The sequence below is a fragment of the Thermobia domestica genome, chromosome 7, assembly GCF_964235325.1.
Source record: "Thermobia domestica chromosome 7, izTheDome1.hap1.1, whole genome shotgun sequence".
Classification (NCBI taxonomy): domain Eukaryota; kingdom Metazoa; phylum Arthropoda; class Insecta; order Zygentoma; family Lepismatidae; genus Thermobia; species Thermobia domestica.
The window spans coordinates 276563904-276708082 of NC_137460.1; the positions used below are offsets into that span (position 1 = coordinate 276563904).

At 35.0% G+C, this 144179-nt stretch overlaps 1 protein-coding gene across 2 annotated transcripts; it reads right to left on the reverse strand.

The window, feature by feature from the left end:
* Positions 1–17856: 17856 nt before the first annotated feature.
* On the reverse strand, positions 17857–117071 carry LOC145690946 (uncharacterized). 2 transcript variants are annotated; one of them, XM_081766406.1, is made up of 2 exons: positions 116498–117071; positions 17857–24264 (listed from the first exon to the last, which is right to left on the reverse strand). In XM_081766406.1, the coding sequence occupies exons 1-2, from the start codon at positions 116860–116862 to the stop codon at positions 23616–23618; spliced, it is 1014 nt and encodes a 337-aa protein (XP_081622532.1). In that variant the 5' UTR covers positions 116863–117071; the 3' UTR covers positions 17857–23615. The 2 variants fall into 2 exon arrangements, with proteins under 2 accessions (XP_081622532.1, XP_081622533.1); XM_081766407.1 differs by lacking the exon at positions 17857–24264 and adding an exon at positions 62773–64099.
* Positions 117072–144179: the final 27108 nt, after the last annotated feature.

Sequence of the window (144179 nt, forward strand, 5' to 3'; positions counted from 1 at the left end):
AGCAGTTGTAAGTGCGTTTAAAACATTCAATTATTATCTGTACAACAAAGAGTTCGAACTGTATACGGATTGTCGATATATAAAGTACTTGCAAACAACACCGAAATTGGCACCAAAGTTATTAAGATATAGTTTAGAGATGGCGCAATATCAATATACACCTGTTCATTGTCGGCGTGAGAAGAACCCGAGTGATGCGCTTTCTAGGAATACTGATATCCAACCAACGGCAAAGGATATAGATTTAGACGCATTACCGGTTAATACCGAAGATTTGGAAGTGAACATCACCTTTGATGATAACGTAGATGTAGCCGAACTTCAAAGAAAAGATTCTTTCTTTGGACCCTTCATGAATGCGATTGAACATCCGGAAGTAGCTGATGATAAGGCTGAGAGGCAGGCACGTTGGTATGTTGTGAAAGACGGAAACCTTTTTAGGACACAAAGGATGGCAAGTGGAAAGAAGTTTCTCTTGTGCATTCCTTTTTCGTTAAGGGAGCAAGTGTTTAAAAACTTGCACTGCTTAATTTACGGTGGAGGTCATTACTCCTACACCAAATATTACAATCGGGCACTAAAGTCAATTTATTTCCCTAACATGAAAAAGTTTTTTCAGGAGAAGGTCAGCCAATGTGTAAGCTGCCAGATCCAAAAACGTAAGACAGGTAGGACACCATTGCATCCACAGACGTACCCAAGTTATATGCCATTCGAGCATGTAACAATGGACGAGATCGGGCCATTTAAACGCTCGAAGAACCATCAAAACAAATATGTAATTGTGTTCGTGGATAGTGCTACAAGATATGTAATTGCAAAGGCAGTTCCAGCAATAACACCTGAGATCATAGCGGAAGTGATTTTCGAAGAACTAATCACTAAACACGGCATTCCCGAGGTTCTAGCGATGGATAGGTATAGCACCCACCGAAGCAAAGTGATGGAGGAAATGGCAGAACGTTTTGGAATGAAGTTAAACTTCGCCAACACTGATGCACATTATAATATAGGAACATCGGAAAGGGCCATAGGATCCATACAACAAGTGATGAAACACTACAGACCGAGAACTTACAAATTGGGATGAAATTCTACCTTGTATAGTATTCACCATGAATACTCAAGTACATGATGGAACAAAACATTCGCCGTATTATTTACTGACAGGACGTGAACCCAGAACGTTCTTGGAACAAGATGTGGACATTTCCTGTATGTGGAGAATGATGAGCGAACCAGGGCCGTCAAAGAAGCAAGGTAGGTGGCATACCAAAATTTACAAAAGCGTTTTAGGTCACAGAAGAAGCAGATTGAGAAGAAGTTTTCTCAACCCAACTTTGACATCGGTCAAAAGGTGTGGATAAGGGAGATGCCAAGAGCAGGTATTCCCGCTTGTTTTGGAAGAAGATTTAATACCAGTGGTGTTATATAGGAAAAAAATGAATAATAATTCTTATAAAGTAAAGTACGAGACGAAGAAAGGTCAAGGAAAAGTGGACACGATTGACATTGGTCGTTTAAAACCGTTTATTGAAGCAAATGATGCAGAGTTTGATAAACAAGAGGAAGATTCGGATTTAGACAGTGGTGTCTAAGAAAAAAAAAGAAACAGCGCGTGAAAATAAACCAAGAGGTTTATTGACTCAAATACCACAAAAAGTTAAAGATTGTTGTGACGAAAATAAAAATAAATTAAGTTTATAAGTTTGATTTTTTTATTAGGGGATCTGTAAGCAAAATGTGTTTGGCAGTGGACGGCGAGTTGGGCCGCCGTTTATCAACAAAAGTCCGAATCCGAAGCCAAAGGAAATATCGCTTTCCATCTGAAAAACCCTGAACTGGTAAACATGTTTTGTTTACAGAATTTAGAGTTATTAGGAAGATAGAGAATTTTTTTTAAAAATTAGAGATATTTCGTAATTTTGTTTGTATATTAAACTATCCAAGGTACGCATACAACGTAAATAAAGTAAATGAAAACATGATAAAATAAATAAATAAATAAACATAAGTATTAACTAAATAAAAAATTTAAAATTTATTAAAATAAATAAAATAAATTAATTAAGTAATTTTAAGTTTCAATTATTTACAGTCAACACCATGTTGAAGATTATAATTTTGGAATTGCTAATGATGAGCATGTGCATAGCAGAAGATGAACAGCAGCAGATTACGTTACCGGAGATTGGGTTAGCTTTAATGCAGAACGCACATGCCGTGCATGCAACAAACATGGTGTATACAACTGTAAAGTTACACTTAAATTTTCAAGAGTCTGTGCCAGTACATGATAAGTGTACTGATGCATATGATATTCTTAATGATTATGCTATGAAAGAAAAAGAATTTAGACGAAATATTGTGAATTTGTTACCATGTCATTTCGTTTATGAAAATGGCAAGACTAGCTGTAGTAATAATCATAGGAGTAAAAGGTTCATGTTTTCATGGTTATTGGGATTATCTTCTATTGGCCTATCGACACATAATCTAGAACATAATATGCAATTGTCTCATTCAATTGATAAATTAACTAAACACGAGAACTTGCTAACTAATGAAATTAAAAGTCTAAAGGCATCATTTAATAACGAAATTTCTGTAGTCCATGGAATTGTAGTTAGAGTGCAACACGTATTACAAGGATTTAAAAGTAAGATTCAAGAACTATATTCTTATTTACACCAATCGCAACGCAAAATACTTGCAAACTTGTTTGCTCATCTTGTGCAAGAAAGGGTAAATAAAATAATAAACAGTATATTAAATAATCAACTAACATATTATATATTGTCTAATGCAGATGTAAAAAGATTATTAAATCTTCATGATGTTTTGAAAAATACTATTTATAGGTCAGACATTGGGATGTTTTACCAAATGTCTAGCGTATATTTAGTAAAATATCATTATGTGAAAAATAACGTTGATTTAATATTAAAAACTCCTATCATATATGACAGTAGTATCTCAATCATGTATGATATAATATCTATGGGCTACTTAATAAATAATACCAGAATATTTTACGATTTACCGGAAGCAGTTTACTTGGTGGAAGATAAATATCATTCGTTAGATAAAAATAAATGTGAATTTAAAAGTTTCTTGTATTTTTTTGAAAGTATAACAATAGATAATAAGGCCAAATGTTTAAATAATATTGTTTTAAATAATTCTCTGGAACGATGCCAGCAAAATTCTGAGAAATTTTTGGGGAATGTAATATTCAGATATACACACGCAGGAGTTATGTACTCTTCTGTTGAAAAGGAGGCGTATATGACGAAAGTGGGTGTACATCAAGAGGTTACTTCCACAAAATTGGATCAAACTAAATCTAAATCATGTTTCATAAATTATGATAAATTTGACAATATAATAATAGGAGAACTGGTAATTCCAACTAAGCAAATAGTGCAAGTTGAGAATAAACATATTAAATTAATTGGTAACTGGACGGAGAGGCAAGTTAATTTTTCTTTACATACAGAAGAGTTGAATGGACTAACGGAAAAGTTATTGAATTTAAAAGTCGATACATCAATCCCTGAGTTGCATTTAAAAACAGATTATATTATGTACGTAGTACTTGGAATCATCATAGCGTTAATATCAACAACTTCACTGCTATTAGTATTGTATTGTAGGCTTTATAAATCTATTCGGCAGTATAAAATTCAAAATCAATAATAATAATAATAATAATAATAATAATAATAATAATAATAATCAATAAGTATTAATGAGGTAAAGCGTATGATGTAAATCCATGTTGTATGTGCCTTGGGTTGAAAAAAATGTTTTACATTTTGTGATATGAAGAAGAATACTATTTTTGAAAAAAAAAGAAATTCTATGTCGGAATGAAAACCTGAAAAGAATTACTTTATTAGTATATTAAACAATTGGTAAACATTTAGTAATACTTACCAAGAGCATGTGGTAGACACGAGTCGAGAAGCCTAGGTAATGATGTCCTAGACAAACTAGGAGTAGACTATTCATTGGTGAAAACGAATAAGATTTTGAACGAGAAAATGTTACGCGGTAATAGTACGACAAAACTCGGTATTTTGGTAAAGTAAGAAAAGCAGTTACAATAAGCATAGTAAAAGGATATCATAGATAAAAATAGATAAGAGCATGCAAATAGACAATGACTAAGCTATATAACATCCTAACATCAGTGAGATCAATAGCTCAAAGCTATGTAAAACATCGAAAATTAGAAATAAATGTCTATTAATAGAAGCTAGATAAATAGATAAATAGAGAATATTATAGATTCTAGTAACGTAAAACTAGAAAAGTAAGCTTACGATTGAAGTATATAAGTCGTAGAAAGTATGCTAAAAGTTTTCAAAAGAAATGGAATCGAGAAGAAAAAAGTAAAAATTATAGATAAAAGAATAGATAATAGATGTAAAATAGTCAAAAGAGAATACAGTCGTAGTGCATCATGTCTAAAATTTTCGTAAATGGTATGTAAACAAGTTATTTTGAGCTAAATTCATTTTCTAAATTCAAGTTCTTTAAAAAGGAAGAAATAGTGAAAGGAATTGATACGTAATATTTATATAATAATCAATTGGCATATCGATAATTATTATAATGAGTGAAGTATTCAGTTCATTAGTTATTTGAATATACATGCGTGAAGAATCTACAAGTTATGGCAATTCCGCTTCGCTGTACTAATCGCGAGGATGGATGTGTTTGGAAGGCATCTCGTGCTCTGTGGAGGAGAGGACTCCGTATCTAAGGGGCGGAGTCAGTCAGCCAACATGGCTGCTCCGTAGCACCAAGCCACGCCTACACATGAGTAGTAACTCTGTTTTACGAGAATTTTGATGCAATATGAATGGTTTCACAATAAATAAAGCTTTGTAATGTTAGAAAAAGGTGGAATAAACATTAATAAAGTTATTAGTACCTACATATAGCGGTAAAAGCAGTAGTAAAGTATATTTAAACACGTAAATATGCATGAAAATGTAGGATTGTTACGACGTTGAAAAAAAAGTGAGAATACGACGAAATGAGAATTAAAATGTAACAAGAGTAGCATTTTAGTACTCAAATGGTTACATAAGTGTTAGAACATTATTCATTGTTAAAAATATGCATTATTTGTGCATTTTATAGGGAACAATGGACAAATAGAGAATATTAAAAGTAGGCCTATGGTAAGAAAACGTAAGATTTTACGAAAAGTAACCGTAGACAAAGATGTAGTAATATAAGACCTGAAAATAGACAAAAGCTGAATCTCACGATTAGTCATTTATATTTGCAGGAGCTATGGAACAGAAGACTATAATATTTAGTATAGCATTAACGAGTTTAGTATTATTTGTATTAGGGACGTTGATAATTATATTATATTTAGTGTGTAAATTACGTAAATTAAATGAGCAGAGAGAACATACAGGTAAAGTTGAAAATAAAAACAGAATATACGAAGATGTTATACACACAAAACACTACGCTTGCACGTCTATATATTCACTTGTGAACAAAAATAACACTAAAAACACATTAATAACACCGAGAATAACTCAGATCACTGTCGTGAGCAGATAGAATTGCCACAAAATAACTCAAGCATAGAGGATACACAAATAGCACTGCAAGACACTAAAATCCAGAGTAATGCACACGAAATCACGAATTTGCCGAATGCCGAGATAGTAAAAACGGACGAACATTATTCTACGAACTTGAAAAAGTAAAAAAGTATATTTCCATCCATGTGAATTATAGTTTTGTGAATACTTTCCAAATTTTCAACGAAAATGTTACAGACACAGTTTTCACGGTCAACTGCAATTAGTGACGCGACGCAACTAAGGATACGACGTGGAAGATTTTCTATGTCATTATCAAAAAGCTGCTGAATAAACAATCTATGGCATGGTTGCTACACACAGTTGCTAACTATAGGAACAAAAATGATACCAGCAGGGAAGTGATTTTATATTTTTCAAATTTTTAATCGTGTGTTAAAATCAGACAAGGAAAAGGGACGTTGTTACCAAGTATATAAATACATTATTAGGAGGTGAATAGTGTCTAATAAAGTGTATATCTGTTTAAAATAAATCAGTGGTGAAGACACTGACATTTGTGATACAAGTACAGTGGTAAGAAACATTGTGTCGAACTTTGATACCGAATGGAATGGACAAATACAGGAACGAGAATAAAAAGTACATATATGTGCGTTTGAGAGCGCAGGAAATAACATATAGTTACATGTAAAATATAATAGATGGCAGGAGCCGACACTTTTTACAAAGACTCTTGTCAAGATTTTTTTAAAGATGAAATAAAGAGAATTGATGTAAATAAGTAATATTTTACAGAATTTGTATTTATGATAAATGGTTGTAGGAATATATTAAATTCATATGCGTAAATATAGAGGTGATGGAAGAATATGTTCAATTATTATACTGTTTGTATTTTTATATTAAATGTATTGTCAATTTCTATCCAGAAATTTAAACGTGAACGTAGTTCCCTCGTTTTGAAGGGGGGGCATGTAGAGATATATGGTTTTGGTCATGTTATTTTGGTGATGGAAAATCACAGTTATTCAAAGTTATATTAAAATACTGAATTATAGTAATGAAATATTGTTATGTTGTACAAACACGTGTGTTTGTTTATTTGTTGACTTATGTAAATAATTTGTAAATGTGTTAAATGTAATTTTTGTGTGTTATGGCTAGACGCTAAGTCGTCACTTTTCTTGTTTATTGTGATTTGCAATGTTATGTATAAAAATAATGAAATGTCATCAATGTGAAATTATGTATGTAGCATTGCCACACTTTGACTGTGGCATAACTGTCAGACTTGCAGAAAATTGTTGGTCTGGGAATTTAGTCACGATGTAATTCGGCTGAAACCAATGTTTTACCAATAGCTGAGATAGACAAAAAGATCATCGAAGGGAATTCCAGAGTGTCTGGAGAGGAGAACAAAAACCTCTCGTCGGAGAGGATTAAGATCAGAAGTGGAGGATCGTTAGAGAGAACCACTTGAGTGCTCGTCGCATTTGAGTAGTCAGCTGCAAGTCCAATTCAGCGGAATAGATCTAGGAAGATCTATTATTTTCTATTTTCAACTATTAAATTGGAGTATGGTTGGGTTATAGTCGGACTCTACAAAACGCCGACTATCTGCATTAGGAGAGATCCTGTATCGTAAAAGTATCAACATCCAGTCCAGGCAGTCAACAGACATTAAGGTATGTGTATCTCAGCTATGTACGAATTATTCGAGACAGAATTTCTAGATGCTTTCGATATGTGATCTGACGAGTTATACACAATTAACATTAACATACATTTAACTTGATATTTTTGAATAATACAGTTATTTAAATGAAAGCTCAATTTGTGTGGTTTTTCTCTGCTTCTACTTCAAACCTACTCATTTCAGATGGTGAGTAGTAGCAATCTCCAATCGTCAATAATAACGTCATCCCCATGCAATTTAGGCACGACGTGAGGAGGTTGTTATATATATATATATATATATATATATATATATATATATATATATATATATATATATATATATATATATATATATATAAAGATTAAATTAGAAAATATAAAACGCTTAACAGCAATGTAACTAAAAAATTAAACTCTAACGAGGGAACCTATCCAAGTGTATCTCTGACTTCCAGTCGAGACTATGGCAGTTGGATACCTTTCCCAAAAGAACATAACATGAATAGGAATACATCCTCTATCGCAATCTTTGTGAAGATATAAGCGGTGAAAAGTTAAAAATTGAGCTTCATAGTATACATAACAAAGTCGGATTCCGGACGGTCGGGTAAGGAAACTCAGCGAATACATATCAAATTAGTGTTCGGAGCTCAGCACCTTTTGAATGAAAAATTTGTGTCTCCGGGGCACTCGCAGGGTCCCAGGCGGCGTCCAACTCAAAATTTGCAAATGGATCCTGGTATCAAGTAGCATACTGTATGAGAGCAATTGTTAAATAAAATAAGATAGAACAAATCTGAACTCTCTAAGATAACCCTGTGCAAACGGGCAAGTAGTCAAAATGTCAATACAACCTACATCAGAAAATCTATGACCAAGCTTCTAAATCCGTTAAGTTGCGACAATAACAAAACAGAAAAACAAGTTTAAAAGTGCAAGGTATTGAAGTAAAGCAAATTTCTGCAGAGTCACTCTCTCAAAAGCATCATCCTCATATTTATTTTATTTCTGCACCATTATTCCAGTTTTCTCCAATCTTCCGATAGAAATTTCACGGTGGAGTCTGTGAATTTGGGGTCCCGATGTGCGACGCATATACCGTTGGCTTTTGACCTTCTCACCCACCACGATGGTTGCGGTTAACAATGTAGGACACGAAATCCAATGGTAATGGTCATTCTATGGTCCATTGGTTATTCGAAGTCACATTTATACTTGGATAAGTTCCGTTGTGCAACTCGGTGAGAGTCTGCAGCAATTCGCTTGACTTCAATACCTTGCACTTTTAACGTATTTTTCTGTTTTGTTATAGTCGCAGCTTAACGGATTTAGAAGCTTGGTCATAGATTTTCTGATGTAGGTTGTATTGACATTTTGACCAGTTGCCCGCTTGCACAGTGTTATCCTAGAGAGTCTTATTTTATTTAACAATAGCTCTCATACGTTATGCTACTTGACCCCAGGTTCGGTTTTCAAATTTTGAGTTGGACTTTCGCCTGGGACCCTGCGAGTGCTCCGGGGACACAAATTTTTCATTCAAAAGGTGCTGGGCTCGCCACACTAATTTGATATGTATTCGCTTCGTTTCCTTACGAGACCGTTCCCAAAAAATTGACCCGGAATCCGAATTTGTAATATATAGCATGGAGCCCAATATCTAACTTTTCACGCTTATATCTCCGCAACGGTTGCGATCGAGGATGTATCCCTTTTCGTGTTATGTTCTTTTGGGACAAGGTATCCAACGGTCATAGTCTCGACTCGAAGTCATAGTTACACTTGGATAGGTTCCCTCGTAGGAGGTAACACCGCAAAGAATTTTAACTAGTCTGATCTCGCGAATATAAACGAGAATTTGGACACTAAAGAGCGCGTTATCCCTCACCAGGTAAAATTTTTAGTCAGTTCGAAAAGCAAGTCGCTCATTATTATGAATCTACTATGGAGCTACGCGCTTTAGCCACCTGAAAAGATTAAATTGGAGTTTTTCTATTAATAGAGTAAGATTAAATATAGCGATGAATCGCGAAATACAGAGCTTAGATAATTAACTAAGCATGTACAATATTGATTGATACTTTTTCTGTATATAACATAATCGAGTCGTTCATATTGCAGTATTATAATTACTAAGGGATGAAACTGAACAAGGACGGAAGTACAACTATGTGTATACAAACATCATGAATATCTAATATTCAGTCACGTGCGCGGGAACTTATTTCGGAAGGGATCCAAAGCTTTTCAGGGTCCAAACTAAATATACGAATAAGATATTTTTTTAACATTTGTAAAATCTATTCAAAAAATAGACTAAAGGTTAATTAAAACTTGGGATTTATTGAAGGATTAAGGTTCGTGATTTTGATTTTTTGTTACGTCACGCACTATACTTAGTGATACGCACGAGATGATACGGAATTTCGTTACAAGATTCAAGACGAGACAGATCTATTTCAATAGAAAATATATACAGTTTTCGAGACGAGAGAGAACTTTGGAAAAAAAATTTGAGACGAGACACCCTCAAATCTTGTCTCGTGGGCATCACTAACTATATTTAAGCATTATTATAATATGTGAGTGTCTGAATTTTTGCCGAGTTCTACTTGCGTTTTTCATTAATATTCAACGTTGTAAACATTAATATTGAACATTGTAACATGAATAGATAAACTATCCAAACCCCTTAATCACATTTGCTTCTAGATAACCCGTAGTCATAGTACTTGTTCGTAATATGAAGTATGTATATTTTCTTTACGGTTTTTGATAATTCTCGGTGCTTTGGATTCAATTCGGAATAAGATAAGGAGTAGAAAGAATTACGTTTATTTCCAACATGAATGTTTCCGGTTCTCGAAGTGGCTCAGTAGTAGACCGATCAGTTCTGATTAGTAGGATTCCTGTTTTGTTCCTAGCTCTCGTTAAGTGGGCATTAGGTAGATAAACATCCTATCCGTGTGACTTCTCAGGGTTGTCCCGAACCCGATTCATCTCACGTTCTTCAGTCTACTATGTCGTCCATCATCACCATCACCAACTCCCATAAAGTCAGAACAGAATCGGACATATTGAACTATAATAATAATAATAATAATAATCTCTATCAAACTAATAATGCTGTGCAGTGCAGAGTTGAGCTATTTCTTTTTTTATTAAGTTTACAATTACATCGCCTGACATATTAATAATTTCAACAATATACATAATAACTTCCATTCTATAATTATTTACATTCCAAGAAAACACACTACTCACTTCATGAAAAGAAATTCGGAAGTAACTCTGAAACATATTATTTAATTTGAAAAGAAGAAGTAACCATTACCATTGAGTGATCTCAACCATTAGTAACTGGTCTGGAAAACCTGGCAGAAACTGTACGCATTATTGATGTAAAATTTAAGATGTATAATATTACTGTTTTCAACATTGACATTAGTGTTTTCCCATCATATTTCGTTTATTGATAGACCTACATCACTAACAGAACTACTAAAGGATATATCAACACACTGTTCTTGAGAGAAAATACTGTCTTCGATTGAGGACTCTGAGTTTGTATCAACCTTCCTATTACTTGTTGTAAATGAATTCTAATACCGACATCTCTTTCGCTTTTGCTGTGCAAAGCCTTCTTCTTTGGTTCCATCTTTCCTGGAGTTGCTGTTAGTATTCTTGTTCGACCACTCCTCTTTTTCCCACGGTTGGTTTTATTAAGAGGGGTAGGCAGCCTTCGGATAACGACGGATATTCTAAGTAAATACTAACGCAGTGGAAGATATTGCTGCAAAATATAACATATGTAGTTTCTTGGATAGCTAATGTAACCGAGCTTTGAGGCAGAAGCTCTGATGAACCATGGTCCATACCCTCAGATGACAGCAACATTCTGCGTGGTAAGGTTGCCTATAGATTTTGCTGGTGAAACGGTGCGTTTCTGTTCAACGAGGGATTTGGACGGTCATTTACTAAAGATATCAGAAATTAGTCTTCTGTAAAAGAAGCACTGTTGAAAGGGTATTTTACAGTCTTTTTAAATCGAGATATGATATTCTATTGTGTCATATTGTGGTATACCCGTCCTATATACTCATCAATAGACTGAGGAGAAATAGTTTCTCCTTGGTTATTAATCAGCCAGTCATCGCACACCCGATTGTAATGGGTCTTCAGAAGTCCATAAAGCGAAACATCCACCAGTTGCAATTTGACTGCAATCCGGGTTAAAATGTTCATAACACGCCAATTTGGGAAGCATTCTCTACCACAATGATGTTTACGTGGTTTTCGTGGTGTTCGAGGAGCAATATGATTGGATTTTCTTTCGAATATTTTGAAATTTAGTTAATGTGTTCTAACCAAACACCAAATATCTCAGCAATCATCCATCAGTGATCCTTGTTAATACCAAGCTATGAGGTGGTATTTTCGTCAGGAAGAAATTCTTGTACCCTACTCTCGAATATAGAAAAACTGGAGGAATGCTATTCCTAACTGCATTGAAGATAGATAGGACTGTCACTTGTTCAGCACGTTCCGCTCAAGTTACCTGTCCGAATTGATTCTGTCCTCGTGAAGCTATCACAGGTAGCGTTCTGTGTATGGTACTAAATCCAGTTTGACCACAGTTGAAAGTAGACTTCAGAGTGAAGTTACATTTCTCATATGCTAATTTCAAATTGTTCAAAAAGTCGTCCACGTTCTGCTTATTGAAGCTGGTACTTTTTGATAAACTTTTGATTCCAGGGATCGCAGAGATAACTGAGGGGGATGCTCTATAAAACCATTAAGCCAGCTATATCCCGCACTTTTCTGCACAGTTTTAAATTCTGGCATATTCTTCTTCAAGGCATTTTCATATGCGTAAATCAAAGTTCGTCCGTGCTTCGTTCTTAGCCCATAGTTCGTCTTATTTGCACTAAGGACAGTTTATCACAAAAAAATATTTTCTTGAAGTACTACAGCATGTCCATTTGAGCCTTGCTTGTACTTTTAAATATGTCTAGCAAAGGCTGATTTCAATATGTTGTGTTCTCTTGCTACCTCTCAAATACTCTTCTTTTTCTATATTACAATCTTTACGGCTTGCAGAATATCACTGTTTGCTGTTTGTATGTAGTCTAGGTTTATCTCCTTCCACTTGCGTGGCATTTTTCTGAAACACGGATGTGAAAAAGTACTAAATAAATATAACGTTATCCAAGCGAAAACACAGGAATTATAATAAATGTACCCAACGTTTTCACACTTGTGAGTAGAAAGGAGTGGGACAGTGTCCCAATTCTTCTGAACTCATCATGTCATAATCCTCCCTGTATACCCACTTTTACTACTGTCACTATAAAGCCACGAACTCTGGTATTAGAATCATACAAAAATTTTCTAAATATACTTTCAATACCTAACTCTCTACTTTTATATCAAATCCTCTACTACCTCTTCATATTGTGAAATATGTTTATAATATACATCTGATATAATAGTTATCAGCAGTGAAAGGAAATCTGTCTTTGCTTCTAAAACCTTGTGCACGTTCAGAACCTGGTAGCAATGCTCTTTTAATGTAGCCGCCACATCTACTAGCAACTGCTATGGCTTAACACAAATCACCAGAGAGGTATATCACTGTCCCACATCTCCAACTGTCCTAAACCTCACAATTTTCCCCTATATTTGTGTTGGCTCCCTGATACGGAATTTTATAAAAAATGTCATTATCTGAAAGTGCCAACGGGGTACATATTTTGGCAAAATTTTACTTTCGGTCTTACAGCGACTTCAGTCTTGTGATAAAGGTATAAACAAAGAACTTTACTTTGCTTCAAGACATAAATTACCTATAAGACACCCTTTAAAAATAACATAATAATTAAAATTATAACGTAAAGGTATGGCGCATGTTTGTTTTAGATAACCACCCGCTCAAGGGTTATTCCCTCCATGGGGGAAAAGAGAAGTCAAGGGTATTTCGAGAAAGGAGTTAGAGATGGTCTAAGGGATTTTCAAAATTTTGTAATAATTTTGTCATAAACAACATGAGTAAATAGGACATTACGATCTTTACAATCGTAATCATAATCATGGTGGAGAAAGGAAATTGTACAATGAATTATGAACATCATGATGAAAATATTTGGATATACATTTCATCATATTGCGTTGTGGAGTGAAATCTATGAGACGAGGTGCGTTTGGACGAGACAAACTATAATATATTGTAAAATGAGGGATATAGGATATTCTTCTTCTTCGGGGACTGCTTCAAGCATTATTCAAAGGGATGGGAAGCTCTGTTAGTGACAAAGGAATTATTGCGTAGAATATGATTGTATGATATTGTGCGGAGGGTGATAGAGAAGAAACTTTCTGATGAGGGGAAGATCTTGATGATTCGGTGGTAAGGAATAATGATACATTGTAAAGAGGAGGAAGAGGTAGAATGACTGATGCTGTGAACGATATAAAAATAGATATTAGCGTTGATGGAATCGGAGAGGAGTGGACGATGAGGATGGAGCGTTCCGGAAGTATTTGAGGCAAAGCTTTTCTACATGGAACCAAATGTATGGAAAAGTCACGCGATCATAAAGCTCAGGAGCAGAGCTCGGGAGTTTGATGTGGTATGGAATTCTGAGTGTGTGATGTTCGAGAACCTTAAGTTTTTTATAAAAAAGGGGGTAGCTGCCGAGACCTAACGGTATGGCCGTAACTAATCACAGGTCGAAAGAAGACTACATAAGTATTTAAGAGTAGGTTTGCAGAAATACTCCAGGTTGTGCCAGTAAGTCGTTTTAATAGATTGAGTCGAATGTATGCCTTTTTGTTGATGTCCTGGACATAAGTCTTTCCTCTGAGGTGTCTATCTATGGTGAGTCTTAAGTATTAACAGTTTTGGAGATTCTAAGACGGTTGTCGTTAACAGTGATGGAAGTGAATTACTGTGAAATCTGGAGCGTTTCTTAGGGGCCAGAAAAACTGTAGTTTGGGTTTTAGCAGCATTGGATTTCAGTCGCCATTTATTGCACCAAAGAACAAACGTCTTTATCATTGGTTGTAAGGCGTTGTTTACTTAGTGTATAATACGGCAAATTGCAAGAAAAGCTGTATCATCAGCGTATGGAAATAACAATATATTGTGGGGAAAGAGGCATGTCAACAACATGAAACAGATATAATAAGGGTGATAGTAAAGAGCCTTAGATACGGCTGAGTGCATAAATATGATTTGATATGACAGTTGATTAAGGTATTCGTAAGTACGGTGGCCAAACAAGAAATTGTAAATAAAACGGATATATGCGATAAGGCGAAAGTGTAGCAGGTTTGAAGGCAAACCCTAACGCTACATGTCATTAAACGCCTTTTCTAAATTAGACTTGCAGTTGCAGTTGAGGAGACCCAGAAGCTGATCGTTGATGGTAATTTGTGGGCGGAAGCCTGCTTGATGGTGTGGTAAAGATGGTAATGAGAAACATGAGCATGAAGTCATTTGACGATATTTTTTCCCTAGGATTTTGATGAAAATTCTGTTGAGCTGTATCGGACGGTATTGTTGATTTTTAAAAAACACGAGAAATGTGGATGATTTCTAAGATTGAGCAGCATTCGTGGACTTTGTCTTACATGTCGACAGTTGTTATTGATTTCAGGGTCATTATAACATTTATGATAGATGAAATTAGTGATTTGTGTGGTAGAAATAAGGTAGTGAGTGCTTTGTGAGTATATATGTTGGGTTGAAGATGGATATGTGGTGAATTGAAGTAGAAATGCCTACAGGATGATAATTAGGCCTAAAATGCTAAGTGAATGATAGAGGTGTAAAAATCTTCTATAATTAGGAAGCAAAGGTTTTAGCTTTTTCCTGGTCTCTGTAAAATTCCTGATCGTGATGTAAGAGAGTATAAGAGGTTTGGGTAATTTTACCAGCTAATGCGTTGAAACGCATATAATATTGCCAAGGGTGTGATAAGGCAGAAATTGTGTTTCAGGATTTAATCCACTGTCGTAATTTATACACTGTTCGGTGAAGGGTTCTATGATGCTGAAGAGCTTCGTGGTTGCCAGTGCAAGCATATTCTGTATAGATTTGACGTGAGTGTTTAACTAGACGAAAGTAGCGCGGAGGAATTTAGGATGATGAGGTGATATATATGCGGTTTGAGGGATGAAAAGCTCAATTGCGAGTTGAGTGATTGGTGGTAGAGATGAGAGTGAATTAACCCTTAGAGAACCAAACCTCAAATATTAGGTAAAGTACTAAGCGTGGGTTATTTTGACCCATTCGTGCTTCTTACAGTAAATTTCTTACGCTGTATACACTGTCAGTGGCGGCTCTTGATTCTTTCAAACAATACCTGAATTATAGTACTGTAACATTAGAAATTTATACATAGAAATACGCTTTGTTAGGAATAAATTGTCACACATTGTACTTTGATTACACCTGACAGTCCTTGCAGAGCGGTTTGCTGGTGCAATGCGCTTTGCAAACAAGCTTGTGACAGATTACATTCTTTTAAGGTGTGAAGAATCACGTGGCTTGCTAAAAAGAAAACCAGATATTTTAGGGAACTAAACCAAATATAACAAATGTTGAGAAGGAAATATGTAGTGGTGCGTGGAAGTGGGAAAAAAGGAGTTTGATAAAATAATATTTACTATTACTCTTACCCCAATCAAAGCTCGGTAGAACGGGGAAGTGATTATTCCAGGTTTCATTTCAATCAGCAAAATAATAATAATAATAATAATAATAATAATAATAAAATGATTTTTGTGGGCCGTGCCGCGAGGTATCCAAGGCTGGGTGAAAATGACCTAGCTACACTTTCTACCATTTTTGGTTGTATTTTCTTTTTTTAATATGAATTCTACTGAAATGATTTCCAAAAGTAAAAATGGTTTTTAATGGAAGAATATCAAAAATATTAGCCAACTACCTCTTTTTGATATTGTGGTATTTCTTTATAAAAGATCATCTGGGCCAAATTGACCCAGTTTTGGTATTCAAAGGTGTAATTCATTTTTAGTAAAAGGAGGATAAGCCGCTGACAGTGTATGAGTTTAGTAAGTTTAGTAGCGAAGTATTAGCCGAGGAGGTGCTCAGACGGAGGAAGAAGTAGTGGAAACTTTATGAGTGAGTGTAATGGACACATGTTAACTACCCAGAGGATCTAGAATGTACATGAAAATACTGTGGGCAAGAGATCATGTGATCACTATGTCAGTAGTAGTGTTAGATCAGGAACGGATTGGTTTTAGTAATGGGTGAATGAAGCATGTAGTGGAGGCAGAGATAAAATTGTTATAAGCTGTTTCTCTCGGTCTGAGCGGCTATGGAAGTTAATATTGGAAGAGATCAGGTAATGTCGGAAATTATTAGAAATATATTGGAATGGGAGGGGAATAGGACGACCTGGTCGAACATAGATGACTGTCATTGTGACACATAAAGATCTGTAATAAATAGTTATGATTAGATGTTCTGGAATATTAGATGGAGAGTCAATACTATACCATGTGTAAGGATAAAATACTATTGTCACGGCGCTGGTGGCGCGTCAAGCCGTAAGCTTCTTATCGTGTCGAATAAGTTGATAGCCGGTAAATTTGCAATAAAATTTGGAAGTGAGATGCGTTTTACTGATAAGCAATGTGTGAAATTGTTCCTCGTATAATAATTGTTCAAATATGAGTTTATGAAGTAAGTAGAAGAGAATGTTGAGAAATAGAAATAAAAGTCATATTCAAATACCTAGGTATATATGATCACTATGAAGTTATATATTTGCTTCGAGTGGAGATACATGGAATTGCACGTACGAACCATTGTAAGTGGCATGAAAATCGAAGTGAAGAATGTTGCGAGCTGCGTGCTGAACGTGTAATATTCATGGTTGTGCAAAAGATGAACGTTTTGAAGAGTGTGGTTGCCAAATGCTAATAGTTTATGAATATAAAGAAATTGATTAGTTTCTCGTGAAGTCTCGTCTTTTCGATATGGAACATAATGAGTCAACAGTGAACATAATGAGTTTCCTTATGTGTAATACACCCCTATTAGAAGAAATCCTTGTTTACTTCTTTCTACTTAATAAATATTTTATTTTGAGTGCTGGTATTTAGGCAATACAATAGTCACATAGGTATCGAACTTAATTATAACAAGAAAGATATTGCTTCAATAAAGTGAATGTACAGTTTCGCTTAAAGGGTATCCACTATCTGGTGTTTGTATTTAATATGGTAAATATAATATAAATTCAAATCCTAGTTCTTATCTTATCAGGCAAAAATGGTCCCGGGTCCAGGAGGCAAAGTGATACCATTCATGAAATTTTCTTTCACGTTACCACTGTAGGGTCAAGAACAATGAATGTCACGAGGGTAAAGTATACTAACAGGGCGTAAACATTAGGGACAAGGGGTATGCTGATAGCGATTTGGTGTGGGGTCTAAAGTGAGGTACTATATATTGCATGAATAAAGGGTGCTGAGTTTGGAAGCGTTTGTTGATATAGGTGAGATTTAGTTTTTCGTACTGTAATATGGGGAAAGTTATGCGTTGGTATAGCTCCAGAGTAGGACTAGGTAATCGAACAAGGAAAGCTCTTTGGAAAACATTTGGTTAGAGGATCAAAAGATTTTGATAAATTATGGATGATGCGGCTATCCGCCCCGTAAATCTGTGTGTTAAATTTTGCAATACGTAATCTAAGTATGTACTTAGGATAGTCTATGCTTAAAGTTAAAAAAAATGTCATCAAACCGTAGAAAAGTTAAAGTTCGTGCTCCTTCTTCGGGAAAAATATTTGTGCTATTTCTGTGCTTTTTCATTTCCATTGTGAACCCAGTAGTAAGTTTACGGCTAGAGTCTGCGTTTGCCAGTATCTCCAGCTGGAAATGCAGTGATATACCGTTATCACTTATTGCTACAGAACACTCAATTAATACAATTTGCAATGTTCAACCCAGATGGCAAGAAAAGAGTGAGAGTGACTAGAAAAACGTGATCCCATGCTAGGGAAGTGTGCCGTCAGGTGCTCCATATTCTGCGTTTAACGTGGTGATGTACAGAAGAATGCTGGTCAAAAGTGCAGTGAAAAAAAAACACGTTTAAACTATACTATCTAAATATACAATGCATTATAATCAATTTTACGGACTGTGGTATGAATATTAGTTAGTTGCTGGAATATAGCTGTTTAGTGGTAATTGAAACATGTCTGAAAGTATTGGTAAGGAACAGTGGAATGCCTTTTCTCAACCAATTCTCTACATAGATAAACGACCGCAAAACCATAGGGGCGGATTGTTTGTAGTATTAAAATAAATAGAGCAGCAGAGCACAGAATGACCTCGTATGTGAGTGTGAAATTATTTGAGCCCAAGTAAGTCTATCCAAAACAAACTTCGTCCGGTGTTTCTGCAGACCATATACGAACAGTCCTCAAAGTTTAATTGAAACATGCCACGAATCATTTCCAAATGTTGTCACAAGATGACATAATTGCTCTTTTTGGTGGCTATAACTTGGGCTTACATATGGATCTACAGTAAACATAGGATAACATCACACAAATGATATTCCTTTGTCGAACATTCTACTCAAGCACTCGACTTGGGATTGTACGATCTTCATAACGCGCGTAAAAATAGCAGCTTAAATTATGTCATGTCTATTTTTCCGATAGAATCCGTCATCTCATATAGTGTTCCTTCTCCCAGACCGCGAGTTGCCCGTTCCCTATCTTACTCACAACCCCAGAAGCCAGCAATCCAACTCAAAAAGACAGTTTGTACCTGACTGAAGGAAGGCCCCTTTGGTTGAAATTTGCAAAGTGCAACAGGTGATACAGTGGACACTTTTACTAGATTGAACAATAGACGAGGCACTGGATTCTTTCCCTCATGTTTTTAATGCAACAATAAATACTTTGTGCTGTTCAAAAAAGTAAAAACAATGAAATTTCCAATGAGGCACGGCGAACAGAGTCGCTACACATTTTAAAATAAAAAAAAGCTTTGGGAACTGCGGTGTGCATTTCCAAATGAATACATATCTTAAAATAATTTCTGATATACGACTTAATATAAAAAAGCTATTGAGATGCAGCAAACACCTAGATTATATCTAAAAAAAAAAAAAAAAAAAAGACCCCAGCATCAACAACACTACACAATTTTGGTGTCTTATCAGATCTAGGTCTAGTTGTAATATATTCTCAACTGCATAATCGACGTACCCCACTGTTCAATCCGTTTACTCGTCCACTTTATCTCATTTATCTATCACTCCCCCAGAGGATGAGTTACTCTTATTTTCACTCCGGCCTGAGAGCCTCTGGCCAGGACAATATAAGCTGGACGTTAATGTGTTCGAAATCGTATATTATTTCTTTTCCACTTTCGCTCATTTTTAATAGATGTTTCAGGGAAACGTGTTTTCCCTGTTCTTGGAAAAAAAGCCCGATTCTCTTCCATTTGTAAATGTGGATTAGAAAGTATGTGTCATCCAAAAGTAATATCTCGCTACTCTAAACATATCAATCCTCTGCGAGAAAATTATCAAATGCATTACTTCCCGTTCAGTACAATCCCAAAGTTGGTAGTGGAGGGTGGACGGCCAATCTGCCGTCAGAGGGAGCCAAAACGTGATTTTTTTGTTTCGCATTTATATAAAACTGTAAATAAAAGTTTCATTATTTTTCATCCGCTGTTTCATTTTTAACTGCCCTAACATAAAAAATAATACAAACACATATCTATACGTGTTAACATTAGAATCAATAAACGAAAACCCGAAAGCTCCTCGTAAAATATCAACTTTAAAAAAAAAAAAATGCTGGTGTGCTTGGCACAATACAGAAAACTAACTACCGATGATGAAGCAGTGTAACCAATCCGAGGAGATATTTGCTTCATCTGCGGGTCAAGGGAAAGCAACAGAACTCGCCTTGAATGTAATGATTGTTGAAAAAACATGTTCAGAAAGCAGTCAATAATCTTTGAACCCGCCTCTATTCTATATATTGTGCAAAAACATATGCAAAAAGCACTCAATCATTACTGCTCTCTGCAACAAATATCAGCATTATAACAACAAGCTCAGTGACATGGATATTGGTTTGGTTCGAATCTGTTATCTTGTGTTTTGTTCAGTGTTTCCACTCATATTTAGCAGTGTTGTAGTTTAATGAAACTTATACTTTTGGCCAACAATGATTTGTTTTAAATTACTAAACCTAAATGCTCCAAAACATACTTTTTGCATCATGCACAATGCTGAAAAATGCGAATAATCAATCACGGCCGAATTGTCGTTGTCGCGAGCGGAAACGTGAATTGGTAGTTTGTGAGATTGATACCTAATATTGAACGAAATTTATCGCACTTTTGACAACTAAGATGTTTCGCATTTGTATATTTTATCACGTGTGTAAATTCAATATACATTTTATGTACAAAAATGATTTTTTAGTAACTAGTTTCACATATCTTACAATGTCTTTCCACTAACAAAATATGGACTTCATGTAAACGCTTTTCACAATTATGCACAGCCATCTTTTACCTGTATGAGATAGCATGTTTCCCCAAAATTGAACTTCGATTATACCGTTCTTCATACTCTTGACATGAGCAGTTCCTCCCCATCTGTATTAATATATTTGTTGGGAAATATAAACTTTAATTAAGCGCTTTCTACACACGTAGAACGCTTTAGTTTTTTCCTTGGTATTTAATAATATGTTTGCTCCTGTGCGTTTTAACATGTGCATTGTAAAACGTGAGCTCCATATAAATCTTCTTTTCGCCTGTGTGTTGTCATGAGTGTGAGAGTTTCACCTGTGCATTAAAATGTCCTGCCAAACTTGAACATAGAACAAGTAGTATTCCAAACTCTTCGTATATGTGAAGTTTTCCATCTGTGTATATTAAAATTTGTCTTGCCAAGCTTGAACGCCAACTATATGACGCACTCAAATCAGATGTTGCTATCTTATTATTGCTTGATTTTACAGGATCACGCTTTAAATTTTATAGAAATGTGCTGAAATACCGATATATTAATATACTGGTGTAAAATTTTGTATGCTGGTTCGTTTTCGCAGGTGTGATGTTGTCTTATAGTACCAGATTTTTATAAGGTAAACAGAACGTTTTTGAATAAAATTTAAAACCTGATTTAACAACTTTCTTAAAAAACGAGTGAAAAGTTGGTAAGTCAGTATACTCAAAAACTTCTAAGTATACAAGAGAATAAGTAAAGAATACGAAACATAGCTTCGAACTTCATTTTTAACAACCCACATGCACATTCACCTTATATCATCATCCCGCGCTTGAGGTACAGACCCTCTTTTCGCACAAACACCACGAATTCCGGTAAAGTCATTAACACTTTGGATAAAAATGCTATTAATCTTGCTTTGGAATTAATGAGGACAACAACTGGAATGCAATCGTGTTCAATGTTATTAGTGAGTCATTTTTTGACACATACAACCTTAATACGATTTTAACTTAAAGTTTATCTGATCAGTTTAACCCATGTGGAAGGGACGAAGACTTGAGTTGATGATCGCTTCTTATCTTCAATTTGCCTAAAATTTTCTGTCAAAGAGCATGAAAGAATGTCGTGGAGAAGGGAAATATAAATTTATGCGGTGAAAATGGAACTGCGCAACTATATATCGGCTAGCAAGATGCAGCTAAACTGCAGATGGTCCAGAAAGTCCTAGTGCTGGAATTGACATGTTTTTCCGCTGGATCTACACTTGTAGCTGATGAGGAAGGTGCACCCTTACTATAGATGTCACTAAAACTTGTTGCCCTTAACTCCCTTATATACAAGAATTCTCATGGACTATATTTAAAATTTTTATCTGTAGATAAATGTTTCTTTGTGAAATTGTCACTTGAATCTTCGTCGGCGTCAGCCATCTTCACACTATACAGCAATAGCTGTGGCGGCAAAGCAGAAGAGCCATTTGTAGAGTAGATGCGGAACCAATTTCCTGTAACATCTGCCCCCAAAATACGGACTTAATTTATCCTTCACAACTAACATTCCATTCCAAAGCGCACGTACATTTGAAGGGCATAATGTGGTCTGACTCCTTTAAAGTTTAATTCTGTTGTAGTCCTTTTAAGCAGTGTATTTATCGTGCACATAATATTTCTGCCAAAACAACTTGTGAGAGCGGCAAATTCTTTTCTATATACCATGTCTACTTACGTGTCTTGCCAAACTGATTCTAAACTAAATCCTATTGAACTTCCTTCTCATATCTGTGGTTATTGAACTATGTGTTTTACCATGTGATTTGCCAAATGCGAACTGCCAGTAAATGTATTTCTACACTCTTTGCGCGTGTAAGATTCTTGTACTGTGTGGATTAACATTTAACTTGCTATATGTGAACTTTGAGTAAATGCCACGCTACGTTCTATGCATCTCTTTGGTTTGTCACTTGTGTATTGAAATGCCTTGCAAGGATTGAGCGTAGGCTAAATCAGTTTCAACATCTATTCGTGTGAGATTTTCGTCCTGTGTGGCTTAAGACGTATGAGATTTGGTCTCCTGTGTGGAATAACTTGTGTGTAGCCAACTCTAAACGTCGTTTAAATGCTGTACCACACTTTGCCATGTGTGATGTTTTTCACCTGTGTGGATTAACATGTGTGTAGCCAAATTTGAACGTAGACTAAATCCCTAACCACACTCTTGGCACGTGTAAGGTTTTTCGCCTGTGTGGATTAACTGGTGTTTAGCCAAATTTGAACGTTGGTTAAATGACTTACCACACTCTTGACATGTGTGATGTTTTTCACCTATGTGAATTAACACGTGTTTAGCCAAATATGAACGTTGATTAAATGACTTACCACACTCTTGGCGTGTATGACGTTTTTCTCCTGTGTGGATTAGCATGTGTGTAGTCAAAGTTGAAAGTCGTTTAAATGCCCTACCACACTCTTGGCAAGAGTGAGGTTTTTCACCAGTATGGTTTAACATGTGTGTAGCCAAATGTGAACGCAGAGTAAATGACTTACCACACTCTTGGCGTGTGTGATGCTTTTCACCTGTGTGGGATAGCGTGTGTGTAGCCAAATTTGAACGTTGATTAAATGACTTACCACACTCTTGACATGTGTGATGTTTTTCACCTGTGTGGATTAACATGTGTGTAGCCAAATGTGAACGCTTAGTAAATGACTTACCACACTCTTGGCATGTGTGATGTTTTTCACCTGTGTGGGTTAGCGTGTGTGTAGCCAAATTTGAACGTTGATTAAATGACTTACCACACTCTTGACATGTGTGATGTTTTTCACCTATGTGGATTAACACGTGTCTAGCCAAATATGAACGAAAACTAAATCCCTTACCACACTCCTGGCACGTGTAAGGTTTTTCTCCTGTGTGGAATAACATGTGAGAAGCCATATTTGAACGTTGATTAAATGACTACCACACTCTTGGCATTTGTAACGTTTTTCTCCTGTGTGGGTTAACATGTGTCTAGCCAAAATTGAACGTTGATTAAATGACTTACCACACTCTTGGCATGGGTGACCTTTTTCTCCTGTGTGGATTAACATGTGTCTAGCCACATATGAACGTCGAGTAAATGACTTACCACACTCTTGGCATGTGTGTAACCTTGCTCCTGTACGATTTAACATGTGCGTAGCCAAACATGAACATACACTAAATTCCATTCCACATACTCCGCAGATGTGGGATTTTTCACCTGTATGCACTAAGTTATTGCTTGACAAAGTTGAACTTTGACTAAAGTGTTTTTCACTCTTTCGGTAGGTATGACGCTTTTCACTCTCCTGAGCTAAAATATGCCTTGACAAAACTGATGGATGAAACCCCTTGCCAAACTGCATCGAAGTATGAGATTCCTCATCTGAATGAGAAATGGTTTCCTTTAAAGTAATACACGTATCGTCTTCTCCGTGGAATAGTAATACGTTATCGCGCCTGTAACAAATTCAACAAATAAGGAAATGTGAATGGAGATAATGATTAAGTAGCAACAAAAAAAGTAATAATTCTCTATATTTCATGATAAAATTACACTTAATTTGTTTTATTACATGAAATGTTGTACAAATATGAAATGGAGTACCACTGAGTAGTTTCCATATCTTTCTATTCTCAAAATAAGAGGCTGTAGTTTGCTTCACTATAACAAATTGAGCCATCATTTATACCGTGGCTGTCATAAGTTTTTGACCGTGGCTGCTTTGAAACAAATGCACAGTACGAGAATTAAATCTGTCTTATCTGTAGTTTCATGTGGAGAAAAAACAAACTTGCGTACCAAAGGTTTAAGAACAACAGAACTTATTAATATAAACTCTACCAAAGATCATTCACTTATATCATCATAAGAGGAATACGAAAGACATTTTGAAACAAAGGATGAAAATAATATACAACTTTCCAAGGCGAGGTAGAGAAACTTAACGTAACCAGACTAAAGACGAATCATTTACAGCGTAGTGATTGTAGTTCAGTGGTCTAGGCGCTTGGCCAGTAATCTGGAGGTTATTCGATCGAATACACGTAGAGCATTTTTTTTTTTACTTTAGGAATGTTGATGGCGATTGATCAGCGATAACACGCGCTTTATTACATTCAAATATCTGAATACTTCTATAATAATTCTTTAATAATAAATTTCTATGATAGACACGCCCCTGTAGTTAAGAAACGTGTTTCGCGAGCCCCATCACCATGTTAAACCGATGAATTACGTTCGTTAATGGCGCGGAGAGATAAAGCTTATAGAGACATGTTTAAAATAGTGATCCTTCCAGTGATAGCACAATAAATCCTAATACAAAATTCGAAAACAATAGGATATTAGGAAACCATTGCACTCAAGAAGTAAGGAAGGCAAAACGGCGCTGTGCCTATTAAATATTCGAATACCAAAATAATAGAGCAGTTCTTCGGAAATGGCTAAAGTATTAGGTGTTGGGAGAAACATAGCCAAGAACGCAGTTAATTATACGCCAGATGAATTGAACACCGTTTCTGTCAAAGGTGTATGATACCAGCCTCCACGAAACTGCAAACAATGAATAATTTTGTAGCTTCGGAAATTAACTCTCTGTTCTCGTTTTCTCACGTACAGCCTGCACATATATTAAAAGCGATCCAAAAAATTAAATCTAAAGCCACTGGTACAGATGATATTTCAATAACCATGATCAGGAAAATCCTACCGATGTACTTAATCCTATCACTGACATATTTAATTACTCTCTTGCCACAGGTACTTTTCCCACAGTATGGAAACTCGCTAAGGTCCCCCCACTTCCAAAAAAGAACAACGCTGATAATATTGCAGACTATCGTCCTATCAGTGTCCTTCCCGAGCTTACAAAAGTTTCTGAATATATTGTAAATGATCAAATTCGGGAATACCTAACAACAAATAATTTATTGGATACATTTCAATCTGGTTTTCGAAGTAATCATAGCACATGCACTGTACTAGTAAACATAACAGAGGATATAAGATTGGCTATTGATAACAGAAAACTGACGCTCCTTACTCTACTTGACTATAGTAAGGCATTTCAAAGGATTGATTTTGACATATTACTTCAGAAATTATCATTAATTTTTCTGAATCAGTGGTTAAATGGTTTCATTCTTACCTTCACGAACGTAAACAAAGAGTAGTGATCAATCAGGAGCACATATCAACATGGCATTGTATCAACAGTGGAGTGCCGCAGGGTAGCGTACTAGGTCCCCTACTCTTTGGCCTTTACATTAATGATCTCCCAAAAATTCTTACCTATTGTAAATACAATATTTACGCTGATGATTTTCAGTTATATGCTTGTTGTCCCCAACAAGATAATAATGCGATTGAGAAAATAAATACTGAGTCAAAAAGAATCAGCGACTGGTCTACGGCTCATGGGTTAAAATTAAATGCAACAAAATCGCAATGCATCTTAATTCGCTCCCCAAGAATTCTTTCTTCTATTAATATCTATCAGCTCCCAAATATAATATTGTCCAATACTGTTATTCCATTTTTTACAGCTGCAAAAAATTTGGGAGTCATAATCAACCAAAATCTCTCCTGGTCAGATCAAATAAATGGAGTTTGTAAGAGAGCATTTGGTGCCCTACATACGTTAAATCGACTAAGAAATTTCTTACCAATATCTTTGAAGATCAAACTTTTCAAGGTACTGGTGTTCCCACATCTTGACTATTGCGACTCAGTCTATTCTGATCTAACAGAAAATGAATCAAAGTGCTTGCAAAGAGTGCAAAATGCCTGCATTAGATTTATTTTCAATATAAATTACAGGGAACATCTCACATCTTTTTATAAAAAACTGTCATGCCTGACGTTAGTCGGAAGAAGAAATTTACATAATCTTACCCTATTGTACAAAATACTTACTACTCAGAACCATCGTATCTAGCCCGTAGATTTTAAAATTTAAAAGACTTTTATACTAGAAGCACAAGATCACAATATAATTTCTTGCTCTTCATCCCCAGTCAAATTCTGATTCATACTCAAAATCCTTCACAGTAAGTACTACACGCCTCTGGAACAGTTTACCTCAATTAATACACAAGGTTTCCACAGTTGCCAAATATAAAAAATCGGTATATTCCCTTCTCTTAAGTAAAGATAAGGACACTGGTAGCACATGAGGCATCTTCGTTTTACCAGATTCTTAATAATCCACATATGAACACACAACCAATAGGTAACCTATGTTAATTTGTACAGCTTATTCATACTTCTAGTACCGCTAGATGCAATACGCAATTTTTGGTTTCTCCATGTTATTTTTGTTTCCCCTATTGTATATTATTTTTCAAGTTTTGTTTTTGAAGTGCTTAACCATTTCTTTTACTTAAGTAGTATATTGTTTTTTATGTGGTTCAATACTTTTTTTTGTAATTGTTAATATTTTCTATATATTGGTGTTTTTTTAAATATATATAATGTATGCAAGTGGTTAAGTCTGCAGAGCCTTAACTTCGCCACGTAAAAGACGTCATAAATACATAAATAAATAAATAAATAAATACTAGTTTGTTTCGACACTTGAACTATCACATTTTCAGGAATAATACTAGTGATAATAAATATTATCTGGAAAAATATTTGAAAATTAAAAATTTATTATCGCTCAGGTCATACCATTACAAGCAGAAACCTGATATTAGCCAAAAGAAATTGGTTTTCTGTAACGTTGCCCATGAAAAGACGAATTTCTCATCTAGATTCTAAAAAAAAAAAAAAGAATCATGATGAGACTTAACATTTTAAATTCCAGACGGGACAAGGCTAACTCACTCTATCGTCACGTTTTGGAGATGAGAATCGAGACGAGACGAAAAGTATCGTAAACATTTATCGTCTTATCTCGATTCTAGAAATAGTGGATGCCACTCTGTAAGCAACAACTGCTATGTAGACTGAATCTTATATATTATTTTGTTACTTTGTACTTCAGAACTCACTGAATTATGGTCTGTATATATATTTTTGTAGCAAAGCTTTTATAATTACATCTGCAAACTCCACACGATAGTTTATTACAAGCTTTAGTGTTCAATAATATCCAAGTCTTTCTATTACAGTTATTTTCCTGGAAACGTAAAGTAGAATATTTTCTACACGAAATATTAGGACAAAGCTTTCGTTTAAATTAGAGTAGCTGTAAAGGTATCTCATGAAGGTACGGAACCCCTTCCTCGAAACCCCTACGTTTAAGTAAGTTTTGCCAAAATTTAGTGCAACTATAAAACTTTTAATAGCATTATTATTATTATTATTATTATTATTATTATTGAAGTGTTGTAAATTTAATGATACAACCTGTTCCACCCAGCTCCCGCCTAGTATGCATTGTGCTGAACAAACAACGTGTGTATAGGTTTTCTCCGTGTTCTGCTTCCTCTTACTTTCTTTATTTCAATATTTCCTTCATTCTCATCATCGACGTGTTCTGTAGCTTAACCGGCATAACCATTACTTAAAAACAAATTTTCGTACGGCTCTTGTGAGTTCAGACTCCATACTTTCTACACGAAATTTGCCTCGCAACTTTCCGTTATAACATTTAACTACTTCTTGGGAAACTTTCCGTTATAACATTTACCTAGTTGTAGGGAAACTTTCCGTTATAACATTTAGCTAGTTGTAGGGACGTATGGAGAGGTATGTCCTGTTGGTCCTGACACTTCTCTCTAATCCCGACTATTTTGTAACTTCTGGCTAACGCTACGGGCGATTTTACAGGTTTTAATACAATGTGTCCTCATACGGAAATTGTTATCTATATTATTAATATTATTATTATTATTATTATTACTGAATATTTGAGACCTCAATATTACGCCCTACAGCAATGTAAATAAACATACTGAAGTTACGGAAATGAAAATAAATTCTTTTAACCCTATATAAGGATGAATTGAGTTATGAGACACTATGCAAAGAAAATATAGGAAAAAGGTGTCAGCTACTGGATAATGTGAAAATCGAACAGAACTTAAGTAAGATTTGTCTTTATCACAACACCCTTTCAAAGTAACACCCTTTCTTTGGGTAAAGGACAGTAGTGTAATAACCTAACTCCTGGGCCAAACTCTAGGCCAACCCATTTTGGAAATATCTTTTACCAGCACAGATTAAGTAGAGTGATATTGGGCAGGGTGCTTTGCGCATAGGCTTTTAAGACATTTAAAATCATAAAATACTTACATCTAAAACTTACATCTAACATTAAAAGTAAAAAAGAAGTCTTTACGTCAAATTATACATCCTGGGTTGATTTTAAGAATAAAAGATTGGTGAATGTATCTAATGCTATTAATAAACAAGATGTTGTAACATTAGAGCAGCTGGAATAAGTAAACGAAGAGTTTACGCGAAAAGAAACTGTAGAATTACCATGTCGATTGGCAAAAGATGATGTTGAGAAACTAGTCATTTTTGTAATATAATATAGCAGCTGTCTACAAATTTCTTTATAGAAGTAGGTTAATGCATACAGAATCAAGTTTCAATTCATAACTTATAGACACATTTTTAAATGACATTCTAGTTGAAAGTTTTCCATTACACTTTAATATAAATGATCAGTTAACAATTAGACAATCCAGATTCTGATTTGAAACAAGGCAAAAAAATTAATGCGTATTATGTATATAGAAAGAGAGGATGAAGATGAATACGAAAACGAATCAAGTGATAATGATAATGTTAGGAGGGTAGTATTAGGTTATGATGAATTTTAAATTTCTATATAATAAACAGGATTATTGTGTTAAGTGTAAGAAATCAACAGATACGAAGAAAAACACTATTAGAATAGAAAAAAACAGAATGGAAGATATAGTAAGAAAGGTATTGGTTCAGTATGTGGTGTTACTAAATTGTAATTCGTTTAAAAGAAAGATTGACTAGAACAAGGTAAAGGTATTAGAGAAGACATTATAGAAGAAATTCACAAACCTTCCGGAAAGAATTATCCTAGGTTAAATGTTATTGTTAAAGGTATAAATGATTTATGGCAAGCAGATCTTGTGGAAATGCATAGTGGCATGTTAAAAGGTATCTCCAAGTTAAACAAAGGCTATAAGTATTTGCTAACGATTATAGATGTGTTTTCGAAATATGATTTTACTGTTCCTGTTAAAGATAAGAGCAGTAAAAATGTTACAGAAGCATTTGAATCCATACTAAGAACGAGAAAACCTAGTAACTTACAAACTGATCAAGGCAAAGAGTTTTACCATAAAGAATTTAAGAAGGTAATGGAGGAAAATAAGATTAATCATTACTCAACCTATAGGGGTAAGAAAGCTTCTGTTGTTGAGAGATTCAATAGAACTCTTAAACAAAACATGTGGAAAAATTTACAACACAAGGAAATTATAAATGGATACAAATAATACCAATACTAGTTAGCAAGTATAATAATTCTATGCATAAAACCATTGGTTTAAAGCCTATAGAAGTTAATAAAAAGAATGAACAAATAGGAAATCGAAAGGGTTATTTGAAAAAGGATATACACCTAATTGGTCAACAGAAGTATTACTTATTAGCGAAGTTATAACATCTAATGCACCTAGCTGGATAGATAAAAGTAATGTTGTAATATAAATTTAAATATTATTTTTATGGAATAATAACCATAATACGTTAGTATGGATCAAAGTTTGAATGAGATATGTTACGAACAGACTAAAGATAACTATTGGTATGGTATCTTTGGTGATTTTAAACTGATTATAGATAAGAACACAGGTTACTTCAATGCTACTAAATAGTGTGCAATGGGAGGTAGAAGATTTAAAAAAACGTTAGAAAATAAAGGTTCAAATGAAATATTAGAATATTACAATAACAAACTAAGTGGACCGTATTCGGGCCACTTCAAAAACTCACCTTATACAGTACAACTAGCTGGTAACGAAATAATGTTAAAAAATATTTTCTAAACAATAAATACGAGTACTATGGATAGTTTAAACGTTATTTGTTACGAACAGATTAAAGACATTTATTGGTATGCTATTTTTGGAGATTTTAAATTGATTGTGGATAAGACTACAAGATACTTCATTGCTACTAACTTGTGTCAAGATGGTGGTAAGAGGTTTGATAATTGGTTAAAAAATAAAGTCACAAGTGTTAATAAGATACTATGAGCTAGAATTAACCAACTTCTCTAAATATAGGAATTGCTCTTCCACATACCTAATAAAAGGAGAAGACAACGAAACAACCTCAATCATATCTGGAACTTATGTACACAAGAAATGTTTCTAGCTGTTGCCTTTTTGTTATCTAAAGATTCTTACAATAAGTGTTATGATATCGAAAACTATTTCATCCAAGACTTTAGGCAATATACAGTTAACAACGAATTACTCCAAACACGAATGCAAGATATAGAAATATAGATGGAAAAGTTAAGTCTTAAGAACAAGGGCTTAAAAAATAGCAGCACCATATACAGACGACGATTCAAAAGATAATTGCCTAATCATATACAAGAAAAACAAACTTAATGATCACTTTCCCTTATTATGCTATCAGATGCCAAAAGAGAAGTCTATATAAGCCTCTTAATGAGGCAGAAGAAAAATATCCAGATCATGAGATAATATACGAAAAGTTTAGAGATCCTTAAGTTATTCAACCTAGTGCAAAAAGAAATAGATATTCGTAAAGGTAAGAGTAATGAGTTTTGGACGTCCCTATTAGAGGAACATTTGGTTAAAGAAATTAAAGAAATTGATTGTTTCTATTATCGGTTAACATCTAATCCTATGTAAAAACTTTCGATATAAGTTTTATGATTATCATTTCATAAAAACATCAATCTTCGATGTTATTATTTCCAATCTTCCACAGAAAAAAAACGGATTATCAAAATCAGGATTTTCTTCAGGATATTCATTGTTGTTGTTGTTGTTGTTGTTGTTAAGTATCATAACTATTCTACAGAAGGACAAGTGTTATTAATTCTTAACTATGTAAGCAAATATTCAACACAGAACACATGCTTGCACGTCATTTTACACAATTCAGTTTTTGTTCCTTTTTATATTGAGCATTCTTCTGAGTTCTCTACTAATGTAAACCTGTTAAGAGTAGCATTAGTTTGTTTCTGAGGGACTCGTGACATGCTTATTTACTCTTAAGAATTTAAACATATCGATCTTACCTGTGATTTTCATTAGAAAGTTTTCTGAGAACTTCCTATCGCAACAAGTGCGTATTATGCTATTTTTATTCTAAACCTTTGCTTTCGAACTCGAGAATGAATTTTTCGCTTTAATCGTGTAAACTAACACTTGACCAGTAAATTTTATTTTGTTGTTTCTCACATGTGCTTCATCTAGCAGTGGTGTAATATCGTTCCAATCGATAACAGAATCAAATTCTCTCAAGAAGACTGTTAGTTCTTTTCTTGACATGCGACAACTTTTAGAAACTATATCCGAACAGAGTTTGTCTTTAAAGGTTTTTAGGAATGTAAGTTTAAGCAAATCTGTTTTGCAAGAGAGTATGCTCCAAAGTAAGTATTCTTGGAATTGTGTGCAAACCTCAATAGCTTGTTTTTGCGAATATTTCTCCAGTTATTTTCTTCACCAAACAGGAGCCAATCAACTTCTTCTTTAAATTCATTAACATAATCTTATTAAATCATAACTTTTATAAGCTCATCTTTATTCATCATTGTTTTATCTTGTTATTTGTTGAGCGTATTCATACGTGTAGTCTTCCCAATGAATATGTTGTCTTGTATGTTCTTTATGGTTTCGTACGAAATCTGGTTTTAAATTATGATAACAGCATGAACCATACCTTCGTTCACACAATTCGTCTCAGAAAAGTTTATCACTATACTTATTAATAATGTTTTCGTATCTGACAAGTCTTTCCTGTTTGATAATCTGACCCAATTGATGTGTTCTTCATAACGTTCTATAAAAGAAAGTGACAGTTTATGGGTTGAGTAACTGAGCACCAATGTATCTTGTTTTTGAAGATATGTAGAAAGTTATCGGGTAAGTTCTTTATTTCTAAAATTTGTTTCCATTCTTTGAATTTTCGACTACTTAGTGCCTTTATAACTATATTTCTACAAAGCGGATTCTGAAAGTAGTTTACAATATGCTCAGGGTTTAATCTTTGAATCATGTCTTTTATAAGCTCATCTTTATTCATCATTGTTTTATCTTGTTTACTTGGTTGTTGTGAATTTGCAGCAGTTGTTGCTAAAGACTTATTTCTGTGCTCGTTGATTAAGGCTATTATTTCTGCTTTTCTAAGCTTTGGATAACCACGTACTCCGTTCTCTCTACATTATTGCTTAAGTTGGGGGATAGTTTTCCTTTCCATAACCTTCTCTTTTATAATAATAAGAAAATAGTTATTCGTTTTTGTTCATTTCTGTATTTAGTAAATATGGATAAGCAATATGATTTGATACAGAATAAACTTAACTTTATTCATCAAGATCTTCAACTCATAACAGTACTACTAAAAACAAATATTAAAAGAACAAGAAATGCTATTAAAAGAAAAAGAGAATGGAGTGTTAGAAAGATATACACCAGAACCAAATTGGGATAGCGACAAAAAACTTTAGCCCACAAACGATAGTGACAAAGAACTTGAGACTACAAATGATAGTGATGAACATGATGAGGTAGATTTGAAAAAAGAATAATAAAAATCAATTAGTTTTCATTACATCATTAGTAACTTTCATGGGTTATTCCCATAAAAGCCATGTTCTAATACAATATGCTAATAGACATCGAGATTTTCTACGTCACATGGATATTAGCTCTTGTGTTAGATAACGAAAATGATTAAATTTTTTTGTATAATAAAAAGAAGAGAGTAATTATGAATTTAATTAAGCACACAGTAGTGGAATTAAAAAAAAACTTATGTAAAGGAAAGGGGATCAAAAGTTATTCCCGATCAAGGAAAAACAACTGATAGGCCGTATTAAAGAACATGAAGATGAACAAAACAAATTAAACTTTAGCAATTTTTTTCCCATTTAAAGAAGACATATTGGAAAAACCAAAACCTAAGAGATTACGTAGGAAGAGAGCTTTAAAACTGTTTCCATTTAAAGAGAAGTATTTGAAGAACCAAAAATCAAAGCTGAATCAATACCAATCGATGTAAATCGTCAAAATACTACTTACATTTAAATAAAAATTAGAAACATGGAGATTCACAACACAGTACAAACCAGAAGATCCATTAGAACATAATATTAAAACAATATCTAAAGCTATATTAAACAGAATACAACTCAGCTTACAAAAACATGGCTCATTGAAAATTAATCTATGATTAAGTTCCAAATATAAGAAAAGAAAAGAAATTCAAGAGTTTTATTTCAATACTGAAAACCGAGTAATATATGTGAGCGTGTGGCCCCCCTCACCCTCCTTCCATTTTAATTCTCCTGGTTTCTCTTGGCTGAAGTGGAATAAGGCTCCATGGATTATACGTCGACGCAAACTTCGTTAGTTTTATCCTTTTCTATGAGTTGGCAGTGCTGTGAGTAGTGACTTGTATTTCCGGTTGACCGAACAAAAAGGATGTGACATGGTGATGTTCCGAAATATAGTGCCATAGTTTCAAAAGTAATCCTAAGACGTTTGTATTAATTTCAATATTTTAATTATAATATGTTAATGGCAAGATCATTTAACGCCTTATGATATATATATTTCTTGTAAACAATATTGCTTATGGATATTTTTTTTAAATAATCCTTTGGTGTGATTGGAGCAAGCTTACCGACGCTAGAGAAAGAAGGCGGGAACGGTGTGCAGGAAGACGCCATTAGGAAGGAACGACGTAAATGACTCCGAAAAGAAATCAGTCGTATATTTAGTCATCACTTATGATAATGTACTCAAATATGGACGAGTGAAGTGTGGAGCTTACATGATTTCGTCACATACATATTTTAATGTGAATTTCAGTGAAAACGCTTCAAGACAAATTAATTTGTCTACGATTGAAGACGTCACGCCGTAACACTTCTTTGTAAATGTTACCCTTTTAGAACAAATCCAAAATCCATTGCTGAGTTTTACTCATATTAGCAATGAAGTAACGTAAGTAAAAGAAAGGATAAATTTACTTCTTAATTGTCGATCAGCGTACCACAAGTAATTTTATTGTCGACTATCCAGCCGTACGATGGAAATTGGAGTTAGTCATGGAAATTCGAAACCTATTCGAAATTGGGAAGAAGAATCCAATAAGTTATTGCCCTCCTAAATAGTCCACCAACCCTCCTCTTCTTCTTATGATTTCACCAGAACCACAGTGTTAAGTGATGTAGTGCTCTGCGATTTAATGTGTGTAAAGTGATCATTTTTATTGTCACGTAATGAGCCGGCTTCGTCGTCATATCATATTTTGAGTTGATCTTTTAAAATTCCTTTTTTTATTTTTTTATTCTTCTATTAATAAATACAAGGGCTAAATTCACTATGTTCATACGATAAAAGAAAAAATCTTAAATACAAACTTCTAAAGGTGTCAACGATAATCATATTAACAAAATGCAGTAGTAAGTATGTATATGAAAAGTGTAACATTTTGTGCTTGAGTAAAACCACTTTTGTGCATATTTCATGTTTTTTAGTTGCAATTCATGTTTCTCGCATCGATCACTACCAGAACGGTAAGAATTCTGTACTTAATATCATTGCACTTGATTGTATGCGGAACAGGCGTGTCACTGAAGGTGGGTACGCGCATATACAACTTTGGTTCGGACTGATCTCAAGTCGCAATCTGATGCAGTTCCAAATACGAATTCTAACCGCTAAAATCACTATTATTGAGGCGTACCGAACGAGATTCGAACTCAGAAGGTCATGAGAGTGTCTTCCCGAAAGAGGACAACCGAGAATCGAACCCGGCATGTTATAAGGATGGCCTTCCCGAGCAAGAACACGAACCACTCGTGTTACATATATCAATCAACCAATGTAAACGAACCACTAACTAATATGAAACAAGCATTAAGAACAAGAATGGATGAGTTTTAAGCTTGAAGTTCTGGTTGGGCTCTTATAAACATTAACTTTTTAGAACTAGCAATCGTTAAATATGTACCATACAGAGAATCATCATACATAGAATAACCTAATCAGTTTCAAAACAAAAAGGCGTAATTAATGTAAAAATGAAGACGAAAAATGCTTCTTATACTCATTATACAGTGCCTTATATCCTACAAATTCACATTCTGAACGAGTACCAAAAAATGATGAACTATTGTCAAAGTTAGAATCCATACTAAAAAATATTCATTTTCCTGCAAAACTAAGCGATATTCCAAAAGTCGAAAAATTACTTAATATTTCTATAAATGTCTATGGGTATGATAAAGACTATTCAATCTATATATTCATTGACTCATTGAACAAAATAATATGGTACGGGAGTTATTAGAAAATAAAATAGAAAAAAGTAATGCATCTTTAGAAAATAAAGTAGAAAAAGTTAATGAATCTTTAGAAAATAAAATAGCTGAAATAAATGAATCTTTGGAAGGAAAAATAGAAAAAGTCGTTGAACAAACTAATAATGTACGTGAGTTTTTAGAAAACAAAATAGTGGAAGTTTCTGAAATAACAAAAAAGCAGATTGACGATAAACTTGAGGTGCAATTGGAAATAATCAGAAAAGAATGCGTAGGTAGATACGAACAAATATCCAAAGAAATAGATGAGAAATGTGAGGTAGTAAATGATAAATGTGAGAAAATAAGGGGGAAAACAGTACAGAATTATCAAGAACTTGAGGACATTAAGGTCGATTTAGGTAAATGTGAAGAAAAGGCGGACCGTGCATTTGAGAAAATTGAAGCAATTGAGGAGTCAGTAAATAAAATTGAAGGTAATTTAGAAAACAAAGAAAAAATGATAGTGGGATTAAATGATACGACTCATAAGTTAGAAAGAAATGTTGCAATATTGCATAGTAGGGTCGACACTTTGTCACAGAACACTATCCCTCCCGGTATTGACGTGGTCAATATGAGTCAAAATATTGCTTTAATAGGTGACAGGTTGTTAGGTTTAGAAATTAAGGTAGATGAAACCCAAACGAAGTTAACCTCATTGACTGAACATGCTAGCAGAGAAGGGAGTGAGCGTAATTGGCGTAGATTAAGTATATCCGGTGATGATAGGAGTAGCCATAAGTCAAAATACAGCAGTAAGGAAGAAACTAGTAGTGCCAACCAAACAGATTGTAGCTCTTCGACAGCTAGTGAGACAACAAAATTAAAGAAGCGTATTAAAGTGAGAAAATCAGACAGGGGTGACGTAAAAAGGGCTAAACGACGAATATTGCGTCATGGTGACATTGAAATGTTCCCCAAGTTTTCTGGTTTAGAGGATGATGAGTCACCAACTTCGTTTTTAGAGCAGTTTAAGATTGCAGCGCACGCTGTAGACGTACCTGAATCCCAATACTTAGATGTACTAGGGTTTATTTTTACCGGTAACGCTCGTGAGTGGTACAAGTCAAAATTAGGTACATTTCGTTCATTTAAAGATTTCATTAAAGAATTCAAAGCTCAATTTGGTTCTGAACAAGTCATCGCAAATAAGCTTTCAGTGCTACAATCGCAAGCGTTCAACCCAAAAACTAATGGTACTGTTACTGATTTTGTTCACAAAAGGTTCAATAAGATACGAGGTTTATCACCTAATATACCAGATACTTTCATTGTGAATAAAATTAAACAGTTGATCCCTATTTCTTACCGACGACAATTAGCGTTGTTCCCAAATTTAGATTTCAGTTCATTTTTAACAGCCATACAAAATCTTGAAGCATTGTATTATGATAGCAGAAGCGTTAACGACAGGAACAACTTTCATGGTAGAACTGTACGTGTCAATCAGGTAGATGAAGTGCAAGGGAATTACGAGAATTTTAATATAAGGGGAAATTATAGTAATGAAAACCGCAAAAATTCAGGTAGAGGTAAGTTTGACGGACCCAAAAGAAAGGGAACTCCGAACAAGAGAAAGTTTCATTGGAACAAAGGTAAGAATAATTATAGAAGAGATAATGATCGCAATGAAGGTCAAGGTAGTAATCGTAGTAATTACGAAGATGATCACGAGTATGAGAATTCAAATCAAAGCGAAAGGGTGAACTTTGTAAATAGTAACCATGATGAAGGTATGAACCGAACACAGCCAATGCCTACATATACTCAATCTGCACCACAATTTCCGTTTTATAGTCCAAGAGTTGTGTTTCCTCAAAACAAAGATCAAACTTTAAACTAAATGTGCTCTCCAACGCGAGTGCGGTTGGTAGAGTTGGTAATGTAAATGGTAATTTTGGTACTGAAAGTCAAAATGCCCTCAAAAATGATTCGCAATGCGAGTTTGTTGTAATTGGAAAGAACGTAGTGAATGTTGTAAGTTGGGACACTGATTCATCTGAAAGTAGTGATGAAGAACAGAAATTTAATAGTCAAGCTAGGTCAGCTGAAATAAAAGTACAGATTTTGAATCAACCAGTAGTAGCCTTGTGTGACTCTGGAGCTTCTGTTAGCATTTTGTCGTTAGAGACATGGAAACGTATAGCGTCAATCATCTCCCACCCTCACTTGCGACCAGCTCCACATATTTTGTTGCTGGATTTTTCAGGTAAGAGAAAGAAACAGGTGAAAGGTGAAACAATATTGTGTATTGAAATAGGGAAGGTTAGTTTTGACGTACGTGTGCTAGTTGTCTCTGACTTGAATACTGAATGCTTATTGGGTAGAAATTTTCTCACACAATCCAAGGCAAAGATAGATTTTGGTGATAATTCTATTACGGTTGAAAAGGAAGGAGAAATCGTTAACGTACCTATGCTAGGTGGTGAAGCTGACAATACGAAAGTCACAAAAATTCTGACTAAAGGTGATGTACAGAAAAAGGTAAATTTTGTATCTCAAGTTGGTATTGATACTAAAATGAATGCTACTAACGACAGTGATGATGAATCAGAAATTCTATTTGAGATTGGAAAAGTGAATGTAGAGTGTCCCATAGTAAATAATCTGGTAAGTGAAAAACAAAAATTAGAAAAAGAATGGGTTAATCATGTTGTTCTTTCTAATCAAGCTTATAATAAAATCCGTAATTCTTGTAGTAATGAAAAGGAAATGAAAGTGTTAAATTTAGAGGTTGCTAATGAAGATAAATTTTTGTTTGATCACTATTCACAGCAAGTGTCAGAAATAGATTGTGAGATCGAAAAATCGCATTGTAAATCGTTGGATAGAGTTGCAGTCTGTAACACATTTAATAGTAAAATAGAAAGTGAATATGTGTCAATTTCAGAAATACGAGAAAAGGTTAGGGAAGCTCAATTGTCTGATTTTGAGAAAGATAAATTGTTCAAATTGTTGCTGAAACATAGAAAAATTTTTAAAAATATTCCCGGACGTTGTACCAAATTTGAATATGAAATTGAGGTAGATACAGACCAACCTTTGGTTAAAAGGCAATATACATTACCATATAAATTCAAAGAGCATATTGATTCGCAAATCGATGAGTGGTTACAATGTGGCGTAATATAATCTTGTGTGTCAATCCATTCACACCCAATCTTTTGCGTGCCAAAGAAAAATACTAGTAAAATGCGAGTAGTAGTCGATTTAACTGTTTTGAATAAGCATGTAAAAATAAAACAATTAAAGGTAAATAAAATTGATGATCTGTTGTTAAAGTTTCAGGGTGCTAAGTACGTATCAAATATTGAATTAGTAGGAAGTTATACACAAGTTCCAATTTCTGAAAATTGTAGAGATTACACAGCATTCTCATGGAATGGGAAAATGTATAGATTTACATCTATTCCTTTTTGATACGCAAACGGAGGCGTAGGATTAATGGCTTGTCTTTTGGTTGTGTTAGGTCATGCATTGTTTGATAAATTAGTTACGTACATCGATGACATTTCTGTACCAACATTTTCTTTTGATGAACAGTTAGAAATTTTAAACCTATTATTTACAAAATTAGAAGAAGCCAATATGACTGTAAATTTAAAGAAATCCTCATTTTGCAATAAGAGTTTTCAATTTCTTGGTTTCGTAGTCACACCTGAAGGCGTGAAAAAGGATCCGTCGTATGTAGAAACAATTCGAACATTGCCTCGTCCGAAAAATGTAAAGGAACTTAAGCGACTGTTAGGTTTGTTCGAGTGGTGTTCAAAATTTGTATATCATTTCGCTCATTTAGCCAATCCATTGTTTGAACTTCTGAAAAAGAATAAAAAATGGGTTTGAACTGACGAATGTGAGCAAAGTTTTGCCCAGTTAAAAGCATCATTAGCCGAAGAAGTGCTGTTAAATCATCTGCTGTTAGATCACGATTTTTGTTTAGTGACAGACAGTTCCTTGGTAGCAGTGGGAAGTATATTATTCCAAGAAGTTAACGGTGAAAAACACATACTTGGTTTTTACAGTAAAACTTTGAATAGTGCACAGCGAAATTTCACAATCACAGAATTAGAGGCGTATGCAATCGTTACAGCCGTACGTAAATGGGGACATTTATTATATGGCCATCACGTGAAAGTTTACACGGACCATAACTCGTTAGTGTTTTTAAATGAAATTCGCCATTGGAACTCTCGTTTGGCTCGGTGGAGTCTTGAACTACAGGGATTTAATCTAGAAATAATGCACATTTCAGGGAGAGAGAATGTTGCCAGTGATGCATTGTCCAGGATAGTTTTAGCCCCTCCTAGTGAAATTTTGGATATAAATAACTTAGAAGTACTTCCATCGTTCTTTAGAAACCTCACACCAGGAGAGTTAACCGAAAAACAAAAGGAACATCCTGAGTACAGTAAAATTATCAAATTTCTAGAGAAACCGAACGATCCCTACAGTAAGATGCAAAACAGAAATGTAGAAAAATTCTACAAACTAGGAAATGGTATATTGTTGTATAAGGACTTTCACTTTCCCAATAGTTGGAGAATTTGCATCCCACCATCTTTAGTAAACCTGGAAATTGAAGAAATGCACAGCAACCGTGGACATTTCGGGTGCGAAAGAACTGTAAGCTTCATCAGCGAGATCTGTTATTGGAAATCATGCGGCGAGACGTGATGAACTATATTAACGATTGTCTCGAGTGTAAACGAACTAAAGTTGATACTCGGCCCCCGGCTAGACCTTTAGAAACCATACAGGTGAAAGGCCCTAGGAGATTAATTTCAATTGACATTATCGGACCTCTTGTGCCATCTCCCTCGAAGTGTAAATTTATACTCTCAGTTTTGGACGTTTTTACTCGCTACCTTGTTCTTTATCCAATCCGGAACGCTACTACGAAGTGCGTAGTTAAATGTTTGGAAACATTGTATTTTGTGCACTTAGGAATACCTTCAGCTATATTGGCGGACAATGGTAGTTGCTTTATTTCTAAAAATTTCAAACAGAAAATGGAAGAATATGGTGTTAAGATATTTTATTCAACGCCCTACCATCCGGCGTCGAACGCGGTGGAGAGAATCCATCGGAAGACGAACAGGTTGTTCAGACTATTTTGTAAAGATGATCATGGTTCTTGGGAGAAGTTTATACCACAAGTTGTAGTGTTGCTGAACTATTCTATATCTAGCAGTCTTGGCGCGAGTCCAGCCAGTTTATATTTGAACATTCAGGCTGAAAAACCAATTTTCGAACATTTTGGCATTTTTACGAATGATACGAACGAAAACGATAATGAGAGTTGGGACAATAAATTGGTAATGGCTGATTTTAAAAGAAAAGAAGTGATCCGAAAGCGAAATGAAAAGTATAACTCACAGCAGGAGAGTAAACACAAAATACAGGTGAACGATCTGTTTTTTTTTTTTTTTGAAACAGATAAACTTAAGTTCCGCAACAGACAAGAAAATTTCAAAATTTTTCAATGTGTTCAAAGGACCCTATCTTTGTGTTAACAAACCATCCAATTCAGAAAAGGTGTTCAAATTGTTAGATCCTTTAACTGGTAAATCAATTGGGTCACATTCAGTGGATAGACTTAAGATGTGGAAACCTACGAAACAAACTCGTAAAATCTGGTTAGACCTAGCAGTAAAACATAGTTCTCAAAAGTACCATGACATGATTTCAAGCGAATTTAAAAATTCAGATTTAGAAAGTAGTGTTGAAACTGTTCTTTGCAATGCATTAACTACAACACCAGTATGTTTGTCTCAAAGTGTTCAATCAAGAAGTAACAACCAACGAATACATAAAATTTTAGAGAAATTGCTAGATGTTGACAAGTATTTGAATTTTCTGTACTGTAAAAACCTGTGTTCATCTGATGTGTTGGAACTTGCAAAATCCTTATGTGTTATTGAATGAGAAAGTACAAGGAATGTAAAAAAAAAGAGAGAAAGAAAAGTTGTTTCATGATTTATGCAGGCATCTGTGACCCGCTATGCGACTTCCAGATGGCCGTTGATATTTTATTTTCCGAAGTAATGGAAAAACTAGCAAAAATATATGCCAAGTCATGGAGATGAGGTCCCCCCCCTATGTGTAATGGGTAATGTAACATGTTTTTAATGCTCGGAGTACGCTATTTTGGTAAATCCCATTCTTTATTATTTTAAATTTTTAACCTTGTATTCTATAATTCGGCCTCATCTCGGGGTGGTAAAACCAAATAATTCATTGTGGGTAGGTTCCTTCGAAATTTAGCCAGGCAGATCCTGTCGAGTGATCACAGAGAGTCATAACTGAATTATTACGTTGTAAAAATTTAGCTGTGAATCTTTAAGGCGCCGATAAATTTTATTAAATCTCGACAAAAACGTATATAATATGTAGTATGCTTTGAAAAATTATTTACCAATGAGAGAACTCGTTTCGTATATTCATGTCACTGTATTTTTGCAGTATATTTGAAAATTAACTTGTAAGCTGAAATAGTATTGTTTAAATCTTGTGTTTTAAATATTTGAAGAGTGAAAATATTACATTATTATGAGTTATTTTGAAAATTAGTTATAAGTAAGTATATATGTATAAAAAAAGGTTATTTTTACATTTTATATTTCATTCTGTTTAAAGTATTGAAAATTTCACGTGTTTAGTATAATAAGGATATTTAGTATAAGATGTAATCACACGAGTCAGATACTTACAAACAAAAAAAATAAAGAGTGAAAGTTGAAATTTAACGATTTATGTAATGGTATAAGAAATATATTAGTTATTTCATATGAATAAGTAGAATATGAAAGATATATATATATAATATAAAATGAAAATATAATCAATAAGCAATATGTTATTCTATTTGTTTTAAAATATTGTGTTATGAAGATAAATGTAATCTTATCTTTATAAAAAAAGCCCATTTAAAGTGAATAGCCCTAAAAATAAAATAGCCCTTCCACGTTTGTATGAAGTATTAGTGAACCATCGTGAATCAAATATTAATTGTGCAAGAAAGATGAGGAATAATAACCGGAGAAATAAACTTTTGGGAAGAGGATAATTTCAAGGTTCCAGGATTCTGGTAATCTTCAATGAAGATCATCGTCCCATACGCACGCCATTTGTGAGCGTGTGGCCCCCCTCACCCTCCTTCCATTTTAATTCTCCTGGTTTCTCAGGGCTGAAGTGGAATAAGGCTCCATGGATTATACGTCGACGCAAACTTCGTTAGTTTTATCCTTTTCTATGAGTTGGCAGTGCTGTGAGTAGTGACTTGTATTTCCGGTTGACCGAACAAAAAGGATGTGACATGGTGATGTTCCGAAATGTAGTGCCATAGTTTCAAAAGTAATCCTAAGACGTTTGTATTAATTTCAATATTTTAATTATAATATGTTAATGGCAAGATCATTTAACGCCTTATGATACATATATTTCTTGTAAACAATATTGCTTATGGATATTTTTTTTAAATAATCCTTTGGTGTGATTGGAGCAAGCTTACCGACGCTAGAGAAAGAAGGCGGGAACGGTGTGCAGGAAGACGCCATTAGGAAGGAACGACGTAAATGACTCCGAAAAGAAATCAGTCGTATATTTAGTCATCACTTATGATAATGTACTCAAATATGGACGAGTGAAGTGTGGAGCTTACATGATTTCGTCACATACATATTTTAATGTGAATTTCAGTGAAAACGCTTCAAGACAAATTAATTTGTCTACGATTGAAGACGTCACGCCGTAACACTTCTTTGTAAATGTTACCCTTTTAGAACAAATCCAAAATCCATTGCTGAGTTTTACTCATATTAGCAATGAAGTAACGTAAGTAAAAGAAAGGATAAATTTACTTCTTAATTGTCGATCAGCGTACCACAAGTAATTTTATTGTCGACTATCCAGCCGTACGATGGAAATTGGAGTTAGTCATGGAAATTCGAAACCTATTCGAAATTGGGAAGAAGAATCCAATAAGTTATTGCCCTCCTAAATAGTCCACCAACCCTCCTCTTCTTCTTATGATTTCACCAGAACCACAGTGTTAAGTGATGTAGTGCTCTGCGATTTAATGTGTGTAAAGTGATCATTTTTATTGTCACGTAATGAGCCGGCTTCGTCGTCATATCATATTTTGAGTTGATCTTTTAAAATTCCTTTTTTTATTTTTTTATTCTTCTATTAATAAATACAAGGGCTAAATTCACTATGTTCATACGATAAAAGAAAAAATCTGAAATACAAACTTCTAAAGGTGTCAACGATAATCATATTAACAAAATGCAGTAGTAAGTATGTATATGAAAAGTGTAACATTTTGTGCTTGAGTAAAACCACTTTTGTGCATATTTCATGTTTTTTAGTTGCAATTCATGTTTCTCGCATCGATCACTACCAGAACGGTAAGAATTCTGTACTTAATATCATTGCACTTGATTGTATGCGGAACAGGCGTGTCACTGAAGGTGGGTACGCGCATATACAACTTTGGTTCGGACTGATCTCAAGTCGCAATCTGATGCAGTTCCAAATACGAATTCTAACCGCTAAAATCACTATTATTGAGGCGTACCGAACGAGATTCGAACTCAGAAGGTCATGAGAGTGTCTTCCCGAAAGAGGACAACCGAGAATCGAACCCGGCATGTTATAAGGATGGCCTTCCCGAGCAAGAACACGAACCACTCGTGTTACATATATCAATCAACCAATGTAAACGAACCACTAACTAATATGAAACAAGCATTAAGAACAAGAATGGATGAGTTTTAAGCTTGAAGTTCTGGCTGGGCTCTTATAAACATTAACTTTTTAGAACTAGCAATCGTTAAATATGTACCATACAGAGAATCATCATACATAGAATAACCTAATCAGTTTCAAAACAAAAAGGCGTAATTAATGTAAAAATGAAGACGAAAAATGCTTCTTATACTCATTATACAGTGCCTTATATCCTACAAATTCACATTCTGAACGAGTACCAAAAAATGATGAACTATTGTCAAACTTAGAATCCATACTAAAAAATATTCATTTTCCTGCAAAACTAAGCGATATTCCAAAAGTCGAAAAATTACTTAATATTTCTATAAATGTCTATGCGTATGATAAAGACTATTCAATCTATATATTACATCACACACAGACCAAAAAAGAAAAACATGTGAATTTATTATATATATAAAAACTTGTTGAAGAAAATGTTAAAACACATTATTGTTGGATTAAAGACCTAAGTAAATTAATTAGTACTCGAATAAGTAAATGGAGAGCTCGAAAATTTGTGTGATCGATGTTTGTTATACTTTTAATAACAAAATGCATTAGATAAACATGAGCAAAATTGTTCATAGAATAAAGCAGTAAAAATAATAATGCCTGAAGAAAACACATATGCTAAATTTAAGAATTATCAGTATAAAATGAGAATGGCCTTTGTAATCTATCCTTATTTCATGCTACGATTATGAATGCTTATTGCATAATGTTATGCGATGTGAAGAATGTTATCCAGAAAATAAACCATATACAAAAAAATATCAACAACATAAAACTTCTAGATTTTGTATTACATTGTAAAAAGCGATGGAAGTAAAACCGAACCTATTTGTTTAGAGGTAAAAATGCAGATAAAGATACATAAATAAATTACAGAAAGAAGCTAAAATGATATCTAGTATTTATAAGCAAAATAATGAATTACCTTTAACAAAGAAACAGAAATAAGAGTTTAATAGATCCGAATTTTGTTATTACTGTAAAGAAAAATACACTAAAAAGAATTATAAAGTTAAACATCATGATCATGTAACAGAAGAGTTTATAGATCCTTTCTGTAATAATTGTAATTTAAAGTTATAATTCAAAAAGTTTGTACCAATCATTATACATAACAGGATAGGACTCACATTTATTCATTAAAGAGCTTGGATGTAATAAAGAAACATTTGATTTAATACCTAATAACAAGGACGCTACATTTCATTCAGTTAAAAGGTTGGAACTATCAAATTAAAATTCATATATTCGTTTAGATTTATGGCGTGTTTAGACAAATTATCATCAAACCTAAGGAGACAACAAATGACTCACACACAACACTTCTACCCTAATGAAGAACAATTTAACCTTGTAACAAGAAATGGTGTTTACCCGTAAGATTGTGTTAGTGACTGAAAAAGTTTAGACAGAGACAATTAAGCCCAAAGGAAGCATTCTTAAACAAGCTTACCAACACACATATAAGTTATGAGAATTATAAGCATGCGAAGAAAGTGTGGAAAACATTTAAAATTAATAATCTCGGACAGTACCATGATCTATATAGAAAAACTGATGTGTTGTTATTAGCAGATGTACTTGAGAACTTTAGAGAAACATGTCTTAAGCTTATGGTCTTGATACAGCTTGGTATATAACAGCACCAGCTTTAGCTTGGGATGCAATGTTAAAGATGACAAATATAGAATTAGAATTATTAACAGATAATGATATGGCGCTGATGATAGAAAAAAGTATAAGAGGAGGAATTTCACAATGTAGTAAAAGATATATAAAAGCAAACAATAAGTATATGGAAAGTTACGATGAGAATAAAGAAGATTTATACATAATGTGCTTGGATGCTAACAACTTGTATGGATGGGCAGTGAGCCAATACTTGCCATTTAAGGGATTTTGATGGTTAAGTGAAGACGAGATAAGAGAAACAGATTTCACAAATATACCTGATGATTCTGATGCGTGTAACCTATTAGAAGTTGATCTTGAATATCCTAAAGAATTGCATGACTATCACAAAGACTATCCATTAGCTTCTCAAAACATGCATCGATCTGGTACAAAACAACCAAAACTGTTAACATTTTTATACGATAAAGAAAAATATCTAATTCACTATCGAAACCTAAAACAATGTTTAACACTTGGATTAAAGCTTAAGAAATTTCATCGTGTAATATAATTTGAACAAACAGATTGGTTAAAGAATTAAAGATTGGCTCCTTGACGGTTTTAGCTCTCAATCGGTATAATAGAGATATAGTTTCTTTTTGCATTATTAATTTTACGGTGTCTTTCTTCAACATTTGAAAGTCTTCTTGTGTAGCACAAATCTTAGCATCAACCGCATTTTTCGTGATATATGTGTCTTGTAACTTTTTTTATAAATCTCCAAAACGTTTTCTATCGTCCTCTAATTGACTATTAATATTGGCTTCTACTAATTTAAGTTGTTTTACGTTAACAACGTTGTTTAAATTATCTAATAGATTTAATTTATCTTCAATAATATTAATACCACTTACGCCACTTTTAACATTACCATAGATATCCATTATTTATTATATAAAAATTTATATCTATTTAACAGCGACAAGAACAGTTATACGAGCTCCACCAAAATAAATCAAATCACCATTCTCATCTCGAATTAAAGCTTTAAAAATGTTAAATTTGTTTTGATGTATTGGGGAAAATGTCTTTCTCTAGGCTCATACATAATTGGTTCTCTAAATTCTGCATTTGTTCTAAATGTTGCCATTAAACCTGTTTCGTTGTGTTGTATCATTAAGTTATAAAATCATACCTTCTGCTGAATCACACCTTGTGCCGAATATTTATAGTATCGAATGGATGAAACATTGGCACCTTATCTCCAACATGTACTGTGTTTTCGGCCAAGATTTCCTCACTAAAACCTAATACGGAATTAATGGTATCTAAGATTATGTTACAATGCTCGTTAAATATTTTAACTCTATTTTTCTCTGTCCCTCGGTAAATTTAATATTTTTAAAAGCATCGGTTGAGTATGGAAAATTTAATATATTTTTCTAATTTTTTATATTTTATTGACCAGGTTGAATTATGAGTTGTTCTGAAAATTGAGGATACTCAGGAATGTTACTACAAAATTTTAATATATTATTTCTTTCTGTAATGTTTGGAGTTAAGTATGTAGTATAAAATCCTGCAAGAGCTATTTCTAAGTTGTTTTCAAATGGATAGTGCAAAGACATGTTTAATACAGATGGATAACCATTTAAATTAAATATTTTCATTTATTATATAATAAATAATAAAATGGATAATTTGGATATTAAAGTAAGGTTAACAGAAAGAGTCACAAAGAAAAAAGGAACAGTATGTTGTTACCTGATGATATAAGATGTTTAATAGTTGGACCTAGTGGGTGCGGAAAAACAACGCTAATGATTGATAATTTCTTGTTAGCACCTGAATGATTAAATATGCAAATGTTTATATCTATTCTAAAAGCCTACATCAACCTAAATACCAACGGCTAATACAACTTTTCCGAGATATATAATGTAATATTAAAGACACAATGGCAGTAGTAAGAGGATACAACGAACAGATTACTCCATTAGATGAATGTGAGAATGATTCTGTGGTAGTGTTTGATGATTTCATTTTAGAACAACAAAACTACGTTAGAGAATATTTTACTCGAGGTCGTCATAAGGGTTTAAACTGTTTCTATTTTGGACAAACTTATTCTAAAGTACCGACACAATTAATAAGAGGTAACTTAAACTTTCTTTGTGTCCTTAGACAGGACAATGTGAATTTAAAGCACATATATGATGAATTTATTGGATCTGATATGTCGTTTGAAAAATTACAAGTTTTATGCAATAAGTGTTGGAAAGAAGGGCGTGGTTTCTTAACAATAGATATGATTAGGGAAACGAATAATGGCAAATATAGAAATAAAATTAAATAATATTTAAAAGTATAGATCGGAGTAAACCTTAAATGTAAACAACGCGAGCGAATGTACTTGAACGTAGATGAACTTATATGTTACGTTACAGTGTGTTATATTTTAATTTTTCTTAATATAATAAATGGATGTTAATAAAGGAAAGAAATATATAAAGTTAAAAGAAGATCTTACTAAAAAATTTAAGGAAATTAAACAGGCTAATCGAAGTAAATATGATAAATATAAAGAACTAGATCAGCCTGTTATCGACGCAATTAAAGATTTAGGATAAGATATATCAAAGAAGCAGAAAAAATAAAAGTATAATTCAAGAGTTGGTTCCAGTTAAGTTCAATAAGTGAAAGTGATACGCCTATAAAAAAAGAAACAAAACACATGAAAAACCAAATTAAGTATAAAGTAGAAGGAATAGAATCTTTAGCAACTACTCATTTTGGTAACATTTCCTCAAGATATTATGCGGCTAAAGATGATAGATTTTGGAATACAACCATATGATAAAAATGTAACAATCATACATATGATAGGGGATACTGATGTTAAAATTCATGGTGATGATTTAGTAATTAATAATCGACATTGCACAGGAATAGGTTTATGGGAATTACTAAACCTAACAAAACGTAATCAAAAAATTATAATGATGATGATCTTGAAAAATATACACAAATAGTCATTGATTCTAATGTAGTATTTCATAACAATGATCCAAGTACAAGAAAACAACGATCTAGTAGAAGCGAAAAATATAAAGAAATTATTAAACCTATTTGGGTTAGATATATAAAACAAAATTTGGTCCAACACCAACAAGAAAGAAAAAAGGAGAAGGAACAAAAATATACAACGAATTACCTAAAGAATATATATGGATGAATGATGAGAGTATGATAATAAATAGGTGTATAGTTATAGTTGGAGAAGAAAAAAGCTCGAAATGATCACCTTTATAATGAGAAAGTAGGCATAATGGATATGATTTATTCTAAATTCTTACGATTTATTCCTAATGATCCGAAGGGTTTAAGGTTATTTGATAAAGATATTGTAGACGTTACCACCAAAAGTTTGGAATAATGAGAAATATGGTAAAGGACTAATGGATAAGATTTTAAACATGAAGGGAATACCAGAGTTACATATACCAGGCTACGAATTTTGTGAACATTTTACGAAGCTACAAGAAAGGTTAGAAAGAGGGGATAAAGGTATTAACCCTCTAGATGAACCTTTTAGAGAACATTATATTTACTACAGAGATAATAAAGATAAAGCTTCTAGACATATTGCAGACAAAAAAATTAGAAAATAAAGCTTGGGAAAGAGCCTTTGCTAAAGATGGAAACTTGATAACAAAACGATTACCAGCTTTTCGAATTGCTTTGGCTATGAATGCAAAAGTAAGGTTTGGTTTAGGTTTATAAGTATTGTGTTTCATTTTTATGGATTTTCCATAGAAGTTTTATAATAAATATAAGTATGAAGTTAAGTAGTTTTACGTTTACAATACCTAACGAAGAACTTAAGAAATAAAATATTGATCACATTTGAACAAAGAAACAGTTAAATGATAAAGCTAAGAAGATAAGAAGGTAGAGAAATGCAATTATCTCTTACTATATAACAAATAATAAACAAAGAAATGAAAACTAAAGACAATATTCATAATGGTGGTTTTATATTTACTCTTCCAACAATTTTAGCTATAATAGGTGCTACCGGAGCTGCTCCTATAGCGACAACGGTAAATGGTGCAAAAAAGAACAGAGAGGAATTAGAAGAACAAAAGAGACATAACTTGGCAATGGAAGAGAGCCAAGCTGGTAAGCTTCAACAAAACGTGAAGCCCAAAAAAGTAAAGACGAAGAAATTAAACCTTTAAGTAACTTGGATATAACTGACCTTGTTAAACAACTTAAGAAACTTTAGAGGTGTATTTATGAGTGATGAATTACCTAAAGAGCCAAAAACAGAATAAGTGTGCCATTATTAATTTTGGTATCTCTAAAAATATAGGAACTCATTGGATTTGTTTTTGCAAAGAAGTAAATAGAAAGTATGTATCCGATTCATTCGGAGGTAATCCACCAAAAACACTTATAAAATATCTTGGTTATAATATAGAGTACAGTAGCAATCGTATACATTTTAACGAAGAAATCTGTGGGCATTTATGTATTGTAGTATTAAAAATGTTCACAGATGGATATAGTTTTCCAGAAATTATTAGTCAGGTGAATAGGAATAAGGATATTTGGAGAAGTTATATTTAAGTTTGTTTTCTGGGTTTAATTCATAAAACGATAAAAATATTTTTCTTTATAATAAATATGGATAAAATGGAGTCATATGAATTACAATCCTTAAAGCCTAATCAAAACACAATCGAAAATTTAAATAAAGAAACAGATCTATTGAGTTTCATATACATGTTGGAATGGGTTTGTTCATCATTATTATGCTAATATTTATGTAACAATTGAAATTAGAGGTAGAGATGCCAATGGAGAATACACTGCAGGTCAAAATATTAGAATTATTAATAACTTCTTCCTACATCAGTTTTCTCAAATACAAGTTAGTAAGCATGGACAGATATGGAATATTATAGATTCTCCTGGTTAATAAAACTAACTATATATATAACGAGATAAGGTCATGACAAAAATGAACAATTTTTTAAAAGTTTTTTTGTAAAATAAATAGAAAATGACATCATAATTAAACAAGAAAAACAATATAACCATTTTAAAACTTTAAATTGCAAGATCAGGAGGAAGGAAAATCATACGAAATAACCTTATGGAAATTGAAAACAACAAAGTACACTGGTGAAAGAGTATTAGCACATTTAGATGAAAAATACAAAACCATATTACTCCAGAGATATAATGGAGATACTGATCACGTTTTAAAAGAGAAGAAAACTAAGAAACTGTTTATGAGGTATGATGGAATGAAAGATCTTTATAATGGTTTTAAAATGCACCAACTCTTCTTCTAAAATGAATCTAAAAAGTAACAAAAATAATTAAAAAATTTCTATAAAGTACAAAAAATGAGTAGTTAGTAAGGAGCCTCAAAAGAAATTCATTCTAGCTAATAATTTCAATGTAATTGTAAAAAAAATGTGCAAAACAAAACGCCACTGTTGTTTGAAATCAATCGTTGTTTATTCGGCTTGAACTATGACCAATGGACTGAGTTTAAGAAAATCGTTGTTTCCGATAGAGAACGAAGTTAGCAGAAGATTCCATTACCAGTATCCTTGTTTCTAATTTAAGTATGTTTTAAATGTTTTTGTGGTTATAAACTCATAAAAACTGAGGTTTAGAGATTCTCGTGGCATAAGAAAAAGCAGTACTTTTGAATGTCATTTGAATTTTAAAGATCCATACATAAATAAGGTATATTTGAGTTTTTGTAATAATATCCTTAGAGTTATGCAGCCTACAATACCTTCAAAAGATAGTAAATTTATTTCTCTATTGATCTTCGATTAAATTTTTAAAATCGATGAATATTTGACGAAGTTATAACAAAATCAAAATTTCGGCAATTTTTTACGGCTTTACCTTTGAGTTTTCGGGAAAATGTTATTCTTTAAAAGAAGTCTTAAATTTAATGTAGATTATGCTAGTATTTTTTTTTTATTTTTCAAAACTGACAAATTAGTAGTTATTAAAACTTAAAACTTTATCCTTAAAGGTAGGCAACCCGCTACAAATAAAAAACTACGCCTTTAATTCATCTCTATCCCTTTGGGGATCCTATGGTACAGTTTTGTACCATACGCGTTTTTCATGGTACATTGCGCTATTTCTCTTCTATTTGAGCTTTTTTCGTCCGGGTTTTTTTTTGTTTTCCAAGTCCAGAGGCCTTGTAGAAGACATTACGTATGGCTTCAGACCGTTCTGCGTCCAGACGTAGGAGGTGATGACGTCATAAGTCAAAAATTTCTTTTCTCATTTTCTAAGCCTATGTTCAATATTTTTTGGCGGGCTTATTTTTCTACGTAGAAGATTGAAATTTTGCACAAACATTCAGTCCACCAAGCTGTATTTACCAGATTTTTTGTTCCGATGTCAGTGCTAAAACAGGGGGGGAACCAGAGGGGCAAAAGGGTAAAAAAGGGATTTTTACCCCCAAAATCCCGTTTTTCGTCATATTCCCGCCTTACATACATGATGGGGACACGTGAGTCATACAGTCTGAAAGGCAGTTTCATTCTGAAAAGAACGACGGTCGAATTATTATTCTAGGGTAATTAGAACCATCTCAGTGAATTTTTATCCAAATATACTTCTGTATAGGGTAAAAGTGGGGCGTGGTAGGGCATTTTTTCTGGCGGGCCTATTTTTTCACGTATAAGATTGAAATTTTGCACAAACATTCAGTCCACCGAGTAGTATTTACCAGAAGTTTTCTCGGATTTCTGCGTAAAAACAGAGGAGTCCAGATGGGCAAAAGTTGAAAAAGGGATTTTTAGACCCAAAAAATCCCTTTCTTTGGGATTTCCCCCCTTTACATACATGATAGAGACACGTGAGTCATACCGTCTGAAAGGCAGTTCTGTTCTGAAGATAATGATGGGCGAAACATGACCCTAGGGTAATTAGGGATGTCTCAGGATTTTTTTTTCCTGAGATCATGGTGTTTTGGGGTCGTTCTGGGCATGGTGGGAATTCCTGATAAAATTTCTCCCGCCCTTACTATTCAAGATAGAAACTTGAAATTTGGTACACACATTTAGTTTACCAAGTACTATTCATCAGATTTTTTGGAAGTCTCTACGTTCACACAGGGGGAGGGGCAGGGGGCCCAAATTTGGACAAAAAATTCCCCATCAAAATTTTTCCTTTGACATCAATTTTCCCTCTCCTGGTATATGTATATATATATTTACATCTGCTAATTATTATGACACCAAAAACTATTCGACCCTTTCTTGCACCCACTGGAAAACGTGAAGTATATTAATATTTATTTGCATATATTGTTATTGTAGACTGTTACCATAGTGCTTACCGACTTCAATTTTACAAAATTTGAGAAATAAATTTTACTCTTTATTTTGTGGTCAATTTGAAGGCATTTTGTTATACTACCATTAAGAAACCCATATACATCATATTACGAATCAATCGTTATGGAACAATTTCATGTGTTAGGCGCAGCAGTGGTACAAATCTTTAAAAATTTCATTTACAACTTTTTTCTTTTTCCTTTTTAATTGATTTTGTGAGTAATAGTGCATTCAGTATAAAGGCACAAGATTTTCTCTCTCTCTCTCTGTCTCTGTGTGAGTGTTTCTAGTTTCCGGCGTAAGCGTGTGAATACTACCAGGTATACTTTCGTGTGTACATATGCTAGTGTGTGTTGTGGAGGAGCTATATGAAGTATTAATTGGGATCGCGTAGTGGAACTTATCGATATTAGTACGTACATACGACTGACCGTTACTTCACACGATAACTTTGGACGAATGCGGATATTTTAATTCTGCTTTTTGCAATATATAAGTAGAGTGATTTCTCTTGAGGGAGTTCCTTAATGGAGGTGATTCGCCAACTGGAGGTGGTAGAAATGGGTTATTTCCGATTTTAACGTTGATAAGCATAGAGCTTGCAAAATTTGGACGATTACTGTGTTTGGATTTCATCATAATCTTTGAGTCTACGTCTCACATAACCTCGATGCACAAAGGGAATCCTAACCGTAAATAATTAACTAACTCGAAACCGTTGAGAGTACAAAAATCAAGGTTTCGCCAGAAAACAAGCACAAAAATTGGGAATAGAAAAAGTATCAAGTATCCAGTTGGAGAGGGAAGGAAAGGATGGGAACAGGGACATAAGACCATAAAACACATTATTGAAATGGCAGTCAGAGATGATTATAGAGTCGGCTCTTGGGCCTTGAGCTTTGAAATTTCCTCTACGGCATTTCCCAAGCGTGCACAATCTGAGTTCCTATAATTTTCACAGTACTATATTCAGCAATCGTATCCTCAGTTCCCCGCCTTTGAAAATCTGAAATGAACATTGCCTTCTATGGTGCTCAATATAAATTACATGTATTTTGCAGAACAGCTCTCCACGTCCATTTAGACAGCCCCCCCTCCCAAACAAGACTCAATCGGAAATGGTCTCAATCGTTTGTACATCGTTTGTAAAGAAACGTGCAGGCGAAATTTTCGTTTGTAAAAACTAGGGGCGTCGCCAGAACGAAAACAACGTGCGGGGCTGTACAAATAGTAGCCCCCCAAACCATGTCAAATTCAACCAGAAATCGTCCCAATCGTTTGTACGTCGTTTGTACAGAAATGTGCAGGCAAAATTTTCGTTTATACAAAATTAGGGGCGCCGCCAGAACGAAAAAGTGGGGGCATGTCCAAATTATAGTCCCCCACCATACAAAATTCAATCACAAATCGTCGCAACCGTTTGTACAACGTTTGTACGGAAATGTACAAGCGATATTTTTGTTTGTACACATTTTGGGGCGCGTCAGCACGAAAACAAAAAGGGGCGGTCGAAATGGTAGCCCCTCCACCATGCCCAGTTCAATCACAAATCGCTCCAATCGTTTGTACAGAAATGTGCTGGCCAAATTTTCGTTTGTGCATTAATTAGAAGCGCCGCCAGAAAGAAAGTGGGCGGGCTGTGTAAATGATAGCCCCAACCATGAACAATTCAATTCCAAATTGTCGCAATCGATTGTACGTCGTTTGTACAGAAATGTGCAGGCAAAATTTTCGTTTGTACACAATTAAGAGCACCGCCAGAACGAAAACAAAGTGGGGGCTGACCAAGAGGTAGCGCACTACCATGTCGAAATCAAGCACAAATTGTAGAAATCATTTGTACATCGTTTGTACAGAAATGTGCAGGGGAAATTTTCGTTTGTACACAATTAGGGGCGCCGCCAGAACGAAAACAAAGTGAGGACTGTGTAAGTGGTAGCCACCATTATGTCCAATTCAATCACAAATAGTCGCAATCGTTTGCACGTCGATTGTACAGAAACTTGCAGGCCAAATTTTCGTTTGTACACAATTAGCGGCCCCGCAAGAACGAGAAAAGTGGGAGGGGCTGTCTAAATGGAAGCCCCCTACCATGTCCAATTCAATCTCAAATTGTCGAAATCGTTTGTACGTCGTTTGTACATAAATGTGAAGGCAAAATGTTCGTTTGTACACAATTAAGGGCACCGCCAGAACGAAAAGAAAGTGGGGTCTGTCTAAGTGTTGGACCCCACCATGTCCCTTTCAATCACAAATAGTCCCAATCGTTTGTACGTCATTTGTACAGAATTGTGCAGGCGAAATTTTCATTTGTACGTATTTAAGGGCGCCGCCAGAACGAAAATAAAGTGGGGTCTGTCTAGGTGCTAGCCTCCCACCATGTCCAATCACAAATTGTTGCAATCGTTTGTACAGAAATGTGTAGACCAAATTTTCGTTTGTACTTAATTGGGGCGCAGCCAGAACGAAAACAAAGTGGGGGCTGTCTAAGTGGTAGCCCCCACCATGTCCAATTCAATCACAAATAGTCGCATTGCCCCAACCATGTTCAATCAAACACAAATAGTCGCAATCGTTTGTACAGATATGTGCAGGCGAAATTTTAGTTTGAACATAATTAGGGGCGCCGCCAGAACGAAAACAAAGTGGGGCGCTGTTTAAATCGTAGTCCCCACGATGTCCAATTCAATCACAAATTGTCGCAATCGTTTGTAGATCGTTTGTACAGAAATGTTTAGGCGAAATGTTCGTTTGTACATAATTAGGGGCGCCGCTAGATCGAAAACAATGTTGGGGACTCTCTAAATGGTAGAAACATAAAAAAACTGTGTCACATACTATGGAGTATTTTTCCAAGTAGACTTTGTACACACTATTGTGTCGATTGTTATGTTCACACTATCGTGTGATTCAGTAAATTGATCTTATTCTAACGATGATGTAAGGAACTTTTTTTGTGTTTATATTTATATTTATACTTGAAATCGTTATTGCTGAGTTAGTTTATCACTCTTCGGATCTTATTATTAAACTTATTCATTATTTCTTACGTGAGCTGAATCTTTATGAGAAAAATGCAATTTTTTTTTCTAACTTGCGCAGAAACCGTTATTTTCATCTCGTACAGGAAATCGATAAGTGGAAGATATAACAAATTGACAAGGTAGACTGTTAAAGGGTAAATTATAACAGAGTATATTGTTTTCTTTGAACATCTTCATTAAACTCATTTTGCAGAAACTATAGAATGCATGCTGAAGTATTTTAGTGCATTCAGCATTCTAATTTACGAGTAGGGTTGCTAACGTTCCGGTATTTCACCGGCCTGGCTGGGAATATTGCTGTGATTTTGATTAAGGCCGGTGACCGGTACAAATTTCTTATTAGCTCTTTCTGACCGGTATTTTCGAATCTGCAATACAGAATATAACATTGAACATCGACATTTTTCAACAGCGCCTTTACAAACACAAATTTCCGTTTTATTATACATTATCTATATTTTTTTAAAATCTATTGCAGTTTTTTCCCTTCCAACGCGTAGAATGGTGTCCTGGGTCATCTTAACCACGTGAGGCTTAGCGTTGCCTTGTAACAGGAGGACCCTTTTGCATTTCACAAGTACTGGATCCAGAGAGTGACAGTACACAGTTGCATTGATGCTTTGACCAGCTGGCAACAGTTACCGATGGACGATGCCGCGAGCAGTTCAGAAAATGCACAGGAGAACCTTATTCTGGTGTAGTGCTGCCTTGGGCTGTTTTTGAACCGGTTCATGTGATGCTAACCAACGATGACGGCGCCGTGGAGCTTCGTACAGGACCCACTGCCCATCACATGTCAACAGTCTGTCCAGAAATTGCAAATATCTTCTAGGTAAATTAATCAAGAAAAAATTAAAAGAAATTCCCTACAGAATGATATTTCAGTGCAATTAGTTCCTTATGATTCTATCAGACAGCAACGCTGTTTTTAAATAGAAAAATCGGAATGCTAACGTGATGAAATTTTTGTTTATTACACAGCAAAAAATAATGAAAGAAGTTCTATATACATTCCTTACTAGAAAAGCATGTTTTCTTCAAAACTTCAAATTTTATTTTGACTTTCGAAATTGATTGCCTAAATTTTAACCTTGGAAATTTGGATGTGGAGGAAAATAGAAAAGGTTAGCAGGGTAGAGAACAAAACGAATTAGGAAATGCTGAATAAAATGGAAGAGACGAGAGCAATATTGGACGATATAAGGAAGCGAAAAAATGGACGGATCACAAGTTTCGATCTTGCTAAGGGATTGCATTCTGAGAGATGTAGTAAAGGCGGTGATATCAGGAGAGCGAGAGTGTGTAAGAAGGTTGCAATTGATAGATTGTAATAAGGAGGGTGCTATATTATGTTGGGTTGCGAGGAAGATATTAGCGGGAAATCGCAAAACTGGAATCTTCTTACCTAGTTCAAGGAAACTGGCCTGTCATTAATGGTAGAACATTGAGGAGGAGGAGGAGGAGGATAATTATACTACAAATAAAGCCAAAACAATGTTTATGCATACGAATTGACCAGCACTTTTTTCTGGAAGCAGCTTTGTAAGGTTCTAGTTCTCTCAAACTGGTTAGATTGTAAGATCAGGTCACTCGGGTCGGTTGTCCGGTTAGGTCACTCGGGTCAGTGTATTCGAGTCACGGGTCGGGTCGGGTCGAGTTGTCGGGTCAGGTCAATCGGGCCAGCTCGGGTCAGTATTCAACACATATAATTTCCACGAAAATTACAATATTTCACGGTTTATACCTTATTGGACTTCCATTAAAACATTTGCAATGATGTGTACACCATGTCGCCATTTTTGTATGAGGGAATTTCTAGAGGGGTTTTGTGGGAATTTGATGGAGTGTAGATTCCTGTGTGTATTTGTGTGTGATACCTTACAGAATACAAGATGCTGAGGAAGTGTGTAAATCAACCGGACAATTTCTGTTATGTATGTGAGGAGCTGACATTTAAATCGCAACGTAGATGTTTTACTCCACTTGTGCGGAAGTGTCATCAGTTATATTTTGGTTGCTGTGTAGGAGACCAAGATAAGAATTTCGCTCCTCACTACATTTGTTGTACTTGCGTGAAACGTCTAACTGGGTGGGCAAATGGTGAACGAAACTTGAACTTCGCAGTACCGATGATCTGGAGGGAAACAAAAGATCATTCTTCAGACTGCTAATTTTGTATGACAAAGATAAAGAAATAACCAGTAAATCTAACCACACAGTACAGTACCCTAATTTGCCATCAGCAATTAGGCCAGTTTCATACAGTGCAGAATTGCCTGTACCAGTACCTTCTCCTTATCTTACGGTAAATGAGGATTACGTACTTGAGGCAACTACTGAAGTTCCAAATGAAGAAGATGATCCTACTTATGTTGGAATCACATCTACATTCGATCCCCATCTGATAACTCAGGGTGAACTAAATGACCTGGTACGGGATTTAAAACTCTCCAAGATACAGACAGAACGTCTTGCTTCTAGACTTAAAGGCTGGAATCTGCTCCATCGTGACACTAAAGTGTGTATTTTTCGAAACCTTCATATAGAGTTTCAAAACTATTATTCTCAAGAAAATTATTTAGTGTATTATAATAACGTCTGTGCTGTGATGGATACACTTGGACACGCACATATAAGTACAGAGTGGAGATTGTTTATTGACTTTTCGAAAACTAGTTTTAAGGCTATCCTTTTGCACAATGGCAACAAATTTCCTTCAGTGCCTTTGGCTTATGCAACTAATATGAAGGAAACCTATGGAAAGATCGAAATAGTGTTAGAAAGAATTCAGTATGAGAAATACAAGTGGGCCGTTTGCTGTGATTTACAAGTCATTTCTTTGTTAATGGATTTGCAGCTTGGTTATACAAAATATTGTCGTTTCCTCTGCGAATGGGACTGCAGGAACAAAGCGGAACATTACATCAAGAAGGAATGGTCAACGCATGTATTAACTCCTGGACAGAAGAAGGCTGTTTATTTCTCACTGGTGAGCCCTGATAAGATAATTCTACCTCCTCTTCACATAAAGTTGGGGCTCTTCAAAATCTTTGTTAAGGCAATGGAGAAATGTAATGCTGGATTTTGTGACCTCTACGAAAAGTTTCCTCGGGTTAGTGACGCTAGGGATTTTTGTAGACCCCCAAATAAGATGTTTGATTCGTGACCAAAAATTTGAGGATCTCTGAACTCTGGTTGAGAAAGCAGCTTGGTGTTCACTTAAATGTTTAACAGAGAACTTTTTAGGAAACAAGAAAACCCCAAATTACCGTGAAATTGTGAGTGATTTCCTGCAATCATTCAAAGAAATGGGTTTCAACATGTCCCTTAAAGTTCAGTTTCTAGACTCTCACCTGTATTTCTTTCCTGAAAACTGTGGTGCTGTTAGTGATGAGTATGGAGAACGTTTTCATCAGGACATTTCCTCCATGCAGAAGACATACAAAAATGCTATCTGATTACTGTTGGACACCCAAAAGAGATGTTCCGGAAGCCAAACACAGAAGACAGTCGACAACTAAAACATATTAGTTGAGGTAAGTAAGTGTCCATTTATTAATAAGATACCACTCACTTCTTTTATATTATTTATTAAGTAGATATAAAATGGTGACACAGTGTATACATCATTGAAAATATTTTCTTTTTCAAATCCAATGAGATATAAACCGTGCTTATATGGTAATTTTCGTGGAAGTTATATGGATTTTATCTGCACTAATGAATATGGTAAAATGAACAGTACACATAGCATATTTTGTACATAAATATGTTTATTTCTCTAAAAAGAATAATGCTATTCTTATGAAACTTAGAGGGCTTACTAAGTATAAATCAAGCTAACATAGAATATAATTTGTGCGTTTATATATCTAAGGTACCCGAGCTACAGGTATGAAAATGGTAAAAAAAAAATAATAAAAAAAAATAAGGGGAAATTTTCTGAAAATCACCCTGTCACGGGAAAACTGAGGGTGATGGAGAAAAACCGATAACAGATTCGAATTCTACGCGAAAAGTTCTATTAGAATCAGATGTTTTCTTCCGTGCCAGAGAAAAATATTTTTTGTCGACTAGTGTAATAGGTACCAGTTTAAAACTCAGCAATCATTATTCAAACCGGTTAACGTTGATCGCTAAAAAGAAAAAACGGTAATACATCGCTGTAGCCCAAACCCCCTTTCTTACTTTCTACGTTAAGTATCGAAGAACGTTAAAACATGATACACTGGTTTAACATTTGAAATGACAAGTCGAAATAACAACTTTCATATCTCGAACTTTGAGCAATCCCGAGATATATATACATATTTACAATAATTACAATCCCCATCCCTTTTCTTCAATTCTAGACCAAATATTAAAAATACTCTCATCCGTATATTATTTAGTACAAACGAAAATTTTACCTGCACATTTATACACAAACGATGTATAAACAATCCCGATAATTTGTGGTTCAATCGAACATGGTGGGGCTAGCATTCAGACAGTTCCCCATTGTTTTCCTTCTCTCGACGCCCCTGATAGCGTAGAAACAAAACGCCTGCACATTACTGTACAAACGATGTACAAACCATTGAGATAATTTTCTTTTGAATCGGACCTGGGGAGGTGCTACCAATTAGGCAGCTTATACTTTGTTATCGTTTTGGCGCGCCCCTAATTGTGTTCAAACGAAAATTTCTCCTGTAAATTTTTGTACAAAGACGTATAAACAAGTGCGACAGTTTGTGGTTGAATTCGACATGGTAGGAGGGGTATCAATTAGACAGCCCATAGTTTGTTATCGTTTTGGTGGCGCCCCATTTATATGCAAACGAAAATTTCAGCTGCACGTTTATGTACAAAGACGTACAAACGATTGCGACAGTTTGTGGTTGAATTGGACATGGTGCGGGGCTACCATTTAGAGAGACCCCTTTTTTTCGTTCTAACGTTTCCCATGATTGTGTACAAAAGAAAATTTCGCCTGCCAATTTCTGTACAAACGATTACGAGAATTTCTGATTGAATTGGATATAGTGGGAGGCTATTATATAGACAGCCCTCAACTTTGTTTTCCTTCTGGCGGCGATCCTAATTGTGTACAAACGAAAATTTCCCGTGCACATTTCTGTACAAACAATGTACAAACGATTGCGACAATTTGTGATTGAATTGGACATGGTGGGGGGCTACTACTTAGACAGTCCCACTTTGTTTTCGTTCTGGAGGTGACCCCAATTGTGTACAAACGAAAATTTCGCTCGCACATTTCTGTACAAACGATGCACAAACGATTGCGACAATTTGTGATTCAATTGGACATGGTAGGGGGCTACCATTTAGACAGCCCTCCCCCACTTTCTTTTCGTTTTGGCGGCGCCCCTAATTATGTACAAAAGAAAATTTCGCCTGCACATTTCTGTAGAAACTATTTAAAAAATTTCCGATTGAGTCTGAAAAGGTGGGAAGGGGACTGTCTAAATGGAAGTCTCCTTTTCACCTCTAGTGTAATGAAAGTCTTCCAGGAGAAAATCTGTAATCAAGACTGTCAGTAGCTACGTCCTTGACTAATATACATTTACAAGTACAGCTTTGTTTTCGTATTTTTTCAACAGCTAACCAATTTAAACCGTATTATAATTCAATGCACTTATCATATTTCTATCGTAAACAAGAATATGTAATCAACTTCTTAAATACTTCGCTCCGCAGGAACGCGTTCACCGCGTGCAAAAACTAAAAGCAACATGTTTGGCGACTCAAAACTGACAAAGGAGAGAAAAGGAAATCAAAAGCAGCACATTAGTGCCTTATCGCAGAGCTGACAACATAGTCTCGGTCGTCACATACGCCAATAGACCTACAAGCGGTGTACAAGAGTTATACAGTTAGAATATACGTTGTGCCACAGTAGCGCTACAGGCGCAATGTGTACGAACTAAAAATGAATGTGTTTCTTACAAGTGTCAGTCACTGTTGCATGCTCTTTACATTCTACACATGCTTTTTTCTCCCACTTTTTGACCTTGACAAGCTGAAGTACCAGGCATTCCGAGTTTTCAGTTCTACGAATGACTGTGCGCGAGAAGAACAAGGGTGATGATCGGACAACCGTATACGGCAGTCAGAAACACCCGGTTCCAACTTTAAATGTAAAATACAAATATAGAGCCTTGACAATGCCGTGGTCCTATCCAAACATGTAATCAGATTGTCAAAATATTCAATAGCAGCTGAGGTATGAATAATCTTATTACTACTATATTTTGAATTTGCCGGCTAGATGAACATATTCTAGCAGTAATCCTACACACTTTCTATCTACTATAAATGACTGACTTTGCCATCTGGCGAAAGTTTCTATAATCAGTTTCTCTCTAATGCAGATGAACCTGGCATTTCTGTAACCAGTCCGTGTTCGAGTCGCTGTTCGTGGTTCATGGTCCTATCAATAAGTATTCTCCTAAGATCTGAACTTAACTGGATAGGACGATGAAGGACCTCTCCAAGAAGGGTTACAAATTGTTTCCAAATCGCTCGTCGGTCTCAATGATGAGATGAGCATTAGATACCGAGAGGTTCGGGTGTCTCGTCTCGTCAACCTCACGGACGATCAGACGGTCATCCAGACCATAACGCACACAAACATCACTCACAAAAACAACGAAAACACACTGGATTAAATAGCACTATATTTATTTATTAAAATGCTATGATATATAAAAAATAGCGAAGAGGGATGAACACAACACTGAACACAGAATATGTATAATAATTTGCATCACTAAAATTACACTTTGTCTTTCTAATGCACTGTAGCCCTTTTATATATATATACGATTATAATTCAAATTTCACTGCGAATGCTTCTCTCAAACCATTGACGCACTTGGGGGATTAGCACTGGGGGAAAGTTGCTTGGATAATCCCACGAGGAATCCAGTTGCTGCGCCAAACAATCCTGAAACGCAAAGACGAGTCATCAGCAATTAAAGAAAAAGAAGTAGAATGCTGCTGTTGGAGCGCGCGTGTATAACTTTTTAAACGCACAAGGTTTGTGAACCTGGCACTTAATTAGTTAAGGGCTAGCCTAAGAAAACGTCCTTCGTCGGCTAATAGCTTATACCCCTTAACACAAAATCATACTTGATTCCCAACGAAACGTGCGTGGTGGCTGCATAAAATACCGGAGTCAAACTCCGTGAGCGCTAAAGCTCAAGGTACGAGCTGCAGTGATCGACTAAAAAGTGTTGGCTATTCATTCCAAAAACCACTCAGTTAAAGCACCTGTATGCACATGCAAACAGAATACGGAAAATGATTTATGTTAATTTTAGTCAACTGCCCACAATGCACGAGACACTGCGATAACTCGGGCGTGAGAAAGTACACATAAGGAACTGCAAAGCAACACAACCGGCGTCACTCTGGTCACTTGAATACCTGTTCTGGTCTAGTCTGCTCTAATCTATTGCAATGTTTCAGAAGCGATTAAAGAAAGCACTTAATTCAGTTCCCAATAACTATAGAATATATACTGTGCATATAATAAGTCAGAGAGAAGCACTGAAATGGTCTCACCAAAAGCAATGTTTTGAATATATATATGAAAAAGCGATGAAAGACTTCTTTATCCAGTTGCGTGAGAAGAAAGCAATTCCCACCGAAGAAAGAACTTATAGCGTCCCAGAATAAAGTATAGATCGAAAATAATAATCACTATATTTACGAAATATACAGAACGTCCACAAAAAATACTTCTATAACCTGGTAGCGGTTATTTTTGCAAATTTTCTTGACTGACGACTGCGATTCAAATATAAGCAGACAGACACTCCGCCAGAGAAAAGTGCCGGAAATTTTTCTCAAGCTGAGCAGCAAGAGAAGCATGATATATTTTGGCAGAAGTCCAAGAGCTGCTAAAAAAGAAAACGTATTGCATCTACTCCGGTTGACTTCAGAGAATGCGAGTGTGGGCGAGTGTATGATGATGCAAGCAAGTAACATATCTTTTCTCTTTGATTTAGGAAGAGTAGATGCAAGAGTATATATATATATAAATGTAGCAGCAAGTCAAATGAGAGAATATATACAATTATCTATGTGCTACATTCTAAACTTCAACTTCTCATTATACAACCATCTGTGCCATCTGTGAACCAATTTGAACGAAACTAAAACTGTTCAGCTAATCAAAGGGAGCAATATAATAAGATAAATTCAATTATGAGTTATAGACGCAATGTACAGTATGTAGCTCTAACCTCAAAGCACTTTAGCATTCTAATTATTAAATACTTCACGCTAACCTTATGTTCTGGTCAAAGCACTGCGATAACGGGTGTGCTGAAAGTTATGGACACTCAAAAAATGGTCTAGAAGTTACAAACAATCAGGAGGACATTATGCGATACAGTGAAAATGTAATTATGTATAGTGTAATGCAGTTTTAGATGTAAGTTTTTTATGATTTTAAATGACCTAAAAGCCTATGCTCAAAGCAACCTGCTCAATCTCACCCTACTCAATCTGTGCTGGTAAAAGATATTTCCAAAATGGGTTGGCCAGAGTTTTGGCCCCGGAGTTAGGTTATTACACTACTAAAGACATTGGATTATGTATGCGCAATATTGATATATTATCAAAATATATGAAAAGGAATAATTATTATTTATCAACTTTTCTTGAACGAATATACGGAACTTCTTGTAAATGCCGAACGAAAATAATATTATTTCTAGTAAGAGTGCAAGAACACTTAGTAACAATTACACAATGACGTTCCAGGAAAATTTATGACTCAAACTAGGCCTGAAAAATGACCCGTTTCTATTCATGAATTGTTTGCGAAACAAGCGAAGTTTTCAGACAGTAGAAATCGAGATTGTAGACTGTGACGTCATGTAATTACTTTTTCCCTGTGAAGGAAGTCGTTTCAACTGTAATTTGTAAGAACGAGAGAAATCGACAATTCTACATTTTATTACAAATCAGAAATATGATCATTCTTAATTATCATTTCTTTTCCGAATATCCACGGAGAATCGAACCGCAGATCCCTAGTACACGAAACGAATACTCAAGCCGCTACCCTAATAATGCTCTTTTAAGTAAGAGTGAAGTATCACTCGTCTATGTAGGAAATGCAAACGTTTACGAATCCAATGTTTTATTAACCGTGAATCACTGATTTTGGTCATGATAAAATAGTGCAGTCCTGAGAATTCAATATTAAATTTTAAAAAGACTAAAAGCATCTCTGAAATTTGTCTCTATTCTATTCGGTTATTCTCGTTCTCCAGATAATTTCAATAACCTGGAAGGGCAGGGATACACCAAGGGCATTGTATATTTCAAAGGATTTCCCATCGGGAATCGAAAGTGAGACCCCGCTTACTAATCAATCAGATGAGTGGGGTGCCTGGTTCGTTTCCAAGGCAAACAAGGTTGGGACGGACAAAATAGTGGTCGTAGGTTTTCTCGGGACAATCGCAATTCCTCATTCCACCAATTCGTCCATCATCACTTGCTTTAATCATAGTTTTCCTTAGCCTAACAGGCATAAGCGTTGGACATTAAGTGACTTCATTTTCAAGCTGTTAACGCAAACCAATCCGAATCGAAAAACAGTTGTATTTTCTATTGCTCATTAAGATTTTGTCACAAGAACAATATGTAGAAAAAGTCATGGCGAATCGTAATTCCATTCAAAAATGAAACAGCAGACTAGCCATACTTTAACCTAAAATGTAACCATTACATATCCTTTGGAACTTTTCCAAAATCTGTACGGATATTCCGGAAAGTGCCACAGTTGGAGTTGGTCATTCAGTCGGTTTGTCAGTCGATACTGGGTCAACAGCACGCGACCCACTACAACTCACCACTCGCCATGACCCACTGCGATAATGACCCAGAATTATGTATCTTCTGCACACGAAACTACAGATATGGCAGATTTAATTCTCACACTCTGCATTTGTTTCAAAGCAGTCGCCATTACCTGGTCAAAGACTTATGTCCGACACGATACATACGATATCAGAGTTAACTCAGGTACATACCAAAATACTTATTTTGTGCTATATGGAATAAACATTTATTATAAGTGAAAATAGAGATCCGTTGTCACTAGCATTATTACTTTTTGTGCCAGAAAATTTAAAAATCGGAAGAGGTTTTAGCAATTTCAGCTACAAGAAACTGTCTCTATGACTACAAAGAAACAAAGGGACGATATAACAGCTTTTAAAATTTTGCACAAGATACGTGATTTCATTAAGTATACTAATTAAATTTGCGTTTTTATATAGTCTGATACCCTGACATAGTAAAATTTTGTTTATATTGATATGTAGCGACGTAGTTACAACTCATACATTTGAGAAGCATAGAGTTTGTAAATTATTGTTATCATTATGTACTTATTTGAAATACATGATATAATAATTCCAGAATTCAACGTTAAGGTAATATGGACACCCAATAGCACCTTCATTACTCTTACATTATTACTAGTGCTTTTATGTTTGTGCTCTCAACATAGAATTTATCACAATCTGCTGTAATGCCATTAGCAAAAATCGAAATATATAATAGGTTTGAAATTCTGCTGTTACAGGACTTTTGCAAACAATGTCCTCGAGTGTTACTAGCATCGTGAAACACTCTAGTCATTATTGCTTTTTTATGCTAAAAGTAAAAAGGGAATGCGAAGATAAATGCTAGACTCTGAATACCGAAAAATTGAAGAAATATGTTATACATCACATTATAAAATACAGGGAGCTGAACTGTTTGAAATAAATATTTAATATGTTGAGCGTGTTCATTTAAGTGGCATTTTATTAAGTTACGTTCATTCAAATGGGTATCATATAGACGGGAACAGGATTAAAACTGTACGTCAAATATTATAATTTGAGTGGTTTCTCTTGTTAGAGAAAGGACAGCTGGCACACTAGCTTTTTTACTTTTAAAAAAGTTTCACGTGCAGCAGTTTTCGGAAATAAATATTCAAGAGACAGAAGACGATCAATCTGCATACTACACCTAAGTACAAAAAATTTGACATCAACCTAATCTGGTATTAGCTACAGAAATAGCTGAACCGTTTGAAATTAAATTTTACATGTCTGCAGTTAGCCTCACATGTAACTCATTTAGAAATTTTTTTTTATCTTTTCTTACGTTACTGTAACTAGAATGAAGATCCTACGAGTAAAAGAACAGATTTAAATTTTACGCTAAAAATGGTGAGTGGATTATCCTTGGGAAATGTCCTTACGCTATACCAGTGAGCAAGTGACTTACAAGAAGAAAACGGGCAATTTCCGCAGGTTTCATAATACATAAATTTACCATATGATAGAAAATTAATATGCAATGTACAGAACTTCATCACACGTTGCCTGATGCACTCAAGTGATCACAATTTTGCTATCATAAAAAGAATTATAAAAAAAAACTACGTTTTCAAGAGGATATTGTGAAATTAAGCTGTAAACCTCAAATCAACTTATAGACGTCTTTAGATGTTTTAACAACAGCAACGTCAAAAACAGCAAAAAGGCTTGTAGTATACGACTTAAAAATTGTTTACTAGGAAACAAAGTATTTTCGTCATTTCTCTTTCAAACTACGCATTTATTCCTTCCGAACGTGCTTCTTTACTTATATGGAGCAATCTACTTTATGGGGAAGTATATCTACATACTTCTAGGGAAAAATATCGAACCTGGGACAATAAGCATAAGCATATCCTGAACCAGGGACAATAAGCATAAGCTTGGTACTGGTTGTATTTACTGTACTATGGGTGAAATTTAAAAGTTGAGATTTAGCATTGGTTTTCTGTACATTCTTTTGCAGAGGTAGCACCCTCGTGATCAGATGTATGTTTCGCTGGTTACAAGAAAGTACAACGTACTGAGCATACGTTCGCGAAATTGTTAATGAAGGCCGAAAGAGTCAATTGATTGCAACAAACGTGACCTTCATTTGAAGTTTTCATAGTAATTTTCCCTGTGTAATTTTAGTAGCAAATATTAAAAGCTTAAAAATAAAATATATACTTCACTTTTAAGTTTCGTATACATTCAAGAATATACGAAACTAATTCACTCAGTGATTAACCATAACCGAAGTCCAGCATCTCATACATTTAACTTCTCAACTGGATATCATACTATACTAAACCATGCCAACTTGTATTATTATAGCCCATTCTTAGAGTATTGTATTGTATAATATTATCTTATCGTTTTTGATACACCAACCTTTAACGAAAGTTTTACATTTCACATGCATATTACTGACGCAAGCGACGTGACCCGCCTAAAATAGACATATTGGTTTCATTATTTATGTAAAAAATGTGATGTCTTTCTATTGTAAGTGTTAACTATATATATATAACATGTAAACTTTCCTTCCTTCATCTCACGCTAAGTAAGCTATTGAATATGTAACGTCTTTTTGCTGATTGCTAATAACCATTTCTAACCCTTTCAGCCCTGACCTACACAATTGTGCAGGTAGATAGAATCAGCAATGTATACAATACCAGCCGAACATGCACCATCGTGCAGGTTATTTTTTTCCGGAAGTTAATAGTTGAAAAAAAAAGGTTTAGGAGGATTAGTAGATCAAAGTAGATTTTCGAAACAACTATTCTTTCTTTCTATTTATTGAGATAAAAGAAATGATCATCCATTTCTCAATCTGGTCTTTCTGTAGAATTGTTCACAGTTCAGATGAAATTTTGTAAAGCCGCTCAACAGATATTTTCTCCTTCCTGATCGATTGCAAGTGAAACTGTAGCTGCGTGATACGTCTATTCTAACAGCTAAATTTCTTGCATTGATTAGAGCACTCTGAGGAACTGACGTGGAAGCGTTTCACTTCAGATCACGTTATCGCTATCCGATGAGTGAATAATTAATTATTTTCTACAATCTAGGAAAGGATAAAAATATCGTAGGTAAGAGCTATAAAAATATGCTCAATCGTTTTATTTCTAACATGTTTTGAATTTTGATCTATTAATGGCGTGCGTTCAGCTTTTCATCATAGGAGTTATAATTTGAAATCACATCGTTTAAAAGACAAGTGAAACGACTTAAAATTTTCGAGGATCTTACGGAACGAATGGGTCTAGATATGAATCACAAACAATTTCTTAGCTTTTTATTTATTTGAGACGTATTTCCAAACTGTAATGATTATTGATGCCATTTTCGATTTCGAGTGGTGAATCTTTCAAAGATTGTTATAAATATTTTTACACATCATTGGAATCATTATGTATTGTCCTCGATTACTCAACAGGTCATGTTTATTAATATATATTTTTCTGTTATATCTTTTGTATGCTATGTTAAACAAATGATACACAATACGAATTTTTTGCGCAGTATTAGGTAAAAATTCTTATTAGAATACAGTACAAACTTGTATTTTACCAGGTGCCAAGCGAAAAAGCACTAGCTTCAGGAAAGAAACGCACATAAAAAGAATTTTGAAATAAGAAACTGATGAGAATAAATAAAAAAAAAACACATTTTTGCGATTTCAATGTCTATTACCGGTACATTTGCAATTCCTTATCGTAATTATAACAATAACTATTATTATAAAAATTAAGCAAAATAAATACCAAGGAGCAACATTTACTGCGCCAGAAGGCTATGGATTCGATACTGATAGCGGCCCTATTTGATCATTTTCACATCTCTACTCTTCATAATATTTGGGGTCTTTCACATCTATAGTGCTCTTCTCCATAATGTTAGTTATAAGTGTATATTAACTTGCTGTTATAAATTAGTATACGAATCGAGCTTCATATTCCTAACGTGATGACAGAGAGAGAGAAAGAATAAATTAATAACATCATCATAGCAATTCCTTTTCCCCAGTTAAGCTAAACGAAATAATGATATATAACCTACTCTTTATTGAAAACTATGATGTCTTGCATAAAACTACTTTGATGTACCATAAGACGGGGTTACTTGGCACATCGGGCGTTACTTTGCACAAAATTCGAAAAGAGTTTCACAGTTTTCTGTCAGGAAAACCATGAGCAGTAAACCGGAAGTTTCAACTTCCACCGTAAGATAGAACATGTAACTGTATTTTGGCTATAATGTTGGCGGTTAAATTCAGTTCTACTTACCGGGAAAGTTTATCTTGTAGACGTATTGAAAGCAGTCACTGTAAAGGCTGATAAAATATGAAAGATATCATCTATAACAATTTCCGTCAAGGTTAAATTAGTTTCGTAGACTACGATGTATAGTGGGACTTTGATGCAGTAGTTGAAATTGAAATGTCTAACGTATTAGTCATAAAAAACGTTAAACTGGGAGAAGGGGTTTCAGCCTATACTCGCGGATATTTTGCACCGGTCCAAAATAACGCTTAGATAGGAAATTATTACCAATGGAGCCTCCTGTGTTTTAACGTTAGGTAAATTTCCTATTTAGGTAGATGCCGGAATGAATTTCTTGTTAGAAAATAAATTATGAACAGCGGCGTATCCAGAAAAGTATTTTGACAAGGCCTTTATTCAAAAATCTTTTTTTTTTCTTTTTTTTTTTTTTTTTTTTTTTTACAAATCACTAGATTTTTGTGAGTAGGTTTGTAGCTTATACATGTTCGAATCACTAACAATAGATTTTTAGGCAAATGTTTACTTTCGGTCAAACAGTGACTGCAAGCGATTCATCTGATCCGGTTACTAGAGCAGTTTAGGAATCAAAACTGCTCCCGGAACCGGATCAGATGAATCGGTTACAGTCACCTTCCGAGTCAAGCTAATGTACAATGTTAAGAATGTTGCTTTAAGTACAAGGGCAAAAATGTTACTAACACTATACCTAATCAATCCAGGTGAAGCGGTGACTATCAATATTGATATCTAAATGGGGACTACCGCTCCCTCAACCCACCCCACTCAAGTATCGTAAAAAAATCCCAAAAAACAATATTTATTCAAACCAGTACTATAAAGCTAACGTAAGAGGGAAAAATTAGAAAAAAAAATCATCACTAATTATAAATTAGTGCAGCATGAGGAGGAAAAATAAATTACATCTCACCAAGATAATGGAACCACCAGCAGCAGAACAAATACTTTGCCAAATACTCAAATGTAAAGCAAATCAAGAATAAAATTAATATCAATTAAAAATGGAAAGCACTCACCGTTTCGACATACCAGAACACTCATGAATAATGAACTCATAATTGATGAAAAAATAAGATAGCAAGAACACATGCGCAATACTCAAGTTCACATTACTGAAAAATGTTCCTTTCCGCACAGACGTCGATTTACTAAAGCGAGCACAGTTGTTATTGTTACAAACAAGACTAACCATTAAACACCCACTGTTACCATACGTCGGAAATATCTTCAGCCTTCGACCACAACCCTATTAGGTTTTCTCTAACTCAATGAAACCACACAATGCTGCAAAGCGATATGAGTTAATATCCGAATCTAATTCAAACTTATTTAACAACGACAAGTTCAAATACTTTGTATTAAATTCATGTTACGGTTTCTCAATCGCACTTGCTAACTCGATTTTCACTATGATACGAAAATTCAATTTCCCGCTTACCGCATTCCACACATACAAACAGAAAGAGCATGTGACGTCACAGTAACAAACTACCACATGTCTGTACAGAGACATATGGTGAGAAAAATATGAACTACCACCAATCTTTCAAAAAGGACGTCACTCAAGAAGCACGAACACTTCCAGCAAGTGACTCACGCAGAAACAGTTCCAAGAAGTGATTGAAAAAATAAGAACCGATTAAAGTCAGTGTTTGAGTCTAATTAAGTATTTTCATGCAATTTTGCAATTTTGGGTGGCCTTCAGCCGGAAAATTACAAACCTCCTAAATCTTTCACTGATTACGGTTCGAATGATTCACACAACAGTAATACTATGTCACGGATTTTAAATTGAATTTGAGAATTCTGATATTAAAAAAAACGACATAATTTTTTTTTTTTTGATTCGTTGAGGAATCTAGAGATGGGTAGGTCCCATTGTTCATGGTATGTTGAGGGAGTAATGCATGAGCCAACTAGGCATGTGAAAATTGATAAGTTCGTCAAGCGAACAAAATGATTGCATATAAAATATTTTAGAGCTGTGCACGTTTGAGTTCAACTAAATGGCAATTGCGCATTATAAATGATTTAGGGCTATTTTCAAGATGCCAAAAGGCTGATTTAAAGTGGCATCCTTACATGAATTTACAGTTATAATGTATGCGTATTTTAACGTGATGCCAAAGGCCATTAGAGGGCGGCTCACTCCGTTCCTCCTTCTGCTATCTAGTTACTCCTTCTTTCTCCCCGAATGCCTAGCTTGTGAATGATAGATGAGTAGGATCCGTTTGTTGTGCATCTTTAATATTTTGGAGGTGGATAGAATATCCCTCTTGTAATATTCGTTCCTGACCAATGCCCATAAATGTGCTAGTAGAGTTTTACTTTGCCGTAGCCAATAAGATGTTTGTTGAAAATAAGATTAAGTAATGATTCTATCAGCTAAAATTCGCGTTTTCGCTAATGTTGTAAAGATCCGTGCATTAGTGTTGATGCCTATGTACCTAATATAGTTGATGATTTGGTAAAAATAGAAGTTTGTTTGCGAGTACTACTGATAATTAAAAAAATGTAAGTTTTCATATATATATGTGTTTAAATAACAGCAAGACAAGTGGGATTGTTTTGTGAGTTGACCTGTTATTCTAAATTTATTTGAAACATTTTAATGAGTCTTTCGTTTTGCCGTATGAGCAATATGATTATTGAAACTTGAGACTTCAAATGTTTTAGCATTCCTTTAGAATTTTTGATATTTAGTAAGTTGTAATACAGTATTTTAAATAATCAGTATACAAGTAATGTTATAACTATTTTGCGAAATGCTTGTTTTGAAAATTGTCTTGCTTTATTAATGTTTTTGTGTATGAATATATATATTAATTTATATTATAATTTTAATGCTACATTATGTGTTTATATTTAGTAGTTGAATATTACAAAATATTTTTGAATAAAAAGGTTTGAGTATTGAGTAAGTTTGTTGTAAAAAAAAAAGTGCATATACACACATTACAGTACACTAAATACACATTTTAGGAATTTCGGCTTTAGCGTTTACACCGTTGTTAGGCAACACTTCCGAAATATACACATTTTCTATTATGGTTTAGTAATTAAGTATTTTTGTGTTAATGTCTACCTGTATATTCATTTAGTTTCAGGTGTTTACTATGATTTCAAATACGTTATATGTTCAGTGAAAAAGATAGGAAAATCAATTGAAACATCCACTCATGGGAGAAACCCACAGTTGAAAAATATATAGATAAATAAATAAATAAGTGAACGAAAGAAAATGACTTATAAACTGCAAATTTAAATGAATAATATATACATTTTTATTAATGGTAGTATAATGGTGGCTTAAATGAGGGATTATAAATATAACAGTTGGCTTTAACAATAGGTGGCTTATCGTCATATAGGTTGAATAATCTTATAGTTAACAAGTGAAAAGTGATCCATTATGTACAGTGATATATTATCTGTCAGGAAAGTAAACGTACACCTATTTTTCGAGTCGGGCATTCCTGCTCTCCATCCGTGGAGAGTATGAAAATTAAATCAATCAAATCTTTACTGAGGGGCAAAAAGAAAAGTTTAATCTGAATAAGACATTGCAGAGGGGCACAAGCTATTAATACGAATAGTGCATAGTGTAAATAAAGGACGACAACAAAAGAGGAAGACAGAAACAGCTGTTAAACTTAGAAAAAAGAGTAAAAATTTTCGAAGTTGGAACATAAAACACAAATACAACAAATACGCCGACAACTAAACGTTAACCGCGCCATGATCTTGGTGTAGTGGTTAAGGTGCTGGCTTACAAATGCAAAGGACACCGGTTCGAATCCCCGTCAAGGACGTCTTTAAAAAATTTTGTTAATAATACATACAGCTCCTGACAGATGGTAAAAGAGGTAGTATTTAGTTTTTCGTAGCAATTATTATTGGTAATGTTTAGTACTGATAATATTTTTGTCTTTGCGTATTGCTTTTATTCCTGTCTTCATTTCGAAAGAGAAGAATATCCGAACAAATGCCACCAACATTCCTCATATTTTGAATGTAAACGCCATTTGCAATTAGTGAAGAATAAAAATTGAACGTTCCGATGTAGGTGCAAAAGGTAAAAAGAAAAGCTTGGAAGTGGGCCATACTCATGGTTATTAAAAATACAATTTCTACATGCCTTACACCTCCCGACCACGTTTCTACGTTAGCAAGTAAGAGGTTTGTTTCTAGGTTAGGCTGGTCAATACGTTTTGCAAAGGCGCCCGGTTTAGCTCTGACGCACCACAGGTGCAAGAAGGGAGCAAAACACTTTTTCTCTCTCCGTTTGTGTGTCTATTAATCTATCTATCTGTATATAAATAAAACGCTATTTCTGAATGCCATAACTACCCTAATTTTCAGCGGATTGAGACGAAACTTGGCACAAACAGTAATTGTTGAAATATCTTGATGAGTTCGTTAACCAGAATAATCAGATGAAAATGTTCTAAATGGCGGCCCTTCAAACTTTTAAAAACTTCCAAGGGAACCAAATTTCGCCCATAAATAGGTATTCAGAAAGTTTGAATAACTTCCCCTCTTTTACTGAAATATTTGTGTGCAGGGACTTATTGAAATATTGGACCCGATTAATCGACTAAAGGAGGTTCTCGCCCTTTCGCTACGGTCAGGTTTTTTTGTCCCTTTCTTTTGTTTTTTTTTTTACAGGAGCGGGTTATTTTCGTATCGGAACAAGATGATTGTTAGTGATGATATGAAATTACACATTGAAAGTGAGGTAACGTGTGAAACGTGTTATTTGAAAGAATAATATAATAAATATGCTTTCCTCTAACACAGAGAGCTGTAAATCATGTATTTGGAGTTCAAGAGCGTGAATGGCGAAAAGTGTTATATGATTTGCTTTTTAGTAACACATTGAAAATGAATTGCAAATAAAGGTAGGCAACATTAGTGGTAAGTAAAATAATAATAATAATAATAATAATAATAATAATAATAATAATAATAATAATAATAATAATAATAATAGGTGTTGTTTGTGGCAAGGCAATATTTTCCTCAATTGTTCTTCAAACGTAATGATTGTAACGCCATACCTCCCTTACAAACAAAATATTAGCAATTTATATCGAGAGAACGGGAAACTATTGAGTGATGGGAGTAACATTGGACAGTATGCACTCATAGTACTCAGAAAAATAAGCGATTTCAATGCAAAATGAACGAAGAGTCATTGTCATGAGTAGTCACGGAGCCACGGGAGAGCCCTCTTTAGGCAAAATGTCGATAACTTATATCGAGAGAACAGGAGGTGATAGTAGGATGGGACCAACGTTGGACACAGTGGACCCATAAGGCGCATCGAAAAAATTAGGGGGGCGGGCGCAAGCCAGCCTTACTTATTTCCACATAATAATATAAAATTATATTGTCGAAATACACACACGAGTTAGCTACAAATATTTCATATTATCATTATTATTATTATCGATAGCGTCTTTTCATTACGTGTGCGTGTTTGACATGAAGCCAAAGTGAAGATCCATCATTCGTAGAAAGGATAAGAATAGCCAGTTACTTTAACTGTGAACGGCAGAAAAATACGAATAGGGTGAAGACCTGTAGCGAAAAGAAAGAATACTTTCTCTCTAAGCCCAGATAGATTCGAACTCGCATTGACGGCGCGAAAAGCCAGTGCTTTGTCCACATTTTTTTTAAACTGACTCACCGAACGTGTTTCAGTAACTTACTTATTGCTAATTTTACTTGCTTCACTCGTTTAACTTACTTTTTCTAATAACTTATAACAACAGGGACACGAACACAGAAACATCGAGAACAGTTAAAAATCATAGATGCTCTCCCGCCGGGAATCGAACCCGGGACACCATATACCAGAAGCGCACGTGCTGGCCACTAGACCAGCGGGGAGGACACCGCTTACTCGCTGTATCGTTAGGGATTACGACCACTGTATTGCCAGGTATCACTTCTGTGGGTTGGATACTATGATCACATGTTTCTTCTTTGGTGGAACAGTTAAACCTACATTCTATGTAATACATGAGGTATTTAGACCTACATGCTCTTCATATAATGTAATAAAACGGTCATGCTGGGAATAAGAAAAAGAACATTCCTTGGACAAAACGGAAACTATTGGCATCAGAAATATTTATCTACGAGGCATGTGCAGTACCATATTTCAGAATAGTTACTGTTTAGTTCAGTAAACGAAGAAAGGAATATAAAAAAGCAAATATGTCGCGTCAACGAGATCGACCAGAGTTGACAGAGGCGGAAGCAGATGGGTAGTAATACAACAACTTGGTTAAATTGATAACTGGTTCTGTATCCTGTTAGTAGATAGTATCACAACTTTACGAGAGAGCAGAGAAAGACTTACTAACTCTATCATATAGTAAGCTTTACTAACACGATCATATGGACACAAATGGATGTAACTGTGAGTACTACAACTTGGATTTAACGAATGCCGTTTAGATATTCAGTGGTTTGCAGGGTTGTATAAGACACAAAAAGATAAGACACAATACAATTCTTCATACCCCAGCTTCCAGTAGCTAGATACATGCAATTTCTGGTTAGATACTGAAACTGCTGTCGGATTTTAATACATGACGAATTGCAAGATACAAAATGATCTTGAAGCTTTGCTGGCGTCTACTATTAATCCAATGTTCTCGGGATTGCTGCCAGAGTAGGTGTTGCTGTGCTGAGCTTTCGTTACCATACAGCGGCAACATCTTCAGAGCTATGTGTTGAAGTGTGCTGGTCGTACAGATTATATAGTGGTCTTTAAGAATCGCTGTGTTCCTATTGGTTGTTTTTGTTGGCCAATGGCGTGCTCTGATTTTGCTGGTGGAAACTGCTCTCTGATTGGCTAATGGTTCTTTTCGTACTGAGAAGCTGGAACCAGATGTCAGGTAGATGATAACCTTCGTCTCTGTTGATGGATGGCTTGTATGTACGGATGAATAAAGATTCATGTATTTTCCTGTCCCAGAACTGTTTACTTTTCTTTAGTACTTCAATTTGGTCCCACATGGCCGTATGATTGTAATGTATGCAGTGTTCGGCTATTGCAGATTTTTCGGGTTGTTTAAGTCTGGTGTGTCGCTGGTGTTCTTTCATTCTGTCTTCAATGTTTCTTCCTGTTTCACCTATGTAAGTGGCGTTACATTCACAGATGATCCTATAGATGCCTGGTGTCTTTAGTCCCAATGAGTCTTTTGCACTTGGTAGTAAACTCCTGATCTTCGGTGGAGGGTAGTGTACAGTCTTGATGTTGAATTTCTTCAATAGTCTTGCTAGTTGGTTGGAGGTTTTCCCCATATATGGAATAAGTGCAATATTTTCCTTGACTGCCGTGTTGTCCTCTTTTGTGGTGCAATCTCTGCTCCTGTATTTTCTCATGGCTGTGTTGATCTGTTTCGACGAATATCCGTTGGATTTGAATACTCTTTCCAGGTGAGACAGTTCTGTGCTTATATTATCTGGATCTGCTATTTGGTATGCTCTGTGTATTAGAGTATTTAACACCCCCATCTTCTGTGCAGGATGATGAAAACTGGTCGCATCGAGGTAGAGATCAGTGTGTGTGGGTTTCCTGTAGATTGAATGGCCTAGACTTCCATCTGGCTTCTTGTATAGAGTACGTCCAGGAACGGGAGTCTTGCTTCTGTTTCTGTTTCCATTGTGAACTGGATGTTGCGGTGTATAGAATTCAGATGCTGCAGAAATTCGTCGAGTTTCTGTCTGCCATGGGGCCATATGACGAATGTGTCGTCTACATATCTGTAGAATACTGTAGGTTTGTATATTGCTGTTTCTAGCGCTTTGTGCTCAAAATACTCCATATAGAAGTTCGCTATTACTGGAGAGAGAGGAGAGCCCATTGCCACACCATCACTTTGTTCAAAGAAAATGTCTTGGTAACTGAAGTAGGTAGACGTTAGGGTGTGTCTGAAGAGATGTACTATATCCTTGCTGAAGTGCGATTCCAGGAGTTTAATAGAATCTTCCAGTGGTACCCTCGTAAAGAGAGAAACCACATCAAAGCTGACGAGTATGTCATCTGCGTTTGTCTTGATGCTGTGTAGCAGTTGTACGAAATGACTGGAGTTTCTGATATGGTGTGTACACTCTCCTGTTAGTGGCTGTAGCAGTCCTGTTAATTTCTTGGCCAGGTTGTACGTGGGGCCTCCTATGGTGTTAACTATGGTTCGTAATGGAACTTCTTTCTTGTGTATCTTCGGAAGGCCATAAATCCTTGGTGGTATTGAACCGGAAGGTTTAAGCCTCTTCTTTTCTTCTTCATTCAGACTGGAACTTTGTATTAATCTGGAAGTTTTCTTTTCTATGGCCTTGGTTGGATCTCTGTCAATTTTTCTATATGCTGGATCTTCCAGTAGGCTTGTCAATTTGGAGTGGTAGTCTTCCATGTTGAGAATGACGGTCGCATTCCCCTTGTCTGCTGGTAATATTATGATGCTGTCATCAGCTCGTAGGTCATTGAGGGCTTTCCTTTCTTCTCTGGATTGGTTGTATTTCGGCTTCTGCTGCTTGGCCCTCATAAGGACCGTAACGGCTTGTGTGCGTATGTAGTCTGCTGCTTCTTGGTCTAAGTGTTTTATTGCTTGTTCAATACCACTTACAGTTTCCGTGATGGGAATGTGTTTAGGTGTTGGAGCGAATTTCAGGCCTTTGCATAGAAGACTTGTAGCTGCTTCACTTAGTCTTTTGCTGGAGAGATTCACCACTGCTTTTTCTCTGCTCGGATGAGATGGTTCAGGGTTTTCCATTACGACCCATAGTTAACACCATAGGAGGCCCCACGTACAACCTGGCCAAGAAATTAACAGGACTGCTACAGCCACTAACAGGAGAGTGTACACACCATATCAGAAACTCCAGTCATTTCGTACAACTGCTACACAGCATCAAGACAAACGCAGATGACATACTCGTCAGCTTTGATGTGGTTTCTCTCTTTACGAGGGTACCACTGGAAGATTCTATTAAACTCCTGGAATCGCACTTCAGCAAGAATATAGTACATCTCTTCAGACACACCCTAACGTCTACCTACTTCAGTTACCAAGACAATTTCTTTGAACAAAGTGATGGTGTGGCAATGGGCTCTCCTCTCTCTCCAGTAATAGCGAACTTCTATATGGAGTATTTTGAAACAGCAATATACAAACCTACAGTATTCTACAGATATGTAGACGACACATTCGTCATATGGCCCCATGGCAGACAGAAACTCGACGAATTTCTGCAGCATCTGAATTCTATACACCGCAACATCCAGTTCACAATGGAAACAGAAACAGAAGCAAGACTCCCGTTCCTGGACGTACTCTATACAAGAAGCCAGATGGAAGTCTAGGCCATTCAATCTACAGGAAACCCACACACACTGATCTCTACCTCGATGCGACCAGTTTTCATCATCCTGCACAGATGGGGGTGTTAAATACTCTAATACACAGAGCATACCAAATAGCAGATCCAGATAATATAAGCACAGAACTGTCTCACCTGGAAACAGTATTCAAATCCAACGGATATTCGTCGAAACAGATCAACACAGCCATGAGAAAATACAGGAGCAGAGATTGCACCACAAAAGAGGACAACACGGCAGTCAAGGAAAATATTGCACTTATTCCATATATGGGGAAAACCTCCAACCAACTAGCAAGACTATTGAAGAAATTCAACATCAAGACTGTACACTGCCCTCCACCGAAGATCAGGAGTTTACTACCAAGTGCAAAAGACTCATTGGGACTAAAGACACCAGGCATCTATAGGATCATCTGTGAATGTAACGCCACTTACATAGGTGAAACAGGAAGAAACATTGAAGACAGAATGAAAGAACACCAGCGACACACCAGACTTAAACAACCCGAAAAATCTGCAATAGCCGAACACTGCATACAATACAATCATACGGCCATGTGGGACCAAATTGAAGTACTAAAGAAAAGTAAACAGTTCTGGGACAGGAAAATACATGAATCTTTATTCATCCGTACATACAAGCCATCCATCAACAGAGACGAAGGTTATCATCTACCTGACATCTGGTTCCAGCTTCTCAGTACGAAAAGAACCATTAGCCAATCAGAGAGCAGTTTCCACCAGCAAAATCAGAGCACGCCATTGGCCAACAAAAACAACCAATAGGAACACAGCGATTCTTAAAGACCACTATATAATCTGTACGACCAGCACACTTCAACACATAGCTCTGAAGATGTTGCCGCTGTATGGTAACGAAAGCTCAGCACAGCAACACCTACTCTGGCAGCAATCCCGAGAACATTGGATTAAAAGATACAAAATGCTTTGCATTACTTGTTTGTTTGTAGACAGCTACTAGCTCAGTGTTCTGAAAGATTGTGTATAAACTAGGAATAGCCAATTCCGGAATTTTTACTTTCCGGACTCCCGAAAGTAAAACCGAACAAATTCCGGAATTCGAAAAATTTCGATTTTGGAATAATTCCGGAATTCGGAAAATCTGGAATTTAGAAATTTCTGATTTCGTTAACATTCCGGAATTCGGAAAAATCCGGATTTTTTCGAAATCCGGAGTTTTTCTCAATTCCCGAATTTACTAAATTCCGGATTCTTTCCGAGTGAATCGTGGCGGAAATAAGTCTTTGACCAGGTAATGGTGACTGCTTTGAAAGAAATGGAGAGTATGAGAATTCAGTCTGTCATTTTTGTAGTTTCGTGTGGGGAAGAAACAAACTTGTGAACCAACGGTTTAAAAACAACTCAAGTTATTAATGTAAAATTTGCCGACATCATAAAAGAAATACGAAAGACATTTTGAATCGAAGAAATATAACATACAAGTTTGCAAGCGGAGAGAAAGAAACCTAACAACCAGATTAAAGACGAATCGTTTACCGCGTAGCGATCGCGGTTCAGTGGTCAAGGTGCTTGTGCGAATGCACGTCGCATTTTTTCTTTCTTTTTTTTTTACTTTAGGATTTTTGATAGCGATTGATCGGCGATGACATACGTTTTATTATATTTAGATATTTGAATACTCGGAACTATCAAATCTTCAGGAATAATAATAGTAACAATAATAAACTAATAATAATTGTTGTTATCTCGTAGAAGATTAAAAGCAAGGAGCTAATTATCGCTCAGGTCATACAAGCAGAAACGTGACATTTGGAAAGAATATTGCGGTTTGGTTTAATGTTGCCCACGAGAAGAGGAGTTTCTCATCTCGTTTCTAAAACAGACAAAATAACATGAGAATTAACATTTTACATTCGAGACGGGACAAGGCTAACTCAAAGTTTTCGTCTCGCTTTGGAGATGAGAATCGATACGAGACGAAAACTGTCGTAAACATTTCCCGTCTTGTCTCGATTCTCGAAATAGTGCATGACAATTCTTTAAGTAACAATTGCTCTGTAGACTGAATCTCATAGGTTGTTTGTTACATTGTATTTCAGAGCTCATTGAATTATGCTCTGTGTAGGTATTTTTGTAGCAAAGCTTTTATATTTACCTCTGCATATCCTAAAAATTAATTTATTATATGTTTTACTGTTGCATGATATTCAGTTATATTTATTACAGTTATTTTCCTTAAAACATATATTAGAATACTTTCTACATGAAACTTCAATGGAACGCTGAGAAATGTAAGCAGTAATATGGAACACTTTTAGTGTTAGTGTTGCTCACGGTAGGAGTGCATCTCGTTTCGTAATTTTAGTGCATCTCGTGGGGTAATTTTGTGTATCTCGTCTCGTTTCGACAACGAGAAGACAAGAGTTTTTTTTATTATTGATACGAGACAGCCTCAAACGTCGTAATCACCAATATAAGTATATACTGTAGTTCTTAAAATCAAGGCGGAGACCTGCACGGTCGAATTCTTGAGTCCAAGCAGAAGACCAACCCGGGTAGCGATATCAACCGGCTCGGCTCGTATCAACTGAGCGAACACCTTGAGTCGGCTCGGTTTGGAAGAGCCATCGGCTCTGCCCAATTGAGCCGATGACCTGAGCCGGCTCAATTGGAACGAGCCATCGACTCGGCTCAATTGAGCCGATGGCTTGAGCTTTCCCGGTTGGGGTGGGTCACCTACTCGGTTCATGTGAACCGGTTAGAGCCAGCTAAGTTCAAACTAGTCCATCGGCACGGTTCGACTCAGCTCAACTAAGCCGATGGCTCAAATCGGCTCGGTTGGGTGAGCTGTTGGCTCGGCTCACTTCTCGGTTCTGTTCGATAGTGTATGAGCTGTAAGCCGAGCCGCTCAAGCCGTTGAGAAGCCTAAACCCGGTCCCAGCTGTTTTGAACATGTTTGGCTGAAGCCTAAAACTTTTAACAATTTTTGGCTCGAGCCCGAATACTTGCCCCTTCGGAACTCAAACCCAGAACGTGACCGATGTCCTTGCCTCGTGAAGACTTCTCGACGACCCAGATCGACAGTCAATTAGCTTTTACTACTCTGAAATACAATGTAACGAAATAGCCTAGGGGATTCAGTCTACAAAGCAATTGTTACTTAAAGAATGGATATACATTACTTCGAGAATCGAGACAAGACGGGAAATGTTTACGATACTTTTCGTCTCGTATCTATTCTCATCTCCAAAGCGAGACGAAAATTTTGAGTTAACCTTGTCCCGTCTCAAATGTAAAATGTTAATTCTCATGTTATTTTGTTTGTTTTAGAAAGGAGATGAAAAATTCCTCTTCTCGTGGGCAACATTAAACCAAACCGAAATATTCTTTCCAAATGTCACGTTTCTGCTTGTATCACCTGAGCGATAATTAGCTCCTAGCTTTTAATCTTCTACGAGATAATAATAATTATTATTAGTTTATTATTGTTACTATTATTGTTACTGGTTCACAAGTTTGTTTCTTCCCCACACGAAACTACAAATATGACAGATTGAATTATCATACTCTCCAATTCTTTCAAAGCAGTCGCCATTACCTGGTCAAAGACTTATTTCCACCAAGACTCATATTAACCAAAATAAAATCATTTTTCGGAAGCGGAACTTTCACTTTCTGGACTTCGGAAAATTATGGAATTCAGTTACACTCCGGAATTCAGAAGAATTCCGGAACTCGGGAAGAATCCGGAATTTAGTAAATTCCGGAATTGAGAAAAACTCCGGATTTCGAAAAAATCCGGATTTTTCCGAATTCCGGAATGTTACGAAATCAGAAATTTCTAAATTCCAGATTTTCCGAATTCCGGAATACTAACGAAATCAGAAATTTCTAAATTCCAGATTTTCCGAATTCCGGAATTATTCCAAAATCGGAATTTTCCGAATTCCGGAATTTGTCCGGTTTTACTTTCGGGAGTCCGGAAAGTAAAAATTCCGGAATTGGCTATCTCTAGTTTATACACAACCTTTCAGAACACTTAGCTAGTAGCTGTCTACAAACAAACAAGTAATGCAAAGCATTTTTTATCCTGCAATACGTCATGTATTAAAATCCGACAGCATGTTCAGTATCTAACCAGAAATTGCATGTATCTGGCTACTGGAAGCCGAGGTATGAAGAATTGTATTGTGTTTATCTTTTTGTGTCTTATACAACCCTGCAAATCACTGAATATCTAAACGGCTTTCGTTAAATCCAAGTTGTAGTACTCACAGTTACATCCATTTGTGTCCATATGATCGTGTTAGTAAAGCTTACTATATGATAGAGTTAGTAAGTCTTTCTCTGCTCTCCCGTAAAGTTGTGATACGATCTACTAACAGGATACAGAACCAATTATCAATTTAACCAAGTTGTTGTATTACTACCCATCTGCTTCCGCCTGTCAACTCTGGTCGATCTCGTTGACGCGACATATTTGCTTTTTTATACTCCTTTCTTCGTTTACTGAACTAAACAGTAACTATTCGGAATTATGGTACTGCACATGCCTCGTAGATAAATATTTCTGATGCCAATAGTTTCCGTTTTGTCCAAGGAATGTTCTTTTTCTTATTCCCAGCATGACCCTTTTATTACATTATATGAAGAGCATGTAGGTCTAAATACCTCATGTATTACATAGAATATAGGTTTAACTTTTCCAGCAAAGAAGGAACATGTTATCATAGTATACAACACACAGAAGGGATAGCTGGCAATACTGTGGTCGTAATCTGTAATGACACAGGGGGCGGGCGGTGTCCTCGCCGCTGGTTTAGTGGCTAGCACGTGCGCCTTTGGTGTATCGTGTCCCGGGTTCGATTCCCGGTGGGAGAGCATCTATGATTTTTAAATGTTCTCAATGTTTCTGTGTTCGTGTCCATGTCGCTATAAGTTATTAGAAAAAGCAAGTTAAACGAGAGAAGCAAGTAAAATTAACAGTAAGTTACTGAAACCCGTTCGGTGAGTCAGAAAAAATATTGGACAAAGCACTGGGCTTTCGCGCCGTTCATGCGAGTTCGAATCTATCTCGGCTTGATTTTTTATCTATTTAAAAGAGTATTATATCTTTTCGCTACAGTTAGCCACTCTTTTCGTATTTTTCGCCGTCCTTCACAGTTAAAGTAACTGGCTATTCTTATTCTTTCTACGAATGATGGATCTTCTCTTTGGTTTCATTTCAACCATGCACAAGTAATGAAAAGACGCATTTGATAATAATAATAATAATAATAATAATAATAATAATAATAATAATAATAATAATAATAATAATATGAAATATTACTAGCTAACTCGTGTGTGTATTTCGACAATATAATTTTATATTATTATGTGGAAATAAGTAAGGCTGGCTGGCGTCCCACCCCCCCTTATTTTTTTCGATGCGCCTTATGGGTCCACGGTGTCCAACGTTGGTCCCATGCTACTATCACCTCCTGTTCTCTCGATATAAGTTATCGACATTTTGCCTAAAGTGGGCTCTGCCGTGGCCCCATGACTCCCCATGACAATGACTCTTCGTTCATTTTGCATTGAAATCGCTTATTTTTCTGAGTACTATGAGTGCATACTGTCCAGCGTTGCTCCCATCACAACAATTTCCCGTTCTCTCGATATAAATTGCTAACATTTTGTTTGTAAGGCAGATATGGCGGTACAATCATTACGTTTGAAGAAGAATTGAAGAAGATATCGCCTTGCCACAAACAACACTTATTATTATTACTTATATTTATGTTGTTGTTGTTGTTGTTTTACTTACTACTAATGTTGCCTACCTTTATTTGCATTGCAATGTGTTACTAAAAAGCAAAGCAAATAACACTCTTCACCATTCACGCTCCCGAACTCGAAATACATGATTTACAGTTCTCTGTGTTAGAGGAAAGCACATTTATTATATTATTCTTTCAAATAACACATTTCACAAGTTACTTCGCTTTCAGTGTGTAATTTCATATCATCACTAATAATCATCTTGTTCCGATAGGAAAATAACCCCCTCCTGCAAAAAAAAAAGCCAGACCATAGCGAAAGAGCGAGAACCTCCTTTAGGCGATTAATCGGGTCCAATATTTCAGTAAAAGAGGATAAGTCCCTGCACACAAATATTTCAGTAAAAGAGGAAAAGTTACTCAAACTTTCTGAATACCTATGTATGGGCGAAATTTGGTTCCCTTGGAACTTTTTAAGTGTTTGAAGGGCCGCCATTTAGAACATTTTCATCTGATTATTCTGGTTAACGAACTCATCAAGATATTTCAACAATTAATGCTTGTGCCAAGTTTCTTCCCAATCCGCTGAAAATTAGGGTGGTTATGGCCTTCACAAATAGCGTTTTATATACACAGATAGATAGATAAATAGACACACAGAGGGAGAGAGAAAAAGGTATTTGCTTCTTTCTCCCTTCTCGCACCTGTGCTACGTCAGAGCTAAACCGGTCCTCTTTGGCAACATATTGACCAGCCCAACCTAAACACAAGCCTCTTACTTACTAACGTAGAAACGTAAGGTGTAAGGGATGTAAAAAAGTGTAAGGGATGTAAGGGATGTCGAGAGGTGTAAGGGAAGTAAAAAATGTATTTTTAATAACCATGAGTATGGATTCGAACCCCTCCACTTCCATGTTTTTTTTTTTTTTTTACTTTTTGCAGGTACGTCAGAACGTTCAATTTTTATTCTTTACTAATTGCAAATGGCGTTTACATTCAAAATAAAAGGAATTCTGGTGGCATTTGTTCGGATATTCTTTCCTTTCAAAATGAAGAAGAAAATAAAAGCAATACGCAAAGACTAAAAGTATTATCAATACTAAAAATTATCAATAATAATTGCTACGAAAGACTAAATACGACCTCTTCCACCATCTCTCATGAGCTGTATGTATTATTAACAAACATTTTTAAAAGCATCCTCTCCGGGGATTCAAACTCGCATACTTTGCATTTGTGAGCCAGCACCTTAATCACTATACCAAGATTATCCCGTGGTGAACGTTTGGTTGTCGACGTATTTGTTGTATTTGGGTTTTTTGTTCCCACTTCGACAATTTTTAGTCTTTTTTTTCGTTTAACAGCTGTTTCTGGCTTTTTCTTTCTGTGTCATCCTTTATTTACAGTATGCACTATTCGTATTCACAGCTTGTGCCCTTCTGCAATGTCTTATTCAGGTTAGACTTTTCTTTTTGCCAAGCAGTAAACATTTGATTGATTTAATTTTCATACTCTCCACGGATGGAGCCCAGGAATGCAAGACTCGAAAAATAGGTGTACATTTACTTTCCTGACAGATAATACCAATATACCGATTTCCATGGTGAACTTCCAGTGAATTGAACCTATATATAGGATGTTCCACAATATAGTGATTTCTTCAGTGATACTTAACAAAGACCATTAACCCTCTGGCGGCCGCAATTCTCTTCACAATTGAATCAATTTGTTCGCTCGCTTCTTAGGGAACAATAGGATATCACCGACGTGAGGCTCACTTTTTGGACCTTAAAAGAAATAGGACAATGTTAATTTTAAACTTTATTAACCAAGGTTCGTATGTGGAGGAACAATTTTCAAGCTTTTTCCAGCAATTTGGTATTTTACAGATTTGTGTTAGTAAGCACAGATCCGGTCTTGCACCGAGTTGAGTTCCTTCCGAATTACGCTTACCAAAGCACTTTTCTATTATTCTTAACTTATTTAATACTGCATTTCCGATGATGAAGTCGGAATGGATTTGCAGCACTAAAATGCAACTCACGTTCCACATACACGGCTACGAAGACAAATTTGAATTTGTTAAGTCGCGCAAAACCATTTAGCTCCGACACAAAAACGACAACACTGTAAATTCGTTACCACACAAAACCAACAATTGAACTCTCAAGCCTTCCCTGGCTTCTTCGACAGGATAGGTACGCTCAACCTCAGCTCTACCATTCATCATGTGTGAAACATAGGCATGACTTGCCGGCTAAACAATTACATTAGAAACATAATTGTCTACAGTTACACATAACGATTCTTCCTTTTTCGCTATCTCTACACTGCATATTTCCTTTTCCTGACTGAAATCAACTTTCTGGTTTATTTCGCACATATCTTCCGCAACGTGGGCCGGCTCGAATTCAAGAATATTTGCGGTTTCTTTTTCGCCTTGCACTTCCTTGCACTGTTGTATTTTAGTGGCTTGCCAACACACAACTTATGCCGTTCGCATATATTCACAATTCTCAGTGAGACGTTTCTTTCATTCCACTACACTATTTTTAAACTCGGCAGTTACTGAATCAATATGATTGGCCGCGTTAACTAATTTAGAGCGTACCTCAGTTAATGAGTTATTGGCTTACTTTGATATTATTACGTAAACTGTCTGCTTTGGCATTCAATTCGCTATTTCCTACGCTTACAAATCGCTTCTGTTACAGATTCATCTATTTTTTGTCCTAGACGTCCAATATTCAATTCCATTTTCTGAGCAATGGTTTCTAATTGTTTCTCTAATTCCTCTGTCAACATTGCTTGAAATTGTTCTAAAACACTAGCCTCCATATTGATATGAGTTAAAAGCAACTATTTCAAAGTACAAAAATATAAATGTCTCAGTTTGATACGAAAATAAGAAACATGCACTTAAAACACGAAACACTAAGAATTTTGATATTACGACCATTAACAACCAATCCTTGTTTCATTCACAGCTCAGATTACACTTTGCGAAGTGGTTCAATATAAAATAACCACAGATATAAACTAGTACTATATACAAAACATTGTCTGTTATTCATAAATGCATATTAAGGCGGAATCTGCGGAATTTGCCCGTTTTCATCTCGTAAGTCGTAGATCACTTGCTCACTGGTATAGCGTAAAGAAACCTCCTAAGCATAATCCACTCACCATTTTTAGCGTAAAATTTAAATCTGTTCTTTTACTCGTAGGGTCTTCATTCTAGTGAGAGTAACGTAAGAAAAAATAAAAAGTTTTCTAAATGAGTTACATGTCTGGCTAACTGCTGACACATAAAATTTAATATCAATCGATTCAGCCATTTCTGAAGCTAATACCAGATTAAGTTGATGTCAAATTTTTTGTACTGAAGTATAGTATGCAGATTGTTCGTCTTCTCTCTCTTGAATATTTATTTCCGAAAACACTGCTGCACGCGACACTTTTTTAAAAGTAAAAAAGGCTAGTGTGCCAACTGTCCTTTCTCTAACAACAGAGACCACTCAGATTATAATATTTGACGTACAGTTTTAATCCTGTTCCCGTCTTTATGTTGGGTTACATGCGTAGGATCGACACTGCGTAGCATCGACACTGCGTACGATCGAAACTGCGTACGATCGAAACTAAAACCGGCGTAGGATCGAAAACAGATAAGGTCATATGATCGAACAATAAAAAAACAATTATTTTATAATCACAGAATATTAAGTAATAGTATTTTTTGGGAGTTATATAGGGAAAAACCGGAGTAGGAACAAAACTGTATACGACAAAAACTGCGAAGCGTCGAAACTGCGTAGGATCGAAACTGCGTACGGTCGAAACTGCGTAGCGTCGAAACTGCACAGGATCGAAACTGCGTACGATCGAAACTGCGTACGGTCGAAACTGCGTACGATCGAAACTGCATAGAAACGAAACTGACAAATAAAATAGTGACAAATATAATTAAATAATCATACAGGGGTGTACCCAGGAAGTTTTTCTTGGGGGACTATGACTTATTCAGGAGGACCAAAAAAGCTAAGTCATGTCTCAGCAGGGAGAAAGGAAAAGCCTCCCCCCAAAAGCTACTACTTCTGATCAAGTTGGCAAATTCCTTGTTCAGAAGATTGCCGTTAAGTTCAATTGACTTAGCTTAACATTTTCTTAGTTACCTAGTTGCTGTGAATTGTCACTTCTTTTATAGACTTTGCAGGTGGCACAATCGAAGGTTAATGTAATTAGTTCAAGTTTTTGCTAGTTTGGGCTTCGTCCCAAATTTACTAACTTCCAGGGTCGTTTTGTTTAAAACAAATTATTTAAAACAAATGATTAAAACTTTTTTTAATTGTAATTTAATGTTAATTGTAATTGTTTGTGAAAAATTTGGGAAATTTATCCTTTCCCCCCCTATTATTTCAGTGTCCTGGGCTATATTCAAACCAACGTACAACTGTCTGAAATCATTCTTGGCCTACAAAACGCACCATAGAGGAGCACGATTGGATAATTAGGGAAGCCGGTGAACCATCATGTATGCTGATTTTTGCTTCTGACGCGTAAGAAGTGCCAAAATTTCATGTGTATTATGAGAGAGTTTTTTTCTTTCTCTCTTTGTATGGCAGCCAGCGACTTCAGGTTTTTACTGTACCTTGTCAACATACCATAAAATTATTTTTAGGTGACTTGAACCCATGCGGCTTCGGTGTTGCCAGCTAGAAAAAATCATGAAATTCGGCTAGGGATTTTTTTTTAATTTTCACTCCTAAATTTTTTCAATAATCCCTCCCGTTAGCAACACTGCAATCTAACTTACACCAAAAAATAGCCATGTCCCTCTTCTAAAATACAAGATGTAAACGATATCAATCGGGCTAACAGTGTTTGGGCAATAAATCATTAACTGAAAGTCTACGAAAACCCCAAAATCGATTTTGTCCCGAAAGGGTTAATGAGATATGCGCGCCAAAGATTTCGGGCTCTAATTTAACGTGAGCCCTCCCCTTCAAGTTTCTGGGCTGGTCCATAGGATGAATGGCCTACATAGTACTGTCTACGGGCTGGATGGGCTACCAAATTTCAGCTTTCGTTCTCCCATAGTTAATGTGATATAGGCGCCGAAAATTTGGGAGCTAACTTCACCAGAGCCTCCCAACTTTCTGGGCTAGTCGAGATAAAGATCGACGGGCTAACAAATTTCATCTTTTGGGCCAATATAGTTAATAAGGTGTGAAAACCAAAGTTTTGGGGCGTTAACTTAACGTGAGCCCTTAACTTTTGGGGCAAGTTGAGATAATGGGTGTACCAGGTACTAAACTTCATGGGCCTTCCAACCCATTATTATTTAGCATTTGGAGCACTCAAGGAACACAGATACAGGGTCTCCAAATGTGAAAATGAAAATGCAATCTGTAAGTTTTATGTTCGACTGTCATCCTGAGTAGACCAAAGGAGACGCAGATGATGAGAATAAATGGAATGGTGAAATGAATTTATTTGGGAGGGAAGCAAAGTATGATACATTTCAGTCATTATACATGCAAATAGATGTTTTATGGTAATTTTTTTGCTGAAATATAACTTCGGTATCTTTTATATGTGTTTAGGAGCTGACATTATTATCTAATAATTATAAGGAAGATAAGTTTTTTTTAAGGAGGATACAAGTTTTTCACCTTCGTACAACAATTCATGTTTAATAGGCGTATAGAAGGGGCTCATGCCCAAAACATTGGGACTCCATTTCTGGGACCCCATGGTGGGGACCCGATTCCTGACCACCACTGTGCTGAGGGGAATCGGATCTTTCCAACGTCACCATCTGTATGCAACAACTCCATGCTTAAACGAGAAATAGAGTGGACTCGAGCCCAACATTTCGGAACCACATTTTCTGGAGCTTCGAGGCCAGGGCCCAATTTCTGACATTACCGCTTTCGTTAATCGACCTCGACCTTTCAAACGCTAACACTAACACTAACACTAACGCTAACACTAACACCATGTTAAATAGGCAAATAAAAGAGACCTGAACCCAAACTTTTGGGATCTCATTTCTGGAGTCTCAGGTCCCGGAGCTTTCCAACACCACAATATGTATCCAATAACTCCATGCTTAAAAGAAAAATATAATGAAGCCAAGCTCAAAATTTCCGGACACCATTTTTGGACCTTTGAGACAAGGGCCCAATTTCTGACGTTAACACTGTGCTCAGACGACCCGAACATTTCCAACTTCACCACCCACATACAATTCCATGTTTAATAGGCGTATAGAAAGAACCCGCGCCCAAAACTTCGGCACCCCGTTTTTCTGGAGCCTCATGGCTGGGGCCCGGTTTCTGATATCACCACTGTGCTCAGGAGACCCGGACTTTTCCAATGCCACCATCTGCATCCACTAACTCCATGTCTAACACGACTTCCCCATTGTAGGAGGATTTTGACGAATTTTCTTCAGGTTCTTTACAACTATTTACAACGTTTCAAACTATTCATAAGAAATGAAATTTCAATACATTAGAAACTATGTTCTTTTAAAATGTTCAAAATGGATGACAGCATTGATTTCCAGTAATAATTGTAAACTTTCGTAATTTTATTCTCTGGAATCTTTTACGGTTAAAAATATTTTTGTGAAATGTAACGGAAGACATTGAAATGCTCCTACTCCCACGGGTACGTGTTCCAATAATAAATCGAATTGAGGTTCACTGTACAAATGAGAAACTCCCAAAGCGAAGTACAACATTGTAACGTTGTTGACATACATATGAATAACTGGTGATTAGGTCGTTAAGCTGTACATAAAATCATATAAATTTTCATTCATATTACGCAGACAAGTACACACAGAACAGCATATGAATCTTTATCTGAGTTTTGTTTCTCTAACTTTTTGACAGCCTTTACGAAATAATAGAGATGCAAGGGCTCGGAAAAAACCGGCTTTTTTGAAAAAAAACTCGGTTTTTTCTGCTTCGCTTTTTTGCTTGGGAAATTTTGGGCTTTTTTGAAAATTCTGCTTTAAATTGATAAACCAGATTTTGTTTCGCTTCTCTACAATACAAAAAGTCATTTAATTAGTGGTTGATGCCGATAATAATATAAAACCTCGAAAATAAACCATGAATTTCGAAAAGATATTTCAAACAGTTTAACTTCTCAACATATTTACATTACGACTTCCACCAAAGGATTACCCAATGTATATAATAAGATTTTTTTTTAACCTCCTACATACAAAAGTAAGCAGGGTTGGCAAGAGCCATGGTTGTTTTTGAAAATGCCAAAAACCCGTTTTTTGGGGGGAGTTTAAACTAGGCTATTTTGGTTTAAACCAGGTTTTTTTGGGTTTACATATTTTGTTTTATGTATTTATATTACATATTGACAGAAATAAGTTTGTTTCGCCTTGGTGTTATTATGCAACAACGGGGTTATGCTGGAAGAGGTCACGTAAGCTTAAAGAAGTCCGGTCAGTAAATTTCTTAAATTGAGAAACTCCCGCCCTAGCCATCGGGAAAATCCCGTCATTACTCTAAATGTAAAACAATAACGGAAAAAGTCCTGTTATTGCTTTGCATGTAAAATTTAAAGGTCAACGTATCATAATCAGTACGCTAAAACTGAGGTATTAAATTACAAATTTAGTGCGTACATATCATTGAAAGTACAATCCAAGCTAATGTTGGAAGCTACGTAGGCAATCGATAAATTTTGTCAATTTATATCAGTATATTTAAGCAACCTTGGCTTCTTTATAAAACAACAGGCATTCAGGCATGCAGAAATACCTTTTATTTTTTTTCGGTTTAAACCAGTTGTTTATTTTAAAAAAAGAAGAAGAAAAACAGCTGGTGTAAACCAGCCAACCCTAAAAGTAAATACTTCTTTAAAAAAAAATACTCAAATAAGTAGCAAAATTCTATGTAGTATTTTTACTTCAAAATATTCCATACCCTCTATTTGGAACAAAATAAAATTAAAATAAAACATAAGAAAAATACTTAGATTTATATGATACACTTAAAGGCTGCACACCTAGAGCTTTTGGTTTTGTATATTCTTGAAATTCTACAGTTTTATATAAACACGAAAGCACCATTACTGTTTATTCAGTCCTCAAGTTTTCTGTATTTTTAACAAGAGGGATTGAACATGAAGGGTGTGAGATAAGAACATGGTAACCCATAATTTTACTGTTTTAAGAAATTAGAAATTTTCTGCTGCACAATCCATTTTGAAAGTCGGAAAGCTGATTTTTCACGTAAGTCTATACATGAGGGATTAAACGAAGCGGTATGCGTTGCTGCCTATGTGATGCTGCGTAACTCAGCAATTGAAAATTTGTTAGTTACCATGTTCTTGGCTCACACCCTTCATATCATTATGGAACTCTCCCCACCCCACCAACACACACAAATAAAAGGACTACGGAATATATTTAAGTTAAGATAAATACAACTGCACAACAAACATGATTGACTGGAGCTTTTGCGCCTCTATCGAGAAGTCCGGAATCCAACTCAGCATTCGACCATTCTGACAAAACTTTTCTTCATTCCATCTATGAAGTAAAAATAGTGCGTGTACTGTGAGTTGGCTGACTTCATTTCTTATTGTTTATAAATCGTTATTATTACTAATTACCAGCAGTGACGGTTTTGCGAGGGTTAGGGGGGGCGCCTGTAACTTGTCCATCCTACCTGCAGTTTGGATTCTACGCAGTTTCGATTCTACGCAGTTTCGATCGTACGCAGTTTCGACGCTACGCAGTTTCGATCCTACGCAGTTTCGATCCTACGCAGTTTCGACGCTACGCAGTTTCGATCCTACGCAGTTTCGACGCTACGCAGTTTCGATCCTACGCAGTTTAGGTCGTGTCGAGTCCATGAATATAACCCTAATTTATAGCTGCACAGGTTAAACAAATTAAAGAGAGAGAAAAAATATATATTTTATTAGCGCATGATTAAAACTTAAATTATTTCAGGGCAACTGCGTAGGATCGAGACTGCGTAGCGTCGAAAGTGCGTACAATCGAAACTGCGTAGGATCGAAACAGGTTTTGAGCTGAATTTTTCGATCGTACGCAGTGTCGATCCTACGCCGCATTCCCCTTTATGATACCCATTTGAATGAACGTAACGTAATAAAATGCCACTTAAATGAACACGCTCAACATATTAAATATTTATTTCACACAGTTCAGCTCTCTGTATTTTAGAATGTGATGCATAACATATTTCTTCAATTTTTCGGTACTCAGAGTGTAGTATTTATCTTCGCATGCCCTTTTTACTTTTAGCGAAAAAGCAATAATGAAGAATGTTCCACGATGCTAATAACACACGAGAGGCATTGTTTGCAAAAATTCTGTAAAAGAAGGATTCCAAACCTTGTAGGCTATATATTTCGATTTTTGTGAATAGCATTAGAGCAGGTTATGATAAGCTCTATGTTGAGAGCACAAACATAGGAGCACTAGCAATAATCAGAAAGTAACGAAGGTGCAAGTGGTTGACCATATTACCTTACCATATATTCTTATCCTTTAATAGATTGTAGAAAATAACTAATTATTTCACTCATCGGATAGCGATAACGTGATCTGAAGTGAAACACTTCCAAGTCAGTTCCTCAGAGAGCGTAAATGAGGGGCCAAAATTTAGAGTACGTAAAGAATAGAAGAAACGGATAATTTTAGTTTGTTATCTACGGACATAGTTTTATATTTTATATTGTATCACATAGTAACAAATGTGTTTCCCTCACTTATTACGGATAAGACAAATTCAAATTATATCCTTTGTGTTGAGAAGCGGATAAATAGTTATTACCAACCACAAGTTTGATAATATTTCAACAATAAGGATTGGAAATATTTTCCTAACTTGTATCGGATTTGTACCCTTTACTTGCAACTATTCTACAACAAACATTCCGGAATAAATAACTTATTTCTTTTCATTTTTAGTAGTTAAGTTTAACAAATAAGGAGTTTGTGCTTTATAAAATTTACAAATTTGTAAGAATATCCCTAGCTTGAAACTACAAAGAAAGTTTCAATTCGTTCTATTTTAAGCCCTTTCGAATTCGAATATTTGTTTACGCTGCTCTGAGCCTATCGTAGAAGTATGCATATTTGACATCCTGCTATTCCTGGTAGAAGAGGCAAATAACTCGTGAGTATTTTTTTTTTTATGAAGAAGGAAGTATTAATGTCCGTGCTGACAAACAATGAAAGAAATTTTGGTCGTAGTATTAAACTTGTTTCAAACTTCGTGATCAGAACGGCTCCTACTCTGCGGATGGTATAATTTGAGACCGTTTCATTTCTTTTAGGCAAGTGAAATGAATTGAGATCTTATTTGAGAATATAAAAGAATGTAAGAATATCCCGGGTACAAACCATGAAAAATTTCCCAACCCTTCTATTTGAAACATGTTTTGAACTTTAAGAGCTATTGCCAGTTACTTTGCTTCTAGCTGGAGAGAATGTAATTTGAGATCACGTCTTTCTTATTAGGTGAGTGAAATAAATTTTGTTACCCTGCTTTTAGATTTTAGACATAAGTGAGAATGCCCATAGACACAAGTCCCGCAGGATTTTGTATTTTTTATTTAAGAACAGCTTTAGGATAGAAGATTAAGAATAGATTTATCAATACAAAATAACTATGTAAAGTATCTCTTTTGATAAAATAGAATCTTAATATATTTAAAAAATGTGCCCAACGTCGGTTTCTTACTTTTGGGTTCCCTTTAAAGGGGGTTGTTATTATAACTACAAATCGATTTCTGAGTAACGTTAGTTTCAATTTCTGTTATGGGGCAGCAGCATTTTACCAGATAATGTTCTCGTTGTACTTTTAAAAAGGGTATTTTAAAAGCGACTTTTCGTTCTTCTATATAGAACTCCTGTAGGCTGAGATCATCATTATTAATTAAGTTTATTTCAGAGCGATGTAAAGTCAAATTTCTTGGTGGGTTAAAGAGATGTACTCATAAAATTCCAGCGAAGCGTTATTTATTTATTTATAAATTAGCCTTGTAAAGTCCACATTAAGAATATTATCATAAATAAGAATTTATTAAGTACATTCCGATTTTCGAACAAAATTTCTTAGTAGGATAGAAAACTGCACCGTCTAAGCTGCACTTCATTCTTGAATGTAGGTTTACAATAGTAGAGCACGATGATGGTTGAATCCTAGTTTTTATGAGACAAAGATTTAAACTGCTTTAAGAAAAATTATATTCCACTTTTATTATATTTCTTACACGGGGGAATATATTCTATGATCCGATCGAAAGTAGCAGGAACGTGAGAGTAAAACTAACCAAGACAGACGAAAAGGTTATGGAGCTAATGGTTTATAGTTTACTTGTGTATCAGTTTTCTGATATATTTTGTGTTTCCACGTATTTTTCCCTTTCTTTAATTTGCACTTTTCTCAATTTTTAAGACACTATTTTCGATTGAATTCCAACAAAGTATGAGTTTTCTATCATTTTGTCAGTACTTGTGTGTATTGATAGCTTTTCCCATAGTTCATACTACCTTTTTGGACAGGTCCTTTTTTTTTTTTTTTTTTTTTTTTGCATTTGAAGCTGTAAACGCGGACTTATTCCATACAAAATCAGGAAGTTCACGAGTGAAGCCTTAAAAATTAAAGTTAGATTTTCAAGTGAAATTTACGTTTGTTCGAGTAGAACTGGCTGATGACTCAAAGCTCATAGAATACAGGCTTGGGTGTCGTCTCTAGGCTTATGAATCACCCTTCACAACAATTTCCATTATCAAACCTAGATTTCTTTAATTTGTTCTATTGTTTTCTTTTAAGATTATAGCCTGCATTCTCCGTTTTTTGTAGACTACTTACAGTCTTATCTAGGACACTTGTCTCATGCCTTTTTCTTCCTTGTAATTCTCTATTTTCGTTGCCTCTCTTTTCTGGTTAGTTATAACTCAGTAGGTTACGATTATGCATTTTAAATATTGCATCGTCTCTGAAGTTTAAACTCAATCCCTTTCTCCTTCGTTTCGTTCTGTATTTTAAGATATTTTCTGAATTTAAAATTACTCTAATAGCATATACCTTATAAAAATGGAAATCCTAAAAGAGCTGGGAGTGAATCAAAAAGCTACTTTCTCTTCTTTGTCTTCAGTTAAATATGATGTTACTATTTGGGTGAATCCTTCGCGATTAATTCTCATCACTATTGTCTTAAAATCGATAGGATAAAGCGCGAGTAAAATGGAATTGAAACAAGAAGAAACTGTTGGCAATCAACAGGGATATCATCTAAAAGTTTGTTCTTGGCTTTCTTTTCATTCTTCCGAATATCATTTTGTTATGTTTGTTTCTCTTTTCTATTTGGTCTATTGCTAAACAATACCTGGAATTACAAACATGCATTATAACGAACATTCAGAAAACGGAAGTGATGTTCACCTGTTTCAGGTTATTTCCAGAGAAGTTAATTTTGTTTATAACAAGTTTTCGGCTTCGTTTATAAAGATTTATAATTTGTGCTAAAGTAATGTATGATTTTTCTCTTGTTTTCGTTGTTCTTTCTTCTCGCGATATTCTTTACTATATATTGAGCTAAGTTCTCAAATTAATTTTCTATTTGCCACTTGATGTTATCCCATGCCTCTGGATTAGCCTGGCCTATGAATTTTTCTAATATCAATAGTGTTCTTATTTCTACCAGGGTCATAATGAGAAGCTGTGAGGGGCGTAGACTTAAAATCATTAATAAGGCGCACTGAATGTAAAATAGGGACGTTATAACATGTGCGTATTTCTTATTTAACTTGCTGATCAACAGTTGTATGTGGAGTATTATTACAAACTATCTTCGCAGACCGTTTAAACGCTCAAAGTTGTAAGTTTCAAAACCACATAATCTTATTCCGTTACACTCAATAATACATCTACATCAAACATAAGATGAAGACCTTGGAGGGCAAGGGAAGTGACTTTTGAAGTAGATAAATTTGTCTACAAAATTGACACTCCACAGTGAAATACAGATGGTGATCAGAAAAATGGAAACACCTGAACGAAATTGCAACTTACCAGATTAATATTGTGTCGGGCCATCTTTCGCCTTCAGAACAGCCTTGATGCGACGTGGGATGGAGGCATAGAGGTCGTGAATGCTAGCAAGTGGAATTTTACACCATTCCTCGAGCAGGGCATCGGCCAGTTCTGTGAAAGAGGATGGAGGTGGAAATCGTCGCCGGAGTCGTGTTTCCAACACGGACCACAGATGTTCAATTATGTTGAGATCTGGTGATTTTGCGGGCCAGGGGAGGTGTTGAACTTCATCCCGATGTTCCTCAAACCACTCTGCAACAACTCCAGCTGTGTGAGTGGGTGCATTATCATCCTGGAAGATGGCGTCATTGTCCGGGAACAACATCCGGACCATAGGATGCAAGTGATCTCCAAAATTGCGACATAATCGTTGGCAGTGATTCGTCCGCTAAGTTTGACCATAGGACCAAATGAAAACCACGATATTGCGGCCCACAGCATCACCGAGCCGCCGAGATATTTCAGAGTTGGGCGGAGACACTGCAGATCATAAGCTTCTTTGGGTGTTTTCCACACATAAACACGGCCCGTGGTTAGGAATAGGGTGAAGGATGACTCAACCGACCATATCACACGTTTCCAGTCCTCAACGGTCAGAGCTGCATGGTCGCGGCACCTATTGCGGTATGTGAAAGCGTTAGTCCCTGATGTGCGGTTTGGCACGTGTAACACGACCCCTTAAATTCATGTCATGTATTTCGCGGCGGACTGTGATTGTCGAATCAGGTTGGGGGGGCTGCTGATTTAGTTCTTCCGCCACTTGCTCCGCAGTGGCACGACGGTTCTGGGTGACAATGCGCTTTAATACCCGGCGTGACCTGTCACTCATGATTTTATCCCGCTTCCCCGATGTTGTTTTCCCCTGTGTTGTGTAGGCCGTCATCACCTTCGACACTGTCCCACGCGACACACCTAACACAATAGCCACTGCCGTCACACTCACTCCACATAACCGCGCACCAACAATTTGTCTTCTTTCAAAATCTGATAGGTCTCTCAATTTACACTACCTCCGTCTCAGGCAGCCACTGGATTGTTTTTGTTGTTGTGTTTGAGTTTAACGTCCCGTTCAGCAGCGAGGCTATATGAGACCTGGACCTACTGATTAACGTGGAATCCGAACCACATGAGCTCCCGCCGGGAATCGAACCCGGGTCTCCCACGCCAAAGGCGCGAAAGCTAACCGCTTAGCCACAGAGGAGCTCCGGCAGCCACTGGACACTGCTGTTCCACTGCGCCTGAAGTAGTATGGAGACCGACCTAACACACCACCACCAGCGGTCCGGCGCTGCAGGTGCCACATCACTGCCAACCCATACATCTGACGTGTTGCCAACAACAGGTGTTTCCATTTTTCTTATCACCATCTGTATATAAGCTGGGAGGATAACCACGACACAATTCACTCATTGGTAGATCCTCGAGTGGAGTGTGATGAGGTTCTTGAAGTTTGTATATTGTGATCCGGAAGTGGTTTTCCGATTATAAATAAAACCTATTGGAAACGTCATGTATAACACGAATCCCTTTTATTATGGGGACCTCAATTGAGCTTTCTTAAAACAGTGAACTAAATCCATTTTCAAACTATCAGCAACCAGGTTAAACTTTGTAGTTATCACTTTTGGAAAGAGTGGTGGATAAACTCACATGAAAAGGTGATGTAACAATGTGGCAATCTACCTTTTTTTTGTGGTATTTGACATCCCGGGTTTCCAGTTTTACACATACTTGTTGACAGCTCGAAAATGGAGTTATGATAGTTCACTTTGGTTTCAGACAGTTTAATTACTATTGATGCACTGTCACTATATATATATATATATATGTAGTGGCAGTGCATCATATATATATATATATATATATATATATATATATATATATATATATATATATATATATAGCATTTAACTTTTATTACTTTGATCTGTTTACATGTCAAGAAGGAAGGACATCGTTACCTTATATCAGAAATTTTTCAATTCTGCATTATCATGACATAATTTATTATTTAAGACATCTTTATTCACTTTATTTAGTATATCCCTTTCATACTGCATTAACATTAAAGATTGAAGGTTGTCTTTCCCGAGATTCGCTTTTAATCCTTATTTTATAATATTGAGTTTCAAGAAAAGCATATTTACAACTTCCTTTCTACATGTGTAAGAGGGATAGTAAGGAGGAACTTGTACATTTTAAAGAGGTATGTATAACATAAGGCATACATGTGATATTGATATATAATTTTAAACACACAAGTAAGGCAGGACTTGCAAGTTTACTTTGATTTCCTACATCCCTGGTTCAATATCACTTCAACATGCTTCCTCTTCATAATCACTACTTATATATTCAATATCATATTCACTCACAACATCTCCTTGCGATGTCTTGGACTAAATATCTGCATAAAATTTTAGTTCTTCGATAGTTTTCCCTTTATCTATGCCACAGATTTTCTTCATTGCATTTGAGGGTAGTACGTCTTTTAAATCAGAAATCCGCCTTGGATCGAAACACACAAAGTCGTGGTAAAGGTTTTCGTGTTTCGAAATCCGGTTAGTTACACTTTGAATGATTTTGTTAAGGACATCAGTGAAAACACACGGTCTGAAACTTTTCTCTTCTGTATTCTTTGATTTCATGACATGCCAATTCAGATCATGCAACGATATTATATTATTGTGAATTACTTCCATTTTTCTTGTAGCTATCTTGAGCAAAGGTACTACTTACAAATGCACAATCTGTTGTTAAGAAGAAGAAGAAAAAACATATAGAATATATGTTGATTTTAGGTAGATAATCTGTATTTGTGCTTACAGTAATAAAATAGAATTTTTGTTTCGGTTTGCTATGGCAACTGGTATTTATTAACGGAGATTACAGAATAAAAAGTAGTTGTGGTGAATGTGATGTGTCTAATTTGAAAGTTATGCAACCACTACTTATTGCAAATATACCTATAAATTAAGGGTGCCTGATAGTGGTGACTTATCTTAGTATTCGAACTGGACTAATGTGACGAAAAATACGTTAAATTTAATTATAACGTTACAATAGAACGATTACATTCTATGGTTTGGTATGACTTGGTCACAGCAAAACGCATGCCTCCTCCTGGTTTCTTCGGCACCTACCCCTCTCCAACTCCCTACTACACCTACAACCTCCCGCTACCGCGAGACCCAATCTGCTACGCTCCTTGTGGATTACAATGACATTCTTTTTGTTAACCAGTGTTACCTTATTGTCAACACCTGGTGAGAAATGCCACGTATATTCCTCGTGGTCAACAACTGTTTCAGAACTAGAGCGCACTAACGGATGCAACATACATATTTTGAATTTTGAATCCAAGCACTAAGAGAATCGTCAAAGTAATTTAAATGATATTTTTATTACTTGTTTATGGTAATGAACAATTTGTTAAACCATTAATTTTTATTTTAACTGAGTGTGACGTGAAAAGTCACGAAATATCAAAACTGTATGCGAGGTGGCAATAATACCATCACATGCCAGCACATGATTCGGATACTACTTTCCTAGTGTAATCATTAGCAAAACGAATTCACACCTGCGGAACTATTTCCAAACATGCAAACGGAGTGAAATGAATAGTATATACCTAGTCAGTAAAGTCCAGAGGATTAGCAAAATGTATTCGCATTAATAGTAATTGTATTTGAGCGCAGAACTCAATGTTAACAAACTTAAAACCAGAAACGTAATGAAACGACATAATGATCTTACTTTTCTCCAGACACTATTATGTTTTCACCTTGAATTTACCATGAAACCATTGCCTTCAGCAATCCTACAAACACACAAATCTTAAAAGATAAGGTTGGTAAATACTCTTTACATCTCTTATACGGTACAGCTTCTATACATTATTCATACAGTATAGGTACAAGTTCTACACAGTATTAATCTTAACTTCTTTCTCCATAAGTAAACGAAGCTAAATGATAGGTATTCCATAAGTTACTAGGTTTGGAAAAACACCTGCTCGAATCACAGGTAGCGTAGTGAGTTATCAAAATTGCCAGAAGGCCATTTTATAACTTTTACGTTTGTAAAAAAAAATTAAATCGAATATTTCTGATTCAGGCCTACACATCCGGGATAACAATGCTATCAACTTGAAATGTACAAAATATAGATAGAGGATCAAATATTTAAACATGTACAAATTTTACCCTGAAATCCAAATTGAAAAGTTGAATATAATACAATTCAAGGATAGAGTAGTCACACAGATTGATTATTTGAACTCTGTGGGTTCAAACTTCAGAAAAAAACGATCATATGGTGTTTCATATATTAGACCCAAAAGCCGTTGCTTGTAGGAAGCGCAAACCGTTGGCCGCTAGGTTAGTCCGACGCTGATTTCTTCCGGCGTTTGGTCTACCATGCAGTAACATTTTTAATCATATTCGGTATTTAATCTTCTAGTATAAAAATTATAGGGACCATGACCTGTAAACATTTCCATCGTTTCTTTGTTTAAATCTCTTTTCCCTTTCCTAATTTTAATGGTCGGTATATATTATTCCAATCTGTCCTTTTATAATTATTTTTTACCATGATATGCATTTTTTTTTAATGATTGCGTTTTGCTACATAATAGAAATTGTTCCAAATATTTCTTAAACGCTCACTTATTTCTCTTTAATCCAATTTTTTATTACTTGTACTAGTTAGCTAGCCACTAACATTTAAGGAGACTGGCGTTCTAAGAAATAGTAGCTCCTTCCTCCAGTTGAATCCTTTCAGTTTATGTCTGATAGCTGGACATCGTACATGGCAACACGCATGCCTCGAAATATGACATGCCAGTATATTTCTCCAATTGGAGCAAGAAAGAATGAATATTTCGCCATCACTTAGAGACGCACTAGATAGATTGGGTAAATTGCATTCACGTTGAATTCTAAGAGAGGAAAATTAATGCAAACAAAATGAATATAATAATATGCATCATGCTGAGACAGAGAAAGCATGGGCAGAACAACGACATTTTTACTCTTAAGCATAGACAGTCTGCATTTCCCTCCTGCTCCATCTTTCTGTTTTGGGTTTTTCTCTTTCGTTTAAGGAATGTAACGCTTTTAGTTGCAATAGCGAACATATTTTACAATGCTTAACTTCCTCATGCGGGAGGTTGCGAATATTATTTTCGAAGTTTTATTTACGCTGCCCGAACATTACATAACAAAGCTAAAAATGTCATTCCCGCATGGATTACTGGTGAGTACACCTCCTTCAAGAGGTACAACTGGCTTCGTAGATTTACGAAATCAGCGTTCTAATTATCCTTAGAGAACTAGTGTGAATATAGTAAATTAGGGAAATCACTCTTTAAATCGTCGATTCCATCTTGTTCACCCCAACCATAATAGGTGGGCAACATGGAAATTTTGAAACTCTTCTCTATCTTGGGAGATGAGTTTAAAAACTTGATAACGTCTCTTCTTCGTAACTGCCTATATATTGTATCCTTGGTATTCTTCTTCCTGGTATTTCTATTGCATTTCCCGTTATCAGCATGGTGATCATATCGGAGTGCCGAATAAGATGGCAAAGCATGCTGTTTCTGCTTTTTCCTATTATTTTCATGATCTGTTGTCCTTCATTAGCAACCCTTAGTCCTCGTTCATTTCTTTTTCTTTCGGTCCATTATATACGCAACATTGTGCGCCAATACCACATCCAAAGTGCTTCTAGTTTAGATATTTTGGCTTTTCTCAATGGAAATCCTCGATTGATCCTATACAGGGTGTTTAATAAGTAATGGTCATAAATTAAACCGTAGATAGTACACGCCAAAACTAACAAAAAAGTCTTAGTAAACATGTGTCCGCAAACGCTTCGTAACGGAGATAGGGGCGTCGAAAGTGTGGGGAAATGAAATTTAGAGACGAATATCTCAAAAAGTATGAATCAGACAGAGGGCGGTCCAATGAATGACTATCGAAGTCAGACCTGCGCTATGCAGAAATGCATGGTTGATAACTGCAATGCGCGCGCAAGGGATTCCCCAAAGAAAAGGAGGGATTCCCGGAAAATTGTCCAAGGAAATGGGGCTCGAGATGAACATCGAGAGCGAGTCTATCCACCAGTAATTCATAAGTCGTGGTACCAGGTCGAAAGTTAGAAAAGATACAAAATGGCGGACAATGTTTACGTGCCGTGTGTGATTGCATAACCAGCAGGAAATGAGGGAGGCAATCGAAGTGTGGTGATGTACGTTGTAAATGGCTCCAGGAAGAATTCCGACAACTAATGCATACGTACAAGTGTAGCAGCACTTAGGTAAATCAAACGGTATGCAAGGGAATGATGAAGCATTGTGTGCTAAGCAGTTAACGAATATCCGCAAACTGGGTTGCAATGGGAAAAGCATTACAACATTCGAGTATGTGGAAGGCGAATATGAAACATTCCGGATGTTGAACGCGTAAGTGTATTACAACAAGCGAAAAATGATGGACATGTCGTGTTTGTCCATATCAACAAACAGAAATCGTCATGTTGGTAATGTGTACAGTATTAATCATAAGGTAAACAGTAAATGCCCAGATGTGTAACTACAGAAGAGTTGCATAAGAAATTAACTTACTTAATCATTAAAGTAAATGTTGGAAGTGTCGTCCATTCATGCGAATGCATGCTCGTACCTGTCTTCGCAAAGATCCACGTACTCGTGATAACATGTTGGCATCCTGTTGAATATGTCCGCAACATTGTTCAACCCTTTCTCGAACGTCTTCTAATGTTGCAACATGGGTAGAATAAACTTGCGATTTCACATGGCCCCAGAGAAAGAAATCTAAAGGATTTAAGTCCGGGGAGCGCGGTGGCCAAGCAATAGGACTCCCACGTCCTATCCACTTTCGTCCGAATCGGGCATGTAAATGTTCTCTGACACGGTTAAAGAAATGTGCTGGCACTCCATCATGCATAAACGACAGTCGCTGACGCCTATCGAGAGGTATATCTTCGAGTAGAAGCGGCAAATCGTGTTGGAGAAATCTCAAATATGGAATCCCAGTTAATGCATTAGGAAGAAAGAATGGCACTACGAGCTGATCACCTAAGTGCTACCCACACGTTTAAGGAAAACCTACCTTGATGTCCTAACTTCACTATTGCAAGTGGATTCTCAGTAGCCCAGATATGAGATTTGTGAAAATTTACAATGCCATCTTGGGTGATTGTGCTGCATCAGTAAATAGGACGTCATCAATGAAATGATGATTGCCAGTAATTTATCTTCGGAGAAACAGACAAAACTGCATTCTCACCGGAAAGTCTGTGGGGGTCAGAGGTTGAACACGTTGCAGAAGGTATGGGTACAGCTGCTGTTCATGGAGAATGTGCCATACGAAAGCATTGTATACGCCCTCGGCAAGTCCTACACATCTTGTGCTCGTTCCTAGTTTTTCGTCCACTGCCTATAGCACGCGTTCCGGGAATCCCTCCGTTTCTTTGGGGGATCCCTTGCGCGCGCATTACATAGTTATCAACCATGCATTTCTGCATAGCGCAGGTCTGACTTCGATACTCATTCATTGGACCGCCCTGTCCGATTCACACTTTTTGAGATATTCGTCTCTAAATTTCATTTTCCCACACTTTCAACAGCCCCTATCTCCGTTACGAAGCGTTTGCGGCCACGTGTTTACTAAGACTTTTTTTTAGTTTTGGCGTGTACTATCTACGGTTTAATTTATGACCATTACTTATTAAACACCCTGTATATATGCAGACGTAACAGTAACTTCTGAAGATAGTGGATTAAATTTGTCTGACTTTGATCCACAAATACAATGTTTTTTTTTCTGAGGCTAGATGTTAACCCATAAACATCTATAAACCGTAAATAAACTTAAAATTTGAAATGGAACCGGGGGCAACTATATGGCAGTGTGGAGTTTATGACTGATTTGAGCATACGCCTTAGATTGTGCACCCAATTAGACAGCGTGTGAGACTCATTCAAATTAATCTTCGTTCGAATGGCAGCCTGGAACTACAGTTTTTTTTCAGGGAGTTAAGCATTGTAAATTATGTTCGCTATTGCAACTAAAAGCGGTTTATTCCTTAAAGGAAAGAGAAAAACAAAAACCAAAAAGATGGGAAATGCAGACTTTCTAATGTTAAGAGTTAAAATTTCGTTGTCCTGTTCATGCTTTCTCAGCATGATGCATATTATTATATTCATTTTGTTTGCATTAATTTTCATCTCTTAGAATCCAACGTGAATGTACTTTATCAAATCCATCTAGTGCGTCTCTAAGTGATGGCGAAATATTCATTCTTTCTTGCTTCAATTGGAGAAATATACTGGCATGTCATATTTCGAGGCATGCGTGTTGCCATGTTCGGTGTCCAGCTATCAGACATAAACTGAAAGAATTCAACTAGAGGAAGGAGCTACTATTTCTTAGAACGCCAGTCTCCATAAATGTTAGTGGCTAGCTGACTAGGATAAGTAATAAAAAATTGGATTAAAGAGAAATACGTGAACATTTAAGAAATATTTGGAACAATTCCTATTATGTAGCTAAACGCAATCATCAAAAGAAAATGCATATCATAGTAAAAATTAACCAAGAGAGCACAAATTGAAAAAATTATATCGACTATTAACATTAGGAAAGGGAAAAGGGAATTAAACAAAGAAAGACGAAAATGTTTACAGGTCATGGTTCCTGTAATGCTTATACTATTAGATTAAATACCTAATGTGATTAAACATGTTACTGCATGGTAGACCAAACTTCGGAAGAAATCAGCGTCGGACTAACCTAGCGGCCAACGGTTTGCGCTTCCTACAAGCAACGGCTTTTGGGTCAAATATAGTGAAATCCCATATGATCGTTTTACTGAAGTTTGAACCCACAGAGATCAAATAATCAATCTGTGTGACTACCATATCTTTGAGTTGTATTATATTCAACGTTTAGATTGGATTTCAGGGCAAAATTTGTACATGTTTAAAGATTTGGTCCTCTAGCTATATTTTGCACATTTCAAGCTGGTAGCATTGTTATCCCGGATGTGTAGGCCTGAATCAGAAATATTTGATTAAACTTTTCTATACAAACGAAAAAGTTATAAAATGGCCTTCTGCCAATTTTAATGACTCACTACGGTACCTGTGTGTCGAGCAGGTGTTTCCAAACCTAGTAACTTATTATAAAATAGTTATCATTTCGCTGCATTTTACTTATTTAAAATTTTGAGTGTTTAAACGGTCTGCGAGGATAGTTTGTAATAATATTGCATATACAACTGTTGATAAGCCTGTTTAATAAAAAATACGCATATGAAATAACGTCCCTATGTTACAGTCAGTGCACCTTATTTATGATTTTATGTCTACGCCCCTCACAGCTTCTCATTATGACCCTGGTAGAAACGAGAACATTATTGATATTAGAAAAAGCTAATGCAGATACATGGGATAACATCAAATGGTAAGATAAAAAATTAATTCCAGAACTTAGCTCAATATATAGTGAAGAATATCGGGAGAAGAAAAAAACTAAGAAAGCAAGAAAAAATCATACATTACTTCAGCACAAATTATAAATCTTTATAAACGAAGACGGAATCTTGTTATAAACAAAATGATCTTCCCTTGAAATAATCTGGAACAAGTGAACATCACTTCCGTTTTGTTAATGTTCGTTATAATACATGTTTGTAATTCCAGATGTTGTTTGGCAATAGACAAAATGGAAAAGAGATATTTGGAAGAATGAAAAGAAAGCCAAGGACAAACTTTTAGATGATATCCCTGTTGATTGCCAGTAGTTTCTTCTTGTTTCAATTCCATTTTACTCGCGCTTTATCCTATCGATTTTAAGACAATACTGATGAGAATTAATCGCGAAGGATTCACCCAAATAGTAACATTATATTTAACTGAAGACAAAGAAGAGAGAGTAGTTTTTTGATTCACTCCCAGCTCTTTTAAAATTTCCATTTTTGTAAAATATATGCTATTAGAGTAATTTTTAAATTCAAAAAATATCTTAAACCTTAACAGGGAACGTTATATTTGTTCGCTTACAGGAAGTGCGTGTCTGTGGGACACGGGCATGTATAAAGCAATATCTTTTTTAAAAAACGTATGTGTAATGTAGAATAATGAAACTTTATATTTTGTACTTCGAGCAAAATATGATAAACAAGAATTACATATATTAATTCGGTTTTATTGGAATATAAATTCGGAAAATAATTCAATATCTAAATAAAAATAGTACATAAATTTAAAAACTGACAAATTTTAAGTTAGTATAATTCTACATATTACTACCGTGCAAAATATGCTATTTGTCCACATGCAGCTACCTTGTTCAAATGTGCTATTTGTCCAAAAGAGCTTGGAAATGTTTAACGAACATGGTAGCTTTAAATAGAGATCGTCCAAAAGTGTCTTGAAAATGGTGAATACATATCTTCGTATCCTGATTTACAAATAGAACACAATATTAGGAAAGAAATAAGGGCTTTATTTTCAGATAAGTCAATAGATCTGTAGTTTGACTTTGCTCTAATTTACTTCAAATTTGTTTCGATTTTCTTCCAACTTCATATTGAAATCTCCTGAATTATATCATCATCACATACGGTAGACAGGATTTTTTTCCCCAGATTTCTTACATGGTGACTATACCAGGCATCCCTCTGACTATGTTCTGATGAAGAACCCTTCGGTTTCTTAGTGGTTCATTTCAATTCCAAATAAACCTGTTTTTACCTCTGTATCTAAGGCCTTCGTTATCACATGAAACTTGACTAGGGCTGCTCACATTGACACTTCTGTTACTACTTGAGCTTACACCTGGCACTGTATCAGAATTGGTATCGCCCTCACTGTCAGTAGGTAATTCTTGACTTTCAGGAAAAAATTAGGCGTCTCAGTCAGAATCTACTGAAGACAATAATATAAAGTCCTTCTGTACTTTCAGCATGTTTGGAATTTTTCCCGTGAAATAAGGATCTGCTGTACTTACAGTTTCATTCTTAAATTTCTTTCTCGAGGTACTAGGTCTATATTTTGCAAATACATAAAACCTCATACAAACAAAACGGTATGTTTCAAGAGCTCTATAGCTTCTATTTCACAGTAAATGAAGTAAACCACAAAAATTTTTGAAAGAAAAACTCTCTTCAGAAAAACTGTCCAATAATCACGCAAAAATATAAACGATAATGGAAATGTGTAGCTCTCAGACACCGTAGGTTTTCTAAAATCATCGACAAATGTTCACTCAGACATTAACACCAACAATGTACTACTGTGACACACATACAACTAAATAATGGGAAGGTACTAAGAAAACCGATACATTTAGTGAATCAGTGTTGCCAATGTAAACATGAAATATCTTTGAGTTTTACGTCCCACGGTTATGCCGGTGAGGCTAAAGAAGACGGTGATGATGAATAATAAATAAAATGGTGGAATGAAGAAAGTGGGAGGAAACGGGAGAACCCCGAGAAAACCCACGCACGCGGTGTTTGTTTACCACAAAGTTCATTTGGCGGGGCTGGGATCGAACACGGGACCCCAAGCACCAGAGGTGCACGCTCTACCACTGAGCCACCGCGGCCCCAGTGTTGCCAATGTAATACAAAGGAAAACCATAGGCGTCTGACATACACATATTTCCTCTTAAGGGTTAAAAAACAAAAGAAAACGAAGGAGAAAAAGATTGACTTTAAACTTCTGAGACGATGCAATATTTAAAATGCATTTTCGTAACCTACTGAGTCATAACTAATCAGAAAAAAAAAAAACCAAAGGAAATAGACAATTACAAGGATGAAAAAGGCATTACGCAAGTGTCCGTGATAAGACTGTAAGTAGTCAACAAAAAACGGAGAATGCTCGCTAAAATCTTAAAAGAAAACAATAGTACAAATTAAAGATATCCAGGTTTCTTAATGGAAATTCTTGTAAAGGGTGATGCACAAGCTTAAAAACGACACCCACGCCTCTATCCCATGAGCTTTGAGCGATCAGCAAGTGCAAATCGAACAAACTTAAATTTAATTTGAAACATAAAATCTAACTTTAATTTTTAAGGCTTCACTCGTGAACTTCCTGATTTTATATGGAATAGCTCAGCGTTTACAACTTTGCGTTTACAAGAGCAAAAATATAGAACTGTCCAAAAGGGCAGTATGAACTATGGGAAAAGCTATCAATACACACAAGTACTGACAAAATGATAGAAAACTCACATCTTGGTGGAATTCACTCTAAAATGGTGTGAAAAAAATTTAAAAATTGAAAAAAGGGCAAATTAAAGGAAGGAAAAATTCGTGGAAACACAACATATATCAGAAAACTGATACACAAGTAAACTATAAACCATTAGCTCCATAACCTTTTCGTCTGTCTTGGTTAGTTTTACTCTCACGTTCCTGCACTTTCGATCGGATCATAGAATATATTCCCCCGTGTAAGAAATATAATAAAAGTGGAAAATAATTTTTCTTAAAGCAGTTTAAATCTTTGTCTCATAAAAACTTGGATTCAACCATCATCGTGCTTTACTAATGTAAACCTACATTCAAGAATGAAATGCAGCTTATACGATGTAGTTTTCTATCATACTAAGAAATTTTGTCCGAAAAGCGGGATGTACTTAATAATATCGTATTTATGATATTCTTAATCTGGACTCTAAAAAGGCTAATTTCTAAATAAATAAATAACGCTTCGCTGGCATTTTATGAGCACATCTCATTAACCCACAATGAAATTTGATTTAACATCGCTCTGAAATGAATATAAATAATAATGATGATCTATATAGAAGTTCTACAGGAGTTCTATATAGAAGAACGAAAAGTCGTTTATAAAATACCCTTTTCAAAACTATAACGAGAATATTATCTGATAAACCATAACAAAAATTGAAATTAACGTTACTTAGAAATCGAATTGTAGTCATAATGACCACCCCCCTTTAAAGGGAACCCAAAAAGAAGAAACCGACGTCGGGCACATTTTTAAAACATATTAAGATTCTATTTTGTCAAAAGAGATATTTTTCATAGTTATTTTGTATTGATAAATCTATTCTTAATCTTCTATTCCAAAACTGTTCTTAAATAAAAAACACAAAATCCTGCGGGACTTGTATCTATGGCCATTCTCACTCTATCTAAAATCTAAAAGCAGAGTAACAAAATTTATTTAACTCACCTAATAAGAAAGACGTTATCTCAAATTACATTCACTGCAGTTAGAAGCAAAATAACTGGCAATAGCTGTTAAAGTTTGAAAGATGTTAAAAATAGAATGGTTGGGAAATTTTTCATGCTTTGTACCTGAGATATTCTTACGTTCCTTTATATTCTCAAATAAGATCTCAATTCATTTCACTCGTCTAAAAGAAATGAAACGATCTCAAATTATACCATCCGCAGAGTAGAAGCCGTTCTGATCAGGAAGTTTCAAACAAGTTTAATGCTAAGAATACATTTTATTTCATTGTTTGTCAGTACGGACATTAATACTTCCTTCTTCTTTACAAAAAAAAAAAAAAAAAAAAAAAAACTCGCCAGCTACTTGCCTCTTCTACTAGGAATAGCTGGTTGTCAAGTACATACTTGTACGATAGGCTCAGAGCAGCGCAAAAAAAAAAAAATCAAATTTGAAAGCTCTTGAAATAGAACGAATTGAAACTGTCTTTGTAGTCACTACCTAGGAATGTTCTTATAAATTTCTCACACACACAAACACTATGGCCTATGGAACCCGGAGGTTCAGTGCCGCGTTCACAAAAGCTCTCCACTGACTTCTATCCTTAGCTAATTGCATCCAGTTCCTACTTTGCATTCCTATCTCTGCGAGATCCATCTTAATATTATCCTCCCATCTGCGCCTAGGTCTTCCTAATGGTCGTTTTCCTATGGGTCTACCAGTCAAGACTTTGAAAGCGTTTCTACTTTCTTCCATTCTAGCTACATGACCTGCCCACCTAAGCCTCCTAGACTTGACGACCCTAACAATGTTGGGTAAACCGTATAAATTATGTAGTTCCTCGTTATGGATCTTATAAATTTCTAACATGTAAAAAGCACAAATCCAAATTTCTTAAACTTAACTACTAAAAATGAAAAGAACTGTTATTTATTCTGTAAAGTTGGTTGTAGAATAGTTGCCACGATCGTCGCCATGAAACAAAAATTCAATTTATCGCTCACCGCATTCCATACTTACAAGCAGACAGAATATATAACGCCGCAGTAACAGAGTACGATATGACTGTACAGAGACACCCAGTGAGAAAGATATGAACTACCACCAATCTGTTTACAGTTCATGGTTTTACTAACAAATGACTGAATCTCTTTTCATACTTTGTGGGAAGTAATGCCCGATGTGCAAAGTAACCCCGTGTTACGGTAGCTAGTTACCACTGTAAGCGAAATGAAATATCAAAATTCAAGGTGGCAAATCATGACACAAAACTAGAAAAACGTTTGGGAAGGAAGGAATTCATATAATTAAGGAATTACGTCCCTAATATATTATGTTAATTTGCAACACAAATATACAAGCAAAGAAAGCATTTCAGGATGATACCTATAAAATACTTAGGAACGTACAATAACACATTCAACACGTAAGACATGTAAGTTTATCCTAAATACAGAATTTTGCGCTATCCTCGTTTACCAACATTCTGCGTAATGCCCTAATCTGCATAGCAATCTTATTTTTACCGGCCATCTAGCACATGCTGGTTAGCTTTGTTTGTACAATAATTCACATATCATGTACGTTCACTAAGCCCGTAAAGTGATTATATATTGAGAAATTTAGGACCATACTCTAGAAATGATTCCTGGGAATGTAAAAAGTCGACTTCCTTGAAAGAAATGAGTGCAGCTATGAAATGGTTTGATGTACGGACCTCTACAATTAATGAATGGATATAGTATATGTCACGCCTCGTCACTTCCCGAGGACGCACGAAGTGCAGTCTTTTACAGATTATTCATTGAACATCTAGGAACTTAAAAATGGGGTAACAAATCGAGTGTTGTTCACTTTCGTGGTGATACGAATATAAAAAGCAACATATGTATTTCACCTTTGTGATCGTACTCCGTGTTTATTTTGATCCACGGCGAATTCTCTTCAACCGTTTGAGAGTTGTATGTAGTAGTAGCAGGTCTAGATTGCTCTGATTGGTCACCGGTTTTTGTGAACGGGTTTGAGGGTTTATTCCGTAGAGGTTTGGGGTCATTGTGTAGAGGTTTTTGTGAGCTGAACACAACTCGAAGTTTGTTTTTCTGTTGTTTACTTTCACTTTTGGTAAATTGCATTTTCGAGAATTTTCTTGCGGGCCCTATAACGTCCTGTAGTTCTAGCCAGAGGTTCCGCCTACGTGGAGGTGCAATTTTTGTTTTGGTTCTGCATACATTGACGTAGCTTGTACGTTGTTTTCTGGAGGTACGTGGGAGCACAATGGTATTAGCAGGAAGAAGGAGAAAATGGCTGCTGCGTAGATGCCGAACCACGTGCGTGACTTTTTTTTTTTTTTTTTTGGTGCTTGAAAGTATTCTAAGTAAGGAGTGTTTTTTTGTGTCGACTGCGTATTAAACATTTTATAAAGAAGTCATAACTTCTGCGGCAAGTACTTTTATACTACTTAGTAGGTCATTCTAGGCATTTTACAGTGCTTATATTTCTTGATTAACACATAATATAGTCCTTATTCTGTGCGCGTTTTCGCTTTCTACTCCCTCTCTTACTTTTTAATTGCATTCTTGAAATGCCCCGTGTACTTATAGATTTTTTTTTCACATGGTATGCGAGGAATAATAATGTGACCTTGTACATAGTATTCTACAAATAATGGATGATATTAAATCAGAAAGATCATACGCGAAGACGAAAAGGCTAGCGGAGGACCGTGGAGCATGGAAGCTTCTCAGCTGCGGCAAGTGACCTGCCAATAAAGGCAGAATACCTATGATGATGATGATGGTACATAGTGTATGAGTATATGTGGGGCATTTGAAACACATATCGCATGTCACGTGCACGTGGATGCTTCTTATTGTTGCTCTACGAATAAAAATGGTTTTATTTGATGTAGAAGTGGTAACGGAACACACAAAAAACGCAGATCACGGTGTATTCACACTTCATGTTGGAGTGGGAATACAAAATGATCTGGGTTTCTTGCATGTTCTGTTACTACTTCTAAATGTAATAAAATCATTTTTATACGTAGTGCAACAGTTGGAAGTAAACTACGCCACAGGAGATAATGAGGACCCGTTGTATACTATTACCTATTGAACATCCATTGATGGTTAAAATATTCTTTATCTTGTATTTTCCTCATGTCTTTAGAAGCCCTTCGGAAAAATGAGGCTAGACACATTTAAGCTAAATTCTAAGTAAAAACACAAACGTCCAAAGTTTTTGTTCCAATATAAAACATTCCACGTTTAAATTTGGAAAATATTAGGATAAATATCATTCTCACGATTTCTTATTTTACATAAGTCTTTATATAAATAAAACAATATTGTCGAGCACCCATACTTTAAATATATGCAATCATTAGTGAGAAGTGTGTAATCAATAATAAAGAGATAATTAGTATATCAAGATTTGAACTACATAAGATTTGTATGAGTCGTATCGATCTTATTTTTATTTGGTATACCGCTTGTCTATCTGTGCCATGCAATTTCCAAATTGTAGGTTACTAACTTACGTTCGAGATATGTCCCATACCTAATTTTTTTTTCGTGAAGTATTGCTTTTAACCAACAAACTTTCCGAACGCATATAACCGTATTATCAATCTCAGCCAATTAGCATATGAAAAATTGGACATTACCTTTCTGGGGGAAATGAATTTAAACTTCTTGTTGTTAATTGTTGGGAGTCATTAGAGTACGACGCGCAAGTCTCCTGAACCACTATTTTTCTAGGCGTTTCTATATTCCTTTCAAATTCAGGATCTTCTTCTACTGTTAATTCTGATTTCATCCTATCAACGTTTAGATTCACATCCAAAGAACACATAGCTGTATCCTTGTCCATTGTTTCCTCTCCTTCCGTTGTGGATAATATTAACTCTTTCTTGTCAGTCATCAGTTCGTATGTCCACCCTTTCCCTTCGAGTGGATCTTCCTGAGGTAAGTCATAAGGAATTTCTTCTTTGCACATCAATTCCAACTTAACAGACGCCTCACCAGCCATTGTGAATTGAAATGTAATAAGAATTTAACACTGTTATTATACTTCCAGTATATTTTATGTTGCCAGTGTTAATGAAATGATATACAAGAACGTTCACAAAAGCAACTTTATATTTAAAATCATCTTCTTGTGCAGTTTCTTATTTCCTTAGCCACGATCGTTCTCTCGGCAATTGTTTGTTCGTAGCAAGCGGAGGAAAGTGAAATGGAAGCCGGATGTATACTGTTTTAGTTCAGATTTCGTTCAAGTGAGATCTTTTGTCGCTAGTGTAGCTCACTCTCACATACCGGTATTCTCGTGTTTCAGAAGGAATCCATCTATCTTTATCGTTTTAACGGGAATATCAATTCCTGTATTTCTGTATGCCATTGCGGTTTGATTGACTGTCGAACTCTCGTTTCGTATACTAATTTTATTTAATATACGTCCTATTATTGCTTCAAGTGCTACTTTTGATTGTGACTTCTTCCGCGACTTAAGATAGTTAGTGCGAAATATTTAATATTTTAACACAATTTTTCCACTTGAGAACAATAACTGGTCGTGGCTTTTGTGTGTATGTGTAAGCGTCTCGTGGAATAAGACGTTGATTTTCGGTGTCATTTGATAACAGTCACTACCCACACAGCAAGGAATATTTTCTCAACCAAAAGAAAATATTTTCCTTGGTTTCCAAAAAATTTTCCTTCTCTGGAGATTTCCATGCTGGTTTCCCTAATGTATTCCGAATATTTCCGGAAAATATTTCCCCAAAAATGTTTAGAAAACATTTTAGAAATTACCGAAAGTACATTTTGAGAATGTTAGCCGGAAAGTATATCTAGGAAAATATTCACAAAATGTATTAGAAATATTTTATTGGATGTAATCTAATATGTTTTCACTGTTGAGAAGGAAAATATTTTCGAAATGATAATAAAAATGTTTTTAATATATGATATGGGAAACAATGAAAGGAAATATATTCCATATATTTGAAAAATGTTTTCTAATAGGTTATTTGAAATATTTTCTATTTTTACAAGAAAACATATTGAACATATATTTTTAAAACGTTTAGAATGTTTAAAAAATAAATTCGTTCGTAATATAAGAAATATTTTTCAGAAATGATTTAAAAAGGTTTACTTGATTTTAACAAAAGTATTTTGGTAACCTTCTGTTATAACTTAAACGGAATATTTTCATACAATATTTTAGTCTTATTTCCAGAATATTTTTTCGAATTTTGAATATAAAACTTTAAAACAGGGAAAAGAAAACATATTAAAAATGAATAGAAAATGTTTTCTGTTATGTTTTAGAAAATATTTTGTGTTTTTAGTGAACAACATTTTCTGATATATTATACAAATATTTTTACAATGTTTTCAGAATATACTCTTCCGTTACTGGAGAAAATATATTCCTTGTTATATCTGAGAAATATCCCAAATATTTACCGGAAATATTTTTTAAAAATGATTGGAAAACATTTTATGAAGTACAATAAGTATATTTTTAGAACGTTACAAGGAAAATAATCTGAGGAAAATTTTCACAAATTCTACTATTGTGTTGAATGTAATGTAATATGTTTTCAATGTTGAGAGAGAAAATGTTTTCAAAGTAATACTGAAAATGTTTTACATACATGATATAAAAAAAATAGGAAATATATTCCATAGATTTTACAAATGTTGTCCAACGTGTTACTTGCAATCTTTTTTATTGTTACGAGAAAACGTATGAAATATAATTTTAAAAAAGTTTCGAATATTTTAAAAATAAATTCGTTCGTAATATGAGAAATATTTTCCAGAAATATTTTTAAAACGCCTATTAATTTTGTATGGAAATGTTTTTGTTACCTTCTCCTGTAACTTAACCCTAGGAAGTCCAAGAATGTTTTTTGTCTCAAGTAGCTCCAAGAGGAGGCTCCTCGAACCCCCAGTATAACATACTATAATTCACATAATGCCATCTAACAACAAATGAATATAGAATAAGCATTCAGAACTTACTCGTGGCTGATATGTTGTTTCCCAACATAAGAACACAATCCTTGTTAAATACAAACGAAAAAATCTAAGTTCAGGAAATATACTTGTAGAAAATATGTCACATGGAAGTCCAAGGAGGGGGTTCGATGAGCCCACTACTTGAAAATAATTTTTAATTTACACGTTACTAAATAATAACGCACATTGATGATGTGGATTTATCAAAGAAGTAATAATAGACAACAAATAAAATTCTCAATATTTTAATCAAGACTTACGACGGGGTTTTTACAAGAAATACAAGCGAGTGGGTTCAAGAAGCCCCCTCCCTTGGACTTCCTAGGGTTAAATAAAATATTTTCATACAGTATTTTAGAATTATTTTCAGAATGTTTTATCTAATGTTTAATTAAAAAAGTTAAAACAGATATTAAAAATGAATAGAAACTGTTTACTATCATGTTTATGAAATATAGTTTGTGCTTTTAGCTAATAGTATTTTATTATATATCAAAGAAATACTTTTACATTATTCTCATAATATATGATTCAGTTACAATAAAAGTACATATTCCTTGTTATACCTAAAATGAATTTTACCGGAAATGTTTCTGAAACATTTTTCTAATTTAAATATGTTGGAGATTATACATGCATACGTACATACAGAGAGAGAGAGAGAGAGAGAGAGAGACAGACAGACAGAGAGAGAGGAAAGTTACCAATATCAGCCCCCTATCCCTGATCCGGCGCCCCAGTCTCTAGCTGCACCCTGAAGCGTAAACAGCCAAGTGTTGTGCTGGGCACATTACTTACTCCGATTAAGAAAAGGCGCTGATATTAGAAAGTAATCCTACACAGTTTGAGGGCTGAGAATCAGTAGGCATTGTGATTTGAGTGACTTGCAAGTTTTGGTAGTGTCAGAGAAATCTGAAGTTTCACGATAAATGAGTATGAGTAGGCAAAATTTTCATTATAGTAGCTAATTAAAGAACTACAAAGTTAGTAAATACGTGTTTAGTAATGCATTATAAACTTTAATTGCGAGACTATTACGTTTGTTTCCGCCATGTGAAGAAATCCTAATCCGGCACCCCTTTTGGTGTCCTAAACCGGCACCCTCTTTAATGGCATATATGTCATTAGTAGACCCTATAGCTTCTAATCTTTTTAGGCTATAGTCCTATATAAAATGAAATAGAGTTGCTCGAGTTCTGAGGGAGTTTTTCATTGTTGCAGCGCCGAAAAGAAGCCGCCTTAATTAGGAAAACGGAAAGAAAACCACGCACTATAATCACAATTGGCCAAAAGAAAATATGACTGAGGCCATAACTGCTGTGAGATCGAAGGAAATGTGATGAAAAAACGCTCAGTATCTCAGAATTCAGCTCTCTTTTCAACACTTGAAATTCTCATTGAATACACTGTATCACCAGAAAATGATGTTTCATGCATGTTCTGTTCAGACAATGATGAAATGTGAGTTATGCGTCTTATGTGTTCAGACTGGGCACATGTTGAATGTATTGGAGCTGACAAAGACGATTACATATGTGACGTTTACCGATGATTGTGATTGGTGCTTTTTGTTTGTTTGTTTATTGAACAGTTTTCATAATTATATTGAACGTTTACGCAAGAAGCGCATACATACAATGAAAATAAAAATGTTTATATTTCTTCAACATTTTTATGTGTTTTATCAGTCAAATTATTTATATTTTCTGAAATAAAGTCATGGTACGTCATTATCTGTTCATATTTAATTTTCTTCAGTTTATTTGGTAATTTTTAGGTAACTCACTGCTAGTAATATACGAGGATGCTGATTTAGGCTATCTTTTTTCAGACTCATGAATTTGATAGGTTTCAGAAAAACCTTTATAGCTTCAACCACGTTAGGCTTATCAACTTTCTACTGCCAACCAAACATAAGAAACTTGTTTAACTTTTTATATTGAATTTAGAAACGAATATAGAAACTTCCAATTATTCTTTTTTTTTTCCCCTCTGACTGAATGAAACCCCTGCTGTTAACGACCTTTAATAAACAGTTTCTATGTTTGGTCCGCTACCTCCTTAGCAGATATGAGATGGACTAAAATTGTAGTTTTTATTTTAAGAAATAAAAAAAAAATCCCTTAATTATACGGTACATTTACGTTTTATCACGCTTACAGGCACAGTCTTTACTTGCTTCCCAATGAATTTGAGGAAAGTAAATAAATAAAACGTACCCAGACAGCAATTTAAGCTTGCTGCAAGTTACCACAAACTTGCTGTCGCAAGGTCAATTAGCTTGCCGCAAGCTATACTATGCAAGCCAATTAGCTTGCTGCAAGCTTGTAGCAAGCTAGTTAGTTACATCTGGGCAAGGCTTGCACAAGCTTGTCTTCACAAGTTAAACACAAGTCAAATTATCTCAAACGCAAGCCAAGTATAAGCGTATTCTCATCAATGGCAAGCTTTATTAAGCTTATTGCAAGCGAAAACACGCCAAACAAGTTATATGGAAGCTTGCAGTAAGCGAATTCAGATAAAACAGTATGAAATCAGTATAATTTAACCGTCTGACTAAATCTTGCTACAATATATTTTCCCCTCGCCTTCCCAATTATTGAAGCAAATGCAACAACGGTGAAAACAACCAAGTCTTCCATCCACTTCTGCAAAACATCAAAATAAGCAAAATTGTTACGCTTTAGTTGTGACAAGCAACGCGCCGTTGCTTCGTACAAATATCTAATATGATGTTATATTAGCCGCGAGTACTTGAAATTTCTACCCTTTTTTATATAAAAACGCAGAAAAATATTTATACTTTAAACACAGCATTCAGAGAAGTTTATACTGTGAGTTAAACTTGAAGTTTATATTAAAATATATGCAACAGTTCTGTATTCTTTCGCGAAATAAGTAGGCTCAAATCTGCTGCCATCTATGTTCACATTTATGCTTTATACATAAATACTATAATTCGTTATGCCTCATGGTTACCGAAGTATGAGGAAATAAAGAGCGACATTATAGGTACGTGGGACTAGAGTACTAGAGTACTAGACGGTACAATTAAAAAAAATAATTAAGTTTGTCCTTTATTCAAGCTGAATGCTAACAAGACGCTAACAACGCGAACACTACCTTGTCGCCGAAAGTTGAGGTCAGCGTCACGTGGTTTTTGAGAACAACTGAAAATCGAACGCGCGCTGGCTTTTTACTTCAATCTAAAGAAAAGCGTCTCGCAAGTGAAGCGTGGGTTGCCCGCACCACAGCTTGCGCTAAGCAGAAATAAGCTTTTGTGTATAAGCCAAAGCGAAATAAAATCAAATAAAAGCAACAGGCAAGCTTGCGGTTAGCAAACATGCTGTCTGGGTAAGTACCACAAAATAGAGTCAATACAGACATTTTCATCTGTAACACATTTGTTGAGAACTATAGTTGGATGTCACGTGTAAGTCCTCTAAACATGTTCCATCCTTTAATTTTATCCGTATAACAATTCCTGATTTCAGGAAAAATTCCGTTAACGATGTCATATGAAGTTCTACACTCTTGTACTTTATGTATGTGAGACCACATGAGAAACCAAGAGACAATACTAACAGGTTTTCTTCCAGGATCAAAGTCTAAGTGTGAATGTGCTGAACTGGGACTTTAATTGCATCCCTTGTACAAAAATAACAAGTAATCCCTATGTTTATTTATTTTAGTCCTTGGGGGGAGGGGGAGATGAAATCTAACCCTCGGAAGGATTTCTGAAAAAAAAAACACTGGATTCTAACTGCCACTGTTTGTTATATTACACAATATATGGTTGTGGTGATACGTAAATGATATTGCGTTTTCGTCAGGGCTTTCATTCTGCAGGAGAGGAGGATAATAATACCTGGAGAATATTTTCTATCAGAGAGTATTGAAGGTGATTGCATTTCCTCCATTCTAACTCGGCCAAGCTAGGTACATTATATAGAAGGATTAACATAGCCTAAAAAGCTTTTTCCATGGCAGTTTTTTACTGTACCCATGCTTCTTACTTTTCGGTCTACGGGACTCTGTATTTCGAAATTTCCGACGGCTCCCAAGTACGAACATAAGTGTACCAAAGGCATAGCCTGAAAAGCCTTTATATGTGTGCGCATTTGAGACATGGGTCTACAGTTTAAAGTGGTATAACAACTACATGAGCTCCCAGCGGAAATCGAACCATGGTCTCCCGTGCTCAAGGCGTATGTGCTAACCATACAAACGCGAACAAATTCACAAACACACACACACACACACACACATATATATATATATATATATATATATATATATATATATATATATATTGTTGAGTTGATATTGAGTTTATCGTCCCTTTTAGCAGCGAGGCGTGGACCTACTGATTAACGTGGAATCCGAACTAAATGAGCTCCCGCTGGGAATCGAACCCGGCTCAAGTAGCACACTTATGTCAAATGTTGGTCCTTAAATTCCAAAAGACGTCAAGCGAAGAAATATGGCGTCATTTGTTACGTTAAATAATGGTAACAAATATAACGGAGATACGACATGTGGACGTCTTTTAAGCCGCGCCTCTATTAATACGCCACGCCGCGCCTCTATGTACGCTACTTCGAATGCGATTGCGAATGCGAATTTCCCAGCACGTGTAAATAAATTAGAGAGGCCTCGAATAGTTCCGACCAGCAAATTGCGAAAACCGATGAAAAGATGCGAATGATCCCAACCTTGGGATTGTTCGTCCGAATACGTGCGAAGGAGAGTTGTCTGTAGATGTAGCGTTGCCAGATCTAGCATAATGATGCTAGATCTAGCATAATTTGTAATTCTTTAGCATCTAGCATCTTACTTTTAGCATCCTGCCCAAATCTAGCATAATTTCAGCAAGTTTATCAAAAAGCCGTAAAACCTGGAGATGAGAAAGAAGTTGGTCATGGGAAGTAAAAGAACGGCAGAAATGCATCCTCTTCCATTGATTCATATAGTCGGTAAACCATACAGGCAGTCTTATTTTCCGGAGTAAATCAGAAACGGCTTTTTTTTTCTTTTTTTTTTTTTTTGTGGCTCCACCCAGGGTTTTCTCATCCTTTAACTGCGAGGCATGGGCGGAGCTATGGGAGCCATTCTCCCCTCAATTTTTTGGCAACTTCACCATCTTTATTTCTGACTTCATTACCATCTTTATTCCTGAAATTAAAGGTCCGAGACCGACCAAAAATCTGCCCCCCGCCCCCAGGAAGACAATTCCCAACTCCGCTTATGCTGCGAAGTAATTTTCTTCCAAAATATGTAAACAAACACTTTGCATTCATTTATACGATATATACGCCATTGAGTCTGGCAACGACTGCACTAGTTTAGTTGAGTTAAAGCTTTGGTGCGTGAAGTATTGAGTTCTATCCACGCATTCTTGCGCTCTGCATATTTTAAGTTACGTTATCGTATCTCAGCTTCGTTTTTTTTTTTTTTTTTTTTTAACTCCTGAATTAGTAATTATGAGGGTCTAGCATAATTTGACCGAATCTAGCATAATTTCGATCAGGTTTTGGAATAATTCCGAGCTGTGAGTCTGGCAACGCTGGAGAGGAATTGAGCGCTACGAGAGAAATAAATTTTGTTTTGCGTGAAAGCAGACGACGCAAGGAACTTGGCGTGGAAATTATGTATATTTTTCTTTGTTTTGTGTTTAAAATATGAAGATTTAATTAATACATGAACCCCAACTTTTTATTCAATTTATATTTCCTTTTTTTTCCTCAAGTGATGATTTTAGGAATATACGTAATTATTGACAAATATGTTTGAAATAGCAAAAACGGTTTCTTTTACTCATGGAGAAAAGTTTCTTAGAAAGTAGATTGATTCTGTAATCTCTAATTTTATTTAGTTAATTTATTTTAAAGTGAAAATAGTAGCGGTTACCACGAAAGCACTACAAGACACGCTCCAACTGCGCATCGATAAGTAGGGCCCTTTGAAAAAATATAGTAGAGTAGGGTAAGGTAAAGTACAGTAAGATATAAATAAGTAGGGTAGGGTAGGGGTTAGCTCTGCCGTGTCGTGACAAAACGCTCTAACTTTGGCGGAGCAGTTTTGCGAAAAAGAGCCGTAAAGTTTTCATCAGAAAATGTGATCTGTATCGTGTAGAACCTGTGTATCTTGACTTTGGAAACACGTGGTTACATGTAGATGTAATGTTACGTAAATGTATGATGTGTGATTAAATTTGGTGAAAATTGATTGGTTGATCATTATTGCCTAGTTACACTGGTGGTTCTACACGATACAGATCACATTTTCGGTTGAAAACTTTACGGCTCATTTTCGCAAAACTTCTCCGCCAAAGTTACAGCGTTTTGTCACGACACGGCAGAGCTTAAGGTTAGGTAAGTTTTGATCCATTTTCATAAAATTATTAATGTGTAATTTCTCCTTTCTGAGTGAGTATACCTGCTGGAGCGAGCGTTGTAAATTAACTCATACATAAAACACAAACCAGTTTGTGCTAGGTGGCCACTGAAAAGCACAAGTGCTATCTAACTGAGACAGGCCAGGAGTGCAGCACGAAAACCCGAGTGACGAGGGTGCGTCCGTTGGGAGCAGGCGCGTCAGCGACGTGGGGGATTGAGTATAGCCCGCTCCCCCCAGTGATTTTTAACGAATCATAGTGATTCTAACGATTCATATTAGTTCATAATGAATCGGAATCGTATGTTATAAAGATGTAAATCTTGTGGTAAGGAAGCTTTAGTAGTAATAGTAGTAGTAGCGGTAGTAGTAGTAGTAGCAGCAACAGCAGCAGTAGTATCAGTAGTGGTAGTTAGTAGCAATAGTAGTAGTAGTACTAGCAGTAGGAACGGGTTAGAAGCCCCGTACGGGTTGGTTGGGTTCTGTTCTCGATGTAAGTAGTAGTAGTAGTAGGAATAGGGCCTATGTTTAGCAGAAGGGGTCCAGCTCTTTTCTCTAAAAGAAATGTTACAATTTTGGTAATTTCTGTTCACATTCGGTTAGTTTAGAGTAGGTTATGTTAGTTTAGGCTAGCTTAGGTTAGTTTAGTTTAGGTTAGGTTCGGTTAGTTTATGTTAAATTAGTGTAGCGGTCCCGCATAATTTTCCAAAAATTGATAGAATTTCGCTTATTTCTATAATGTTAGGTAAGTTTAGGTTAGTTCAGGTTAGCTTAGGTTAGTTTATGTTAGGTTAGGTTAGATTTGGTTACGTTATGTTACGTCTAAGTACTTGCATCATTCATTTCTCCTGTAAATTTTGTGTTTTTTACGTCCTTCTGGACCTTCCGGTAACAAAGAACTGGGGGGAGCGGGCTATACACAAGCCGACGTGGGTTATGCGCATAAACGATGATAGTGGAATAGCACACTAACAGGCAGTTATTCCGAAGTTGGTCGTCCACCTAGGTTTTGGCTAAAAGTGTAATAATTGGTTCCTTTCTTTACCAAAGTTTTACATTTAATTCACATAATAATGCCGAGTGACCGTTAGCGAGTGGAGACGGGTTAGTGCCCCGCAGGGCATGTTGTTTTCTGTTTTTATTACAGCTAAATGGGAAGAGGGGCCTGTGTTCTAGAAAATTGCTGCCTTGTTCAATTGCTGTCACTTACCGTTGCAGTAAACAATATAACTTTCTCCACGTTTCTTTATAGTTATTTGCTTACCACATTCTCTACAATTTATTTTTAGGTTTTTTAAGCCATGACTTTTACTTACTTTTAATGGCTTTTCCTGATTAGCACCAGCAATGTTTTCAAAAACAAGTGCTCATTACATTCCCATAATCCTACCATGAAGTAACCTTGCGCCAAGTAGTTCCCTCCGCTTGCCAAATAGTTCTATGTTTAAAACCGTTTATATAAGAAAATAAACACAACTTTCGCTTTACTTATTTATTATGAAGCACACGAACAAGCAAATTTATTTCTTGCCGGTAAATTTTCAAAATTTTACTAGATACGGACGACCAACTTTGGAACTTAACCCCACTAACACATACAATGCTTTCACTGTTACTCAAGATTCATTTCAATATGCTGTGCAGTGTGCACTGACAGTGATTACTTATATTCACACTGTCATTCCGTATGGAGCGGGCATGTCAGCGACGGTGGATATGCACGTAACCGAGGGTAGTGCAAAAAATTTATATCCCATACAACTATGCCTTACATCTAATATAGCTTTACTTCACTCCTGTGGTTCTGCATAATCACTTTACATAATGGCTTGAGTTCATAATACCTTCGTTACGGAGTACTATGCATTACGTATTACGTATTTCTACCTATGATAAATATTATATTAGATGTAAGGTTCCGATATATAGGCCTAGTTACATGTAGATTGCTATTGCAAACTGAATCAACATATAAATAACATAATTGTTTGATGCCTTCCAATTCAAATCAGCCAAAAAAAAGTAACATCACCATCTCAGATATTTTTGAAACTTTTTTTATAGCAACTAGACATGTTTTTTCAATGACCCGTATTTTTTGTGTTGTCAGAAAAGATTTTCCCGCCAAGTAATGGGCCATCAAAACGGGAAGTACAATTTACGAATTTTAGAGGACATGGAAAATCGTAAACTTCGTAGCCTCACCATTCAGCTATGGAAACAGTTATAATTCTTGTTGTGGTATGTACACTCGTGACCAAAATTATTGTCGCATGTCTATAAATATGTTGTTTTAGGAATATAATTTGATAACGAATTCTTCCGGTATTTCTTATAATGTTAGTATGTGTATAATCGGGAAAGACATGTATGTGGCAAATTTCATGTCAAAGGAGCAGTAAATAAGAACAATGAAACTTTCTTGTCCATTTAGCAACATTTTGTTTTACTCATTCTAATTTTCGTGTTTGTAATGCTTTTCCTCTGAAATTTACTACGACTATACATTTCCCGATTATACATGTAGTATCAGTATTAATAGTACCCTGCAAAATCATTCTCAAATTATATTCTTACAAGGAGACGGTTATAGATATGCGACAATCATTTTGGACATGACTGTACATAGGGATGTAAATAAAATATATTTTATTATAGTTTGGTTTGCGCATGTATATCTGTTAGTACATAAGTTAACAAATGAACGTTAGTTTATCTGAAAAGTCGAAGTTTGCGATTTTTTTCGAGCACTTGCGGTTCGAATTTCAAAATTCTATTTTACGGTTGGTAAGACCTAGTTACCCGCTTCTCGAAAAAAAATTGTATTGCTTCTGTGTGCAACCGTTTTGTCGCAAAAAATTCGAGAAACCGTCAAATTTTCAAAAATCACCTTTTTCGAAATTACCATAATTTAAAATCCTGAAATGTTGTCAAATTGTTCGACTTTACATGAATAATAAACACACCAAATAGCATTCTCGACCAATGCTTCATGAATGAACTACAGCCTCTTGAAGTTAGCGAAGTTTCATTAACTTTAATATCACCGTTGGCAACACTGAAAACAATGAATGTGCAACAATTTGATGATGTTTGTGGTTCACATTCGTTAAATAAAGGATACATGTTTTTCCTGGCTCCTTTTTATTATTTTGATCAAAAAGGCTCTCTGAAATAATATGATGAGCCTCCCCTGCTCCTCCTCCGTTTTCTTAAACCGGTGTAACCTCAGATGAAAATTACGATTAAGAAACAAATTTTAAACTTACTTAAAATGGTTTTCGGAAACAAAGTTTCACTGATTTTTTCCACACTGCAGTAATTATTTGCTTGCTTAGTGTCTTCTTCCTTAATAGCATGCAACCATTTCAGATGCTCCAATAGGTGTTGTTGATAGTCACACAACTCGTAGCACGTTGTCGATAGTCACAAAAAACATATATTCACTTCTCTTATTCTCTTCTGGAAACATGTACCCTGTTGAAGAACCATGTGGAAACAAAGAAAAAAATGAAATGAAATATTGGAGTTTTACGTCCCACGTTTATGCCGATTAGGCTAAAGGAGACGGTGATTATGAGAAATGAGTGAAATGGTGGAATGAAGAAAGTGGAAGGAAACTGGAGAACCCCTAGAAAGCCCACGAGCACGGTATTTGTCCACCACGAAGTCCACACGGCGCGAGCTGGGATCGAATCAAGGACCCCAAGCACCGGAGGTGAACGCTCTACCACTGAGCCACCGCGCCTCCTGGAAACACAAAGAACGCTTCAATTTCATGTAATTTATGATTTATTGATAATATTTCTGCTATCCATCACTGGTGGTCATATTTGTATGTAACAAAAGTTCATTTTTGCAGATTTCTTAAATCTACACTTTGAATTGCAGAAGCTCGATTTTGGGAAAAGCGTGAAGTTAGTCCATGATGACCCGTTACTGCAATAAAAGCCAAAGATGACTTCGGTAAATACCGCACACTTTCCCACTTTTTTGTTTAATTGCCGAATTCGGTTCTTGGCGACAAGACGAGAGTAATACCCGGAGTTGGTACTTGCACTATACTCACGAATTCTTCTGCAGGTTTAGGGGCCGCGGTGGCTCAGTGGTAGAGCGTTCACCTCTGGTGCTTGGGGTCCTGGGTTCGATCCCAGCCACCGCCAAGTGAACTTTCTGGTGGACAAACACCGTGTGCGTGAGTTTTCTAGGGGTTCTCCCGTTTCCTCCCACTTTCTTCATTCCACCATTTCATTCATTAGTCATCATCACCGTCTCCTTTAGCCTAACCGGCATAATTGTGGGACGTAAAACAAAGATTTCATTTCATATTCATTTTTCTTCTGCAGGTTTAATACTGTGAATCTGTTTTTCGTTTTGCCATGTTGCCATATTCTTATCCCCCCCCCCCCTCTCCTCAATACGTCGCAGAGGCCCTTACCACCGGAAGTGCTCAAAAAAAGCACAAACTTCGACTTTTCACATAAACTTACGTTCATTTGTTAATTTATGTACAAAAAGATACACATGCGCAAACCAAACTGTAATAAAATATAGTTTATTCATATCCCTATGTACATACCAAAACAAGAATTATAACTCTACATGTCTCCATAGCTGAATTGTGAGGCTCCGAATTTGACCATTTTCCATGTTTTATACAATTCATGAATTGTACTCCCCATCCTTGATGGCCCATTACTTGGCGGGATTTTTTTTCCGACCAAAAAAAAAAAAAAGTCCCAAAGTTAAAACATGTCTAGTTCCTATAAATAAAAGTTTGAACAATATCTGAGATGGTGATGGTACAATTTTATTTTTTATTTATTTTTTTGCCTGAATTGAAATGGAAGGCACCAGATATCTAATAAGGACATCTAATTTAAGTTATAAACAACTTAAGTTTCTCTTTAATTTTTAGTTACTATAAAGATGTGAGTTAAAATTTGTAAAATACTGTACATATTTTAATTTTTTGCATTTTCTTTTTCTATAATAGATTATTAAAACACGTGGTACAAAACATAAGAAATGTTTATTAAGTATTGACCTGTTCCAAGAGATCAGAAAAAATGAATAAGAGCTGGTTTTGGAATGAAAATGGTGTTCTTTATGCTATGTATTTGGTAGTTCAGAAAGTGAGTATTTATTGAATGTTTTATTATTATGGGTCGATATGCCCATTAAATCATATAGCTGAGACTATTGTATTAATAGAAAGTTGAGACTATGATATTAATAAACTTTCATAGAATTAGGCACTAACTATACATTTAAATAGGAAGAATGGGTCAAATAAAATTTACTGTAGGCAGCCAATGACACCCCAAAATAAACAAACTTTTGTTCTTTATAATATATCGAACGTAAAGGAACGACATTGGTTGATTTGGCGCTTTATTGATGCATTTCGAAGGAAAAAAGAGAAGCAGGACACGAGGCAATGCTTCGAGAAGACGATCCGCCCAAGAAAAGGAGAAAATTCCCGACGAGAGCTCACGTCGTGGTTCGGATTCCACGTTAATCCGTAGGTTCACGTTTTGTATAGCCTCGCTGTTTACGGGACGTTAAACTCAAAATCAACTAAACTGAAAGAAGAAAATATATTCAAGCTGATGAAGAATTCGCCGTGCAGAATTTTGAAACTGTTGACATTGCAAAATAATGCTGGATTTGGCCCATAATTCCGTCATGGTAATTGTAACATAATACAAAGTAAATTATTCAATAGGTATATTAGATTTCACTGTTTACTTCTTGTTTCACTGTTGTTTCCTTTCCAATTATCTGTGTTGCAAATACGTACTAATAAGCAGTAATGCAGTGTTATGAATTGCTATGAAGTTATGAATATCTTTTACGTTAGAGATATTGTAAAGATAACTTCACAGAAGTTTACTTTGGGGTGTTGTAGGATGCCTACAGCAAATTTTATTTTAGCCCAATATAGATTCATGCTGAAAAAGAAAGTTCTGCAGGTCATTGTCTCCGATTTTCCTGAAATTAGGATATATCATTCTAAAAACAAAATAATTAGACCCATTTTTTCTGCATTATACAAAAATAGAACTAAATTAAGCATTTGTTGCAACTGAGACTTTTAGTGACTGTTTGCCATAGGACTATAACGTAACGAAAATTTAGAGTTTTGAAGATGACATTTTAAAGAAAATTTGCATCAAATTTAACCTTTCCGAACTTCTTAGTTTTAGGTTGTGCAACTTTTTTTTAGTTTTAGTTTTAGTGATATTAGTACCTATTTTTAAGGCTTTTAGTACTTAATCATCCGGTTTCTATTTATGAAATGCATTATAACCCGTTTAAGTAGATTAACCTATTTAGATATACGGCTTTGCGTCCAAACGTCCTGCTCCGGTATCACAGGGTGGCATAGGAGCAGAGGGCTGGTGTTATTTATCACTACTTTAAGATATATATAAGTGAGCATAGTGAGAAGGACCACATATAGTTCTACCTTATTAATTTATACAGTATGGTGCTAAATTCGGTGTACGAAAGCAGTGGGGTGATTCCTTAGGATTCTAAAACATTTATTTTTAGATAGAGCACATACTAGTTCCTAAGTGAAGTCTTGACCCGACTTTGGTAGGTCCCATAGTTTTGGAACTGTGGACCTTTAGAATTTATTTTTTTCATGTTTTCGGCAGCCTATAACACGTGAACGGTGGGCTTTTCGCCCTAAGTTTATTGGAACTTTTTTGTTTGTTTTACTCTTAGGAAACAGTCCTCTGCTTTTGTACGACAAATTTAGCGCCATACTGTAAGTATCGTTAAATCTGCACTTTTTAAAAAAAGTTTATATCTCTATTATTTTATGGCAGGCATGCAAATAGCGGAGTTGGGATTAGGGCGCCAGAGTCCAGCGGGCAAGCTCTGTGTCGGTTTTCTACATTATTTATTTACAAATACTGAACAAAAATTCAGAATAAATTAAATCTTTTAAAAGTTTTTTTTCTTTTTAACTTTTTAAAGTGAGTTTATCTTCTTTATCTCTTAAGTCGAAGCTGGAAATATAAACCACCGAATGATTTCTGTGTATGAACTCTGTCAAACTCGTAACCCAGCTGAGTTACTTTTCTTCCTTCGTTCAGTAATACTCATGCATCTACAGTTTCCATTTTCATCCTAAGTTAGGTTTATTGTGTTCCGTAATGTCATTATTTTAAGTTTGGATCATAGTTTCAATTCTATATCTACACTATAACTTTATTCAGCGTACCAAATTTGAGTGACAGTTATTAAGATATTTAGTATATAACTTTCAAAAGTATAGGAAACAATGTTTTAGTGTTTTGGATAGCCTGAGGTATGATATATATATATATATATTTAAAAAAAAACGCATAAAACGCTTCGTTTGACTTAACCTTGATTTTGAGAAGGAAGAGTCACGCAGTGGCTCCGCTGAGATCCGAACGAGACAATTATGTTTGCATTTGATATGTTGTAACTAGATGAATCCCAAAGTTATACGTGCCACCGGGCGGAATATCGTGAGTTACAACATATTTTGTAATGTAAAAACTACAAAAAATTATCTGACAGAATAGTTTGAACCGAGTCATTTGTTCGGAAACGGTTTTGTAAGTGGAAAACTCGTACAATACGTATCCCATCATTTCCAAGTACACACTTTTTTCGGATAAAAAAGTTTGCCCCAGGGTCCCAGACGGGGTCCAACTCAAAATTTTCAAATGGAAGGAGTGTTAAGTAGCGCATCGTTTGAAAGCTGTTGTAAAGTGAAAGAAAATGCAGCAAGTCTCGACTCTCTACGACGACCCTGTGTAAAATGGCGGAGGATCAAAGTGTAAACAAAAACGTAATTGAAAAGTCCATGGTCACCCCGATAAATCTTAAACGGTGAGACAAATGTGAAAATAGGAAAGGGAGTGTGGCATTATTTTCAAAGTACAACAATTTAAGTTAAAACCTCTTGTTCCAGGGTCCCAGGTGGGGTCCAACTAAAAAGTTTCAAATGGCAAGAGGGGTAAAGTATCTCATCGTTTGCAAGATCTTGTTAAATAAAAGCAGATGGAGCAAGTCTCGACTTTTTACGACAACACTGTCCAAAATTATGGTGGGTCAAAATGTAAACAAAAGCTTAATTAAACAACTATGGCCACCTTGAATCCAAGATGGCCGCTTAAAATCTATGTCATTCATAACAGTACGTATTTTTCTCTATTATGTATTTAGAAACAATAGGAAGAGTAAGGAAGAATTGAATTTTGATTCACTGCAACTATTCTTTAATTCGGTAACAACACATACGTTTTGTTCTTAATGCACGTTCGTCACGGTTCTCTCGACATCATTTACTTGAATATAACGAATATGCGATGAACACACAACTCTGACTTCCTACTCATACTGCTAAACAAAAGTTGAATATCTTCGAGTATTTTTTCTAATTTTGTCATACATAGTTCATGCATAAAGGACTTGCTGGACCAGTAGGTTGGGGCTCTATTGCAACGTATTCGTGATGGTTATATTTGCATGGCATACGTTGGTTTGATCGCAATACTTCAAGCAATACCAAATATACAAAAAAAAAAAAAAAAAAAAAAAAACAAGATTGGCGAGTAGTACTAAATCATGTGTAAGTCATTTTAGTACATCGAGCTGCGTCAAACTTCTTTGGTTTGGTCACAGTATTCCAAGAAATAACATATTTATATACGAACTCATTTTTTACGCTGACAGCCATATTGGATTACAGATTATACTCTTTAATATTTTGTGGATACCTACTGTTAACCATAAACGCAAATACCACATTTCGCTTCTCCAACACTAGTGTGAGCTGGACATGCGTTCGATACATAGTGCGGCATTTTGAACTCAAGATGTCGCGTTTTTAAACATTTCGCATATTTTCGTCACCTACTGTACTAATCAACATTAATGCCAAATTTAGCTTCCCTAGCTTCAGCAGTTTGGTATGCTTATCCTTTCGATATAGGTTTTAAGCAACCATCTTGGATTCAACGTGGCCATAGATTTTCAATTAAGCTTTTATTTACATTTTGACCCGCCGCAATTTTGGACAGGGTTGTCGTAGAAAGTCGAGATGTCCTCCATCTTCTTTCACTTAACAAGAGCTTTCAAACGATGTTCTGCCTCTCTTACCGTTTGAAACTTTTTAGTTGGACACCACCTGGGACAAGACGTTTTCACTTAAATTGTTCTACTTTGAAAATAGTGCCACACTTCCTTTCCTGTTTTCACATTTCTCTTACCGTTTAAGATTTATAGGGGTGACCATGGACTTTTCAATTAAGTTTTTGTTTACACTTTGACCCTCCGCCATTTTGCACAGGGTTGTCGTGGAGAGTCGAGACTTGCTGCATTTTCTTTCATTTTACAACAGCTTTCAAACGATGTGCTACTTAACACCCCTTGCCATTTGAAAATTTTGAGTTGGACCCCGTCTGGGACCCTGGGGCAAACTTTTTTATCCGAAAAAAGTGTGTACTTGGAAATGATGGAATACGTATTGTCCGAGTTTTCCACTTACCCAACCGTTTCCGAACAAATGACTCGGTTCAAACTATTCTGCCAGGTAATTTTTTGTAGTTCTTACATTACAAAATATGTTGTAACTCACGATATTCCGCCCGGTGGCACGTATAACTTTGGGATTCATCTAGTTATAACATATCAAATGCAAACATAATTGTCTCGTTCGAATCTCAGCGGAGCCATTGCGTGACCCTTCCTTGTAAGATATCTTTCGTTTTTAAATTTTGCCACACATGCTACAAATAGTAATTTTACAACAATTGCTTTATTTTAGGAGTCCACTGTGTTTGGAGGCTATCAACCGAGATGATTTCAAGATACGCCGCACACAGGTACTACATAGACGGTACCAAATTTGACCGTAAGTAAGGATGAATCCCAGAAAAAGGAAGAAAGTGTTGTGACTCACCTAGCATTTCAAAGTGTCTTCCTGTGTGATGAACTATCATCAGCCTCCCATCATTAGCGCGCGGCTTGCTTAATTTGCAGATTCGGCGAAAAACGTTTTATATAGAGAGAGTTTGGCATAGAGACATTTAGTGTAGGAAGCCCAAAATTCATAGCGTCAACCTAACATCAATTTAAAAATCTAGACTGAAGATCTAATTAATTCTTATTTGACTGTGATTTTTTTTATTGGCGTAGCTCGCTTCGTGTGATGTGTATGGTACTCATTTAAGCTAATTTGCGTGCATATTATGCTGTGTTTTAATTTATGGCAGTTAAATCACACTTCAGATTCTAAAGTAATGTATAATATACCTACTTCGTATCGTTAAATATATTCTTAGATGAAGGTGACAGAGGACTTTTCAAGAAATAGTTTAACTTATTTTGTATGTGTTGAGGGGAGGGGAGACGTAAGTAAACGCATGATTCTGCTGCTTGGTTTTGGGTGATTGGTACAGTCATCTTCTGAGCTACAATACTAGGGTGTGGGGAAGAGTTTGTAAGGTGCAACTCTGTTCGAGCTTTTCTTACAAAGTAAGTGCTTTTTTTAAATGTTATATAACACTTGTTAAAATTGATACACTGATGAGGTGTATATACTTTTCAAACTATTATAATGTATGGTATGCAATTAGTAGACTTAAATTAATATAGACTTTTTGTTTATGTATTCACATTAAATATATTGTGTACTACAAATGTATACTTAATGTAAAATTAAGTAATTATTACTGTAATTATTCTCAATAAATCTACAGGATTTTATTTTATGTATTCTCTTTTAAAGGTTCATTCCTTTATTTGGCTTTCGGTTTGTAATGTAATCATAATTAATGTAGGATGGTGGAATTTAGATCATTTTAAGGATAATTTCTCTATTATATACGATAACTCAAGGAAATAATCGATTGTATATCGCATTAAATATTTACATGATATAAAATAAGTTATTTTCCCCATTTATCATGTATAAATCTTACCACCAGTGGGGTTCTGTAGTATAGACACTGGTTGCCCAAGTACTTCACAAGTTGCTGTATAGTCAATGCGGTCTGGTTGCTTGAGCACTGACTTCAGGAGTGGTAGAATGAATGACTATTCGGAAACAGTGAGTAGCCTAGTGGTTAATGCATCGACACGGTAAGTTGAAATTACAGGTTCAAATCTTAGTCCATTCTTGCAGTTTCTTTCCTTTTGTAATTATGTACTTTAACTTAGTAGAGCTGATTTCTTTATACTCGAGTTATTTCATCATGACTTTTAACACAAGAACGACATGAACCACTTACATGTTGATACCTGGGATGTCTTTCTTGTGCTCTGTCATTTATTCTACGCACTACAATAGCTGTTTTAGTGTTGTGTAAAACGTACAACGAAGAGCACAATTAAGACACCTCGACTGTGAACATCTGAGTGGTCCACGTCGTCAGTAGGGGTGGGATGGGGATTCTGCGCCACCTCATCATTTCCAATAACAATCTAGCACACCATCAATAATAATAGCGCACTCCTAATAACAATAGCGCATCCCCCTACCTCCAAATAACTTCTAAACTACCCCTAATAATTTCTACCGCACTCCCTATTTCCCAAATAACTTCTATCACCATACCAAATAACTTCTATCTTACTCATAATAACTTCTAATGCATTCTATCACTAAATCTAGTTACAAAAAATCACTAAATCTGGTTACAAAAAAGTCACTAAATCTAGTTACAAAATCACTAAATCTAGTTACAAAATCACTAAATCTAGTTACAAAATCTAGTTATAACCGGTTTTGACTTCAAAAATCACTAAATCTAGTTACAAAATCTGATTATAACCGGTTTTGACTTCAAAAAATCACTAAATTTGGTTACAAAAAATCATTAAATCTAGTTACAAAAACAAAAAATCACTAAATCTAACAACATTTAACAAGAATGAACAATTGCGTTTTAAACTCTGATACATACTCTTTTAAATGCCGTTTGAATTATCAAAATCGGATAAAAAATAACGAATTTAGCATTTTGCCGCCTGTATTTATACAACCCAACACAGCACAGAAGGTTTGTCCACACACACATTTACAATTCAGTTTGCTTGAGAGAGGTAACAACATATTTTCTTTCTTTTTATAAGCAACTCCGCCAGCATTAACCCAGATGAAACCTTTGCCGGAGTGTCTGTCTTCGATTTCTTGATTCAAGGTTATTCCTCAAGAAAATTTTTGAACGGACAACTTCAACTATGCAAATTAAAAAACTTTCCGTGTTACTTAGCTAGCATGAACGAGAAACTGTTTAAATAAACCCGCCAACGAAACTAATGTTTTACCATGCAGTGTATCCAATCCAATATATTTTTTTTCGGAACGTTCCAGGATTTTAATTTTTCAAGATATCGCTTTAAAACATATAGGGATGAATTCACCCCACTACTAATAAATATGATAATTGTTAAAAATGAGTTGGCAACACTGATAGTTTTACCCCCAAATAACGTTATTAATTAATTCCTCGGCTCCTAATTAACCGATTTCAAAAATTCAAACGGTAAATGAATACTAATAACATAACCATTTTTTTAAAATGCATAAATGGTTGCATAACCCAAAGGATACTTTTCCCTTTTTCAATATCTCCACAAAATTTCAACAAATCGAAAAAATAAAAATAGTACCATAATTAGAATAAAATTTTAAGACTTTTTTTTAAAGAATAACATTTTCCCGAAAACTCAAAAATAAACCCGTAAAAAATTCCCGAAATTTTGAACTTGCTGTAACTTCATCAAATATTATCCGATTTTGATAATTCAAACGGTAAATGGTTTCTATTTTCTTATAATTTTTTTTCTAACACGTTACTGGTTGCCTATGTCTAAGGATAAAATTACAAAAGCAACTTTTATGACTTAAAAATATAAATTTTACCTAAAACTAAACTATACATAATTACTCACTAACACCTATCAACTACACCACACATAAAAGTTAATTAAATATGACCTAAAACTAAACTAAACTATACATAAAAGTTAATTAAATTTTACCTAAAACTAAACTATACATAAAAGTTAATTAAATTTTACCTAAAACTAAACTATACATAAAAGTTAATTAAATATGACCTAAAACTAAACTAAACTATACATAAAAGTTAATTAAATTTTACCTAAAACTAAACTATACATAAAAGTTAATTAAATATGACCTAAAACTAAACTAAACTATACATAAAAGTTAATTAAATATGACCTAAAACTAAACTAAACTATACATAAAAGTTAATTAAATATGACCTAAAACTAAACTAAACTATACATAAAAGTTAATTAAATATGACCTAAAACTAAACTAAACTATACATAAAAGTTAATTAAATATGACCTAAAACTAAACTAAACTATACATAAAAGTTAATTAAATATGACCTAAAACTAAACTAAACTATATATAAAAGTTAATTAAATATGACCTAAAACTAAACTACACATAAATACATTTTAACTATATCTTATAATGCCCCCAAGCAAATGTACTTATACCACCCTCTAGTATATATCTTTTATCATCATTCGAATCTAATGCTAACTTATTTACAGCTATAGTATATACATCATGCTTACAACTTCGAATTAGATTTATATTTTTGTATGTTTTCACATCATTGAATAGGGTTTGCTTATAATCATCAAATTGTAACTCTTTTGATACTACACATTTTGTTATTCCTTTTGCTTTTTTCTTCTCTTTATTTTCAACTTTAAAGGCATACATCTTTGATCTTAACCCAATAAATTCTGTCATTATTTTACCATTGTTTTCATCCTTCATCTTTCCTAATACTTTTTTGTTTACTAATGGTATTCCATATTGATTATCCTTTCCATATTCACTTGTGTCAAATAGATCAACCATTTCTTTTAAGTCTTTGTAGAAATCATCTGTATTAATTTCATATATAAAACTATCAGTATCCATATAACATAACCCTATATCAATATTATATTTAGGTTTCATAATGTTGTAATGGAAGTGATACATTAATAGTTTTGACAAATCTAGCACACTCATACCAACATATATAGGTTTGTTGAAGGTCAATTTTTCTTTTTTCATATGTATCGCACACAAATCTTCAGTAAATATTGTTCTATAATCAAAGTTCGGTTTCGCTATTAACTTTTCCACCCTCATTGGATCACATTCTAAGGTAATAGATGGCCTCTTTCTAATGTTTTCCATTGTTTTACCAAATACGCTATTGTTCATTAACTTGTAAAAATCTTTCTCGAAATCATTCTTAGCTTTTGTTCTCATATTTGTATTTAGATCAATATATTCCTTTAACCAGTTTGATTGCTTGAACTCCAATACTCTGTGAATTTTCTTTAATATCATCCCAAGTGACATATATAGTTTTAAGTTTCTGTAGTGAATAACATATCTTTCTTTATTGTAAAGCGTTGTTAATAATTTTGAATGTTTCGATCCTGGTGGACACATATTTTCTGGAGCTAATGGTAGATCTGTATGTTTATCATGTAAGTATTCTGGATATTCTAAATCAACTTCTAATATGTAGCCAGTTTCTGAATCATCTGGAACATTCATTATGTTTATGTAAGGTTGAACCCATTTAAAGTCTTTGTAAGGCATGTACTGACTCATAGCCCATCCATATAAATTATTTGCATCTAGATAAGCTAAATACTTTGAAGGTTCGTCTTTGTTATAATTTTTCATATACTTATTATTTGCTTCTACATATCTTTTACTACATTGTGAAATTCCACCTCTTATACCTTTTTCTATCATTAATATTTTGTCATAGTCAGTTAACATTTCTAGTTTGATCTTAGTCATCTTTAACATTGAATCCCACGATAAACCAGGAGCAGTGAAATACCAAGCAGGATCTAAACAATATGCTTTTAAACACACATCTCTAAAACTTTCAAATATATCAGCTAATATTAATACATCTGTCTTGTTATAAAGTTCTGTATATTCACCTAGATTTTTAATATTGAATAACTTCCAAACATTTTCCGCATGCTCTTAATCTTCATCACTGATGTGGGTGTTAGTAAGTTTATTAAAGAACATTTCTTTTGAAGGCAGTTTTGTTTCTTCTAATCTTTCAATTGAGTCAATATAATCATATGGGTACACACCTTTTTTAATTACTAAATCTAATAAATCATTAGGGAAATACTTTGACGTTTCTCTATATTGTTCTTTTGTAAGGTTATTTGCTAGTTCTGCTAAACTCCTTGGCATAAACCTAAATGAATCTAGAAATCGTAAATTAATTCCATTCTTTTTATCAACCTTCACATATTTTGAGTATGTTATATATTTTTCCTCATTATTTGCAATTAGTTTTATTTCATTCTTATCATAAGCAAGTTCTTTAACAAACAGGTGAGTATCATAACCACTTAAGTTGTGAATAAATACTGGAATAAAATTAGGATTTCGATAGCTTAAGTTACAATAACTGTGAGCTGCACCTCTAAATTTCCCAGTTAAATGATCATGATCTCTTACTTTTGCCTTATTTTTATTTATATCCTTTAAACATTTTCCTAATTCATGTTTCCATTCTTCTAACTTTTCAATCATGCCATCATTATTTTTAGCGAATTGTATTTTCTTATTTAACATATTTATTTGTTTTTCAATTGCTGGTGGTAAATCATTCAAGTTTCTCTCACATATATGACAATTATTGGAATTATTATATCTATTTTCTTCATCTTTAGTTAGACCATTCATTTTAACTTTTTTGTTATATATTTCCTTTATTTCTATTGCTTCTTGTTTTAACTTCTCCACAAACACCTTTGCAGCATCTAAACCAATATAACTAACAGGACGTTTATACACACCATTTGAGTATTTAATATAATAACAGAAACTCATTGGTAAATGCTTTTGATACTTCACAGTTTTAGAACAATTATGGTCTACTTCCATTTTACATAACAAACATTCAAAATCGGCATATATCGCAAATGGTACTCTAAATGATCTATTATAATTTTGGAACTGTATTTGATTGTCATATGGTTTTGGAAGTTCTAACAGATTCATGCTCCTTACAATATAGTTCATGTTCTTGTAATTGTATCTCATTTCTAAAATGTCTTGCTAAACACCTATCACAAAAGTATAATTTTTCCTTATGCTTTGTTACTTGACTTCTTATTAATCTTGATAAATCCTTTATCCAACAAAAGTGATCATTATTTTCATCTTTTACATATAATAAATTGATGTGTTTATCCTGCTTATTTTTTGTGATTTGAAGTTGGTATATATTATATTCATCATCATAGGTATACACGTTAATGGATATGTTACTTCTTTTTTCAAACTTTACTATATCTTTTAATTGTACAGGAAATTCAATACCCTTACAATATTTCTCTTGTAATTCATCCACAATTTCTGTATAGTTTGAAGGCCGTTGAGGATGTGATTGGTGATCTATAGGTTTTAAATAACATGCAATAGGATATAAGAAACATTTATTATCTTTATTTTGAACATTAATCACTGCTTTTTTATCTTTAATTGGTTTAGGAAGGTCAATATAGGAAGAAGCTCGTAATGGTACATATTTATTTAATCTGATTTCTAAATATTTAATTTGATGTAATGACCATCTTGAACCTCTTCCTTGAAATTCCTCCATCTCTCTACATAGTTTTTGTTTAGCATTGGTCATATATTCATCTAAGTCAGTTGATTGTAATATTCTTTCATTCATAGTTTTAAAATTGCGTTCTTGTACTTCTTTATCTTTAATATAATCACAAATGAATAGAAGGTTGACTTTTAATGGATGGTGCTTTAATTCTTCCTTGATTTTGTTAATAACTACTTTCCCACTTATATTTAAAAACTTCACTGGGTCTTTATATCCTCCTATGTTTTCAATTGTGATAGTTTGTAATCGTTTCTGTATTGCTGTTTCCTTTGTTTCTACTTTAATTGGTATTCGTTGTGGTTTGGATTCTTCAAAAACATCTTGTTTAAATGGAAATATGTTTCTAATTTGTGATCTGTTTTGTTCATCTTCATATTTTATAATACGGTCAATAAGTTCAGCCTTTCTTAATGTAGAATAACCTTTTATCCCCTTCCTTTTACAATGTTTTTTTAGTTCATCAACTTTCATTGTGTATATAACTTTCAATTCATCTGGTTAATTTTGGTATTGTTCGATTTTTTTGATTAATTCACTCTTATTTAAATAACTATAGCCGCGGATTTTCTTGACTTTACATATTTGTTTTAGTTTTGTAATTGACATCTCCTTCATCTCCTCACCAGTAAAATTAACATCATTCATACTCATTTTATATGGAAAAACACTGTATCGTAATTTTATATTCACTAAATTTTTTAATTCATTTTCATATTTTTATACCAACATTAGCAACTTATTTTTCTAATACAGCTGTTAATGTCGACATAAAAAAAATGATACAGTGTTTTTCCATATAATAACACCTTATATGAAGAAACACTGTATCGTTTTTTATATTCACCAGATTTTTTAATTCATTTTCATAATATTTTTCATGTTTAAACAAATTAAATTACATTACAACATTTATAATATTATATTATTTTTATTTATTTAATTATTATGCAAATTATTAAACCCTAACCATTTAATAAACTCTAATTATTTAATTATTATGCAAATTATTTATTTAATTATTATGCAAATTATTTATTTAATTATTAATGCAAATTATTTATTTAATTATTATGCAAATTATTTATTTAATTATTAATGCAAATTATTTATTATTATGCAAATTATTAAACCCTAACCATTTAATAAACACTTTATTACCTTTTATGAAAATATTTATAAAAGTTAAGCACATTAAATTACACTGCAACATTTATAATATTATATTATGCAAATTATTAAACCCTAACCATTTAATAAACCCTAATTATTTAATTATTATGTAAATTATTAAACCCTAACCATTTAATAAACCCTAATTATTTAATTATTATGTAAATTATTAAACCCTAACCATTTAATAAACCCTAATTATTTAACAAACACTTTATTACCTTGTATGAAAATATTCATAAAAGTTAAACACAATAAATTTACACTACAACATTTTCTTTATCTATCCAACTATTATGTGAATTATCAAACCCTAACCATTTAACAAACTCTTTATTACCTTTCTTTCTCAATATTTTTTCAACCAAATACTCATCCTTATATTTAGTTTTCAATAATTCTGGTTCATAAAATCTTCCTTTAACTTCTTCATTGTTTAAATCTTTAATTTTATATGTTGGTGGATTAGATGGTATAACCTCATTAATAACAAACACTTCTGTTGACCAATTAGGTGTATATCCTTTGTCAAACAATCCTTTAATTTTACTTATACGAACATGATCACCTAATTTGTATTTAGGTTTAACACGTTTATATTCTTTCTTATACACTTTATTCAATATCACATGCTCATTTTTCTTATTCACTTCTACAGGTTTCACACCAATTGTTCTATGTACTTTGTTATTATATTCCTCAACTAAACCTTGCAATATTTTTAACCACTTATAATTACCTTGAACACTAAATTTCTTCCACATATTTTGTTTAAGTGTTTTGTTAAATCTTTCAACAACAGAAGCTTTTTTACCACTATATGTTGAGTAATGATTGATATTGTTTTTTCCCATCAAATCTTCAAATTCTTTATTGTAAAACTCTTTACCTTGATCAGTTTGTAAATTATTAGGTTTTCTTACTTTTAACACTGATTCAAATGCTTCTGTAACATTCTTACCACTCTTATCTTTAACAGAAACAGCAAATGCATATTTTGAAAACACATCTATAATCGTTAGCAAATACTTATAACCTTTATTTA

Coding starts and splice junctions, on each gene's coding strand:
- LOC145690946 (XM_081766406.1), bottom strand. CDS start 116,862: ATGGCTGGTGAGGCGTCTGTTAAGTTGGAATTGATGTGCAAAGAAGAA. Junction 24,265..116,497: donor AATTCATTTCCCCCAGAAAG/GTAATGTCCAAT, acceptor AATTTGTTACAG/GCGCGATAACGTATTACTAT.